This window comes from Bubalus kerabau, chromosome 16 (assembly GCF_029407905.1).
Source record: "Bubalus kerabau isolate K-KA32 ecotype Philippines breed swamp buffalo chromosome 16, PCC_UOA_SB_1v2, whole genome shotgun sequence".
Lineage (NCBI taxonomy): Eukaryota > Metazoa > Chordata > Mammalia > Artiodactyla > Bovidae > Bubalus > Bubalus kerabau.
In genome coordinates, this window is record NC_073639.1 from 45349543 (window position 1) to 45493721 (window position 144179).

Consider the following 144179-nt stretch of genomic DNA (forward strand, 5'->3'; position numbering starts at 1 on the left):
AAGGATTCAAACAGATAGAGACTTTGTGAAATGGAAGGAAAAATAGAGTTCTTGCACAGGCATAAGTAGAGAGCAGGGTAGATAACAGGAGGACATGAGAAATAAATCTTCAGTCAGTAAAACCAGTTACCTGGTGTGTTAGTTTTCCAGGGGTGACATAACAACTTACCATTAACAGCAAGGCTTAAAACAATAGATATCTACTGTCTCACCAGGCTGTACTAAAATCCTGAAATCCAGGTGTTAGCAGGGCCACACTCTCTCTGAAGCTCTTTGGGACAACCTGTCCTGACCTCCTCTCAGCTATGATGATGATGGAGAGGCTGGGCATTTTTCAGCTCCAATCTTTACCTCTGTCATCATATGGACTTCACTGGCACATCTATGTCTGTGCTTCTTTTTTTTTTTCAATTAGGACACCAGTATGTTAGATTAGGGCCACCCTAATCCAGTCTGACTTCATGAGATTTCATCTTAATTAGTTACATCATCAAACAGCCCTATTTCCAAATGAGGCTGCATTCTGAGATTCTGGGAGGGTGATGAATTTGGGTGAGTTACGGGGAACTACCCAACCCAGTACATCTGATTTTCTTTTCCCTATCCCCACATCTTATCCTTATGGTAAAATTTTGGAAAGAGCTGGGGATATTTGCAGACAACAAGTCAAAAACCAGGGCCCAGAACTGAATCAGAGAGTGATGAGGAGAGAGAAGGATGCCATGAACAAATATAACCACAGTGTGATTGTGTAACTGTGGACTGGCTGGCAGACTTGGAAGATGAACAGAAATAAATGCAGTTTATTTCATTTAACAAGCTTCATCCTATTTCACAAGACACACGATGAATGGAAGCAACTCAGGCTTGAAGTAGAAACGTAATTTAGGATTCTGGTTGGCAGGTTGCTTGTCTAAGAGTTTTCATGGATCAATAAGGATAAGATTTACCTCATTTAATTATTATGAATATAAAATAGATGAGATTCATGCATGGCATCTACCAGGCAATCCTCATAGTAGTTCTTTCCCTCTTCTTTTTGTAGGAGTTAATTGACACACTGGGGGAGGGTGGTCCAATATCAGAGTCTCTGCCTCTTGTTAAGTAAAGGATTGAAGAAAAGAGAAAGACTTAGTTGTTCAGTTGTATCTGACTCTCTGCCATCTCATGGACTGTGACCCGCCAGGCTCACCTGTCCTTGGAATCCTCCAGGCAAGAATCATGGAGTGGGTAGCCATTCCCTTCTCCAGGGGACCTTCTCAACCCAGAGACTGAACCCAGGTATCCTGCATTGCAGGCAGATTCTTTACCATCTGGGCCACCAGGGAAGCCCCTTGCATGTATTCAATTCATTTTAGAAACAAGATCTGCCTCTTCTAGCCACATAGGAAGACTGGGAGAGAAAAATCCCTTATCTTATAATCTTTCATTCTCTTTTTCTTCATGGAAATAGCTCTTCATTTAGAAAAGAAACATGTCTAAACTACTCTTTTAAGATTAATTGGGTCTCAAATGGCCTGATCAAACTTGAATCGAAAAGATAACATCAACCAAGTAGTTCCTTGCCTTGCAAGGATCTAAATAGTTCCTCTGCTGGATCAAGCAGCGTGTTCTTCACCTCTGCTTGTGTATGAGCAGGTGTTTATGGTGAGGGTCTGCCCTAAACCTTAGAATTTAGCTAATTAGAGTGCAGCTTCTCCATCTATACTTTGTATCTTATTACTCACACTGAATTCCAGAAGTCAAGCCTGGAACAGCTCTGCTATTATCAAGCTGCTGAGTGGGAAGCAGAAACAGTACATGTAAGTAAATCTGATAAACAGTGTTTAAAATTAGTATGTGAAAAAAAAATAAAAAATAAAATTAGTATGTGACAACTACCATTTTTTTCTTTTTCATGGCTTCCCTTGGGCATTAATTAAATACAGCATTTTCCAGCATTTTCTCTTGCAGAATCATTTCCTCCTCTGTTTTAAAATATTCAGACTGTGAATGCAACAGACAGCAATATTAAATTCTAATGACTATTTCTGAAATAGCAGGGAGTTGGGTCAAACACAGTCTGTAATAGACACCAGCAAAATTGAAATATTTTTCCATTAACATGCAGATGAATCATGTTTGAGAATGATTTCATTTGTGGGAAAGTTTCTTTTTCCCAAAGGGGAGTTAAAAATGGAGTGTTTGTTACTACCCCTGAACATTTCTTTCTCTTTCTCTCTTTCCCTCTCGCTCTCTCCTCTCTCCATTCCTCCTTCCTTCCTTCCTTCTTTCTTTCCTTCCTTCCTTCCTTTTGTTTCTTTCTCTTGCCCTTTCCTTTCTTTCTTTTTTCTTATCTTCTCTTCTTTTCTCTGATTTCTTTCTCCTTTTCCTCCCTCCCTCCTTTCCTCTCTCTCTTTCTCTGTCTTGAATGTAGATAGTTCAATTCTGTAGCTATACTGATGATTTGTGCCTTATTCTTCTATCTTGTATAGAATGAATAGCAATAACTAAAATAGTCTAATGCATGTTAGACTTGGAAATAAAAATTTGCATCTTTTTTGTTACTATAAACAACATTTTGTTTTATAAATAGACATTGCCACTAATAGAAACATTGAAATACTTTTATATGTTGCTTTTAAATCTGCACGCAAATATTGTTTAATTAATGTTTACTTCACAAATAACATATTTTTATGCAAGCTAATTTTATAGCCATCAGTCCTTGACCTAAAATTCCTTTTTTTCCCCCAAACTAACTTTTTCAAGTTTTTATGCTTAAAAGTACACACACACACAATTCATTTTGTCAAGTGCCCAAAATCTCTCTGAAACATCCTTAAATATAGAAATAATTGCTAAATCATCAGTTTTACCTATTTACCAACTTATTCTTTTAGAAAACATTGTCTGACTGTCTGCTGCATGTGAAGCCCTCTAACATACTGCTTCATGATGTAGAGGCTGCAAAGATATTTTCTTGTTTCCATGGATTTTAAATTTGCTAGGATGTAATGAGCTATCATATACTGTCTATAATTCAGGTGTGAAAGTATCCAAGATTAGAAGGTGTGAACACATAAGAAGCTAAAAAAGTGAAAACATTATTGCTAGAATATTGATATTTGGCACAAATATTAGGAAAGACAGAATTTTTGAAAATAATCTATGAGACAAATTATTGATTGGTATCAGTGAAAGGGGCTTTCCTGGTGGCTCAGAGGTAAAGAATATGCCTGCAATGCAGGAGACCTGGTTCAATCCCTGGGTTGGGAAGATCCCCTGGAGAAGGAAATGGCAACCCACTCCAGCATTCTTGCCTGGAGAATCCCATGGCAGGATACAGTCCATAGAATTGGAGAGTCAGACCTGACTGAAGCGACTAAGCAGCAGCAGCAATAAAAAATGGCCATAAATCTATATGATCTCAACATAAAGAAAAATTAGTAGATTGAGTTTCAATTAATGGCTCGGGGAGTGTATTTTGATGAGTGTTTGCTGTACCTCTGTATTGTTCTGGGGAATGGAACAAGTTCTGGGTTACTAAAGTATTTAGTACCCCATTTTACACTGATTATGAATATAACTTTTGAAAAGCAATGAAGTGGGACTGACATTGAAATAGTGTTTATTCTGTCATAGTGGTTTAGACTGACACTCTAAAGAGATTTATCCACAGAATAATGACTCTCAAGAATCCATTTAACTAAGAAAATGAACCCTCTTTTCTGGTGTCATTCCTATGTCTGTAGGAATTCAGTTTTAGTAACAAGAGTTGTCTTGTATAGAGAATGTTCTGAAAACCAGGAGGATGCTCTGACTGTCTTGGGATCCATGCTATGCTATGCTATGCTAAGTCACTTCAGTCGTGTCCGACTCTGTGCGACCCCATAGATGGCAGCCCAACAGGCTCCCCCGTCCCCGGGACTCACCAGGCAAAAACACTGGAGTGGGTTGCCATTTCCCTCTTCAATGCATGAAAGTGAAGAGTGAAAGTGAAGTCACTCAGTTGTGTCCGACTCCTAGCGACCCCATGGACTGCAGCCTACCAGGCTCCTCCGTCCATGGGATTTTCCAGGCAAGAGTACTGGAGTGGGGTGCCATTGCCAGAGTACAATTCTAACAACTCTACATGGGCCAAAATGAAATGATACCCCTACTGAGTCAACATAGGCACACCATTTCTTAGATTCACCAACAAATAAGGACTGGTAATTTTTTATTTTTCAATAATTTCAAGTGAAAAAAGATTAGTAACCTTTCTAACTATTTTCTGTTACCATCCTCACAGAACTACTTCTTGAACCATATTTAGCCACCCAAGAGGAAATAATCACTTATGCCCGTTTATATGTTGACCATAATAAAACTAAAAGAATGAAATAATACCATTTGCAGCAATATGGATACCCAGAGGTTATCACACTAAGTGAAATAAGCCAGACTGAGAAAGATAAATACCATGTGATATCACTTATATGTGAAATCTGAAAAATGATACAAATGAACATATTTATAAAACAGAAATAGAATCACAGATATAGATAACAAATTTATGTTTACTGGAAAGAGGGAAAAAGGGATAAATTGGGAGACTGGGATTGACTGATACACATCACTAAGTATAAAACTGGTAAGTAATAATGGCCTATTGTGTATCACAGGGAACTTAACTCAATGCTCTGTGGTGACCTGTATGGGAAATAATCTGAAAAAGAGTAGATATATGTATTAATATATGTATAACTGATTCCCTTTGATATACAGCAGAAACTAATATGACATTGTAAATCAACTATGCTCCAATAAAAATTAATTAAAAATTAAAAGATGCTAAAAATAAAATAAAAACAATCCCTACAGTGAGAACAAATTCTTAGTTTAGGCACAGCTCAACCATGTTACCTTTCGTTACCATGCATAGGTAATGACGTAAGGTGATAATAGAGTCAATTTAAGCTTTAAGAATGGTTTACTATTTGTAGATATTTTCTTATTGAATTCTCTTAGCCATAAGAGGTAGGTAAGGCAGGTGGTTTTGTACATAATTACCTATAAAGACAGGAAAACAAAATCTTCCATGAGCTGCCCAATCATCCAGCCAGTAACAGAACTGGATTTGAAAAAAGACCTTACCTCTCCAAGGACTAAACTTTCTTCATGCTAGGTATTCTTTTCCTTTAACTCATAGCATATTGTAATTATATTTTAAAAATATTTTTAATGTCCTGAGTCAGTATGAGAATTAGGCCAATATGGATTTTAGAGCTATGATTATCTCATTGGAAAAGTCACAATGTCCTTTTGTTTACAACATAGTGATATGTCTGAAAGAGAAGGAAAAAATTTCCATAACTATTTCCTGATAGCCAGGCTATAGCTGGATACATGTAGTTCTTGCTGTATGCTCTGATCCTCTTTGAAGAAAGGGATTTTATATTATATACATTTTATATTCTTCACAGTACTTAAACAAGGGAATTCTTAAGTACACAATATAGTAATATACTTGTTAAATGAAGTTAAATGAAATGGGACCCATTTATTTCTATGTTATGTATGCTAAATAGTCAGCATGGCTTCAATTTCCCTCATTTTCTCTGTCTCTTATTATTAGGCATAATTTTAATAAATTTGGATTCTTTTGAAAAAATAGTGATATTTCTTGTAATTGATGAAAATCATATGGTTGTTTTATTCTGGATATTCTCAGCTTTCATTTCCAATAGTTAGGCCAGACTTGACATTTGCTTCTTCTGTACAACATATAGTTAAACAAACTATTCAATTTTACAATTATGTTCCAAAAATGCAACTTGGGAAATTAACTAGTATTAGGCATCTTGTCCAAGGTTATCCTGCAGGTAAAATAAGTTTTTAAAAGCACTTGAGTTTCTACTATATTTCCTAAGTCCTTGAAACACATAACATTTCTCTGATGTTTAATGCTTTAACTCATTGAAGACCTATACTTTCTGAAAGAAAGATCCTGCTGTGTTGTGATGCTTGGCATTTGTAATTAATGCACGTATTGTTGCCAGCATGCATTCAGATAAAGGTTAGTTTAATTGGACCAAGGTAAACAATTACACCTTGATTTTGCTAAAGGCTGAGTATACATTGGATGCTTAAAAGTTAGTGTAAAAAGAATCACCAGTATTTGAGTTTCTAATTTTCCACATGCCTATTTATAAGATTTTGAACTAAGCGACTTAGAAAAGTATTTCATCGCAAATATTTCTTCTTCTTAATGAAGAAGGCAGATTGTATTCTTAATGAGGGCCAGTTAGGCTGATGTGTTTGGATGGCATTTACTAAACTAGATGATTTAGACAAATCTTATTGCTTATGATCTATGTAAACATTAGAAGGAATCTTTAGCTGTTACAGAACTCAATATGATAAACAGGGTCAAGATGCCTATTACTTGCAGCATTCTGTGAATGTGTCACAGGCATTAAATATAAATACATTTGCTTGGATAGCACTAGGATTTATTTTATTTCAGTTGAAAAGATATTTATAATTAATGGCTTTTTTGGTACAAGAGAAAAATGATTTTGGGGGATTCATTTTAAGCATACTACTATTATTTAACGCGTTCCTTACTAAAAGAAAATGTATATATGTAGTTTTCATCTAACACGTGAAAAATATAATGTTTGATTGGTACATTTTCTTCTAAATATCGGTAATTATTTCTCAGGTATGCTGTGCTGTGCTTAGTCACTCAGTCGTGTTTGAGTCTGACCCCATGGGCAGCAGCCTGCCAAGGCTCCCTCTGTCCTTAGGGATTCTCCAAGCAAGAATACTGGGTTGGGTTGCCATGCCCTCCTCCAGGGGATCTTCCCAACCCAGGGATTGAACCCAAGTCTCCTGCATTGCAGGCAGGTTCTTTACTGACTGAGCCACCAAGGAAGCCAAGAATACTGGAGTGGGTAGCCTATTCCTTCTCCAGGGCATCTTCCTGATCCAGGAATTGAATTGGGGTCTCTGGCATTGCAGGCAGATTCTTTATAAGCTGAGCTACCAGGGTTATATCCAGGAGATATTTAATCTGCATCATCCCACTTTCAGTGAAAAATCAAGTAAAATATATTTTTAAATATAATGTCATGGGGGAAAAAAAGGACTGACTTATACTTGTAAAGTATAACCTTCTGACTCTTCCTGGAGGCATTCTTAGGGTATCTGGGTGGACCACACTGCTTTTTGTCTTAGATTCAAGGCACAGTCTTGGAGGAAGAAATTGAATAAAAGCCAAGGAGTTAAGTCAGAGTTACTGTGCAAAAGTGGAAATATATCATGGTTAAAAATCATGGTGACATCTCCTAGGACGAACAGCATAATAATCAAAATTATGAATCAAGATTCATTTACATTTTTATATAATGTATATGTTTACCTATACAAACTAAAGACCCACATTAGCATCAGAGAATAAAAAAAGTTCATTATATTAAATATAAGATCTATTACTGTGGAGGCCACTAGCTCCAGTTTGGTTTCAATTAAATATATGCTTCCAATGGGCTTAACAACTCTTAGTGAATTTTCTGACCAATCCAACCAATACATTAAGCAAACACATAAGGAAAAAGCCAAATTTGTTCCTAGCATTACATGAAGAAGGATACAGGGGACTCAATTTCTCACACTTTAGTTGGTTGCTTGGTTACAATCAGATGCTCTTTTCATGTCCTAAATTTTATTGTCAACCAATAATAGATAAGCAGGTCTATAGCCTCTGACTCTGCACAGGGCATCTTAGAGTCCATGGAAAAGGACTTTCTTTGTGTGTGTATATATAGTCACTCATAAAAGAGGGACTCTTTTAGGAAATTATGGAATTTTCATTTCAAAGGAATCCTAAAATTCATTCATTTATTCACCATGTATTTACTGAGAACCTGCTACATGCAAGACATTGTGGTGGACCCTGGGTCTATGGCAGTAGAAGAAATACATATAGTTTTTGCTTTTCAAGAGTTTTCCCTATATTTAAAAGGATGAACACTGAAGAAGTTTAGGAAACTCAGAATAACATGCTATGAGAGTATGTAGCAACTAGAAATAGACCTTATTCTTGGGAAATCAGGAAATAATTCTACAAATTTACACTTGGAAGATGAGTAGGACAATTACTATGGGTAATAAGGGCAAAGATTTCTGAGTAGAGAGAAAATCAACATGGAGAGTGTGGTGTATATTCCAAAAATTAAATGAGGTAAAGAGCCAAGATGTTTACAGAATAAAAAAATATATATAGTAAGAGAAAATACAGTAACTAAAGTTTTTTATATATCATATTAGAAATATGCAAATATAGATATACTGTTGACTGCAATGGCTATGCATTATTAATTTATTTGACATCTTGAAATATAAGACTAGCAGCAACTTAATGTCAGATCTCAGATCTTCATGGTTTACATTCCTACAACTGAAAGAAATCCTTTGAAAGTGAAAGTGTTAGCCACTCAGTCGTGTCCGATTCTTTGCGACCCTGTAGAATGTAGCCTCTGTCCATGGATTCTCGAGAGCAAGAATACTGGAGTGGGTTGCCATTCTCTTCTCCAGGGGATCTTGTTGACCAAGGGATCTAACCTTGGTCTCCTGCATTGTGGGCAGATTCTTAACCATCTGAGCAACCAGGGATGCCCCTACTAAAAAGCATTTACTTCGATCATATTCTCTAATATCTTTCAAGTTATTTCCATTCAGTCAAAATTTCTGTTGAAGGTTATGAAAGTGTACCTGAAAACTTCACCAAGCACCTAAATAAACATACAGTGATACAGTGACAGGAGAGAAATAAGTCAAAGTCACTTCCACCCATTCAGTCACCTACTAGAAGATGAATTATAGGTACAAAAGTAGAAGAAATATATGTTGCACCATTGGGTGATAAAAAAAGGAATATGAAAGCAACACAAAAACTGCTCTTAGGGCTCTTTTATAACGGCTCTTTTTCTTTTCCAATTTTTCCCCTTCCTTCATCCCATCAATCCTGCAGGGCAACTACATTATAGTCACAAATAAATATGTGCCCAAAGTCAGGCTAAGTAGAATTGCAGTTTAGATCAAAGAGTAACACATTGTGTAAGTTCTGGAAAGGCATTATTCCCCCTATTATCTCTGTGGGAAACCTTTTTTTTTTTTTGAAAAATTATGTTAAATTTCGTCACCGTGCTCACCGTATGCCCAGCACGGTAAGGCTGAGTGCTGAGTGGAACCCTTTCTCAGTGGACCAGGGGAGGTCAGAATGTAAATAAGGCAAAAGAAGATGCCTTGGGAAGCGAGGGACCATGGGGATTAGAGCTGGGCATAAATCATAGCTCCACGGTAAAGCAACACAGGGTTTTACTTTGGCACTTTTATCTCTGGGGAGCCCCTCTGCTGGTGGGCCTCAAACAATGGTAAAGCGATAGTGTTTAGAACTGTTTTGTATGTATTCTGTGTGTGTGTGTTTCTTGGGAGATAATCCTCAGAGAATCTTTAAGTAGAGAATCTGTAAATTCTTTTTACTTTTAGTTGTTATTTTAAAAATCAAAGTAAATCAGTTGTGAGTGGATAGAGAACAGTGGGAAGCAGAATGTTTTTTACTCAAGTGGGGTGACAGGTTTGGGAAAAACTGTTAAATGTGAGACAAAGGAATTGTATTATTTATAAGTGCTTTGGAAATGAGCATTGGGCTGGCAATCACTGAGGAAAGTATTATAGTTATCTTTCCACAGTCAGTAACTGTAAAACTTGATAAGATTTATGAAGCACCTCCTTTTAAGCAGTAGAAACTGGCAGCATAAGGATATGATTCTAGAGAGAAGGAACATATTAGAAGTGCTTGCTCCATAGTCACTCCCGCTTTTTGCCTGGAGGGATTTTCAAAGCTTGACACAGGGAAGTGGAGCCCAAACAGAGAAACAGCTCTGACATCAGAGTTGCTGAGGTATCTGGATTTATGGGACAAGGTACCAAAGATGAGCTAACTCTGCAAAATAAAGCCCAGGAGTCTGCAAAGTGTTTCCTTGAGTTTTTGACTAAATACTATGCTGTATATATGGAGAGTGAGACTCTATGAGGCCTGGAAGGAAGAAAACAAAAACTAAAAAACCCCACAAAAGCTCTTCAGAGGGCTCTGAGCTGAACAGAGAGTTCTTAAGTCAAACAGTGCTGGAAAATGCTGGCCAGAATGAAGAGGTCTTGCAGAAGATTTCAAATATTTCAGTGAGAGTTTTTATGAGAACTTATGAGTAGGGCTACTTCAGTCTTAGGGTGTTTGTCCTTACAAAGCTTAAAACAAAACCTGTTTGTTTTAAAATTATCCATAAGTTAATTTTGACAAAAAGTTATAAGTGGTATGAATATTTTTCTCACTAGTTAAGTCACTTTATAGTTAGTTAACTAATGTAGATAGTCGCTTCCTATATGATTTTACAAAAAAACAAAATAAACATCTTATTTTCTGTAGATAAAAAGCAATTAGATCACACCAAAGACAACCATTATAGTAAAATGAAAATCAGTTACCTCTTGGTTGAGCTCTTCAATAGAATAATCTTTCAATCCTGAGGAAATAACATGTACAATTTTTTAAGATTTCATATAAATTATGAAAAAGTCATGAGTAAGTTCATTAAATTCTCAAATAAAATTGAACATTTTCTAAGGAGAGAAAGCAGACTCTCAATAGAGTAGCAGCCACAAGTCCATCATACAAAGAAAAATAGCAGACTTACAAAGAAATTTAAAAAATGTGATCTATAAATAAAAGTATAGTTGATAGAAATAAACCCAAAGATGACAAAGATGTTGAAATACCTATTATAAAAATATCATTAAAGGAAAAGATGTGCATAATGAACAAAGAAATAGGGATATCTTTAGAGATATAGACACAATAACAAAGAACCCAGTGCAAATTCTAAAACTATAAACTTAGTATGAATTTAAAAGTTACTACATAGGCTTAACAAAAGTTTGGACTTGAAGAAAAGAGCAAATAACTTGAAGACAGGATAATAGAAAGTATTTAAACTGTAACACTGACTAAGAAAAAAGAAAAGCTTCAGTAACTTGTGAACAATATCAAGTCATTCACCATAAAATAACTGGAATCCCAAAGGGAGATGAAAGAGAAGTTGGGGAACAAAAATTGTGAAGATATGATTTCCAAAATGTTTTCAAACTTAGTGGAAAATATGCTTAATATCCAATGAATAGGATTTCATTAAAAAAAAAAACATATCTACATCATAGTCAAATTGTTGGAAATTGAAAGCAAAAAATTGCTTCAAAAATAAAATATCTAGCAATACATTTAATCAAGGAAGTGAAAGATCTGTACACTGACAACTATAAAATGCTGATGAAACAGACTGAAGATACAAAGAAATGGAAAGATATCTCATGTTTAAAAATTGGAAGAATTTGTATTATTAAAATGTTTGTACTACTGAAAGTGATCTATAGATTCAATGCAATCCCTGTCAAGATACCAATGACAATTTTCATAGAAGTAAACAACCCCAAAATGCACATAAAACCACAAAAGATCCTGAAAAATTATCCTTGAGCAAAAGGCAGAAACCTTGAGACATCATGTACAGATTTCAAATTATATTGCAAAGCAATAGTATTCAAGACAGTGTGGTACCGGCATAAAAACAGATGCATAAAAATAGGTCAATAGAACAGAATAGAGAGCTTGGAAATGTACCCATATATATACGTGGCCAATTAATTTACAAAGAGATGGTTAGACAGCATCACTGATTCAATGGACATGAATTTGAGCAAACTTCAGGAGATAGTGGAGGACAGCAGGAAAGATGGTGTCCTGCAGTCCGTGGGGTTGCAAACAGTTGGACACAACTGAGCGACTGAACAACAACAACAATTTACAAGGAAGGAGTCAAGAATATAGTGGGGAAAGGACATACTCTTCAATAAATGGCTATAGGAAAACTGGACAGCTACATTCAAACAAGTAAAACTGTACTACCATCGTACACCACACACACAACTAAACCCACAGTGGATTAAGGACTTGAATGTAAAAATGAAACTATAAAACTCCTAGAAGAAAAATCTTTCCATAGGAAAAATCTCCTTTACTTGGCAATTTTCTATTCTTGATTGATGGCATTAACAAAAGTAACAAAATCAAACATAAACAAATGGGACTACATCAAAGTAAAAAGTCTCTGTAAAGGAAGTGAAAGTGAAGTGAAGTCCCTCAGTCATGTCTGACTCTTCGCCACCCCATGGACTGCAGCCTACTGGACTCTCCGTCCATGGGATTTTCTAGGCAAGAGTACTGGAGTGGGTTGCCATTGCCTTCTCCGCTGTAAAGGAAACCATCCATAAAATTCAAAGGCAACCTACAGAATGGGAGTCGACTTGCAAATTATATATCTGATCAGGGATTACTATCCAAAATATATAAACAATTCATACAACTCGATGGCAAGGCACATAACAACTTCATTTAAAAAATGGGTAAAAAAAAAATGGGTAATGGACCCAAATAGACATTTTTCCAAATATGACATACAAATGAATAACAGGTACATGAATGGGGTGTTCAGAATCACTAATCATCAGGGAAATGTAAATCAAAACCACAATGAGTTATCACTTCATATTTGTAATAATAGCTTTCATCCTAGAATCAAATGATAACAAGGATATGGGAAAAAAGGGAACTCTTACACTGTTGGTAATAATTGGTAAATTGGTGCAACCAGTATGGAAAACAGTATGGAGCTTCCTCAAAAAAGTTAAAAATAGAATTACTGTGTGGTCCAACAATCTCACATCTGGGTACTTAGCCAAAGAAATCAAATCTAGGTCTCAAAGGGATAACTATACTCCAGTGTTTATTGCAGCATTATTTATAATATCCATTAAATGAGAACAACCTAAGTAGTTATCATGAATGAAGAAAATGTGATATATGTATCAAATGGAAAACTATTCAGTCATAAAAAGGTAATTTTGCCATTTACTATACATAGAACCTGGAGGGCATTGTGCTAAGTGAAATAAGCTAGAAGGTAAAGGATGAATACTTCATGGTTTTAGTTGTATATGGAATCTAAAAGAGTTGAACTTGAAGTAAGAAGAGGAAAATGGTGTTATAAGGGTGTTATATTTCTCCTATATCATAGGAGAAATGGGGAGATGTTGTCCAGAGAGTGCAAACTTTCTGTTGTAAGAGAATTGTTCTGTTGACCTAATGTACAGATGATGGCTATATTCAGCAATAATTTATTGTATACTTGAAATCTGATGAGAGTAGATCACATGCATTCTCATCAGACACACAAAGATAACTATGTGAGGTGATGAATATGTTAATTAAGTTGATTCTGATAATCATCTCACATTTTATACATGTACCAAAATATCACAATGTACATGTTAAATGTATACAAGTTTTCTTTGTCAATTATCAGATCAGATCAGATCAGTCGCTCAGTCGTCTCCAACTCCTTGTGACCCCATGAATTGCAGCACGCCAGGCCTCCCTGTCCATCACCAACTCCTGGAATTCACTCAGACTCACGTCCATCGAGTCAGTGATGCCATCCAGCCATCTCATCCTCTGTCGTCCCCTTCTCCTCCTGCCCCCAATCCCTCCCAGCATCAGAGTCTTTTCCAATGAATCAACTCTTCGCATGAGGTGGCCAAAGTACTGGACTTTCAGCTTTAGCATCATTCCTTCCAAAGAAATCCCAGGGCTGATCTCCTTCAGAATGGACTGGTTGGATCTCCTTGCAGTCCAAGGGACTCTCAAGAGTCTTCTACAACACCACAGTTCAAAAGCGTCAATTCTTCAGTGCTCAGCCTTCTTCACAGTCCAACTCTCACATCCATACATGACCACAGGAAAAACCATAGCCTTGACTAGACGGACCTTTGTTGGCAAAGTAATGTCTCTGCTTTTGAATATGCTATCTAGGTTGGTCATAACTTTGCTTCCAAGGAGTAAGCATCTTTTAATTTCATGGCTGCAGTCACCATCTGGAGTGATTTTGGAGCCCAGAAAAATAAAGTCTGACACTGTTTCCACTGTTTCCCATCTATTTCCCATGAAGTTATGGGACCGGATGCCATGATCTTCGTTTTCTGAATGTTGAGCTTTAAGCCAACATTTTCACTCTCCACTTTCACTTTCATCAAGAGGCTTTTGAGTCCCTCTTCACTTTCTGCCATAAGGGTGGTGTCATCTGCATATCTGAGGTTATTGATATTTCTCCTGGCAATCTTGATTCCAGCTTGTGTTTCTTCCAGCCCAGCATTTCTCATGATGTACTCTGCATAGAAGTTCAATAAGCAGGGTGACAATATACAGCCTTGACGAACTCCTTTTCCTATTTGGAACCAGTCTGTTGTTCCATGTTCAGTTCTAACTGTTGCTTCCTGACCTGCATGCAGATTTCTCAAGAGGCAGATCAGGTGGTCTGGTATTCCCACATCTTTCAGAATTTTCCACACTTTATTGTCATCCACACAGTCAAAGGCTTTGGCCTAGGCAATAAAGCAGAAATAGATGTTTTTCTGGAACTCACTTGCTTTTTCCATGATCCAGCGGATGTTGGCAATTTGATCTCTGGTTCCTCTGCCTTTTCTAAAACCAGCTTGAACATCAGGAAGTTCACGGTTCACATATTGCTGAAGCCTGGCTTGGAGAATTTTGAGCATTACTTTACTAGCCTGTGAGATGAGTGCAATTGTGCAGTAGTTTGAGCATTCTTTGGCATTGCCTTTCTTTGGGATTGGAATGAAAACTGACCTTTTCCAGTCCTGTGGCCACTGCTGAGTTTTCCAAATTTGCTGGCATATTGAGTGCAGCACTCTCACAGCATCACCTTCAGGATTTGGAATAGCTCCACTGGAATTCCATCACCTCCACTAGCTTTATTTGTAGTGATGCTTTCTAAGGCCCACTTGACTTCGCATTCCAGGATGTATGGCTCTAGGTCAGTGATCACACCATCGTGATTATCTGGGTCATGAAGATCTTTTTTGTACAGTTCTTCTGTGTATTCTTGCCATCTCTTCTTAATATCTTCTGCTTCTGTTAGGTCCATACCATTTCTGTCCTTTATCGAGCCCATCTTTGCATGAAATGTTCCTTTGGTATCTCTGATTTTCTTGAAGAGATCTCAAGTCTTTCCCATTCTGTTGTTTTCCTCTATTTCTTTGCATTGATTGCTGAAGAAGGCTTTCTTATCTCTTCTTGCTATTCTTTGAAACTCTGCATTCAGATGTTTATATCTTTCCTTTTCTCCTTTGCTTTTCACTTCTCTTCTTTTCACAGCTATTTGTAAGTCCTCCCCAGACAGCCATTTTGCTTTTTCGCATTTCTTTTCCATGGGGATGGTCTTGATCCCTGTCTCCTGAACAATGTCATGAACCTCATTCCATAGTTCATCAGGCACTCTATCTATCAGATCTAGGCCCTTAAATCTATTTCTCACTTCCACTGTATAATCATAAGGGATTTGATTTAGGTCATACCTGAATGGTCTAGTGGTTTTCCCTACTTTCTTCAACTTAAGTGTGAATTTGGCAATTATGCTACATAAAAGTGGAAAAGATTACATATAAAGGAACTCAGATCAAAAATAAGAAGATGGAAAATATACATATCATGTATCCTAATATTAAAACAACTGGAGTAACTACTTAGTATCAAATAAAATAAAATTCAAGAAAATAACTATTATCAGATACAAAGAGTGATGTTTTATAGTGGTAAAATTTTATTATAAAGTTATAAAGTACATAGAAAAAAAGTAAGAAGTACTTCAGTGATGGGCTCCTCAGGTGGTGTTGCCTGCCAATACAGGCAACCTAAGAGACACAGTCTCCATCCCTAGTTTGGGAAGATCCCCTGGAGGAGGGCATGGCAACTCACCTCTGTATTTTCTTGTCTGCAGAATCCCATGGATGGAGGAGCCTGGCAGGTTATAGTCCATAGGGTCACAAAGAGTGAAACACACCTGAATAGACTGAACATGCACAAGTTCAGTGAAACAGGAGAAAAAAATACAGTATTTTAATTTTTAACCTCCGTCATTTCTTAGATAACTGTGTATCAGTTTTAGTAGTTGCCATGACCTTCTTCTAGGATATTTATGATTATGGCAGCCATTTTGATTGTCTTCATAATAGCCATTTCCTGTTCTTCTTTGCTTCAGAACTCTGATTGTGCTTGCACGTAATATGGCTCATCCCAAAGGACAGATTATTATGGTTAGTTTGTATCAGTCAGAGCAATCTAGTTCCATTTTTCTTATGGTAGAAATAGATATGAGCCTGTGTTTACAGTAATTAATGAAATCATCTCAGAGTCCATGCGCATATCATAGTTTTTTTTTTCATAGTTTATTTTTATGAAGTAATCACAGGAAACAAAAGAGTTATAATTTCTAAGTAAATAAGTAAGTTAAGTTAGCTATTTCAGCTAGTAATTTAAATGCTATAAAAGAGGTGTGTGTGTGTGTGCATTATAGTAACACTGAGGAGAGGTATCTGATTTGTCTTTCTGAGACAGATGGAGAACGATTTAAAGCATTTTTTTTACAGTGACATTTTACCTGTATTTTGTAGAAAATTGTTTAGTGGAAAATGGCCAAAGTTTGCACCAGGACACTACTGTCCCATAGCAGCGTGTCTGTGATGCAGATATTCTATATTTGTATGTGTTAACAGCAAAACACCAGAAGAGGAAAAAAAGCATGAACAGGGACATGTAAGTTTGAGCTTTATTGATGTAAGAGTATGCAATAAGATTCTTTGGGAAAAGAGGGTTATTCTTCAGGTTATACAGACTCATAAAGCAAGAGAGTCTGAAATTTCAAACTCTAAAGGCAGTGGGTGCATCAAAGTCTCTTAAGAAGGAAAAGCTAAAGACCAGTTTACATTTCGAAAATCATTATGACAGCAAAAATGAGAGGGATTGAAGGGGAAAACCAGAGGCAATCACCACTTAGAAGATTGATCCATGAGGAAGGTGGGGACCAAAGCAGAGGCAGAGAGAGAGACACACACACACACACTCACACACACACACATAGAGAAAGAGAGTAATAGCATATATTCAATTTCTATGTGGAAGGCAAAATTGATCAGAGTAGGGAATATATTGAATGTGAATATATGGAGGACAGTATTCAGGATGACACAGCATTGTCATGGAGGAGTTTTCAGGGTGACACATGTCTGGTTCAGAGGAGGAATGTGTTTAAGTTTACATAATTAAGGTTGAGGTGCATCTGAACTTGGAAAGAGAGATGACCTTTTGTACCACGGATGAGTACATCCCAATCTTCTTGGCTGGTTCTGAGAAGTGATGGAGTACCCCGCACTCAATCCCAATCTTCTCTCCCCACTATTCCAACCTGTTATCTTAGCTATCACATGACTTAATAGGCTGAAGATTCTCAATTACATGCCTCCATCCTGGTAACTACACTGATCTTCAAACTCACATGGTTGCTGCCTACTTGACATTCTAACTGGAGGTATAATATGTACTTTCTGTTTAACATGGAAAAAATAAAATTGTTAAAGACTACCACTTACCATATTCTTCCAGGCAACAGCATTTCCCCAGGTCTTTAGACTCAAAACCTGGGAGTCATCCTTGATTCCTTCAATTTCTTAACCTCCTGTATCCAAGTTATTAGCAAGACATTTCAGCTCTGTTCAAAAATCGATTGAGTATCTGTTCATTTTTCTGTATCCTTACCAATATGTCCCAAGTTCAGGAAACATCAGTTCTTTTTATTTTTTCAACTTATTGAAGTATAGTTGATTTATGATGCTGCTTTAATTTCTACTGTACACCACAGTGATTCAATTATACATAGACACATTCTTTTTCATATTCTTTCCATTATGGCTTATCACAGGATACTGAATACAGTTCCCTGTGCCATACAGTAGGACCTTATTGTTTATTCATTCTATATATAATAGTTTGCATCCTGCTATAGAAGTCTGTTTTCTATGTCTGTGAGTTTGTTTCTGTTTTGTAGATAAGTTCATTCTTTCTATGTTTGAGTAATATTCCATTGTATGAAAGTGTAGTTTGCTCAGTCATGTCTGACTTTTTGTCACCCCATGGGCTGTACCTTGCCAGGCTCCTCTGTCCGTGGAATTCTCCAGGCAAGATTACTGGAGTGGGTAGCCATTCCCTTCTCCAGGGGATCGAACCTGGGTTGCAATCTCCTGCGTTGCAGGAAGATTTTCTACTGTCTGAACTACTATGAAAGCCCTTCCATTGTGTATTTATTTATTATTCAGTTGCTCAGTCATGTCTAACTCTTTGTGTGTGCAGCACACCAGGCTTCCCTGTCCTTCACTATCTCCTGAAATTTGCTCATACTTATGTCCATTGAGTCGGTGATGCCATCCAACCATTTCATCCTCTGTCACCTCCCTCTCCTCCTGCCCTCAGTCTCTCCCAGAATCAGGGTCTTTTCCTATGAGTTGGCACTTTGCATCGAGTGGCCAAAGTACTGGAGCTTCAGCTTCGGCATCAGATCTTCTGTTAGGTAGGCAGTTAGGCATGAGCAACGAGGGGTGGTCTGACTGAAAAGGATGCAAGCTGATCTCTAAACTGAATCACAGACACATCCAGGAGAGCTCACAGATATGCTACAAAAATAACTCAAAGACTTTTTCAACTCCTGCACTTGTGTGCTAGGCACTCAGGGGATACAAAGTAACCACACGGGCTTCTCCAAGTAAAATTAGGGAACTAGGAGCCCGTTGAGGGCTCATGAATATTCTATATCTAATTATAACAGATTGAATTATGGGAAGACATATGGGATAGTATAAACAACACAGCATGTTGTTATATAACAATTGCAATTGTCTGCTGGCCTTGAGCATATGCCTATTTGCATTTCCTTTCATTGACTGGGGGTGAGTACAAGCCCTACTTTGCACAGGGCATAATCAAAAGAAGACAAGAAATATAAAAGGGCGGGGGGAGCCAAGAGGTATCGACAGGAAGGATGAAGAAGACTCCTTAGGAATTAGTCAGCTCCCATGTCTTGAGAGTGTCTGGCTAATAAAAGATCTGTCTGCAATAGCTGAACTGAGCTGTAACTTGCCTGTTGTTCTACAACCTTTAGTCTATCACTCCAAATTTTTGTTATGATGAGACAAGAACCTAGGAAGAAAAGTAAACTGATGTGACACTTCCAATGAATATTCAGGGTTGATTTTCTTTAAGATTGACTTGTATGGTCTCCTTGCTGTCCAAGGGACTCTCAAGAGTCTTCCCCAGCACCACAGTTCAAAAGCATCAATTCTTTGGTGCTCAGCCTTCTTTATGGTCCACCTCTCACATCCATACATGACTACATCCATACATACATACATACTGAAAAAACTATAGCTTTGACTATATGGACCTTTGTTAGCAAAGTGATGTCTCTGCTTTTTAATATGCTGTCTATGTTCATCATAGTTTTTCTACCAAGGAGCAAATGGTTTTTAATTCCATGGCTTCAGTAACTGTCCACAGTAATTCTGGAGCTGAAAAAAATTAAGTCTGTCACTGTTTCTATTTTTCTCCCCATCTATTTGCCATGAAGTAATGGGACTGGATACCATGATCTTAGGTTTTTGAATATTGAGTTTTAAGCCAGCTTTTTCACCCTCTTTCACCTTCATCAAGAGGCTCTTTAGCTCCTCTTTATTCATTTATCTGTCGTGTACATTTAGGTTGCTTTCATGTCTAGGCTGTTGTAAACAGCTCTGCAATGAACACATGGGTGCATGAATCCTTTTGAACCATGTGTTTCTCCAGATATATGCCCAGAAGTAGAATTACTGGATCATATGGTAGTTCTATTTTTAGTTTTTTAAGGCCCTTCCATACTCTTCTCTATAGTGGCTATATAAATTTTCATCCCCATCAACAGTGTAAGAAGGTCCCCTTTTCTCCACATCCTCTCCAGGATCTATTGTTTGTAGACTTTTTGATGACAGGGATTCTGATTGGTGTGAGGTGATACCTGACTGTAATTTTGATTTGCAGCGCTCTAATAATTAGCAAAAAACATCAGTTCTTAATCATATCCTCCTTCATATCTATCATATCCTCTTTCCTGAACTTCTGGTTTTTCTTCTTGTCTGTATACATTTTATTCTTCAGTAAGCAGGTTAGTGTACTAGTCAAAACAAATCTAAGAATGGACATTTACATGGACTCAAGTTTCAACTTCCTCCACTTCCCATTACACACTCAGAATGAGCTCCCTCTCTACATTGACATCGTTACAGAGGGAGCTATCCCTTTCTGGTACTTGAAATATTCATATATATTATCTTTCTGAGAGCCCAATTTGTTGGTATTTGGAAAACCATTATGGTAATTAGATTTTTAATGAACTTGGAATTAGAACAAATGAGGTCCAAACTATTCAGTGTTATTTCATACAGATTATAGTGATGAACATTCAAACACTCCACCCTATAAGAGAAAAGATAGCTCAGGTAATTTGTTCTCTATCAGTACCAAGATACTGTCTCTCTTTTCACCAGTCATGGCCAAAAATGGTAACTGTGTTTCTCTGGACTGTGCTCCCAAATTTTCTTCATCTTCCTTATAAATATCATTAAATTAGGTGGTTGTGATCATTCAGGGCTTCCCAGGGGGCACTAATGGTAAACAGCCCTCCTGCCAATACAGGAGACAGAAGAAATGAGTGTTCAAACCCTGGGTCGGGAAGATCCTCTGGAGAAAAGCATAGCAAGCCACTCCAATATTCTTGCCTGGAGTATCCCATGGACAGAGAAGCCTCGCAAACTATAGTTCATAAGGTTGCAAAGAGTCAGACACAACTGAAGCAACTTACCACACACAGTCCATTCAAGTACCTATTTTTCTGATCCAGGAAATAACAAGTTTGTCCCAGTGTAAATTGATGCAACTAATTTAGCTCCCAGCGGGCAATCCTCTTTCCCTTGTTTTAAAGTCTGGAGAAGACTTTACTATCGACTCGGTGAGCTATAAATACTGATCTTGAAGACACAGATTTAGAGTTCAGGACAGGGAAGTAATGAAAAGAAGGCTGTGGGAATTATTGATATATGTAGGCCACTTGATCCCGAGCTAGTGTCGTTACCAGAATCATTTGACTATATATATATATTTTAATATAAAGATTCCAGAATCCACTCACCTAACATTGTCATTCAGTGGATCTGGGTAAGGAATTGAGAATTTATATTTTTATATTATAATAGGGGTTTCTAATAAAATAACATGGATGTGAAAACCATTTTTAGACATACTATTGGAACTTGTGAATGTGTTCTGAATAAGTACTGAATTCAGAATCCTATAGAATTCAAATATTAGGAAATGAATTAATGTTTCCCAACTGTGTAGACCTGGGTGTGAAGGAAGAGAGGGAAAATGGACAGTAGACAAAATACTCAATATCCAGGAACAACTGACTATTATTATTTAAAAATGGAAGGGATGTATGTACATATTAAGGAGATTTGGGTTTTGGAGAGAGAAGGGGAGAGATGGGGAAAGAGATTAACTGTAGAAGAGAAAGAAGGAAAAATATATACTAAAAAGGTCTGAGGGTAGTTGAAGAAAGGGTATTAACTGAGGCATATATATATTTTTTAGTTGTACCTCATTGCATGCATGATAGCTCAGCTGGTAAAGAATCTGCTTGCAATGCAGGAGACCCCCGGTTCAATTCCTGGGTCAGGAAGATCTGCTACAGAAGGGATAGGCTACCCACTCCAGTGTTCTTGGGCTTCCCTGGTGGCTCAGTTGGTAAAGAATCTGCCTGCAATGTGGGAGACCTGGGTTCTATCCCTGGGTTGGGAAGAACCCCTGGAGAAGGGAAAGAGTACCCACTCCAGTATTCTGGCCTGGAGAATTCCATGTACTCTATAGACTATGGGATCGCAAAGAGTCAGACATGACTAAGTGACTTTCACTTACTTACTTACTTACCTAAATAGCATGCAGGATCTTAGTTCCCCAACCAAGGATAGAACCCAGGCCCCCTGCACTGGGAGCTCAGAGTCTTAACCAGTGGACCACCAGAGAAGTCCCCTGAAGCAAAATTTTTTTTCTTCAGGGGCAGCCATGTGCAATACCAATGTTACTATTTTCCATTACAGAAACTCTGCAAGGTAAGTGTCATTAATCCCATTAACTAATAAGGAATTGTATATTTAAAAATCCTTAAATAAATTGCCAATGTTCAAGCAACTAATAAATAATAGATAGGAATTAGATATGGATTTGACTGACTTTTCCTTTCCCTGACTTTTCAATTGTGAACAATGTTTTGAATAAAGAGAAATGGAAGAACTTAAATATTTGGAAAGAGGAACACTTCTTCAGAAACTCAAGAGAAAGATGAACACATAGGAATAAGGAAAAAAATACAGGGTAGGGTCAGGGGGTTGAAAATTTAAAGAAAATAGCAAAACCTTTGAGTAGTCATCAGGGAGCCATCAACTAGAGATTTGACTAAATATAAGTAAAGGCACAGTTTGCCAGTATTCTGAGCCACATTTCCAGGGGAAAAAAAAAAATCCAAATTTTGAATAATTTTTCAAGTACTTCTGGAGTTACATATGAATCAATTCAGTCACTCAGTCGTGTATGATTCTTTGCGACCTCATGGACTGCAGCATGCCAGGCTTCCTTGTCCATCGCCAACTCCTGGAATTGCTCAAACTCATGTCCATAGAGTCAGTGATATCATCCAACCATTTCATCCTCTGTTGTCCCCTTCTCCTCCTGCCTTCAATCTTTCCCAGCATCAAGGTCTTTTCCAATGAATCAATTCTTCACACCAGCCAAAGTATTGGAGTTTCAGCTTCAACATCAGTCCTTCCAATGAATATTCAGGACTGATTTCCTTTATGATTGACTGGTTTGATCTCCTTGCAGTCCAAGGAACTCTCAAGAGTCTTCTCCAACACCACAGTTCAAAAGCATCAATTATTTGGTGCTCAGATTTATTTATGTTCCAACTCTCATATGTAACTCATCCATACATGACTACTGGAAAAACTATAGCTTTGGCTAGATGGACCTTTGTCAGCAAAGTAATGTCTCTGCTTTTTAATATGCAGTCTATGTTTTCATAGCTTTTCTTCCAAGGAGCAAGCATCTTTTAATTTCATGTCTGCAGTCACCATCTGCAGTGACTTTGGAGCCCAAGAAAATAGTCTCTCACTGGTTCCCCATCTATTTGCCATGAAGTGATGGGACCAGATGCCATGATCTTAGTTTCTTGAATGTACTCCTTTCCCAATTAGGAACCAGTCCCAATTTGTCACCAGTGTATACATATGAATACACTTTTCTATAAGCAAATATTGTCAAATTTTCCATTATTTGAAAATACAGTCCTTGAACAGTAAGCCCAAAGAGACATGCATCATCTTAAAAAGTAGTCTTGCCTTAAAATGGAATAAATTAAATTTAAGTAAGGCAAATTATACTTTACAATCATTGGAGAAGCTGATTATGTAGCAATATTTTCTTGAGCAGCACTTTGTAAAGCTAAAAAAAAGAAATCTTATTATTTAAATAATCACTATTTAATGCATTTTTATAAATATGGATTTTCCATAGTGAGCAGGTTTCTTTTTTTTAAGTAGGTCATACCTGCCATGGAAAATGTTACCTAAAAGGAAGCTTTATAACCATAAATTTTTAAAGTGTGTTTATGTATTGATTTTCCATTCATATTGGTACTATATAAAAGCAAGGAATATAATATAAAATTACATACATGTATATATTTGGTCTCTGAAATGCCATGAAAAGTGGCATTTTGCTAGGAAAATTACAGCACTTTTTAAAAATATAATTTGCATTCAACCCACATGAAAGCTGTAGAAATCTATTCCATGTGAAAATTAATTATTCCTATCTTCAATATTGGCTTTGACAAGGTAAGAAACAGTTGGATTCATTCTAATTTGCTTCAAGTAGTGGTAATTAGAGAGGGTGTGAGAGCAGCTCTCCACTCAATTCTCTCCAATTATTATAAGACACATAATAAACCTCTTAGAAAAGCAAATTCTCTGAGTTCATCACCCTTATCGCCCTCGGGATCTATAATGTAAGGTATTTCTCTCTCTTTCAGTTTCATGTAAATATTACTGAGGAGCCATTACAGATTTTCATGGGAAACCACTCTGAAGGTTTTTTTCTTTTTTATGATTCAGCCTTTTACATTTTATTTATTTATTTTTTTTTTCAGCTTAAGATAATATGTTTCTTTTTTTATATAAATTTATTTATTTTAATTGGAGGCTAATTACTTTACAATATTGTATTGGTTTTGCCATACATCAACATGAATCCGCCACGGGTGTACACATGTTCCCCATCCTGAACCCCCCTCCCACCTCCCTCCCTGTACCAAGGTTTTTAATGTTAAAATGTGAAACCAACTAGAACTCTCTGAAGGTTTTCACAAGGTTTTCTATTATGTCATAAGTTCTACATCTTGTGTTATTAGAGTGTCATTCTGTATAAATATTCATTTACATTTATAATTGAATAAATTATATTTTTATAATATACATATATTTATATGTGTCAGGAATTTAATGTGGTTTCCATTTAGGGATTGAGCCTATGAGTTGAGCTTGAGCTGGGTTATTTTCCCATTACTTTGGAGCCCAGTTTTGGGTCATGTGAGGATATGAGGGTATAATCTTGAATGCCTTGTCCTCGTCATCATGCCTGCCCAGGTGAAGTCCATGCTCTGTAATGCTTTACCTGACATACCACATACTGACTAGGTGTCATCCATCAGCCAATCCTTTTTGAGTTTTAGTTCACCTTACAGTCATGTGATAGTTCAGTATCTTATCCAAACATATGTCTTGGGGGAGTCATAGCACATTTCCACAGTCTTCTTGTGACTAATCCCTAGAACTGGCATAAGTCCACGGGTAAGAACTGAAGAGGCAGAGAATACAGGTGAGTTAAGGAAAGGCTTGGAAAGAGGCTTCAGACTCCAATATATATAATCTTACACAACAGTGGAACTTTGGAAAGGTTCTTAAATTCCTTCCTGCAATTAGATAATGGTAGTTGGCAGAATAATGGCCCTCCAAAGATGTCCCTGGTACCTGGGAATATGTAAACCTGCAGAGCTGAAAGGGCCTTTGAAGATGTAATCAGGGTTGTGTACCTTAAAGCAGAGAAAGTATCCTGGATTATTGGGGTGGGCTTAATCTAATCACAGGGGCCTTTAAAAGCCAAGGACACTCTTTAGCTGGCAGAAGGAGGCAGAGGAGAGGTACAGCAGAGGTGGATTCTGAGCACAAAAAGGAATTGGCACACTGTAGCTAGCCCCGTTACAGGATAGGATCAGGGAGAGGCTTCTTCCAGGAGCTAAGGGCAGCCTCCAGCTCAAAGTCAGAATCTGGGATCTCAGTTCTACCACCACAAGAACTGGATTTTGCCAGCAACCTAAAGAAGCTAGGGAATGGATTCTCCTGTGGAACCTCTCTGTAAGAATACAGCTAGGAAACACTTTGATTCCAGCCTGGTGAACCCAAAGCAGGGTAAGCAACTGAACCAACCCAGAACCTGACCTACAGATTGTGAGAAAATCATGGGTGCTGTTTAAAGACATTTAATCTGTGCGATTAGTGTAGCAATAATAGGAAGTTGATATAGTAATTAATATCCTTAACAATTTTGAAGTGAAGTTTTGCTGCTTTTATGTAAACTAAATGACAGTAATGTTTCCTTGAAGCAAAGCTTTTCCTTAATCACATCAAAATTTGATTTTGATTTGATGATATAGGTTTGCTTAATCTAATCTAAATATTTACCTGTGATCAACCTTAAATATGGGCAACACATGCCAATCTTCAGTTTTATGTGACACTGTTTCACTTATATTATCTCAAGTAGTTATAGAAATTAAGGAATAAAGGTGGGATACCTTGGTGTCTCATGATCATAACAGCTTTCATAAATAAATACCAATATGCAGTTAAATGTGTTCTTTGTTTAATGTCCGGACATCTGGGCTCTTTACTGATTCACTCACATCAGCTAGTGTCCTTGAGTAAATTCCTTATCTCTTGGGATGTCAGTGACATTATCTCTTCATGAAAGAGGAGAATTCCTGAAAATGTTCTGTTCAACCTTTGCCAGCCCTGAGAGCCTATGGTTCTTTCTGAGAACAGGACAATAAGGAAGAGGTAGGGGTTGGTGATGGGAGATGGAAAAGGGGAGATTTCCTGACTTCACCTTTCTCAGAGAGCTGTCAAAGGACAAAAACAATAACAACAAAATGTTTTCCCTTTCTACCTTCCATCTGGGATAAGGTTTTAGTTCCCTTGAACTAGGCAGGTGTTCATCGAATATACAATTGTCTTTCCTGGACTCCCTGTTTTCTCCATATGCTGTTCATTTCACCTTTCTGTTTTGAAAAATTTTTTTAATTTGTTTAAAAGAACCAAAATAAATACAAGTTTTGATATTTCCTTCTGTTAGTCATCCATGGACATTTTACTCTATCCCTAAGTCAGTAAAATTTGTCTTTTTCCTCTCTCTACACTGATTTTAAATTCTTTGGGAACACATTATTACATTTCTAAAAACTTTGTTTCACTCTGGTGATAAAGTAGCTAAACCGGGCTCAGAAGTCAGTTTTTAAAATTGAAGTATAGTTGATTGACAAGGTTTCAGGTGTACAGAAAACTGATTCAAATATATATATACATGCTTTCCAGGTGACTCAGTGGTAAAGAATCTGCCTGCAATACAGGGGAGACCCAAGTTGAATCCCTGGGTCAGGATGATCCCCTGGAGGAGGGCATGGTATTCTTGCCTGGAAGATCCCATGGACAGAGGAACCTAACGGGCTACAGTCCATAGGGTTGCAAGGAGTCAGACACAACTGAAGTGACTTAACACACATACACTCATAATGTGTGTATATATATGTGTGTGTGTGTGTATTTATATATACTTTTCCAGATACTTTTTCAAGTTCTTTTCCCTTATAAGTTTTACAAGATATTAACTATAGTTCCCTGTGCTATACAGCAGGTCCTTGTTAGTTATCTGTTTTATCTATAGTAGTGTGTATATGTTAATTTCAATCTCCTATTTATGCGTCTTCCCTGCTATCCTCCTTGACAACCACACATTTGTTCTCTATATCTGTGAGTCTATTTCTGTTTCATAGATAAGTTCATTTATATCATGTTTTAGATTTCACACATAGATGATATTGTACGATATTTGTCTTTATCTAACTTGCTTCACTTAGTATTATAATCTCTAGGTTTCTCCATGTTCTTGCAAATGGCATTATTTCATTCTTTTTTATGACTGAGTAATATTCCATTATGGGGCTTCCCAGGTGGCACAGTGGTAAAGCGTCCATCTGCCAAAGCAGGAGATGTAGGAGACTCAAGTTCATTCTCTGGGTCTCTGGGTCAGGAAGATCCCCTGGAGGAGGGAATGGCAATGCACTCCAGTATTCTTGCCTGGAGAATCGCATGGACAGAGGAGCCTGGCAGGCTATAGTCCATAGGGTCACAAAGAGTCGTACAAGAGTTGTAACTGCTTTACAATGTTGTGTTAGTTTCTGCTGTACAACAAAATGAATCAGCCATATGTATACATATATCTCATCCCTCTTGAGCCATCTCCCACCTCCCCGCCACCCACCCCTGCCAGTACCATGCTATCCTCTAGGTCATCACGGAGCACTGGGTATAATTGTTTCTTGAGAATTATGTATGTCAAATTCAAATGGAATGTTCAGTGTGCTCCTCCCACAAGTTGCTGTCTGTTTTGCTGTGGGATACATGGAGGATCTTCTCCGTGTTTCAGAAGGACCAGCTTACAGGACACCAGGCTGCAGTGAGGCTCCCAGGGCTGCGTACACTTCCTCATTCATTCCTGGCAGCTGACCTGAGATTTTATTTGACATAACCTTCCTTAACTTCCTTAAGCAAACCTTGCATGAGCTCTAAAAATTCATGTCTATATGAGGGAAGCATCCCTTCCACACACAGAAAATCCCCCAACTCTCTCCCCTCTAACACCCTCTCAATAGTAATTGTCTGCCCTGTGCCCAGGTTTTCCATTTCCACCTCTCATCCGGATTTTTCTCAAACATTTAAACATGCTCACAATGTTTCTCACATTTTGAACAGTTCTCTGAGTTTAGCTATGTTCTATTTCCTCCTCATAACCCCAATTCCCCCGATCGTTCAGGGTGTACTATTTTTCTTTCCCCAAATCCTACCATCTCCTCGACCCACTTACTTATGATACCCACCTACTTTTAAGAGTCTAGATGCAATGGAAAATTTCCAGAACTTATTTCATTTGACCACTCATTGCTATAAAACATCTCGACTGCTCATCCCTATTGAAAACCTCTTCATTTAGTTCCAACACTATATTCTCTGATTTTTCTTCTATCCAAGGGGTTGTTTTGTCTCCTTTGGAAATATTTGGCAGTTTGATGGTAATCTAATCTAGTAATCAAATATTGGAATTTCTAAGGCTGTGTTCTAGGGTCTCTAATTTGTTTCTTTCTGTGTACCCTTCCCACCTGAGATTTCAGTGAAGTATGCGAATCTCCAGATAAATGCGTTTTAAGTATGACAGACTCAGCATGTCCATGACCAAATTCATTATCTTGCCTCCCATATCTGCTCCTGAACTGTGGTTTTCTACCTCAGATAATAGCAATACAATCCATTCAGTTAGGTACACCAGAAGCAGGAATTATTTTTGGTTCATAACTTTGTCCCACCCCCTCATACCTGTCCTGTGCCAAATCTATCACCAAATCCTGTGGGTTTTTCTCTCCTCAATATTTTTGAACCTGCCACCTTCTATATTCCTATGCTCTGCATCCTGGTCCAAGCTACATCCGTTATCTCCAGACTGCTGGCACAGGTGCCCCGGCATCCCTCCTTCCCACCTCCCAATTCTTTTGCATAATTCTGCCAAGGGCACATTTTTGAAATACACATCTTTGCTACCTTGGATTGTAAAACCTTGAATTGCTCTTCATTGAAGGGTTAAAAATAAAGTAATTTTAAATATGGTTTAAAACAAAACATCTCTGTATGGCCTGGCCCTTGCTTGCAGTTTAGATCCTAGCTCATACAGTTCTCCTTATTCATTTTCTTGGCTGGCATCAGTTCTACTATTCATCATTTAATATCAGAAATGCAAAAAAAAAAAAAAGAGAGAGAGAGAGAAAGAGAAAGAAAAAACAACTTTCCTCTACAATCTCAACAGTATTTCTGAGTGTGTTGTTTTCTCTGTCACCTTTTTTTCTCCAGTAGGTAATGCCTACTTGTCCTTCAACTCTGGGCTTAAAGAATCTTCTTTATTATGCTTCCACAGCACAATATTTTTTGGTACTTTTGCATTTTCCCCCTCATTTGGTGTTGAGTTTATCTTAGTTTGTACTCATACTTTTATTAATTTGATGCTGAAATAACTTCTTTGTCCCACTGTTTGATAGGACCATAAATATTGAAAATAAATCAATTTTAACTTTTAACTGAATCTGTCACTATTAGGGGCTCAACAAGTATTTCTTTTATATTGAGTAAATGAGTCTTGTTATCATTAAACTACAACCAAAATGCAAACTTCCCTATACCTGTGCTGGACTCTACATTTCTACACTTTCTTACCTATCATATTTCCAGCACCAGCCCCCTTCTTTTCCATTGTTTATTTCCTCTCATTATTCTGTATTTCTAATAAATATTCCAATACTCAATCTCATCAAAACAAGTTAGTTTTACCTATTTGTGGGGTTGCTACTTCTCCTGTTTCTAGGACTGGTATCCGCTATGATAATTTTCATAGGTTTAAGGTAATCAGTTCTAAAATATTGATTTCTAGTCCTCTAGAGTTCATGATCTTTTGATCAGTGATAACCAGCTCCATCACCTTCTCAGCATCTTCCAAAGAATTTGCATCTCATTAATGTATTCATTAAGAATACATTTGTTTAGAATAGTTAATGAGTTTTGAGAGTTCCATGGTTGTCCAGTGGTTAGGACTCTGTACTTTCACTGCCAAGGCACTGAGTTCAATCCCTACTCAGGGAACTAAGATCCCACAAGGTCAAGCGTGGCCAAAATAGATAAAGGGCTGAGGGGAGACGCTATGCATGACACTGCAGCATGAGTTAATGAACAAAGCAAGAAGATAGTGACCTGTCTTCTAAGAAATGTTGAATCAATGGATAATCAGATTGAAATCTTAAAAATAATAGACTATGCCCATGGGGTTTATAATGAAATCTTTAAAAATTGCTAATATTAGAGAAGATGACTAATACTTTCTTTGGTATTTAGTTACATTAAGTAGCATCTGTTTTAAAAATAAAATAGTTAATGAGTTCTTACTATGCCTAGACTCTGAAAATGACTGAGGGAGCGTCATCCTTTAGTTTCTTTGACTGGTCTGGGGAAATGCTATGAAGAGGTGCCTGTAAACAGAACATCCTGGACTAGAACAACCTTCAGAGTTATTCTGTGGAGGGAATTAGGTTAAAAGCCTGAGTCTCCAGATACCTTGAAAGAGGACAAGCCGGGCTGTAATAGCTCAAGACACTCAGCTTCTGGTGTTACACTTTATACTGCATTTCTTGTCTTTTCTCCTGCTCCCCACCACACAGAGAAAAAACCAGACACTTTCATCCCTCACCTTATCTTTGCCTCTCTGAAATGATCTAACTTGGAAAAAGGAGTGACCAGGAAGAAAGCTCAGATGCTAATTTATTCTAAACTACACAGCTCAGGACAGACTGGAGCAATGTGGGGTTCAGGAAACCTTTCCCTTTTGTATCATTTAGTATGTGAGTGTGCATATGTGTGTGTGTGTGGGGGGGTGTAAGAGAGACCCAGTGAGAGAGGCCTGTGGTTCATTACTCCCATTTTGTTTCTCTGACATCACTAGGGCTGAACTCAGTGGAATCTACCAACTTGCATCTAGTTCACATTTTAGTTGTGGAGAGACTACTAGTTACCTAAATGCAAATGGATAAACCTCTCTTCGTTCAACAGAGGATGAGATGGTGGGATGGCATCATCCACTGAGTTTCTCAAAATCAGTGGACATGAGTTTGAGAAAACTCTAGGAGATAGTGAAGGACAGGGAAGCTGGCATGCTGCAGTCCATGGGGTCGCAATGAGTCGGACTTGACTGAGTGACTGAAAGCAACAGTTAGACTTTCACATGCCCTCTGCCTAAGGTTTGATGCACTGACCACTCAATATATCACTTTCAAACTCTCCCTTTGTATAGATGCTAAAGCACCATTCTCCCCTGACACACCTCTGATCAAGGGTCTTGTACATGTTTCTTGTACATGTACATGTTTCAAGATAAAATTCAGTGTCTTAACTACAGTACACAAGACCCTACTTGCCCCTCCCCAACAGGGCAGACTCACTGCTCACCACTGCACTGGTGCCCAGGGTGCAGCCCTTCCCAAGTCAGCAGTTACCACAGTGAGGCGGTGCCACACTTTCTCATATCAATTTTCTTTGTACATACGCTGTTCACTCTGCTTGGAATATCCCTTTGCCCTACCTTCCTCTCCCTTTCCAATCTCCTTAGGAAATTCCATTTTCTTCAAAAAAAAAAAAAAAAAAAAGGAAAGAAAAGTGAGAAAACAAAAGAGCATTTGTACTTACTGGCCCCTCCAGCATGCTAGACCCACTCCCCACCCCCCTCACCAGTACTGTGTTTGACTTCATCCTTTTTCATTTCAATGTTCAGTTGCTAAGTTGTGACCCCATGGTCTGCAGCACACCAAGCTTCCTTGTCCTTTCTATCTCCCTGTGTTAGCTCAAACTCATGTCCATTGAGTCAGTGATGCCATCCAACCATCTCATCCTCTGTCATTCTCTTCTCCTCCTGCCCTCAATCTTTCCCACCATCAGGGTCTTTTCCAATGAGTCAGCACTTTGCATCAGATGGCCAAAGTATTGGCGCTTCAGCTTCAGCATCAGTCCTTCCAATGAATATTCAGGGTTGATATCCTTTCCGATTGACTGGTTTGATCTCCTTGCTATTCAAGGGACTCTCAAGAGTCTTCTCCAACATCATAGTTCAAAAGTATCAGTTCTTCAGTGCTCAGCCTTCTTTATGGTCCAACTCTCACATCTGTGCATGACTACTGGAAAAAACATAGTTTTGATTATATGTATCTCTGTTGGCAAAGTGAAGTCTTCACTTTTTGATATGTTGTCTAGGTTTGTTATAGCTTTGTGTCCTAGAGGCTTTATTCCTTCAACAATGTGGGGTAGACACTAAAAATTAGTTAAATATTTGTTACATTCCTAAATGTTAAACACAGTAAATATTTGCAATAAGCAAGGTTCTCATAAAAATAAAGTGGTATATTGACAACATAATTTGCATAGAAAAATAAATGTGGTTCTTTTTGTTTCTTTTTGTTAAATTTCTGCTTTGTAGACAACAGTATTGCCAGCTTTCTACTGGATTTGAGTAATAAGTTGGAATTTTCTGAGGCACAGATATTGATAGATACAAGAAAATTATGTATTATTGCAGAGCATTTGCTTATTTTTATGAAAATTATTCACTACACATGGATTTTGTTTTGTGATATTTTAGCTACTACTTAGTTTGAAAATAGATGAACTTTGCACAAATTTGTATAACTGGACAAAAGAGAAGAAACAAGAAAATGAACACATTTAAGTTTCACTTACCTCTTACCCTCTGTGAAATCTCAAAAGTCATTTAGAGGAAGATAATCAAGATGCCCAGGACACCCCAAAGGAGGTCACTCGTTTCAACACAATGGAATTACTCTGCAAATGCCTTTGTGTTTGAAAAATAAAATTGATGAAGAGAAAGTCTTTCCTGCAAGTAAACTACAAAACCAGAACAAGCCTTCTCCCACTTCTAAAGTTAATGAAATACTACTGCTGTAAGAGACTATAAAGAGGCTTAAAGTCAAAATAATTTAAAGAATCACTTATGATTAATTTAATTCCTTTCCCTGTATCTACTTGGCATAATAACATTCTTCACATTTTTATTAAAATGTATGAAATATTAATACCTATAGTATCATTCTAGGAGGCTCTGCACAATTTTTTTAAAAAATAAGGAGCAATTTCCCTTTAATTAGTACTAAGAAGAATTACCTGCATTTTAGAATTGATTCGTGATGAATCAGTCATATTTTCTGAAGACATTTATTCTGATTAAAAGGTAAAAAAAAAAAAAGTATGAACCTGGGATAATTCTCACTTCATTTGATATGCACTTCCATCATGTTAGTGAACCTAGCTTCTGAATCTGTAAAACTATTCCTACTTCAGTTTCTATTTTTTTTTTGCATATTTGACAATTAACGCTGCTACCCACTGCTGAAGTAATTTTCTTGCCATTATATTTGTCAGTTTCATTCTATTTTTATCCCACTGGGGAGTGACTCATCCGTCTGCCATTTAACGAGCTTCAGGTCCCTCAATGCAGTCTCAGAGTGGCTATGTGAAGACTAATACAAAAGCAAACATTTTAAATCTGTATCCTGTTGCAAAGCAATGGTTATTTCTAGAAGTTTGAAAGTTTGACACTTTGAAATTCTTGCTCTGTTTGGATTTTGTATGACTAGGCATATTACTAAAATTGTAGTTATTGCATTAGAAATAAAGTCTCCATATTTGTCTATTTTATCTGTAGTGTTTTCCTGCTCAGCTTCAGTTAATATCATTCCATTCTTATATAATTATAATGCAAGCAATCTGACGACCAGAACTGAGACTGTGTCAGCATTTTCATTATAAACATTTAGTCTCAAAGGCACTGTAATAAACCAACCAAAAAATGATATTCAGTGGTAATACCTCAGAATGCAAATTCTCAATACCTAAAGAAAGGTGCCTGACTATTCTTATATAGAAATATAAGTATCCCTTTACTCTGGTTGCTTTAAATACCTCAAGATAAGCTGATGTTTGAGAAAGACGGTGATTTTTATAATGAATGTTTCTCATGGGAGACTTTTTCTGTTTTATTTCTAAAAGATATCATTGGTTATTTTTGCTATCATAATATACAATTTTCTCTTTTATGGGCACCCTACGCCTCATTCATATCCTTCATATCTTTTCAATATAATTCATTTGCAAATATTTGGGGGACATTTCTAATGTAATACAGGATAAAACAATTAACCTGGGCTGTAACCCTAAATTGCAGGTTTGTTTTATGACTTGGTCTTCATGTCCCTTGCTATTAATTTTTTAGTAAAGTATACTTGATTGATAATATTATAGTATTTTCAGTATTACAGGATAATGGCTATAATTCTCTGTGTCATACAGTGTATCCTTCATTTCTTATCTTCTGTGCATAGTATGTGTATCTGTTAATCCCATACCCCTAATTTGTCCCTCCACACTTCCTTTTCCCCTTTGGTAGCCACATGTTTGTTTCCTATATCTGTGAGTCTGTTTTTGTTTTGCTTTCATTTGTATTATTTTTTAGGCTTCACATGTAAGTGATAACACCCAGTATTTATCTGTCTCTGTTTGCTTTCTTTTACCAAGCCTAATACTCACTAGGCTGAGTAATATTCCATGGGCTTCCCAGATGGTGCCAGTGGTAAAGAACCCATTTGCCAATGCAGGAGATGTAAGAGATGTGGGTTCAATCCCTGGGTCACGAAGATCCTCGAGAAGGGCATGACAAGGCACTCCAGTATTCTTGCCTGGAGAATCCCATGGACAGAGGAGCCTAGTGGGCTACAGTACTGAGGGAGACAAAGAGTTGGACATGACTGAGGCAACTTAGCATGCATGCACATGTGCGTGTTAGCTGTCTGTATGTCTTTTTTGGGAAAATGTCTATTCAGATCTTCTACCTATTTTTTTTGACATTTTTAAAAATATTGAGTTGTATGAAAGTGAAAAAGTGAAAGTGTTAGTCACTCAGTCTTGTCCCACTCTTTGTGATCCCATAGACTGTAGCCTACCTGACCCCTGGAGTGAATAGCCATTCCCTTCTTCAGGGGATCTTCCTGACCCACGGATCAAACCTGGGTCTCCTGCATTGCAGACAGATTCTTTACCATCTAAGCCACCAGGGAAGCCCTGTCATTTATATATTTTGTATATTAACACCTTGTTGGTCACATCATTTGCCAACCTAAAGTAATCAAATCAGTATGATTCTGGCACAAAAATAGACACTTAAATCAATGAATAATATAAACAGCCCAGAGGTAAACCCACACAACTATGGTCAATAAATCAACAACAAAGGAGGAAAAAATATACAGTAGAGAAAAGACTGTTTCTTCAACAAGTGATGCTGAAAAAACTGGACAGCTGTATGTAAATCAATGAGATTAGAACATTACCTCACACCACACACAAAAATAAACTCAAAATAGATTAGTGACTTAAATGTAAGACCTGAAACCATAAAATTCCTAGAAGAGAATATAGGCAGAATACACTTGGCATAAATTGTAGAATATTTTTTGGATCTGACTCCAAAGGCAAAAATGATTAAAAGTTTAAAAAAATGAGACATAATTAAACTTAAAAGTGTCTGCACAGCCAAAGAAACCATTGACAAAGCAAAAAGACAGTCAATAGAATGGGAGAAAAAGTTTGCAAATTATTTTAAAATACTGTTATTTATCAGAGAACATAATCTGTGTTTTCAGTAATTTTAATTTTAAATAATTTTATTGAAATGTGTTTTATGGTCCAATATTGGTAAATATTTTATATAAATTTGAAAGAATATTTGTCCTCAAAATTTTGGTTGTAATATTCTGCAATAGTAAATAAGGTCAACTTGGTTAATAGTATTTAATATTTATTTATCTTTACTACATTTTGTCTGGATATGCTGTTACCTTCTGAGAAAGATATATGAAAATACTTTATTGTCAATATGGATTCTTTTAAAATTCTCCCTGAAGTTTTCTTATTTTGCTTCATGTAAATGAAACTCTGTTGTTTGCTAGGTGCATATTTAATATTATTGTGTATATTTGATGAATGATATTTTTATGATTATGAAACACCTTCCTTTATTTGTTTAAATTTATTTTGCCTTATAATAATACATGTGTTTTCTCAAACTGGTATGTCTTTTCCTGTATCTTTATTTCAGGATGTCTGTGTCTTTTTGCAGTTGTTTCGTTGCTATGTCATGTCTGACTCTTTTGTGATCCTGTGGACTGCAGCCTGCCTAGCTCCTCTGTCCATGGAATTTCCTAGGCAAGTAAATATACGGGAGTGGGTTTTAATTCAAGATGGTGGAGTACAAGGACACGCGCTCATTTCCTCCTGCAAGAGCACCCAAATGGCAGCTAGCTGTTGAGCAACCATCAGCAGGAGAATATTGGAACCCATCAAAAAAAGACTCCCTGCATCCAAAGACGAAGAAGAAGCCACAGAGAGATGGTAGGAGGGGCACAATCATGATACAATCAAATCTCATACCCTCAGGGTGGGTGACCCCACAAACTGGAGAACAATAATACCACAGAAGTTCTCCCACTGTTGTGAAGTTTCTGAACCCCACATCAGGCTTCCCAGCCTGGGGATCTGACAAAGGACTAGGAATCTCCAGGGAATCTGACTTTGAAGTCCTGTGGGATTTGATTATGGGACTTCCACAGGACTGGGGGAAATGAGACTCCAGTCTTGAAGGACACAAACAAAATCTTGTGTGCACAAAGACCCAGAGGAAAGGAGCAGTGACCCCATAGAAGACTGAACCAAAACTACGTGTTAGTGTTGGAGGGTCTCCAGTGGAGGCATGGGTTAGCAGGGGCTCGCCACATGGACGGGGGCACTGGCAGCAGCAGTCCTGGAATGTTCCCCTTGTCATAAACTCTCTTGGAGGTCACAATTAATGCTACCATAGAGCCCATAGTCCCCCAGGCTGGGTTGCTCCAAGCCAAACAACTAACCCTACCCATCAGCAGATAACTGGATTAAAACTTTACTGAGCAAGGCGCTGCTCATCAGAGTAAGACCTAGTTTTCCCCACTGCTAGTCCTTTCTATCAGGAAGTTTACATGAACCTCTTAACCTCCTCCATCAGAGAGCAGACAGAAGAAGCAGAAAGAACCACAATCCCATGGTGGCTAGAACAAATATCACATTACAGGAAGTAAATCAGGATGAAAAAGCAGAAAGTTATGTCCCAGATGAAGGGACCGGTAAAACCCACAAAAACAACTAAGTGAAGGGGAGATAGACAACCTTCTAGAAAAAGAGTTCGGAATATTGATAGTGAAGATGATCCAGGATCTTGGAAAACAATGGAGAAGATGCAAAAATTGTTTACCAAAGACTTGGAATAGCTAAAGAACAAATAAACAGATGAATACTATACTAGAAGGAATCAATAGCAGAATAACTGAGTCAGAAGAATAGATAAATGACCTGGAGGACAGAATGGTGGAAATCACTATCACAGAACAGAATATAGAAAAAAGAATGAAAAGAAATGAAGACAGCCTATGATACCTCTGGGACAACATTAAATGTGCCAACATTCACATTATAGGGGTCCCAGAAGGAGAAAAGAGAAAGTAGTAATCAAACTGACAAAAATTAAAGACAGAGGTAAAATGTTAAAAGCTACAAGGGAAAAATGACAACATACAAGGGAACACCCAACAGGTTATCATCTGATTTTTCAACAGAAACTCTACAAGCCAGAAGGGAATGGCATGGCATATTCAAAACGATGAAAGGGAAGAATGTACAACCAAGACTACTCTACCCAGCAACACTCTCCTTCAGATTTGATAGAGAAATCAAAAGCTTTCCAGACTAGCAAAAATTAAGAGAATTCAGCACCACAAAACCAGCTTTACAACAAATGCTAAAGAGACTTCTCTAGGCAGAAAACACAAGAGAAGGAAAAGATCTACAGAAAATAAACCCAAAACAATTAAGAAAATGGTAATAAGATCATACATATCTAAATTTACCTCAAATGTAAATGGATTAAATGCACCAATCAAAGACATAGACTGGCTAGGTGGATGAAAACATGTGCATGTATATACACTTCCACTTACCACATCACTCTGCTTGACCCCCCAAATTTTTGTAATTGTTTTATATTGTTAGGTTAATCATGTTTCCACTATGGCTTGCATCTATAATTACCTTTTATTTCTTGTCTGGCTGCTGATTGTGAAAACTGATAAGCATCCTTTACTGTTGTGATTCTGTAACTATTACTCACTAATACCATTGTTTCGTGATTGGTCAACAGAAAAATAAAAATAGAATTCTATATCACTAAAACTATAGTTTAATAGAAAAACCTATAATGACTTTTTGAAACCCAGATGTATATTAGAATTATCTTAGAATTTTATGAAAGATATTAAATGCCCAGGTATTGTTTTTATTCTCCTAAGTTCCAGATATGTTTCTAATGAGTAGCCATGTTTAAAACCTAATGGACTATATGATGATCTTTTTCTTTTATCTAGTTTGCTTCACCAGAGAAGGCAATGGCACTCCACTCCAGTACTCTTGCCTGGAGAATCCCATGGATGGAGGAGCCTGGAAGGCTGAAGTCCATGGGGTTGCTGAGGGTCGGACACGACTGAGCCACTTCACTTTCACTTTTCACTTTCATGCATTGGAGAAGGAAATGGCAACCCACTCCAGTGTTCTTGCCTGGAGAATCCCAGAGATGGGGAAGCCTGGTGGGCTGCCGTCTATGGGGTCACACAGAGTCGGACACGACTGAAGCAACTTAGCAGTAGCAGCAGCAGTTTGTTTCACATTTTCTATTTCATATTCAGTGTTCCCATTTCTTTTACTTTACTGTATGTTTTCCAATTTATCCAACTCTTCTTCTTTTGATGTTCTTTCTCAAGGCTTTATCAAGCATAGTAGAAAACTTTTGTATTTATATATATATATGTATATATATATAAATAGTATGTATAATATATATATTTTTAGAAAACTTTTTCCTAATTAAAAATCAGGACATTTTGATTCCACTTGTTAGATTTAGTATGACTAGAATGCTAGATTTCTAATTAAAAAATAAATATACAACAAGCAGCAAAGATTTACTGTATAGTGCAGCAGTTATATAGTCAATATTTTGCAATAACCTATAAAGGAAAAAATCTGAAAAATGATATATATGTATATGTATATGTATAACTGAGTCACCTTGCTATGCACTCTGAAACACGGTAAGTCAACCATACTTCAGTAAAGTATATATATATTAAGAAATAAAAGGATGCCGGAGTGGGTTGCCATTTCCTTCTCCAGGGTTTCTTCACAACCCAAGAATTGAACCCACATCTGCACTGGAAGGTAAATTCTTTACCACTGAGCCACCAGGGAACCCTCTGTGACTTTTTAGTTAATACTTTTTACAAATAACATATGCTGGAATCGTGCTCTTTGGAGATCCAATTTGATAATCGTTTTTAAAGGGAATGATTAGTCCATTTATCTTTAATGCAATTTTTAATATGGTCAAATTTATTTTCCCCATCATGGTATTTGTTTAAAATTATTCTAATTTTTTTATGTTCCTAATTCCAATACATTTTTAAAATTGAAAATATTTTATTTAATCTCTAATATTGGTGTTTTTTATTATGTCTAATATTGGTGCTTTACTATATATGTATATATTTTGCATTGTATTAGGTTTCTGGTGATTGCACTAGAACACAGTTTGAACATTTTACATGATTCCATTTATTTCACCAGCCCACAACCCTGTGTTAATGTTGGTATATAATTTAATTAATTTACTGCTCTATATGCTAAAACTGCATAATACATTATTTTTATTTTTGTTAGACTAGTCAATAGTCTTGACAGTTTTTAAAGACATATAAAATAAAATGTAAATATATATCATGTATACACATGTATACATATACATGATATATGTATATATAATTTATCAAACTGGATATGGAACAACAGACTGGTTCCAAATAGGAAAAGGAGTACGTCAAGGCTGTATATTGTCACCCTGCTTATTTAACTTCTATGCAGAGTACATCATGAGAAACGCTGGACTGGAAGAAACACAAGCTAGAATCAAGATTGCTGGGAGAAATATCAATAACCTCTGATATGCAGATGACGCCACCCTTATGGCAGAAAGTGAAGAGGAACTCAAAAGTTTCTTCATGAAAGTGAAAGAGGAGAGTGAAAAAGTTGGCTTAAAGCTCAACATTCAGAAAACGAAGATCATGGCATCTGGTCCCATCACTTCATGGGAAATAGATGGGGAAACAGTGGAAATAGAGTCAGACTTTATTTTTTGGGGATCCAGAATCACTGCAGATGGTGACTGCAGCCATAAAATTAAAAGATGCTTACTCCTTGGAAGGAAAGTCATGATCAACCTAGATGGTATATTAAAAAGGCCAAAAAAGGTCCGTCTAGTCAAGGCTATGGTTTTTCCTGTGGTCATGTGTGGATGTGAGAGTTGGACTGTGAAGAAGGCTGAGCACCGAAGAATTGATGCTTTTGAACTGTGGAGTTGGAGAAGACTCTTGAGAGTCCCTTGGACTGCAAGGAGAGCCAACCAGTCCATTCTAAAGGAGATCAGTCCTGGGTGTTCTTTGGAAGGAATGATGCTAAAGCTGAAACTCCAGTACTTTGGCCACCTCATGTGAAGAGTTGACTCATTGGAAAAGACTCTGATGCTAGGAGGGATTGAGGGCAGGAGGAGAAGGGGATGACAGAAGATGAGATGGCTGGATGGCATCACCGACTCAATGGACGTGAGTTTGAGTAAATTCAACTTGGGAGTTGGTGATGGACAGGGAGGCCTGGCATGCTGCAATTCATGGGGTCACAAAGAGTTGGACACGACTGAGCAACTGAACTGAATTGAACTGATACATATACTTATATATGTATATATTTTTCATTTACTGTATTTCATATAGTTTTGATAACTTTATTAGAATAGTAAACATTTGTGGAAAAGCTTTGAAGAGATATTTAACACTAAACTGCTTGTAAAAGATTACTAATGTTGGCATCTTTATAAGTAAATATATTTGTCCACATTTCCACTCTCATTTTTATTGTATAATCATCTGTGAAACCACAAGAGATTCTGTCTGTCCTCTGCTTGGGAGGATGTGGTTGTTGGTTTGGTGTTTCAATACACATCCCAAACCCCTTCAACCTAAGCCCCAAACCCCTTTCTTGCAGAGATCAGAAAGCTTAAAACTACATTTCTTAGGCCTTCTTGTAGCTAGAATTTCTCCTGTGACTTAGTTTCTGCTATTGTGATATATGCCTGGATTTGGAACTGACTCATGTGGGGAGAGGCGAGGGTCTAAAAATTATTTTGCTGCTGTGAAACAGTAGAAGTGTTACTGTCCTGGAGTAGGAAAGTATAAAGTCAGCTTCCAAATTTAGCAGGCAGTTTCCTGATCCAGTGATTCTGAAGCCAATTGCTTCTTACCTCAATAGCTGTCACAGGTAGCTGCTTTCTTGGCAGCAAAGTTTGACATCCCAAGTTATTCTTGATAACTCATTTTAGAGTCTGTATCTGTAGGTCCTCTAAAGAATCTATAAGCACATACTATTTTAAAAGATAACCAGAGTGGATTCTATCCTATTTAGCAAAACTCTGACAATTCTAGGCAATTTATACTTTCTTCTTCTCTATGCAACCAGTTAGTAGTTAAACAATACTAACAAAATTATTCTGGACTTGAGTGCTTTGGAGACATTTCTAGGATGCTGACCAGGAGAGGAATAAAAGTGAAAAAGAAAATGAAGGATTTTAAATTTTGTGGAAATGATATGAATTCAACACATGGCTTTATATATCAATAGATTTATAAATTATACTATAATAAAGGCACTAAAAATAGGAAAAATTAGGAAAGGTGAAACACTACCGTTATTTTACTTGATGGGATATCTTCCTTTTATTGGGTATATGAAACAGTTATTATATACCTGAGTGACTAAATAACATATTTTACCTGCTAAAACGGTTTAGAGTGAAAAATAAAGGGAGATGTTAAATGTTAAGGCCTTCAAATACAGTTATGGACCAAACAGTTGTGAAAATCAGGCATGCTATGTGATTCTCCTGGGAATCTGATGTTTTCTTTACACAACATTACTGTAAACCCCAGAAATGTGCTATGGTTATTTTTCACTGATTATTTGCTCAGTAGAAGCCAGGTCACTAAAAAGCATGCAGATTTTTAGAAACTGGGAAGCCATTCCTCTGACTCTGTTTCTTGTTACTTTACATAAAATTCTCTATGCCATGAACCATGTACGTTGGTCTCTTTCACCACTCATGTTAGTCTCATTATGTCATCCCAAAAGATAAACATACTTCAAATGGGCAAACTATTACAATTCTTTTTCAGTTGTAATATAACCAATTTGATATTTCTCAAAATTTATTGATGTTCTCTGTGTACCATATTTTCTATATTATTAAATTTTATTAAATACCAGCTTTGTATCTTCACTTTCTACTTTATTCTTTGAATAAATTTGTACTCAACCCAAATGTTTTGTTGAAGGTAATTATCATTCATGACTATCTTTAATGTTCTAGATTTCTTTGGTCATAACTGGACATTGCATTATATGTTAGAAATTGCTTTCCCTTTATTATACAGTTTTCATTATTCAGCTACATTCAATATTTTAAAAATCTATCTGTAAATCTAATACTTTTATAGGCATGTTTCTGTGTTCATATTGGATTTTATTATGTGAACCTCTTTAAAATTGTCTGTGGAGGAATTTCTTTTCCTTTAGGTTTTGGGTATCAGTGAAAAGGGATACATAAGACTTGGCTTTGCCTGGAGAATCACATCAGCTTTGTTTGGACTTTATATCCCCTATGACTTCTTACATTCTATGATCTGAATGTTTGCATGCCCCCAAAATTCATATATTGAAACCTAGTTCCCATTATCATGGTGCATGGAGATGGAGCCTTTGAAAGCTGAGTAGGGCATCATGGTAGAGTCCTATGATTGGAATCAGTGCTCCTAGTGAAAGACCCTCAAGAGTTTCCTAGCCTCTTCATGTGAGGCTACAACTAAAACATGTCACCTAAGAAACAGATTCTCACAAAACACCAGTCTGTGGGTTCCATGACCTAGGACTTCTCAGTCTCCAGAAATGGGGAATTAAATGCCTATTGTTTATTAGCTCCCAATTTATGGCATTTAGTGATGGTAGCCTAAACAGACTAAGAATCCAGAGTCTGTGGGGAGTATGGAAGGAATTGAGTCATATTGATTCCTAAGGTATACCTCTTCAGCTGCACTATAGTTTATAAAATTTTTATGTTGATGGATGTTGATACTTATTAATCATTTCAATGTTTATATTATATACCATTTAGTAGATTTTCAATAATATGTTTTCCTATCCAAAATTGGTATTTGCATTTCTTACTATGGTAAAAGCTTCAATAAAATTTTCTACATGTTTTGTAGACAATGTGAGCAATATGTTCTCTTAGTAATACACATAGAAATAGAATTGCTAGAAGTAAAGTCATTCACCTTCAAAGTTCTTCTACCACTTTAAATTCACATAAGAGCCCATGTGTTTATTTCCTTTGTCTCACTGATATTTGGTATCAGGGTTTGCAATCTATAAAGTTTTCTCAATCTCACTACTGTTTTAATTTATTTTTTCCAATGCAGTTGATATCTTATCATCTCTATTGGCAATTTATACTATTTATATAAAATATTTGCTCAAGTCATTTGCCCTTTTTTTATTTTTATTTTTTATATATGTATTTATATGTATTATTTGTATATCTTTGCAGGTGTGCATGCTAAGTTACTTCAGTCATGTCTGACTCTCTACGACCTTATGGACTACAACCTGCCAGGCTCCTCTGTCCATGGGATTTTCCTGGGAGGAATCCTGGAGTGGGAGTGGATTGCCATTTTCTCCTCCAGGGGATCTTTCCGAGCCAGGGATCGAACCTGCATCTCTTACGTCAAACCTGTATTGGCAAATAGGTTCTTTAATACTAGCGCTACCTGGAAAGCCCCATTATATACACATATATATCTTAAATTTCAGACTTAAATTGAAGAAAATTAGGGAAAACCACTAGCCATTAAGTTATGACCTAAATCAAATCCCTTATGATTAAACAGTGGAAATGACAAATAGATTCAAGGGATTAGATATGATAGAGTGCCTGAAGAACTATAGATGGAGGTTCATGACATTGTACAGGAGGCAGTTATTAAAACCATCCCCAGGAAAAAGAAATGCAAAAAGGTAGAATGCCTGTATGAGGAGGCCTTACAAATAGCTGAGAAAAGAAGAGAAGAGAAAGGCAAAGGAGAAAAGGAAACATATAGCCATCTGAATGCAGAGTTCCAAAGAATAGCAAGGAGAGATACTAAAGCCTCCTAAGTGAACAGTGCAAAGGAATAGAGGAAAACAACAGAATGGGAACAACTAGTATCTTTTCAAGAAAATTAGAGCTACCAAGGGAATATTTCATGGAAAGATGGGCACAATAAAGGAAAGAAACAATATGGACCTAACAGAAGGACAAGATATTAAGAAGAAGTGGCAAGAATACACAGAAGAACTATACAAAAAAACCTTCATGACCCATATAATCACAATAGTGTGATCACTCACTTAGAGCCAGGCATCTTGGAGTGTGAATTCAAGTGGGCCTTAAGAAGCTTCATTACAAATAAAGCTAGTGGAGGTGGTGGAATTCCAACTAAGCTATTTCAAATCCTAAAAGATGATGCTGTGAAAGTGCTGCACTCAATATGCCAGCAAATATGGAAAGCTCAGCAGTGGTTACAGGACTGGAAAAGTTCAGTTTTCACTCCAATCCCGAAGAAGGGCATTGCCAAAGATTATTCCAAATACTGCAAATTTGTACTGATTTCACATGGTAGGACAGTAGAGCTCAAAATTCTCCAAGTAAGGTTTCAACAGTACGTGAAACAAGAACTTCCAAATGTTCAAGCTGGATTTAGAAAAGGCAGAGGAACCACGATTCAAATTTCCATCATCCTTTGGATCATAGAAAAAGCAAGAGAATTCCGTAAAAACATCTACTTCTGCTTCATTGACTTCACTAAAGCCTTTGACTGGGTGGATCATAACAAACCGGAAAATTCTTAAAGAGAACAGAATACCAGACCACCTTACCTGCCTCCTGAGAAACGTGTATGCAGATTGAAAAGCAACAGTTAGACCCAGACATGGAACAATGGACTGGTTCCAAATTGGGAAAGAGTACATCAAGACTGTGTATTGTCACCTTGCTTGCTGCTAAGTCGCTTCAGTCATGTCCGACTCTGTGCAACCCCATAGATGGCAGCCCACCAGGCTCCCCCTTCCCTGGGACTCTCCAGGCAAGAACACTGGAGTGGGTTGCCATTTCCTTCTCCAATGCATGAAAGTGAAAAGTGAAAGTAAGTCACTCAGTCATGACTGACTCTTAGTGACCCCATGGACTGCAGCTGGGGTCCTGATAGAAGGACTGATACTGAAGCTGAAACTCCAATACTTTGGCTACCTGATGCAAAGAGCCCACTCATTAGAAAAAACCCTGATGGTGGGTAAGATTGAAGGCAGGAGGAGAACAGGATGACAGTGGACGAGATGGTTGAATGGCATCACTGACTCAATGGACATGAGTTTGAGCAAGCTCCAGGAGATGGCAAAGGACAGGGAAGCCTGGCGTGTTGCAGTTCATGGAGTCACAAAGAGTCGGACATAAAATGAGCGATAGAACAACAAAATATTTTTATTTTAGACAGTATTTTCTTGTTATGTTTTTTATACTGCAAATATCATCTCCAAATCTGCAGCTTAACATTAGATATTGTATTTGATATTATCTGTAATACAAACAACTTTTTTTTTTTTTACAAACAGCTTTTACTACAAAAAAATGTGGTTTGTGATTTGTGAATTATGTCTCAATAAGGAAATCATTTTTTTCCAAATTTATACAGTTTTTTTATTCCAAGTTTTTCAGTTTATATTGCAGATTTTAATCCACCTAGAAATTATTATGTTTGTTCATGCTTTGAGAAAATAATGTCGTTATTTGACTTTAGGACAGATAACCACTTATCTCTGACCATTTATTTTATAACACTTCTTTTTCCTACTGATTTCAGTGCTGGTTCTGTTATATTCCAACTGTGAGTGTTCTTCATAAGTGCAAATATATTCCTTTGCAATTTGTTAATATTTTATTTAAGATCTTTTCACATAAATTCATAAGTGAGATTGTATGCAATTTTCTTTATTCAAACTGTTTTTGTTTTTTTGTGCCATGATAGCTATAGATCTAGACATGACCTTGGATCATAGACACAAGGACCAAACTTTAGAGTTGGTAAATCCATGAGCAAAGGAACCCTGCAGTCTTGAACTGCAAAGCTTTTACATGAGAGCAGTAAAGTTCTCCTTTGCTTAAGGCCCATTTGGAGAATCTTTTCTATTTCTAGCTAAAAATTTAACCTTAAGAAATATGTACATATGCTCTATATTTTCTTAAGCTGGCTGTGGTATTTTGCATTCTTCTGTACAATCTATATTCATTTTAAAATTACAATTCATTGTAGTAAGTTTATTCAGAATAATCCATGATCTTTAAGAATTCTCTATACTTACAAGCTATTGTGCATACCCTATTCGTGACCATCTTTTTTACCTTAATCAGTTCTGTCTTTATATTTGTCTTTTAATAAGCTTTATTGATCACTTCTACTGATACTTGTTACATAAGGGATTCTTGACCATCTGTATTCTCACGAATAGTTTCTATAGGAGAGGAAGCTTTGCTATTTTAGGTGTAAAACCCACATAACCTACAATTCTTTTCAGAGGACAAGTCACTGATAACTTGCTCGATTTCTTTTGTGGTTATTAGACTACAATTTCCCCAGCTTTGGCTTGAATAATTGAATAATTTTCAAAAAATGTGTAGAATTTTATCTATGAACTAAAATTATAAACATGTCTCTTATTTTAAAAACCCTCTGTATTGGTACAGTCTCATTCTCATTTCCAAATTTCTTTAATATTTTTATTGTTTGAGAGTGATCTGTGATTCTGGTTTTCATAAATTAGCTCTAGTTTTTATTTGCACATTATATCATATTCTGAATTTCATCTCAATAGCTTTTGAGTCCGTTTACAGTCTTTTATTTATACTTTATCTTGTTTGCTGTTATTATCATTGTCAATATCATTATACAACCCCTTCAAAGACTGAAACATTTTCCTAGGTATTCAGATGATTAAAAGAGTTAACACTTTAGCAGAAGAATGGGAGGACTTTTCTATGGATTTTCTCAGAAAGATAAGCTTTCATCATGTCCTGTTTTCTGTAACTGTTTGAATGGCTTTTGCAGAATGTTTGGGTGCTATTTCTGTAAACTAACCCCCGCACCCAGCATGTATCTCTAATGAGATGAAAATCCTGTGATTTTACCAAAAGATCCATTTAGGGGACACATTGCCATCACAGTCAATTACTGGTGAATGTATTAGATGCTTTGGGCTCCTGGCCTATGAGAGATGACAGGGAATCAGACTTTTGCAGGGAAACCCTGAGCATTTTTACCGCATTTCCAAAGGTGATTTTCATACACAGCCACACATCCTTTCCACTGCCTCGGAACAGCAAACTGTTTTGTTCTAATAGGTAGACATTTATGTGGAATGAATGAAGCTTAAGTACTTGCTAGCCATATGCAAAACGGAGCTTTGAAAAAAGCTTCATTGCTAATCTAAGGCATTGGATGAAGCCCTAAAGGCTTCAGAGTTTTGCTTCATTACATTGTCTGGTAATAAGTATCTGGTAAGTCTTTGTGTAATCACAGAAAGAAAAAAAATGGAGTTTGAGATTGACTATACACACTACTATATATAAAATAGATAAACAACAAGGACTTACTGTATAGCACAGGGAACTATGCTAAATATTCTGTGATAACCTATACAGGAAGAGAATCTTATAAAGAATAGATTTATGTATATGTATAACAGAATCATTTTGTTGTATACCTAAAACTAACACAACATTGTATATTTTACTATATAACTATACTTCACTATAAAATGGGACTTCTCTGCTGGTTCAATGGTAAAGAATCCACCTGCAATGCAGAAGACTCAGGAGATGCAGGTTCAATCCCTGGCTTCGGAAAATCCCCTGGAGGAGGGCATGGCTAACCACACCAGTATTCTTGCCTGGAAAATCCCATGGACAGAGGAGCCTGGTGGGCTACTATTCACAAGATCACAGAGTCAGACACAACTGAAGCAACTGAACACATACACTATAAAATAAATATCTTTTAAAATGCTGCAAGGCAAACCTTTGTAACTAAGAAAAGTTATACTAATGAAAAGTAAGTAAGAAAAAATAGGTTCTTAGTATGTTAACATGAAAATAGAGTACATTTAAAATTTGTAAATATAAAATTTTTAAAGTATATGTGTTGAATTTTAAACATCTCCACTTTAGATTTCCTTTCATTTTGGCTTAGTTAGCAGTATGGCAGTTAACTATAGGAGTGTAAGATTTGAATGACATTTGAAAGAACCACTCATTTTCTGCCAAACTCTTAATAACTCATACTAGTTTCATTGGTTATCAATCTCCACCTCAGAGTCTTAGGGAAGCAATGGACTTTTGAGAGATGAGTATCATTTTCTGTTTATCATACTGACGAGACTGTACATGGTCCCCAGCAGCCTTCCTCTTGTTGGCAGAGGTGGCTCTGCTGGTTAAATGTCCTTCAGGGGCATTTCATGAATTAACCCACATTCTGAGTTCACTGATCACTGCAATTCTCTTCTGTGATACCGGGGAACTCAAAAACACTTTTTATTTTTCAACTTCCTTGATGTAGAATTTGGGGAAAAGCATGAGAATGCTATATAACACACTTGAAATCATATTCATGTTTAATAATTCCAGCTTTTCTCTGTGAGCTGGTGGGCATTTATCACGTGTGTGATGAGCTGGTATCTTTTGAACACTATTGCAATGGGATATCAGGAGTCCTGTGTTCCCAAGTTGCAAGCTAGGACACTGTCTCCCAGCCTTCCTGTGGTCAGCATGACCCAGGCTCTGCACATCTAAAGTGCTATGAGACTTTGGATTTGGCCCCAGTGCAGGAGATGTAAGAGATGCAGGTTCAATCCCTGGGTCGGGAAAATGTCCTGGAGAAGGGTATGACAATCCTTTCCAGTATTCTTGCCTGCAGAATCCCACTGACAGAGGAGCCTGGCAAGCTACAGTCCATGGGGTAGCGCAAAGTCAGACACGACTAAAGCGACTGAGCACCAGCACCAGGAGGGAAAGGTGGGTGCATATCGTGTAGAATCCACCCTTTAGTGTGGGTTATAGTAGAGTTTGAGGACCAAGGCATCCAGTCTCAAAGGCCTGAGCTGCGATGCTGTGCTCAGCAGCAATGCAGGCAATGCTGTTTCCCCCAAACCAACCCTCATGCGGGAGGTTTGTTGGTCTGTGCAACTGGGCCTGACTCTCACCTCCCTAGAGATCCCCTGTGCTTTTTGATACCTTTCAGTCACTTTAATAAGTGCTATTTAGAGTGTTCTTTGGGGTGGTTTCTTGTCTCCTCAGCAAAGAACTCTGAATTTGTACTTTCTCTCACACTTGCTGACCAAATTTCAGATATTTAGGTTCTGTTTCTTTCTTTTCAGAAGACAAAGTTTGGTTCCCACCTCAGGCTCTTCATTTATATTCCTCCCACCTCAGTGCAGATATTCTCAGAGCCAGCTCTTCTCCTCAAGCTCTGCTCCAGCACCAGCCTTTCAAAGATGCCATCCTCACTCTTTCTCTCTTCTCTCAGGCTGTGATCTGCAGTGCTGTCCCTGTTTAGCTGGTAGGTTTGGGGGTGCTTTTTCATGTCTTCCTTACAGCCTGAAAAGATCCTTTTTTGTTTTGTTTACAGAATTACTTTCAGAATCTGGAGTAGAACCTGGCAAATAGTTGACATTCACTCATTATGAACAAATGAATGAGTGTGCTTAGCGTGTTAATTTACTTCCAAAAGCTTGTTGACAACAGTTACTAAAAGTCCTAGCTTTGTATTTTGACCTGGTAGGAGAAAGAATTGAGAACTCAAAGGAGGATTGAGCTGGAAGTAAAAAGAGAGAAAATGGAGAAAAGTGAGGATTTTTCAAATGAAGAAATGGTGACACAATGGAAAAAACCAAAATACAGTAATTTGGAGAAGTTGTCAAGAATACATTCCTATTTGCTATGTACTAAGAGCCTCATAAGGAACTGAGAGGGGTAATAAAAGATGATCTAAGAAATTTAAGATAGACCTGCCATTTTAATCTCCTGGAATAGTTAGGGGAGGAGAAGGGTTTGTGGAAGAGGTAAAGAGAGAATGATGTGAAATACGCAGTCCAGACATGACTGGAAACAAGTTTCCTTAAGAGCTTACATTGTTCTTAAGAAAACTTAAGAGTGAGAAATTTGAAGCTATTCTTGGGGGATAAAATCTTCACAAAATGAATAAATAATTTATTTAGGATTGTTTAGGATTTGTATTCTGAAGTTCATTCCTATGAAACAGGTGATGAAGGTATATTAGGTGATGAAGCACTAATATTTTTGAAAGAATATTGGTCCCTATAAGCTTTCATATGTAATAGTGGAGTCCTAGTTAATTCCTGATACTGACAAACTTGCACATTATACCTCTTCAATCACTTTTCTAATTAGTGGATAGACATTAGGCAGCACATGATCATTCGGATTTTAATTGTCAGGCAACGCTATCTACGGTTACTCCATATGTTCTAAATGAAAAAAAGTGAACAATTATGCCAAGATAGCAACTATAGTTTTGATGATCGTGGCTAATTGGGTAACTGGCATGTTTCGGTTCTATTGCTTATCCAGTTGGAACATAATTAGGAGCACATTTTCTACTACCCCATAAGCATATTTATTTCTTTTCTCTCCAAAATTTTTAGTGTGTAATGTAAATAAAGTAAATAAAAAATAAGTAAATAAAGTTTGTCTTCCCAGGGAAAGCACAGATTACATTTTAATTTACTTAAAAGATAGAAACTATTGCCACATGCTGAGTGAATATTACACTCACATACACATGTAATAGAATTTATACAGGATCTCATAATAATAACAAGCTCTCATAATAATACTGAGTTTATATTTCTCTCAAGGAACTCTTACCAGGGGGTTACATATATGAATACAATCTTCATAACTATCTTATGAGAATAGCTTCCATATTATCACCAGGTTACTTTTGAGAAAAGTAATTTTTTAGAAGGTCAAATGAGTTGCTTAAGTTTGAACAATGAATGGATGGCAGGGCCAGGTTTTCGCCCGAAAAAACTGCCACTGGGTCTGTGTCCTTAACCACCAGGGGATACTGCCTTGACAGCGGGAAACTGTGGATTTTGAGTCAGTCCCACTCAAACTTGGGACTTGGAAAATATTCCTCAACCTCTTAAATTTAAAATCTTCATCCATAATAATTAAGTAAATAAATGACTGTCACCAAACCAGTCCTTAGTAATACCCACTGAAAAGAGTTTTCATGCTGCAGGAGTTTAACATGTCAAGCACCCTGCACTCTGGTCAGGCCCACTGTACCCCTGGTCATCAGCCCTTGCTGATCTTCCCGGTTTAAAAAATGTTATCCCTAAACTAGGGATACTTTGTCTTGAAGTTTTATGTGTTTTGCAACTTGGATGGGAGAGGCCACTGTGAGGCAGATTCCACAACCCCCAACCCCCCACTCCTGCCCCCAAAAAACAGCAAAGAGTAAGTGATCCTTGGCCAGCACGTGGATTTAAAAAAAAAAAAATTACATAATGCAAGTCCTCTAACTGGATATTGTCCATTGTCTGGGCAAATGTTTGTAATGGCCCCTTGTCTTTTTACTGTTGATTTGTGTATATATATAATGGATAGAAATATTTTGTTATACAAACTGTAGGTATTTTACTCTTATCCTTGACTTGCCTATTCATTTTTTTAAATTTAAATTTATTTATTTTAATTGGAGGCTAATTACTTTACAATATTGTATTGGTTTTGCCATACATCAGCATGAATCCGCCACAGGTGTACATGTGTTCCCCATCCTGAACCCCCTTTCCACCTCCCTCCCTGTACCATCCCTCTGGGTCATCCCAGGGCATTAGCCCAGAGCATCCTGTATCCTGCATCGAACCTGGACTTGTGATTAGTTTCTTATATGATATTATACATGTTTCAATGCCATTCTCCCAAATCATCCCACCCTCTCCCTCTCCCACAGAGTCCAAAAGAAATTTTTTTTAAGTGATATCTTCCGAGAAGGAAAATATTTCTTTTGAGAAAGCCCAGGTTAAGCTTGTTCTCCTCTGGTTCTTCAGAGCTTTTTGTGTCTACCTAAGAAAACTTAGCTTCTCTTAATGGCCTGAAAATACTCTCCAGTGACATCTTTTTGAGTTTTTTTTTAATTTTCACTTTAGCATTTAGGCCTACAATCCATTCTGAATCAGGTATTTACAAGATAAGAAAACATGTCTACATAACACTTTTAATAAGAATATGCACAGCAACCTTATTCTTAATAACCCTACAGTGGAAACCAAATTACTATGAAGAAGAAATGGATAAACAAATCATATTAGATTCACACAATGTAATACTACTGGGCAATAAAAAGGAATAAACAACTGTTATACACATAACTAGGATGAATCTCATAATCATTATCTTGTGTGAAAGAGGCCAGACACAAACAATTCCATGGGTATGAAGTCCAAGAAGAGACAATTTTTTTAGGGTAATAGAAATCAGAAAGTGGTTAACTCATATTCAGGTGGTGATAAGACTCATAATAAGCAGGGGCAATTTTTCAGAATGCGGGAAAAGTTCTGTATGTTGTTTTGGATGATGATTACATGGTGTGTATAATTGTCAAAACCTATCAAAATGACACTTGAAGTCTGTACAGTTCATTTTATCTTCCTCTACATCAATAGTTATTCTAAAAGAGAAAGACCTGCCAAGGTATAATAGAATTTTATCAGTCATAAATCCAACTTTCATAGCTCTGTCTCTAAATAATGTGGCTATGCTCCTCTGAGTTGGACCATCTGCAAACTGTAGCTGCGTTTGGTGTTCATAGTAACATGCATACAAATCATTGGAGCACCATTACCTTGACTTGACCTAACACACCATTTAATGACAGACAATTTTTTTTTTTGCTTGCTTACTTTGCTTTATACACTTTGCAGATATTATTTCAATTAATTAATCATTAAGGGCCAGCGGACATTTTCATTACCCACTGAGCAAAATTTTTCTCCCCTCTGGTTAATGAAGTCAGTAAAGTGAATCTATGACTTCAAAAAGGTGAAAATTCATCAAACCAATATGTGCATGGAGGGATGGTAAAGCAGAAAAATATCCCTAAACTAGTGAAGTTTTAATACCAGATTGTTTTAGTGCCCAAGACCAGCTCTAGGCAAAAGTTTTAATGAACAAGTTTATCTTCAGCACCCCATGAATGCGTCTTAATTATTTTTTTTAATAAAAAAAAAATCACATTAGCCTCGCTGCTGTCCGAAACACTGCATTTCTTCTCATGGAACTGATTCCCTGAAGCACCTTGAGCTTCCTTTTGTGTGCAGTCCATGTTTTCTTGTTTCTATGCACGTTGCTTGTACTAAACCATCTCTTCATTTAATGTCAGAGGGAACTGAGATACAGATGTTAGGTAACTTCTCTGGAACCAGACAGCTTGTAAAAAAAGATTCAGCATTAGAGTCAATGCCCTGTGGTGCCTTGTGAAACTGCACAGGTCAGATTGGGACTTGAACTTGTCCAAAATCCGGATTGGACTGGAACTATGTATTTCAATTAGATTGCACTCTGGTCTCAGGACTTACTGAAGCTCAGGTTCTTTGTGTCTCAGAGCAAAAGGAATTCAGCAAGAGACAAAGGGATAGGAAAGAAATGGATTTATTTATAGAGAAACACATTCCACATTCAGAGTGAGGTCTGTTTCAGAAGGTGAGAGGCTCCGAAACATGGCATGGTTAGTCTTTATGGACTGTGTGATTTTATAGGCTAATGAGTGGGAGGATTATTCCAATTGTTTTGGAGGAGGGGCAGGGATTTCCAGGAATTGAGCCACCTTGCACATTTTTGTTCTTTTATTGCTAGAACTGTCAGGGTACCTGTGGGTGTGTCATTTAGATGCTAATGTACTACTATGAGCTTATGATGAGGCTCAAGGTCCACTGGAAGTCGAATCTTCCACTATTTTGGACCAAGTAAGTTCTAACCAGTTTTATGTCTTATCCTCATTGTAAAAGAATGTACCCTCCCCTCTTCCCTCTTGTTTGACTTGGCCACAACTTGACTCTGTGCCTTTTCCTTCCCTCCCTTGGTTGTTGTACTTTTTGCCTCCACAAGGTATAGCTGTAATGTGTAAACTGGTCCTTATTACACTTGCATTTCTACAGAAGTGTACTCTGTCTTAACTAACCCACACAAATATGAGGTGACACAGACACTGACCAGCTAGCAAAGAAGGTGGTTTCATTTGTCATGTAGGCCCTTTACTACAAATTATTCATAGACTATCATTTTCCCTACCATTCACTCAACAAGTTATTTATTAAGCAGGTATCACAACAAACTGTGGAAAACTCTTAACAAGATGGGAATACCAGACCCCCTGACCTGCCTCCTGAGAAATCTGTATGCAGGTCAAAATGTAACAGTTAGAACCCGACATGGAACAACAGACTGGTTCCAAGGCTGTATATTGTCACTCCCCTTATTTAACTTATCTGCAGAGCACATCATGAGACATTCTGGGCTGGATAAAACACAGGCTGGAATCAAGATTGCCAGGAGGAAGGAGAGTAAAAGAGTTGGCTTAAAACTCAACATTCAGAAAACTAAGATCATGGGATCCGATTCCATCACTTCATAGCAAATAGATGGGGAAACAATGGAAACAGTGACAGACTTTATTTTCTTGGGCTCCAAAATCACTGCAGATTGATGGCTGCAGCCATGAAATTAAAAGATGCTTGCTCCATGGAAGAAAAGTTATGACCAACCTAGACAGCATATTAAAAAGCAGAGACGTTACTTTGCCAACAAAAGTCCATCTTGTCAAAAATATGGTTTTTCCAGTAGTCATGTATGAATGCGGAGAAGGCAATGGCACCCCACTCCAGTACTCTTGCCTGGAAAATCCCATGGATAGAGGAGCCTGGTAGGCTGCAGTCCATGGGGTCACTAAGAGTCGGACACAACTGAGTGACTTCATTTTCACTTTTCACTTTCATGCATTGGAGAAGGAAATGGCAACCCACTCCAGCGTTCTTGCCTGGAGAATCCCAGGGACGGGGAGCCTGCTGGGCTGCCGTCTATGGGGTCGCACAGAGTCGGACACAACTGAAGCAACTTAGCAGCAGCAGCAGCAGCGTGTATGGATGTGAGAGTTGGACTATAAAGAAGACTAAGTGCTGGAGAATTGATGCTTTCGAACTGTGGTGTTGGAGAAGACTCTTGAGATTCCCCTGGACTGCAAGGAGATCCACCAGCCCATCCTAAAGGAAATCAGTCCTGAATATTCATTGGAAGGACTGATGCTGAGGCTGAAACTCCAATACTTTGGCCACCTGATGCGAAGAACTAACTCATTGGAAAAGACCTTGATGCTGGGAAAGACTGAAGGCAGGAGGAGAAGGGGATGACAGAGAATGAGGTAGTTGGATGGCATCACCAACTCAATGGACAGGAGTTTGAGTAAGCTCTGGGAGTTGGTGATGGACAGGGCAGCCTGGCGTGCTGCAGTCCATGGAGTCACAAAGAGTCAGACACAACTGAGCGACTGAACTGAACGGAATTAACTAGAAAACCAGGATGACCCTGAAAGCTTATATCTGTACTCTAATGTCCCTTTGATAGCATCATTGCTGTCTCAAAATATCTGTCTTTTTATCTTAAACATTGGTGCAGTCACAGAATCCTCTCCAAATTAGAATTCTAAGCCATGAAGATTAAAACACAGAGACTCCTATGGCTCAGAATAGGAGCCATAGGAAATAAAAATGGCAAAACTAATACAATTATGTAAAGTTTAAAAACAAAATAAAATTAAAATTAAAAAAAAAAAGAACGGCAAAATAATGTCTGCATCAGTATTCCTACGTATATTGGTTTTAGCCATAAGCTGCTGTAACAACCTACCATAAATTTACTGGCTTAAATTTTTTTTTTTTATTGTGTAGTTTTGGAGTGCTAAAGTCTGAAATGGGTTTCACTAGGTGAAAAGCGAGGTGTTGGCAGAACTTCCTTCTTACTGGAGGCTCCAGGGGAGAATCAGAGTGAAAATACCTCACATTTTCCAAGCTTCTGGAGACTACTGCACTCTTGGCTCATAGATGCATCTCCATTAAAGAGCCAGCAACACAGAGCATCTCCAAATACCACTTTAACTCTGACCTCTGCTTCTCTTTCAATAGGTGAGGACCTCTGTGACTTCATTAGGCAAATCTGGATAATCCAGAATTATCTCTTCTTCTTCAATCCTATCTTGAATCTCCTTGACAGGGTCCTTTATTCCATGGAAGGTAACATTCGTAGGAGATTAAGACTTGGTGTCTTGGAGGGGTAGGCACTTCCTGGTGGCCACATTACAGGAAAATGTTCTTATAGTTTTGTATTCCTTAAAAATTTTATTTTCTAGAAACATAACTCTCCGTAAACTTATGGATTTAATAGCCAAGGTATGCATTTTCTGAAGTCTGTTACTTTTGCTGCTGCTGCTGCTAAGTTGCTTCAGTCATGTCTCTGTGTGACCTCATAGACGGCAGCCCACAAGGATCCCCCATCCCTGGGATTCTCCAGGCAAGAACACTGGAGTGGGTTGCCATTTCCCTCTCCAGCGCGTGAAAGTGAAGTTGCTCAGTCATGTCTGACTCTTAGCGATCCCCTGGACCACAGCCTACCAGGCTCCTCCATCCATGGGATTTCAGGCAAGAGTACTGGAGTGGGGTGCCATTGCTTAGACTGCCCCAAAATGTCTCAGGAGGAAAGAACCTCTTTAACTGGCACAGAAATCACTCCACAGAATGGCTACATAATAGATACATACTTTTAATAGCCTCTTAGCATCTACTCCTCCCACCCTCTCTCTCTCCACCTCTATTTTTCCTCTCTTTTACAATCCTATTTCTCTCTAACACACAAACATGCATTTACACACAGCTAAATCTTCTCTACTCATTTACTGGCAGCAAATGCACAATGATAAAGGAAAGATCTAGTTGAGAACTATATTTCACTTGGTCTTAAATAGAAAGCACTCATACTAGGAAAAAAAAATATTTAAAATGTCCAAGGGATTGCTTGAGGGATGTGAAACATCCTTCCCAGGAGAATAATCTGCTGGTTGAAGCTAAATTCATAGCAGGAATTTGATGGGTTGGTTCACTCTTCCAATGCCTTTGGGGCATAATACTATGATCTGGACTTTGCAGATGACTCAGCGGGTAAGAATTCACATGGAACTTGCTCCTGAGAGAGAGAGAGAGAGAGAGAGAGAGAGAGAGAGAGAGAGAAAAGTAACTTGTTAAGGGTGCTTTGGAAAGCTTCCTTGAGCTATAACCTTGGTAGATGTTGGACTTCTGATCATTAACTACCTAAGGTAAACATGGTCCATGGGAGGTAGTGTTTCCTCCATATGTGGGTTGCTAATGGACTCATTTACAATAGCTGCATTTAAATGAGAACAAAGTTAAAGTAGTGATGAGTCAACTATGTGAGTCTCTGCCTCTAAAAGTGCAAAGACAGAATAACATCCATTTTCTTTTTTTTAAATATAAATTTATTTATTTTAATTGGAGGCTAGTTACTTTACAATATTGTATTGATTTTGCCATACATCAACATGAATCCGCCACAGGTATACACATGTTCCCCATCCTGAACCCCCCTCCCACCTCCCTCCCCATACCATCCCTCTGGGTCATCTCAGTGCACCAGCCCCAAGCATCCAATATCATGCATCAAGCCTGGACTGGCGATTCGTTTCATATGTAATATTATACATGTTTCAATGCCATTCTCCCAAATCATCCCACCCTCTCCCTCTCCCACAGAGTCCAAAAGACTGTTCTATACGTCTGTGTCTCTTTTGCTGTCTCGCATACAGGGTTATCATTACCATCTTTCTAAATTCCATATATATGTGCTAGTATACTGTATTGGTGTTTTTCTTTCTGGCTTACTTCACTCTGTATAATCGGCTCCAGTTTCATCCACCTCATTAAAACTGATTCAAATGTATTCTTTTTAATGGCTGAGTAATACTCCATTGTGTATATGTACCACAGCTTTCTTATCCACTCATCTGCTGATGGACATCTAGGTTGCTTCCACGTCCTTGCTATTATAAACAGTGCTGCAATGAACATTGGGGTACACGTGCCTCTTTCAATTCTGGTTTCCTTGGTGTGTATGCCCAGCAGTGGGATTGCTGGGTCATAAGGAAGTTCTATTTCCAGTTTTTTAAGGAATCTCCACACTGTTCTCCATAGTGGCTGTACTAATTTGCATTCCCACCAACAGTGTAAGAGGGTTCCCTTTTCTCTTCATCCATTTTCAAATTTGAAAAATCACTCAAAAATATACATATATCCAATTCAACAAAATTCCAGGTGTATTATTTAGAATGATTAACAGACAAAATGATAGGTTTAGATATCCAAACCTAATCCTTAGTAGCTGGGTGACTTTGCTTACTAAGTTATTAAACCTCACTGCATTTCTGTTTCTTTACTTTTAAAATGAGGGTTAAAATTGCCCAGACTATATTTCAGTGATGTTATGAAGATTAGTATAGCCTGAAATCATACCTTTGAAAGCACCCAGTATAATCTCAATAATAAAATTCTATGTTTTAATGCCATTCTCCGAAATCATCATCCCCCTCCCTCTCCCACAGAGTCCAAAATACTGTTCTATACATCTGTGTCTCTTTTGCTGTCTCACATACAGGGTTATCACATGTATGGCACAACCAATACAATATTGTAAAGTAAAAAAAAAATAATAAAAAAATAAAAAATAAAACTCTATGTATACCTGTGCTAAGTAGCTTCATTTCAGTTCGGTTCAGTCTCTCAGTCGTGTCTGACTCTTTGCGACCCCATAAATTGCAGCACACCAGGCCTCCCTGTCCATCACCAACTCCCTTCAGTCATATCCAGTTCTTTGTGACCCTATGGACTGTAGCCTGCCAGGCTCCTCTATCCAAGGGATTCTCCAAATAAGAACACTGGAGTAGATTGCCATGCCATCCTCCAGGAATCTTCCTGACCCAGGGATTGAACCTGGGTCTCATGTCTCCTGTATTGGGAGGCCAGTTCTTTACCATTAGCACCACTTGGGAAGTCCTAAAATTCTTTATCAGTTTTATTAAATATTCATACTTGTGAAGTATTTATTACCATGCCTGGCTCACAAGCTTGTTAATTATTACCAAATGCTAATAAAAGGTACGAAATAGTAACACATGAAGCTGAAGATTTTTAGTCTTTTTCTTGTCAACTTTGGGATAATAGATATCTTTACAATGTGTCATTCAGTGAGTTATGCCTCTTAGCAAAGATTATTTTGAGATGTTTAAAATTTCATATCTATGGAATTGTAACATATATATTTTCTTGTATCCAACTCCTTTTACTCAGGGCACAACTTCTGACCTTTTTCATCCAGTAGAACATTGTTAATGTTCCTTTTTATGCCTGAGTAGTATTCCATTGCATCACATTTATATTATAATTACTCACTTCCTATTGATCAATATTTGAGTTCCCTTTTGGTTTTCAGTTATTTTAAATAAAGTTGCTGTGCACATTTTTATATAAGTCTTTGTGTGGCCATAAGTTTTCATTTCTCTTGGATAAACACCTAGAAGTGAAATTACTGGGTCATACACAAATATATGTTTACCTCTATGAAAAATTGTCCCACTGTTTTGTAAAGTGGTTGCAGCATATTTCTCCAATCAGCAATGTAGGTGTTCCATATAATTGACAACATTCATTCTCATAATTTTTTTTTTCATTTTTAAAAATTTTTTATTTTTTTTTACTTTGCAGCCATCCATGCATGTGTATAGTCGTACTTCATTGTAGTGTTACCATAATTTCACCTTTCTATGATTATTGACATTTTATATATCTTAAGAAGTGTTTTAAATTTTTACTAGTTTTCAAAATGCATTACTCATTATTGTTGAATTGTAAAAATTCTTTTCCTTTCTGAAATTTCAATGTAACTTTATTAGACTGAAATATCCAAAAGGATTTGAGAAAATGCCATTTTGTCTTATAACTATTTTTTTCCCAAAGTTATTTAAAAGTTTTTTCCAAACATTTATTTTTAATTGAAGAAAAATTGCTTCACAATATTGTGTTGGCCTCTGCCATTATATATCAATATAAGTCAGCCACAGGTTTACATGTGTCCCCTCTCTCTTTAATCTCCCTCCCACCTCCCATCCCTTCCCACCCCTCTAGGTTGTTACAGAGCACTGGTTTGAGTTACCTGAGTCATACAGAAAATTCTCATTGGTAATTAATTTTACACATGGTAGAGTATATGCTTCCATGCTATTATCTCCATTCATCCCACCCTCTCATTTCTTCCCCCAACTAGTATCCATAAGTCTGTTCTCTATGTCTGCATCTCCACTGTTCCATGTAAACAGGTTCATCAGTACCATCTTTCTAGATTCCATATATATGCATTAATAGATGGTATTTGTTTTTCTTTCTGACTTACTTCACAATGTATAATAAGCTCTAGATTCATCCACCTCATTAGAACTGACTCAAATGTGTTCCTTTTCATGGCTGAGTAATAAATATTTCATTGTATATATGTACCACTGTTTCTTTATCCATTCATCTGTTGATGGACATCTTGGTTGTTTCCATGTCCTAGCTATTGTAAACAGTGCTGCAATGAACATTGGGGTACATGTGTGTTTTTGAATTATGGTTTTCTCGGGGTATTTGTCCAGTAGTGGGATTGTTGAGTCATATGGTAGTTTTATTCCTAGTTTTTCTTAAAGTATCTCCATACAGTTCTCCATAGTGGCTGTATCAATTTACATTCCTACCAATAGTGAAGTTGGTTCTTTTTTCTCCATACCCTCTACAGAATTTATTGTTTGTAGATATTTTGATGGTGGACATTCTTATTGGTATGAGGTGATACATTATTGTAGTTTCAATTTACATTTCTTTAATAATGAGTGATGTTGAGCATGTTTTCATTTGCTTATTTGCTATCTGTATATCTTTTTGGAGAAATGTCTGTTTAGGTCTTCTGCCCACTTTTTGATGGACTGTTTGTTTTTCTGGTATTGAGCTGAGTGAGCTGCTTGTATATTTTGGAGATTAATCCTTTGTCAGTTGTTTCATTTGCTGTTATTTTCCCCCATTATGAAGGTTGTCTTTTCGCCTTGTTAATAGGTTCCTTTGCTGTGCAAAAGCTTTTAATTTTAACTCAATCTTATCTATTTATTTTTGTTTTTATTTCCATTACTCTGCGAGATGGGTTATAGAGCATCTTGCTGTGATTTATGTCAAAGAAGGTTCTGCCTATGTTTTCCTCTAAGAGATTTATAGCTTCTGGTCTTACATTTAGGTCTTTAATCCATTTTGAGTTTATTTTTGTGCATGATGTTAGGAAGTGTTCTAATTTCATTCTTTAACATTTATCTGTCTGGTTTTCCCAGCACCACTTAATTGAAGAGATTATCTTTTCTCCATTGTATGTTCTTATCTCCTTCATCAAAAATAAGGTGTTCATAAGTGCATGCGTTTACCTCTGAGCTTTCTGTCTTGTTCCATTGGTCTATATTTTTGTTTTTGTGTCAGTATCATACTGTCTTGATGATTGTAGCTTCAGACTGTACTGAAGTCAGGCAAGTTGAAAAAAAAAATGAAAGACGCAATAGCAAAGATCAATAAAACTAAAAGCTGGTTCTTTGAGAAGATTAACAAAACTGATAAATTGTTAACCCATCAAGAAAAAAAGGGGGAAGACCCAAATCAACAAAATAGGAAATGAAAAAAGGAGAAGTTACAACAGAAAACACAGAAATACAACAGATCATAAGAGACTACTACAAGGAACTATATTCTAATAAAATGGACAAGAAAGAATTGGACACAACTGAAGTAACTTAGCATGTATGCATGCATGCAAACCTACCTAAAGAGATGAAAGACCTGTATACAGAAAGCTATAAGACATGGATGAAAGAAATCAAAGAAGACACAAACAGATGGAGAGATATAACATGTTCCTGGACTGGAAGAATCAATATTTTGAAAATGACCATACTACTCAAAGCAATCTCTATCAAACTACCAATGATATTTTTCACAGAACTAGAACAGTAAATGTCACAATTATTATGGAAACAGAAAAGACTTCAAATAGTCAAAGTAATGTTGAGAAAGAAGAATGTAGCTAGAGGAATCAAACTTTTTGACTTCAGAATATACTTACAGTCACTCATTCAGAATTCTTTATCTAGCAAAAATATCTTTCAAGAGTGAAGGTATGATAACAATGCTTTCAGATCATCTTAGTCTTTTTTTTTTTTTTTGGTTGCACTGCATTGCATGTGAAATTGTAGTTCTCCCACCAAAGATGCAACCTGCACTTCCTACATTGGAAATGCGGAATCTTAACCACTGGGCCTCCAGGGAAGTCCTAGATCATCTTAGCTTGATTCTACAATTTTCTTTAGTGTCAATTCAGTTCAGTTCAGTCGCTCAGTCGTGTCCGACTCTCTGCAACCCCATGAATTGCAGCACACCAGGCCTCCCTGTCCATCACCAACTCCCGGAGTTCACTCAGACTCACGTCCATCGAGTCAGTGATGCCATCCAGCCATCTCATTCTCTGTCATCCTCTTCTCCTCCTGCCCCCAATCCCTCCCAGCATCAGAGTCTTTTCCAATGAATCAACTCTTTGCATGAGGTGGCCAAAGTACTGGACTTTCAGCTTTAGCGTCATTCCTTCCAAAGAAATCCCAGGGCTGATCTTCTTCAGAATGGACTGGTTGGATCTCCTTGCAGTCCAAGGGACTCTCAAGAGTCTTCTCCAACACCACAGTTCAAAAGCATCAATTCTTCAACGCTCAGCTTTCTTCACAGTCCAACTCTCACATCCATACATGACTACTGGAAAAACCATAGCCTTGACTAGATGGACCTTTGTTGGCAAAGTAATGTCTCTGCTTTTGAATATGCTATCTAGGTTGGTCATAACTTTTCTTCCAAGGAGTAAGCGTCTTTTAATTTCATGGCTGCAGTCACCATCTGCAGTTGTAGTGACACATTATCACTCTTATTATAATAATTACCACATTCAATTACATCTGTCATTGACATTTCAGACCCTGCTCAATTTTACTCTTTATGTGGGAGAAACATCTTTAGGAAGACAAACATTTGAATACATCTCATACTTGGGCAATTTAAGAGAATGGATCTCTTCTTCACCCATCAGGAAATGACAGGGTTGTAAACTCAGTTGACTACCTTATAGAAAGGCTCAATGTCAGAGAAAAGAATTACTGCAGATTTCTAAGCATCCTCAGCATTAGTGCTTCATTGTTTGCCTTCTTTTTAAGTGTAGTAAACATTTAGAAAGTCATTGTTATCTTTTAAGTGTAGTGCATTAACACATTCCATATTCAAGTAAAAATGGCATTTTTTAAAATTTCAGTGCTTCTGATTACACCTGTATCTTCTGTGGCATGAATAATTTAACTACAAGTAGTGACTAGAATAACTTCCCAACTTCAGCACTGGTCTATTAGACTATATAAAAAGTGGAGCATTGTACTTTTCAATCCATTGTTGTGACATCTCAAGGGAAAATAAAATCCTGCAGTTAAAAATTGCTCTTATGTTTCTTGCCTTCAGCACTATCACCTAGATTCTAACTAGGTCTTTGTGCAGGGTTCTGGTCCTTGGAGACGGATCACTTTATATTCTCTGAACTGTTAACTATCTCCACGTTGACATGAAGGATGACTCTGCCCTCCTTCTCTCAGACCTACTTTCCTTTTACATCTTTGGAAAATAACATTCTTGTTTGTGTCAATTATAATCTGGTACCACTGATTGTTATACATCTGGGGAAGTTTGTGTTATTATTGGATGTGGTTCACTCTGGTTTCTCATTGTATCTTGTTAGCATCACTAATTATTCCTTTAAAAGGAAGTAAGTGATTTCTCCTGTTATGTGGTTTTCTAAGAGTGACTGGTTTGAGTTTTAAATACAGAAAAAGAAAAATAAATGTACATTAATGTAATAGTTTGTAAGACATTTGATAAGATGAAATTGTACACTGAGGCAGAATCTCATACAACCATGACCTGTATTCTCAGAGATGGTAATATGTGAGTGTAATATTGTTGACATTGTTTCTAGTTCAAACCACTTACTCAAGTTTCAAGAGTAACTAAAAAGCTATTTTCACAGCTTTATGCAACTGTATTAAATATAATAATATCTAAGGTGGTAATACTAATTTCAGTTTTCCTACTCAAAGTTGTTATTGTTTGGTTGCTAAGTCCAGTGTGACTCTTTGCTGCCCCATGAACTGCAACATGCCAGGCTTCTTATCTCCTGGAATTGCTCGAACTCATGTCCATTGAGTCAGTAACGCCATCCAACAATCTCAGCTTCTGTCACCCCTTCTCATCCTGCCCCCAATCTTTCCCAGCATCAGGGTCTTTTCCAATGAGTCAGTTCTTTGAATCAGGAAGCCAAAGTATTGGAGTTTCAGCTTCAGCATCAGTCCTTCCAAGGTTGATTTCCTTTAGGATTGACCGATTTCATAAAGAAGAAAACCTATACTTATTTGGAAGATAAATTTTAAAAAATTTCACTTGGATAATTTTATCTAAGCCAATAAACAACACGTTTAGTACAAAAAAGCTAGGTTTACATCACCCAGCTATGTTTTCTTACTACCACCATAACCAAAGAATAAAGAATGTTATTACACTTGAATGACTTATGACATCATTTTACATCATAAAAAGTAGGGCACATCTTCAAATAAAGAGGTCTCAATGAGAGAGACTTGCAAATTTCTTCTAATGTTAATATGTATCAATATTTATTTTTAGAAATGATACATACTATTTGTTGAATAATCATCTCACTGGGTGTCTGACGTTACCACTTGCTACATTTGACTTAAACCCCATTTTCCTGTACACCCCCCTTATGTTAAGCAACATGGAATTTGTAGCTATAATTAAAATTTATTCTGGGTGCATCCTTATATAGCAGACTGGAGAACTACTAGACTATTGTAGTTATTGTCTGACGCTGTCTCCTTTACTCTAGAACTTCTGACCCTCTTGTTCTGTCATGGTCAATTCTGAATGTTGTTTTCCAAAGCAAAGGTCCAGGGAAAAACATTTTTACTTATCCTTTCCTTTTTCTTGCTCACACTTCTGAACTGAGATCCCCTTTGCAAACTATTTTTAATAATCCTCCATCTTTCAAAACATGTAATCCTTGTGCTGTCAAAATTTTCAAAACCTGGTGTGGTAATTTCTACAGTCTTCAGAAATCTCTGAAAAATTCCCTGAGAAATATGTTACTTTCTTACTTCTGAAACAAAACTCATCTCAAGTACTTTGTTGGAGGAATCTAATAAAAGTGATTTGCTCCACTTAACTATCTGCACCCCTTCCATCCTATGGAACTCCTCAAAAATGTTAAAACATTAAAAACATGTTAAGATTGGAGCCTCCTTAAAAATAAGATCTTGTGCACTGAATGGAGATTATGTGTTAATCAGATTATAGTGTACTTTTTCAGAAGGAATTTGAGTAAATTTTTAAAATATTAATTAAATAGTTTATCATTTTCCACTGGAAAAACAATGTTCAAATCAATCGAGTGCTTTTTCATTTTAAGAAGCCAGAATCCTGTGACTCACAGGTACTTTTTCCTCCTATGCAAAATGTTAAATACATCCTTAGTCTCTATTGAAATGAAATGCTTCTAGTTTATCCATTTGTTTCTATGACTAAGTCAAAGCAGGGAACATTTCTGCTAGGATGACTGCCAGTCTGTCCCCACATGCTTTAAAAATTCCACAGCTAACATTCAATTACAGGAAGTACACTTGCTCCCTGACACTTTCTTTCTTAAACTCAAAATTTAAACAGAACTGCTTTGCACATAAAATAAAATTTTAGAAGTTTACTAAAAAAGAATAATTCAATTTCATGTAGAAGAGAGATAATATTTTGCTGATTCATTTCATATAGCACTTAACCTAACAAAACATGAAAGTTGCTGACAATTTATTGATGTTGGCAATGGTATTCTAACACTTAAACCTTTTCCCCTTAGTTCAAAATATTTGCATTGTGTTTCTCTCCAAAAAAGTGTTATTGCATTATGCTAGTAATGAAAATTGAGGAGCATTAGTTAGCATTAGAATAGCTCTGTTCCCATTTAGCTATAATATTTTAGTTCAAGTAGCCAAGAGATAAATGACTAAGTGCATTAAATAAATTATTCTGACAATCCAATGAACATGGCAGCCTGTGGCTTACACTGTCCCTGAGATTCACCCTACTAGGTAAGAAATTTCTCAGGACTGGGACGTTTCAGTGCAAGATAACACTAGGTAATTCTGGAGTGTGAACCAGAGAATCACTAATATCAAAACACTAATTTTGTAGCGTTGCAAATGCAATACTATTCCTTGAGTTGTATTGACTTGCACAAATCACATCAGTTCAGTTCAGTTCAGTTGCTCAGTCGTGTCCGACTCTGCGACCCCATGGGCTGCAGCATGCCAGGCCTCCCTGTCCATCACCAACTCCCAGAGTTTACTCAAACTCATGTCCTTTGAGTCAGTGATGCCATCCAGCCATTTTACCCTCTGTCATCCCCTTCTCCTCCCACCTTCAATCTTTCTCAATATCAGGATCTTTTCCAATGAGTCAGTTCTTTGCATCAGGGGGCCAAAGTATTGGAGTTTCAGCTTCAACATCAGTCCTTCCAATGAATATTCAGGACTGATTTCCTTTAGGATGGACTGGTTGGATCTCCTTACAGTCCAAGGGACTCTCAAAGGTCTTCTCCAACACCACAGTTCAAAAACATCAATTATTTGGTGCTCAGGTTTCTTTATAGTCCAACTTTCACATTCATACATGACCATTGGAAAAACCATAGCATTGACTAGACAGACCTTTGTTGGCAAAGTAATGCCTCTGCTTTTTAATATGCTGTCTAGGATGGTCAAAACTTTTCTTCCAAGGAGTAAGTGTCTTTTAATTTCATGGCTGCAGTGACAATCTGCAGTGATTTTGGAGCCCCCCAAAATAAAGCCTGTCATTGTTTCCATTTTTTCTCCACGTATTTGCCATGAAGTGATGGGACTGGATGCCATGATCTTAGTTCATTTGCTTTTAATTCACCTCTTTTCATTTTTCTTTAAGAATAAGTGGACTGTGAACCCAGAGACCTGAGATTTGTGTGTATGTGTGTGTGTCTCTATTACTAGATAGTTAGTGATAACTGATAATAATAGTGTTCAATAAGAATCTATAAAAAGCTAGCCACTATACTGAGTTCTTTAAATACACTTTCAAAATTAAGCCTGAAAACTATCCTGATGTGTCCTCACCACTGAAAACAGCACCTGTCACTTAATAAACATTTAATAATGAATATGCAAGTGTCCAAAGGAGATATCACCACCCCACCACAATGCGTTGAGAAAATGGTGTAACTTGCCAGCTTTATACCACCCAGTAAGAAGCAGAGGCAGACTATGGAAAACAGTATGGAGGTTCCTCAAAAAACTGAAAATAGAGATGCCATATAATCCAGCAATCCCATTCCTGGGCATATATATGGAAAAATACGAAAACTCTTAATTAGAAAAGATATATTCACTCATATGTTCATTGCCGCACTATTCACAGTAGATAGTACACGGAAGCAACCTAAGTGTCCATCAGCAGATGAATGGACAAAGAAGATGTGGCACATACATACAATGGAATATTACTCAGCCATAAAAAGAATGAAACAATGTGATTTGCAGGAACATGGATAGACCTAGAGATTGTCATTTTGAGTGAAGCAAGTCAGAAAGATGAATATCATATGATATCATTTATATATGGAATCTAAATTACGATGCAAATGAACTAGTCTATGAAACAGAAACAGAATCACAGACAGAGAACAGACTTGTGGTCTGTTGAGTCATTGAGTCAGTAATGGAATCAGTCCATTCAGTCTCCTCAATAGACAAGGAGGAGGGATGGATTGGGAGTTTGGATCAATAGATGTAAACTATTATATAAAGAATGGATAAACAACAATGTCCTACTCTGTATCACAGGGAACTATACTGAAGAAGCCAAAATGGGAAGGAATATGAAATATTATATATATATATATATAACTGATTCACTGGGCTGTACAGCAAAAACTAACACAATATTGCAAATCAACTATAATTCAATTTTTTTTTTTTAAAGGAAGCAGAAGCTGGATTGGAATACAGGTCTAACTGATTGACTACAAAGTTCCTGTTTTGATTCTCCATGCACACATTTTGACCTCAGTTCTGTGAACTTCAGGTCATTATTTAGGAGACAAAAGGACTTAAGTGATTTTTAAAGGTTCTTTCCAAATTAAATATATTTTGAAAATCCATGTCCAACTTTTAAAAAATTAACATCAAACACAGATTTAAGAAGTGGATTGGGATACTGAGAGTTAATCTGGAATTTTTTCACTTTGAAGAGTTGGCAGTTTTGCTGGATTTAAGGCTGAGTGTAACAAGTGAGCCTCGGGTATTTCCTTTTGTGGGTGTATATACTCTCTTATCTCAGTTCTGTTATCCAAGCAACTCTGGAAACCAGAACTTCTGAAATTCATTTGGCTGCGAATTCTGGCTTGACCTGAACTGATTTGACTTCAGATATTAACCTGAACTAATGTGAGATGGTTTCCAGTCTTTATTTATCACACTTGAGAGTATTTGTTGCCTAAAATAAGAATGTAGTTGGCCATGATGTGCTACTTCCATTCCTTGAGGTGAAGAAGGCTAGGACATTAACACCTTGCACAGTGTAGGCAACGTATGCCTATCTATAAATCTAAAACATCTAAATTATAAAGTATATCTAGACAAAAGGTTTTGGGATGATGGACAGTGGGCTTGTTCATGCCCCAGTCACTAAAGTCATACTCAGGGGGGATCTTTAAATTATAAGAAGGTTCTGGTTTTAGGACTTTGAGAGGCACCCACTGTAGAATTGGGTTTCCTTATTTAGAAAAGGAAGACCAACAGAAATCAAAGTAGGTCAGACAGAACTATTACTCACCAGGATGGTACATGCATCTCTATAAGGTCTCGCATTTTGGGGGCAGAAGCAAGTAGTGGAATCCTGGGAGTGACAAGGTCATTGTCCCACCTACTACAGCAGTATACCTGGAGCAACCCAGACCACTCCACACACTGCCAGCTATTCTTTGACACAGCTACTACTTTCTGTTTCTAACATTTACCTGTTGTTTTCCCCATTCCTGTCCTAGTTTTAGAACAATCAGAGCATTTCAAGGCAGCATAATAATGAGAGAGAAAAACCACAACACTGAACCTGTATACCGTCTCCTGGGTTTCTAGTTTCCTTACTGACATTATCCTATTGGGTATTCACATAAAACAAGCAGAGAAGGAAGAAAAGTGTTTCCTATGACTCCATTTAAAAGATGGCAAGACTTATGATCCCAGAGGCTAAGTGACTGGTCATTGCCACACAGCTACTTGGTGACAGCTGAGAGACTAGACTCTAGGTTCTTAGCAAAGTGAATTTTCCACTGTTCCGGCAATGACTCTGCAACTTAACTTTTGTCATTTGACTAAGGCTACACTAGGATAGCTCTCTTTTTTAATAGTTGTTATATAAACACATGCACGGTATTCCACAAATATCACGGCAACAAATAAGATAAAATTATATAAAATGATATTACAGTATGACTCACACGATTTCTTGATTGCATCTCCAAATGTTTTTCCTAGTCTATGCAAGATACAAGACACAGTTCTTAAAATGACACTTAAATTTCTGTATGTCTGAGAATTTGGAGACCAGCCAAGCATTCATTCTGATACTGCAGAAACTAACGCTGTGCCTTACAAAATGGATCACAGCATGCTCTTGAGATGTCTGAAAGACGCTGTGGACTTCAATCACGGTGAGGAGAGTGGTTTCTGTATAGTGGCTGACTTCAGTGGTCCCTTGAAAGCCTTCAGGTGGGGATTTATATGGCAGTAAAGAGTCCTAGGCAATCATGTGTCTATGCTTCAGGGTCCTTCATGGTTAGCTCCTTTTAGTCTCCCTTTATAAATCGTTAGCTTTCCTCCTTCTTTTGTTTGTAACTGACAAAGCAGTTTCTGTATTTTTTCATCAGGTTGTATTTTGATGGAATTATGTCCTCTCTAAATTCCTATGTTGAATCCGAACCTCCAGTGTGATGCTGTTTGGAGATGGAGCCTCTGGGAGGTAACTAGGTTTGGGTGGATTTATCGGGGTGGGGCCTTCACCATGGGATTAATGCCCTGAGAAGAAGGGACACTACAGAAAGCGTGCTGTCTTTTTCCGCTACACCATGTGAATACACAGCAAGAAAGCAGCCGTCTGCCAGCCAGGAAGAGGGTGCTTCCCAGAAACTGATGAAACTGGCACTCTGATCTTAGATTCCCAGTCTCCAGATCTGTGATGAAATAAATGTCTTTTCTGTTTAAGCTGGCCAGTCTGTGACATTTTATTATAGCAGCCCACTATCACCCAGCCAGGATAGTTACAGCATTGTAAATGCCACCTCACTGGAGACACTGATCATAATCAATGCTGCTATATGCTTTGAAGCTAAAGCTATGTTAGACTGTTATTCAGGTACTTAACTCTAGTTTAGCAGTATTCATTTCCTAGATATAAGAAGAAAATAACACATGGCCGGTAGAAAAAGAGCATGACTTAGTTGGACATGCCAAAAGTTTAGCTGAGTCCCAGTCCTTTGTGACTGTCAAGTTGTAGAAGAAAAACCAAGTTTCTACAATATGTTTTAGATGTTTCCAAGTTATGTCTTCTCCCTTGGGGTAGATATTCAGTCAACAGAAGTCCAACTTCCTCTCCAGTTGCTTTCCTCCTCCTGTACTTCCTAAGATGACATGGGAACCTGGGTAGCTCACTGTAACCTCATTGCCATTTACACAGGGATCCTTCAGTCTGTGTCTGAGGAGATGGATGCCTGGTTTTGCCCCACTACTGAGTGCCTTCTGTACCTTAGTACTAATATCTATGGCAGATGGATTACTGTAGCTACTCTGAGTACAGTCAGGATCAGTTGGTGAGTCCTTGCTGAATTGGTCCCTTTTCAATTTTCCCTGAGTCTTTGTCCATGCATCGTGGTTCATGCACTGCTCTCACTCGTAATCCCACTGCAGGCATCTGACTCTCAATTGCACAGAAGACCTTCTGGAGGGGATAGACCGAGCTTGCCTTCATGTTGCTTGATGTGACAGGATGCTGATTAAACCTTTGCAAAGAGGTCCTGAGAAGAGGGGAGATAATTTTAAATGGTGCAGTGAAGAATACTGAAAACACAGTTTGATGATAGCCACACATAGTTTTCATAAAGCTGAGATACACAATGTAAACTCTAGTGCAATGAAGTACTTAATGAATTTGTAAAAACTTAGGATCTCCCTTGCGGTTGAATGTTTTATTAGATATTAATGAATATTTTCCTTTTACTAAATGGTTGTTATAACCAAATCTCAAAACTAAAGTATAATCAGAAACATATGTTTTTGTACCCCCTTGCCAACTATTTAATAAACCCTAAGCAATTCTAAGGAGACTCAGACAATTCTTGCCTTTAAAACATCATAATCTGAAGTCTTTCATTTTGAGTTACATGGTTCCAATGGATCTACTTTGCTCTGAAAATTATAAATAAAAATATCCAGAGCCCTAATGTAATTATTTATGAGTTTTCTCTATATATGAAAATAATGATTGCAATTAAAATGATATCTAACTTGGTAACATGAGGCTGATGGCTTCGGTTGTGCTTGTGTTCTGATTTTTTTTTCTCATTTTCTTGATTTCCAGTAATTTACTCCTTAGATAAACAATAATCAAGTTCCCTATGGTAATTATATTTTAAGGGTAATCTTTATTTTTTCCTATCTCCTTTAAATTCATTTAAATCAATGTTATACCTGTTAAAAGTATCTATTTTAACAAAAGAAGCAGCAAAAACTTTTCTTCAGTAGGAAAATACTAGAGCTGGCACAAATTCTGAGACTGGCCAATCAGTCTTCAGAGATGAGAAAACTACAACTCTGATATATTAAGTGAATGGTCTATTGCCAATCAGATACTAGAAGAAATATGATTATTAATTCTAGATTTCTTAACTCTTGACCCAATGCTGTTGTTTTATAACCTTAAGATCAATTTTAAATATAAACTTAGATATACTAATAATCCTTTTAGAATTATAGCCCTATGTTTCTAGATTTTGAAATTGTCATGCATTACTATTCATCCCATTCATTGTGTATTGAGTATGTGTTACATGCTAGAATCTGTGCAAAGTACTTGTCATAGATTAGCTCATTTATTTCTAAGAGCAACCTGGCAAGAGTATCATTGCTGTTATTATTTCTATTTGATAAAGACTCAGAGGCTCTGGTAGATGAAGTTCCCATGTTCACAGTTGCATCCTTGGTGAAAGTGATGGCAGAATGAACCCAGACTTCTGGCTTTCCCAGCGTGTCAACTTCCTGAATTTCTCTGAGAGGCTGAAGTCAGCCACAGCTGCCCGCATGTCTGTTGTGATGCTAGAAAACTGGGAATTCTGTAATTTACTCAGCTTCTCTTTTTATACCACTAATTAAATAAACTTAGCAGCATAATTGGGACTCACCTTTGCCAAATTAAATTATTTTCTGGAATGATTTTTCTATGTCAAACTCCTGACTCTATAGTGCTTTCCTGTTCTTCTCACTGCCTCTTTTCTCTACCATTCTCTTGTTTTAATATATTTTATTTTGTGTTGTATGTATCTTTACATACATCTTCACACATAAGATAATATATATATATATATAAAGTACACATCATTACAAATACCTTTATAACCTTCTTGGAACAAAGCCAGACCTAAATAGAAAACAAATAATTAAATAAATTATTCAATCTCAAATCACTTTAATGAAAAGCTAGAATCAGTCAGTTCAGTTGCTCAGTCGTGTCCGACTCTTTCCGACCCCATGAATCGCAGCACGCCAGGCCTCCCTGTCCATCACCAACTCCCGGAGTTCACTCAGACTCACGTCCATCGAGTCAGTGATGCCATCCAGCCATCTCATCCTCTGTCGTCCCCTTCTCCTCCTGCCCCCAATCCCTCCCAGCATCACAGTCTTTTCCAATGAGTCAACTCTTCACATGAGATGGCCAAAGTACTGGAGTTTCAGCTTTCGCATCATTCCTTCCAAAGAAATCCCAGGGCTGATCTTCTTCAGAATGGACTGGTTGGATCTCCTTGCAGTCCAAGGGACTCTCAAGAGTCTTCTCCAACACCACAGTTCAAAAGCATCAATTCTTCGGCGCTCAGCCTTCTTCACAGTCCAACTCTCACATCCATACATGACCACTGGAAAAACCAATGCAGGTTAATTTTTCATGAATGTAGAATAAACTGTGAGCCATTTCAGAAGCAGATGCTGAAAGAGCTCAAGTATATCCAACCACAAAGTTCTGCAAGATGGAATATATGTGCAGGATTTATTTCAAGAGGAAATGGGTAGTCCAGAGTCATTCACAGAGGTTCACTCTAGCAAGATAAACTGGATAGTTACTGTTTCACAATGACATAAACTAGTTAGACATCACTTTTTGATTACTTCTCTGGCTTTTCCCCTCCAAATTATTCCTAATAAGAATTTTATTTTTTAACTGAAGCATAGTTAATTTAGCATGTTGCATTTCAAGTATACAACAAAGTGATTTGGTTTATTCTTTTTCAGATTGTTTTTCATTATAGGTTATTCCAAGGTATTATGTTTAATTCCCTATGCTATACAGTGGGTCTTTGTTGGTTATCTATTATGTATATAGTAGTGTGTGCTAATTTCAAATTCCTAATTTATCTCTCCCATTCCCCATTTTTTTTTAACTATAGCAAAATTGTATATCAGAAACCCTATTAAAATCACTGGTTGACTTAGGTAAAAAAAAATTCACTGTATTATATAGGAAGACCTATAAGAACTGTTATTATATAGGGCTTCCCAAATAGCTCAGTTGGTAAAGAATCCAGCTGCAATGCAGAAGACCCCAGTTGGATTTCTGGGTAAGGAAGATCCAATGGAGAAGGGATAGGCTCCCCACTCCAGTATTCTTTGGCTTCCCTGTGGCTTAGCCGGTAAAGAATCTGCCTGCAATGTGGGAGACCTGGGTTTGATCCCTGGGTTGGGAAGATTCCCTGGAGAAGGCAAAGGCTATCCTCTCCAGTATTCTGGCCTGGAGAATTCCATGGGCTGTATCATCCATGGGGTTGCAAAGAGTAGTACACGACTGAATGACTTTCACGCCAAATAAACATTGCATTTTCCTGTTAGAGATCTCTTGTGGGTACTGGCTGAACTTCTGATCTTAATCATTTAGAACTACTAATATCCTTATAAATATAGAATGGCTGATTAAATTATTACATGGGTGTCACTATAGCAGAATAATAATAAGACATTTCATATTTTATTATAAACAGCCTATAAAATATATACTTAATGCCACCTGTCAGTTCAGTTCAGTTCAGTTGCTCAGTTGAGTCTGACTCTTTGTGACCCCACGAACTGCAGCATGCCAGGTTTCCCTGTCCATCACCAACTCCCAGAGCTTGCTTAAACACATGTCCATCAAGTCGGTGATGCCATCCAACCATCTCATCCTCTGTCATCCCCTTCTCCTCCTGTCTTCAATCTTTCCCAGCTTCAGGGTCTTTTCTAAGGAGTCAGTTCTTCGCATCAGGTGGCCAAAGTATTGGAGTTTCAGTCTCAGCATTAGTCCTTCCAATGAATATTCAGGACTGATTTCCTTTAGGACTGACTGGTTTGATCTCCTTGCAGTCCAAAGGAGAGCAATTTTCTGATATTTTATTTATCCAATGATGCTAAAAATGGACTTTCATAAACTACTATCTTATTTAATTTTACCCTTGTTAAGATCTATCTAAAATAACGTGAGTAACAAACACTGGTGCTGAAATTAACCTGTCTAGATTCCCATTATGAGATATTCAAAGGTAATTTTATTCTTCATCTGAATAATTGACATATTCTTAGAATGTCTGCATAAGTTAGGAAATTCAGCAATATTCATCAGACTAAACTATTTTGTTGGTATTTATTTCTTAAATTCTGTCAACCAAAAAAGAAAATGTAAGCCCTGCTATCCCACTTTTCTGTGTAGAAATTGCTTTACTTGAAATTCTATTCATACTAAACATCTTTATAAAAGGTGACTTAATTCTATCTTTCAAAACATATTTCAGTTTGAATAAGGATGTGTCTGTGTGTATGCATGTGTGTTCACACTCTCTGGTGTCCAGCTCTTTGCAACACCATGGATTATAGCCCTCCAGGTTCCTCTGTCGGGATTTCCCAGGCAAGAACACTGAAGTGGGTTGCCATTTCCTCCTCCAAGGAATCTTCCTGACTCAGGGATTGAAACCATCTCTTGCACCTCCTGCATCGGCAGGCAGATTCTTTACCACTAGTGCCACCTGAGAAGCCCTGTGTTAATTAAATGGAAATTGACTAAGTCAGATGGCATTATATATTTGCTAGTGCCTGATTTTCATCAGGAGAAGAATAAAGACACCTTAGTACTCAAATACCACAGCATGCACCCATTGCTGTGGAAAGAGAAACAACCAAATCAGTGGTCAGTTCCCTCCACATTTGGCACAAAATTCAGCAGCTTCCAGAGTAAGCAGAATTAGATGCTCATTGTCAAACAAAATTGCCAATTCTGTGCTACAGATTTTTATTTTTAATGTTCTACTCTGGAACACTAAAATGAAGACATGTAAAATATGCAAAAATTTCATGTGCAAGTCACAGTAAGAACATAGGAAATAAACATATTCTATTGAATATTGTAGCATTACCAATTGAATTGAGCTCATTTACTAAAGACATAATCTTAACAACTGAATCAGAATTTATTATCTGTTAAAAAAGTTTTATTATCTATTGAAAAATAAATAGATAATGTATTATCTGTTAAAAAAAGTTTTCAAACATAGTCATTATTTCTCATCAGTGAGAAAAAATTGCTAACCTTTTCCCCTTTACTAATTGGACACTCTGCCTTCTCTTTTAGATGATGCCAACAGACCACAGTAGTCTTTCAGATGGTGAGGAGAAACCAATTCTGCAGTTATATTTTTAGCAGTGCTGGCCCAGGAACATGCTTAAAAATACTGCATCAGAACTATGCTGACAGTCATAACTTCAGGGCAATTTAGGAACTACCTTCAGATCCAATCTGAAAATCAGACTTCTTGCCAAGAAGTTAAATTTTAGAAACTGGTGGCTCAGATGGTTAAGAATCCTCCTGCAATGCCAAAAACACAGGTTTGATCCTTGGGTTAGGAAGGTGAGCTGGAGAAGGGAATGGTAATCCACTCCAGTATTTTTGCCTGGAGAATCCTATAGACAGAGGAGCCTGGTGGGCTACAGGCCATGGGGTCACAGAATCATACACAACTGAGTGATTAACACTTTACCCACTAACAGAACATGGGTCAGAAAAAGGAGGCAGGGCAGATCATAACAGCCATACGCATGGGAAAAGAGAGGTTGCCGTAGACTGTTGACTAGAGCCCAAAACAAATACCACTTACAAATGTCATGACATGAAGAGTATGATTTATTTTTTTTTCCTGGTACTGGTCATGCTTTTTATTTACTAATTTTTTTTCAGTATTTTAACACATATCTATTTTGGGGGCTTCCCTCATGACTAAAAATAAATACATACATATTAAAATGCTGAAAGAGAATGAGCAAATAAAACACATGACCAGTGCTAGGGGAAAAAAAAATCATACTCTTCATGTCATGACGTTTGTAAGCAGTATTTGTTTTGGGCTCTAATCAACAGCCTATGGTAACCTCTCTTTTCCATGCATATGGTTTTATGGTCTGTCCTTCTGTCTTTCTCTGCTCCCTCCTTTTTCTGACCCATGTCCTGCTATTGAGTAAAGTGTCTCTCAGCCGTTCTGACTCTTCAGTTACACTGTTTCAATGGTACTGGTTCCCTTTTACAGTACAGGTAATAATTTTTCCTTTTAGGATAAATTTAAGTGGAAACAGTGAGTCAATTGAAGGGAAAATATGTAAGCAACCACATAGATGATGTAAAGATGTGGCAAAGGGACACAAAACAAATTTTTAAAATACTGTAAATACCTAATTTTGAACCTTTCCATTAGAAATATGTGAAATACCTTGAGAAAACTTAAAGAGTATAGCTTGGTGGGTTGAATAAACTGTACTTTTTAAAACCATCTGCCCAAGTTTGGCCTGAATTAGTTAGGGGAAGATGTAAATATGCCATTTTCACTTCTTCAAACAGGTTCTTAGAAGTAAGTATCCCTCTTCCTGCATATACAATAGGCTGAATTTGTGCAGAAATCACTCCTGAATCTTCATGAGCGATATCTCTATGCAGTGAGCATGTAGAGATTAGAGTCAGTGGATAGTCCTCTGCAATGGTTGGCTCTTTCACAAAAACAGTGGAACAGGTCTGTCTTCTTCTTATAGGCTCAGATGTGACAAGGGGAAAGAGGGCTGTAAATGTCCTCCTGAACACAAAAGCAAGGAGCAAATAAATGTGAAAGGAACTTGTGCTCTTCTTGCTTAATTAGCTTCAAATCCCTAAGACATTTATCACATCCCAGTCATGTGATAGAAGTAGGACAGCAAAAGGGAAATGTTGGGAAGTTTAGCAGAGCACAGCATCAGCTATTAGTAATCTGATGAATCTTTCACTCGTAACCTTTGAAAGTACAATTACCATAAAGTGAAGCATGCCTGAGGAAAAAAAATTCTGTGGAAAACATTTCTAGGATTTTAAAATGTATAAGGATGGGAAACAATAAGTAACAATGTAAAACTTTATCAAATTTTTCGTGGTTAACAATTGTAATGAATTAAATTACATTTAGATTGACATACAGACCAAATGTGTGCTCCTGAACATGTTTTGAAAATTATATATATATATATATATATATATATTTTATGGGTTTCCCTTGTGGCTCAGCTGGTAAAGAATCTGCCTGCAATGCAGGAAACCCGGCTTCCATCCCCAGGTTGGGAAGATCCCCTGGAGAAGGGAACAGCCACCCACTCCAGCATTCTGGCCTGGAGAACCCCACGGACTGTATACTGTATTGAGGAACTCTACAGAAATCACTTTTAGGTACTTATATTCCTATTAATTTAGTACATTTTCAAACTCTAATTTTATTGTTTACATGGAGGAAGTGCTTGTAGCATTTATATCAGCAAAATATATTCTAATTACACTATTTACAGAGTCTGTGGAAAAATAAAACTGTTTAAAAAATCCCTGGAAGAGTTCTTCTTCTGGATGATATGAAAAAGCTGGAGCAGACTTGCCAATTTCCCATGGACATGTATAAACCAGACATAACAGACAACACTTCTGTGCCCAAATATGGGACAATGGGCAGCGTGACAGTGACCCCTGAGATAAGGGACGCAAATGATGAGAGTCTAGAGTTGCCCTAGCTTTCTGCCTGAAGGTACCCACCAGACCACATGCAGGAGGAGAAAGTAAATTTCCACATGATGGTCTTACTGAGTGAAAGAAAAGAGGGCAGAGCTCAGGGAGAGTGATGGGGTATAATTTAGAGGACAATACCAGAGAGATTTGAGCTCTGCAAAGATAGAGCTCCCCAAAACCTGTACAAGGATCCCCTTAAGCTGGTTGTTATATACTGAGCAAAACTGTGGGAGGTCAGATAGAGTGTTCAGGGAACTGTAAAGTGAACAGTTCCCAGAGCTTGTTCAGGTCTGGAAGATGTTGTGGTCTGATACAGACTTTGGAGTCTTCATAGAACATTAGGGAAGTTCTGGATACACCTAACGGCAGTTACACTTGACTAGTATGGGCATCCCACTATTCAAGGAGGCTCCTAATGGTCTCCACGTCCTGGGACTCATGTTCTCTTCTCCTTAAATGTGAGCAGGGCATAGTGACTTGTGATAATTAGTAGAATATGGCAAAAGTGATGAGATATAACTTCTGAGATTAGATTAAAAGACATCTCACTTGTCTTCTCTCTTGATGGCTTGCTCTGGTGGAAGACTGAAGCATGTAGCCACACCTGAAGCCTATAGTCTACATCCTTCAGATGGAAGAACAGTGCTACTAGACGAAAACTTGGATTTCCTGAAAATAATACTGTTGGGAATGGTAAATGTGTGAGTAAATATAATGCTGTGTCAATATGATTCTCTCATTTTTATAAAACAGAAATAACAGAAAGTGTACCATGGAACTTATAATATACATGTAACATGTTATAAATCCTGTGTATGAAAACCGAAGTATGAAGGATGGGGGGAATATAATTTCTATGTTGTTAGGATTTTTTTGCATTTTATCTGAAATGATGTACCATTAACTGAAGCAGAGTGTGACAAGTTAAGAAGCATGTAGAAAACCCTAGAAAAACCATTAAAAATGAAATATAAAGCTATTGCTATAAGACAATAGAAGAAATTGGAGCAAAAAAAAAAAAAAAAAGAAGTAAAAGAGAGAAGAGGGAAAATAGCAGAGGTACCACTACAAAACAAATAATGAAGGGATAGATTTTAACTTAATAATATTCTTAATTAAAGGAAATTAAAGAAAGACTACAGTTAAAAGGGGGAGAGTACCCCACTGGATGAAATAGATATACACAATTATATGACCTACAAGAAATGCATTTCAAATGTTAACACAGATAGAAATATTTAATTTCTTTAAAATATTAAATTAATTTATTTAAAATATTAAATTAAAAATATTTAATTCACATAAATATGTTTCACATAAAACATATTTATGTGAAAACATAAATATGCTTTCATGCATAATATACCACCATTAATAAGGAAACAGGTATAACTATATTAATGTCAGAGAAAGTAAATTTTAGGACAAGGAATTATACTTTAAAAATTATAAAATAATAAAGTGGGAAATTAATTAAGAAGATTTATGTATAACCCTAAATGTGTATACCCACTAACTGTGACCCCAACCCCAGCACTTCCTCCATAACCCGCCACATGCCATGTCTGTCTCTCTGCATCAGCAGAAAGTAGGCTAATGGAAAAGCAAACACAGTTAACCCTGGAAAAAATGCAGATTTGGACTGTGTGGGTCCACTTATACATGGATCTTTTTCAGTACCGAACACTACAGTACTACAGGGTCTGCAGTTGGTGGAGGAACCAAGGATGTGGACGGCCAACCATAAATTATGCTCAAATTAACCCCCATATTGTGCAAAAGTCAACTGTATTCCCGAATGGGATCCCAACTTGGGGCTTGAATTGTTTTGTGGTCTTGGGCATGTCCTTTCCCTCTCTGGACCTTACTTTTTCAATGGATCAAGTTAGGAAGCTGGACTTGGTAATAAGGGTCTGTCTTCCTTTACTATCCAGTAGGGGGATCCCAAGTCCTCTGATATGGATATTCTTAACCACCATAGATTTGCTGTTGTTATTATTTTTTAAGTATTTAGAAACATTAAAAAAAATGAGATATACATAAAAGTCTGGATCTAGTGTGTCTTGAATACAAACCAGAGAGTCTGGTAACATAGGTCTGTGTTCCTCCTGTACTGCAGCTATTGGTTAGAATGCAACTCCTACCCCTTTAAAGGGGATATTCTTCTTCAATTCACCACAGTCCGCACCTTTCCCTATTGCCTTCTGTCCTATATAGTACAGATCAGTTGCCATTTATCACTGTGCCATTTATATTGTTGTTTTATTCTTTTTTTAATATGTATTTATCTTTAGACAGGGGCTTTCCTGGTGGCTCAGTGATAAAGAATCCACCTGCCAATGCAGGGAACATGGGTTTGACTCCCGGTCCGGTAATTTCCCCTGGAGAAGGAAGTGGCAACCCACTCCAGTATTCCTGCCTGGAAAATCCCATGGACAGAGCAGTCTGGAAGGCTATAATCCATGGGATCACAAAGAGTCGGACATGACTTAGCAACTGAACAACAACAATACTAGATCAGATCAGATCAGATGAGATCAGTCTCTCAGTCGTGTCCGACTCTTTGCGACCCCATGAATCGCAGCACCCCAGGCCTCCCTGTCCATCACCAACTCCCGGAGTTCACTCAGACTCACATCCATTGAGTCAGTGATGCCATCCAGCCATCTCATCCTCTGTCGTCCCCTTCTCCTCCTGCCCCCAATCCCTCCCAGCATCACAGTCTTTTCCAATGAGTCAACTCTTTGCATGAGGTGGCCAAAGTGCTGGAGTTTCAGCTTTAGCATCATTCCTTCCAAAGAAACCCCAGGGCTGATCTCCTTCAGAATGGACTGATTGGATCTCCTTGCAGTCCAAGGAACTCTCAAGAGTCTTCTCCAACACCACAGTTCAAAACCATCAATTCTTCGGCACTCAGCCTTCTTCACAGTCCAACTCTCACATCCATACATGACCACAGGAAAAACCATAGCCTTGACTAGACGGACCGTAGTTGGCAAAGTAATGTCTCTGCTTTTGAATATGCTATCTAGGTTGGTCATAACTTTCCTTCCAAGGAGGAAGCGTTTTTTATTTCATGGCTGCAGTCACCATCTGTAGTGATTTTGGAGCCCGGAAAAATAAAGTCTGACACTGTTTCCACTGTTTCCCCATCTATTTCCCATGAAGTGGTGGGACTGGATGCCATGATCTTCGTTTTCTGAATGTTGAGGTTTAAGCCAACTTTTTCACTCTCCACTTTCACTTTCATCAAGAGGCTTTTGAGTTCCTCTTCACTTTCTGCCATAAGGGTGGTGTCATCTGCATATCTGAGGTTATTGATATTTCTCCCGGCAATCTTGATTCCAGCTTGTGCTTCTTCCAGCCCAGCATTTCTCATGATGTACTCTGCATATAAGTTAAATAAACAGGGAGACAATATACAGCCTTGATGAACTCCTTTTCCTATTTGGAACCAGTCTGTTGTTCCATGTCCAGTTCTAATTGTTGCTTCCTGACCTGCATACAAATTTCTCAAGAGGCAGATCAGGTGGTCTGGTATTCCCATCTCTTGAAGAATTTTCCACAGTTTATTGTGATCCACACAGTCAAAGGCTTTGGCATAGTCAATAAAGCAGAAATATATGCTTTTCTGGAACTCTTTTGCTTTTTCTATGATCCAGCGGATGTTGGCAATTTGATCTCTGGTTCACACAAGTTCAAAACGCAAGAAACAAGTTCAGATTGAATTGAAAAGTAAATAGGAAATTCCACAATCATATGTGGACAATTTAAACTTCTCTCTCAGTAGTTGATAAAGAGTATTAAGAAATATAAGGCAATTGAATTTGTGAAGTTTTTATTCAGCAATAGCAGAGTAAACATTCTTATTGGTAGCATATGGGCAATTCATCAAAATAGACCTTATGCTGGGGCATAAAACATATCTTCGAAAATCAAAAGGACCAAAAGTATAAAACTGTATTTTGCATGTAACAATTAAATTTTAAAATGACAGCAGAAATCTATCTAGAAAATTTCCAAATAGCTGAACATTAATCAGGTCATTTCTACAAAACCATGAGTCAAAGGAAATTCACAAAGCTTTTAAAAATATTCCTGTTAAATATAAATGAAAACAATATGTCAACATAGGTGAGATATTGCTAATATATTGCCTAGAAGGAAATTTAAGGCTTTAAATACTTATATTAGAAAAAAGAAAGACAAAAAATAATTTGTATTAATACCTAAAGAAATGAAAAAAATAACTAAGACAAGGACAATAGAACACAAGTAAATAAGTCAACAGTAACTAGTAAGAAAAGTCAGTAAAATGAAAGGATTTTTCTAAAGATTAGAAAAATAAACTTCTGGCTGGATCAATAGAAAAGAAAAGTGAAGACACAACTTATCAATAGCAGGAATGAAAGAGAGAGCTCCAGAATTTACAGAAATTAAGACAATCAAGTGATATCATGAACAAATCTATGTCCATAAATTTGAAAATTACATAAAATTCAAAAATTATTAGAAAGGCAAATTATCAGAAATGATTCATCTCTAAATACAAGATAATTAATATATTCTGTATCATGGAAAATAGTAAATAGTTTAAATCTTTGGCATTGATACCTATGTAGAGTGCCATACCCCTAAATTAATATTTTAAGACTGTATTTCCTACTAACTTTCTGGGAAGAATAATGGGTATGCTGCTATATACATAATTGGTGATTAACATCATTATGGTTGTATGGCATCATCATGATTGGATGGTTGGATGGCATCACCGACTCAGTGGACATGAGTTTGAGTAAACTACAGGAATTGGTGATGGATAGGGAAGTCTGGCATGCTTCCCTATCCATCACGGACCCTGTGACGTCCGTGGGGTCACAAAGAGTCTGACATGATTGAGTGACTGAACTGAAATGAACTGAACATCATTATTGATTACGAAGTACTGTCATTACTGACTCAATGGACATGAGTTTGAACAAACTCCGGGAGATAGTGAAGGACAGGGAAGCCTGGTGTGCTGCAGTTTACAGGGTCACAAAAATCAGAAACGACTGATTGACTGAACAACAGAGTACAACCATTATGCGACTGCAATACATGGCCAGTACAATGGTGCCGTTGACAAAACTGCACACCATTCATTGGAGAGACAGGGAAGATTTGCAGCTAACGTGCATTGCTGGTGGAAGCTGCAGGCACAACCAGTGTGTAAAACAAAAACAACTTGGCAATCATGCTCACCACACAAACCAGCCATTCTATGCCTAGGTACTTACACAAGTGAAGTGACAAACACACATTTGCACATTCATTCCAGTCCAGAATTGGAAATCAGCAGGTGACTAGGTGAACTCTTACATTTGTATTAATCCTAAAATGGAAACTCCCCAAATACCCATCAGTAATGAGTGGATAGAAACCTCCCTGGTGGTCTAGTAATTAAAAATCCACCTTGCGATACAGGGGACTTGAGTTCAATCCCTGGTTGGGGAACTAAGACCCAACATGACTTGGAGCAACTAAGCCCATGTGCTGGAACTATTGCGCCTGTGCCCCACAAGTAGAAAGTTCAGGCACCACAAGGAAAGGTCCCACATGATGCAGCAAAGATCCTACAAACTGTGGTAACTACGTCTCAAAGCAGCCAAACTAATAAATAAATATTAAGATTATACTAAATAGATAAGTAAACTGTGGTACATGTGATACATGAACACAAAGATAAATCAGTGACACATAGAACATGCACAAACCTCAAAAACATGCTGAGACGCAGGAGAATGACATGGTAAATAGAAGACATGGTACATAATTCCATTTACATGAAATTCTTTCACACGTAAAACTAATCTATAGTGACAGGAAGAAGGTCATGCTTACCTGGAGCCATGGGTGCAGGGCAGGAACCTTTACTGCCTAAAGGTAGGGGGGAAGTGGTTGTATCTTGATTGCAGTATATCCAGTGTTAAAACCCATCAATCTGTACGTTTGAAATGCATCCATTTTATTGTGTATAAAGATTTCCTCAATGAAGTTGAGTAAAACATTTTTTTTTAAAAAGAAACACGTTCTTAGAATGTTTTTCTCAGTATTTGAATGATTTAATATAACAAAAAATGTCACACACTTTAATAATAAAGACTATGAAATCTATACTTGAAATAAAAAATCAAAAACCCTAAATCTATCTGAGTTTACAGTATATCAGATGCAAAGATTAGCATATTTTCTTTGCCATAGCCAAACATCATATAGAAAATTGAAATTTTAATAGGTATGAACTTCTCTTCTGCCAAAAATGAAGCAAGGAGAAGAAAAGAAAGGAAAATGGATGAGATAAAATGAGTGAAAAAAAGAAATACAGTTGTATGATACAGTTACAGTATCTAACATAGATAATATATGGCTCAAAAGTCCCTGAACTGGGAGATAAGAAAGAGATACTTGGGCAGGTCTGTGGCCTGAAGGAAAATATTGATTTTCAAACTGCCTGGGGCACATACTTGAAAATGTCTGCATCAGGCTCATATATCCCTTTGGGTAAAGACTCTAAAAATAGAACAGCTTACTCCGAGGAAGAGGGAGTCCCTGCAGCATATTTATTTAGCCTAATAGGAAAATTAGAAGCCGAGCTCTCCAAGTGTCTTACACATGTGATGCAGAGATGGAGGTAACCCATAGAGATTTTTAAAATGGAAACTTCTATTTATATAACTTTACTTAAAATTTTTAATGAAGTTGTCTTTGACAATTAACACGTTCGTGGGGAATTTTCATGTTTCCCACATATGATGGATTTAGATGGGTCACCACAGTGACCACCACCTCTGTTTCTTATATTTTTTTAACCAGCCCAGGCACCATAAGTACTTACCTTTCACCGTGAGGACAGTTAATGAGTCTGCCACTGCGTTATGAGGGGTACAGTTTTTCTACTCTAAAAAAAAAAAGAATTTTTTTCAGATGAAAAGATTTTTCTTAATAAAGCACACTCTCTCACTAAGCACAGTCCTTTGAGTCAGGAGGCAGGATGAGGGTCCACATAGGGTGTTGATGGTTTGGTGGAAGGGCCTCTCCTTGGTTTCTAGTACTGCCATGAAGCTTGTTCTTTTCTTTGGTTTCCACGTGGGGATGCTTTATCTTTTTGCCCCTGATGAACGAGGAACGGCCTGTGTAGGGACTTAATTGAATAAGAAAACAAGAAGAAAGAACTCATTCTAAGGAATTACAAACTTCTTCCAAAAAGTGGGGCAAGTCCAAAAATATATATATTTTTAAAATGGCAGTGAATTATTAGGTTATAATCTGTACAAAATTCCACTGGTGTTACCTTTGTTTACCTTGAATCACAATTAGTGTTCTTCAGTGTGGCAGCATCCTGACTGCAGTTTCTAGAAAGAAATCCTTTGGTAGAATCAGTAAAGCACATTTTTGTGTCCCATAGCTCTTTTCTTAAATGCACATTGCAGTTTCCAGAAGCAGTTTTCCCTCATTGCCTGTATTTGCATAATGTTTATTGCCAGGAAGATTATTTAAGTGTGATGAAAGTTTGAAGTTTGGAGTGTGTGCTTTAATCAAGGTTATAGTTACTGCATCTGGAATTATCTGGTTATTCAAAAAAGTCTAATTTGGTGTATGATTTTCTATAAGTTTTAACCAATAAGCTATTTCCCAAAAAGTAAGAACACATGTTTTGGAATAGCACTGCCTTTAGTTTGCAGTGTATGTGCCTTCTTGGTGGAGAAGGAAATGACAACCTACTCCAGTATTCTTGCCTGGGAAAGCCCATGGATAGAGGAACCTGATGGGCTACAGTTCATGGGATTGTAAAGAGTTGGATATGACTTAGCTACTAAACAACAACAATGCATTCTTGGACCACAGTTATTTGAACCAATGTATCCAATCATGTATACGATGGTTACATAATTGGAATATGATTTTCTGCAGAAGAATGCTGTCTTCTTTCCAAGCAGAGGAAGTAAGATATTGGGAACTATTAATAAAAGAGATTTTATTTCTGGCACTTCATTTACTCTTTGGAAATTGTTAGACTCAGATACAGTTTCCATTTCCATCTATAATCCAAAGTGCTATTAACGGTGGAGTGATATTATTGTTCATCAGACATAAAGAGGTTTATCTTACACTATTTTGATTCTCTGAAAATGGAAACACCATTCAGGGTTTTAAATACCCAGCTGTGGTTTCTAATCTATCCATTCTTGCCTATATAGAGAATTCAATTGTTGTTTTCTTTTTAATTTTTTTTACTTAAAAATATAAATCTTACTTTATTGTGCATTGATAATAGAGGTATAAAATTAGAATTACATACATTTGCCAAATATACATCATCAAATTTGTTTCCTGAATCTGGAGAGTGAAGTAATTCACTCTACAAATCTCACAATTGTTTATCAAATTCTATCCTTTCCACAAGAGAATGCAGTTTCTGTTTGTTATGCAGTATTTGAGCTGATGCCAAGGACTGCACAGTCTGTCAGAGAGAAGGCTGAATAACCATATTATAAAATATTTTTTGTAAATGATGAAAAGATTAGTGATTATAAATAACAGCTTAACCTTTATTTTTACTTTTGGAATCCTCAGATCAATTATCTTTTACATTTACTTTAATTTTCCTGTTGACTGTAGCTTTCATGAAATATTTCAGTAGTAATCATCATCATATTCTATGAGGTTTTCATTCCATATCTGTTTGTTCAAAATTATTTGGAAAAGTTTTTTAAAAAATTATTTTCTGTATGGCTTATTTCCAAAGCCATGATCTATTTTTGAATCCAAAATCCAGGAAAATACACACAAAAACACACACTTTCCCATTTTGTCTCATATGGAATTATAATCTGGAGTTACTGAGCCACCCCAACTTTCACCTGCCATATAATTGTCCATCTTTTTCATCTAAATCAATCAGTAAATATTTGTTCCTTGAATATATATATTCAAAGTTTTGAGCTAGGCTTTGGGAATATACTTACTTTGATTCTGAGTGAACAAATACAACTTTCTACCAAAATAAACTTTTCTATAAAAAGTGTAATCTCAAAGTAACAAGTAAAGAATCTAGGGTGGGCGATTTCTAAAAGATATCTCTGAAAATTACAGTATTCTCTTTTCTTTTGGAAAAGAACCGGATCAGAAGCCCAAGTTTGCAATGAATAATGACAGTATAGTTTTTGCTTAAATTTTATAAATGGTAAGGAGATATTTCTCACCTCTCGTTACACATAAAGGATGATGGCAACATTAGTACCCTCTGGTCACTATCAACAACTTTTTAAATGCAAATATTCTCATCAATTATGTTTGGAAATTGAGACCTATTTTCAAAGTTATAAAGTTTTATTAATTTGAATTATTTTTAATTTCCAAAATTATCCTGGATGGACAGAAAAAATTTCAATAAACAGTAATGGGTGAAAATAATCTTACTTGAACAAACATACCACTCTGAACCCTGATACTTTCTCCAAAGTTGACCTCTTCATTGTTGCTGTTGATACTCATTAGACACATGGGGTTGCTTGCCCCATATTGACTTGTGCAGAATTATAACATGCTTCCAGATTCCATATATATGCATAAATATATAATATTTATTTTTCTCATTCTGATTTACTTCACTCCGTCTGACAGTCTCTAGATCCACCCATGTGCCTGCAAATGATTCAGTTTTGCTCCTTTTTGATGGCTAAGCAATATTCCACTGTACATCTGTACCATATCCACTTTATCCATTCACCCGTCAAAGTGCATTTAGGTGGCTTCCAAGTCTTGTGACTGTACCAAGTGATCATCACTAGTCACATGTAGATGTATACATCAATTTTAAATTTAAATATAATTAAAAAACTCAGGGTATGCCCAGGAGTGAGATTGCTGGATCATGTTAGTTCTATTTTTAGTTTTCTAAGGAAACTCCATACTGTTCTCCAAGGTAGCTACATCAATTTACATTCCCACCCACAGTGCAGGAGGGTTCCTTGTGGAGAGAAGGGAACCCTCTGACCCCCTTTTAATTGCTGCTGTTTATATTCCTTCTGGTGGAATTTCCTAAAGCATATCTACTACATTTACTGCCTTTAACCATGAAGTAATCATTGCAAAATGGCAAAATCTGCTAACAGGAAGGAGACACATACCTTTTTAATTTACCTGTATTACCTAGAACTTACTGTTGTTAATTTCAATTTTTATTAAAATCATCTGCTCCCAATTTGACAGATGGCACAGCTCAGGATGTGAAAAACTACTTCTGCTAGGCCCAGCTCATAAAGTACAGACTATAATAAACATTTAAAACCCATTTACATTGTGCCTGAATGCCTTTTAGTCTATGCATAGGCATTTGATAATCCAGCTGCTCTCAGCACAGAAGCAGTGCCCTTGTCCACAATGTTGCTCACACCTGGACTCATGGTCGGGCCTGCCTATACAGTAGAAAATAGCAGGGCATGTCTGATAAAGACCAAGCAATGAACTGTCCAATTAGGGTGTCAATAAATCACCTCCCATACACATAACTGGCTGCCAATGAGAATTTCATGGTTGTTTATCTTGTGTATGTGTGTGTTTTTAATGTATTTCAACCAAAAAAAAAAAAAAAAAAAAAAACACAACTCACAAAGCCCCATATATACAGTACTATGTATAAAATAGATAACTAATGAGAACCTACTGTATAGCACAGGAAACTCTATTCATACTATGGTGACCCAAATGGGAAGGAAGTTCAAAAGAAAAGGGATATATGTATATATGTATGACTGACTTGGGCTTCCCAGGTGGTAAAGTAACTGCCTGGATGCAGGAGACCAGGGTTCAATCCCTGGGTTGGGAAGATCCCCTGGAGGAGGGCATGGCAATCCACTCCAGTATTCTTGCCTGGAGAATCCCATGGGCAGAGGTGCCTGGAGGGCTACAGTCCATAAGGTTGCAAAGCGCTGGACATGACTGAAGTGACTTAGCATGCACATGGCTGATTCACTGTGCTGTAATAGACTCATACAACATTATAAAGCAACTATATGCCAATGAAAATTAATTTAAAAATAAGATGTAAATGGCATCTATCAGGTGATCCTTCCAAGTAAAGAAGATGCCCACCCTTAGGTCTGCAGGAAGCAGAGGGTTTTAGCCTACTTTTTTATTTAGCCACATAGATGGGAAGCTGCCAACTGGGATTGCAAAAATGTAGAAAATGCAAAAGCAATGGATCATTTTCATCCCTAATGCCTTTGATTCTACCAGCCCACAGAAAAATCCAAGAGACTAAAAACTAGATGAATCACTCTTTCCTCTACAATCAAAGCATTTGGGCAGTGGTGGGCGTTAAGTATCTTTCTTTAAGTACATTTTAAAGAAAGGAGGGTAGGAGTGAGAGTAATTTCTCACTAGGGTGAAGCCACCTTTGGAGCTGCAGCTGTCAATAAAATCTGTTTTAAAATGTACTGGCAGACTTTCGACTGAGCACGCCACACCCAGACATTTAGATGGTTGAGCGGTACTAGGGGAGATGTGATTACCAGTGGGTGATGGAAAACACTCTCTGAAAAGTATCGGTTCTTCTCTTTGACATGCATTTTGTACAGCATCCAACTAGAGTGTACACTTTATAATTCTTGTGCCCTCATCCTTTAATAATGTTGTATATTTGCAGGGCTTACTGACAGACTTTTATGATGTATTCAGAGTATTTTGCAGAGAATGAAATTTTGATTTGTTCTAGTTTATTGGTGGTAAAGAAAAAAATTTGCATTACAGATAAATTATGTAGTGGGAGGAATAAGCAAATAGAGGCAAAGGTAGAATATTTTGGATGTCTGTCAAGTTGAACTTAATGGTGCTAATCCAAAAGTAACCTGCAGATTTCAGTGGCAGCTAACAACATGTAATTGCATGTTTGGAACCAGTCTGTTGTTCCATGTCCAGTTCTAACTATTGCTTCTTGACCTGCATACAGATTTCTGAGGAGGCAAGTAAGGTGGTCTGGTATTCCCATCTCTTTAAGAATTTTCCACAGTTTGTTGTGATCCACACAGTCAAGGGCTTTGGCTTTCTCATAAGGGAAAATATGAGACAAGAAATCCCAAGGGGACAACGATCACCACTGGGCTCAGAGGGTAAAGTGTCTGCCACGATGTGGGAGGCCCGGGTTCGATCCCTGAGTCGGGAAGATCCCCTGGAGAAGGAAATGGCAACCACTCCAGTACTGTTGCCTGGAAAATCCCATGGACTGAGAAGCCTGGTAGGCTATAGTCCATGGGGTCGCAAAGAGTCGGACACGACTGAGCGACTTCACTTCACTGTCCAGGAGCCCTGATCTGTGTTGGCATCGCCTAAAAACCACACTGTGGGAAAGCCCCACCAGGGACACTGCTACTGAGAACAAAGGGGAATTCAAAAGGTGGGGAACCATGTGATGTCTCATGAATCTCCCATTTGGAGACATGTCAATTTCCAGCACTCATTTGCTGAAGTCAGCTGTGTGACCAAGCCTGAAGTCAGTGATGTTGAAAGGTCTAGTCTTAACTCAAGGGATCCTGTAAGAGGAACAGCAGGTGTTTGAACACATAACATCACACTGGTCAGAGCACAGCTGCTGGAGACTCACAGACGCAAATTTAAATTGCAGGTCAGCAACTTGTGCCAGAGTACATGAACTCCCTGGGTCTCAGTCTTTATTCTGTTTATGGTACTTATTTCACAGAGTCATTATAATATTTAAACAAGATAATGCACATAAAATACATAGCACAGTGTTTAACACTTGTAAGCAGACAGAGTTAGCTATTAATATAGTCAAGTTCTGTTCCGTGGTTTTTTGATCCTTTTGCTTTCTTTGTGATGAGTGCTAAGTTGCTTCAGGTATGTCCAACTCTGTGTGACCCCATGGACTATAGCCTGCCAGGCTTCTCTGTTCATGGAATTCTCCAGGCAAGAATAGTGAAGTAGGTAGCCATTCTTTCTCTAGGGCATCTTCCTGACCCAGGGCTTGAACCTGGGTCTCCTGCATTGCAGGTGAATTCTTTACCTTCTAAGCCACCAGGGAAGCCCTTTGACTTCTTTAATACTATAATAAAAGTCTTTAATATATTTGAGAAACAATTGCTCTGAATATTCCCAATTTGCTAATGGAAACTAGTAGAAGACATTCATTTCAAATCCTCAATAGCAACTCAGTTAACACTTCGCTCTTCTTCATAGTTTAGCAGGGACAGAGGAAGCAGTCTAGAAGGGTATACTATGCAATGTATTTTTAAAACAAAATCCAAAGGCAAATTTTAATTAATTAATTATAATATATTCTAACTGTAAAGTAGCTGTGGCCACACAAATTTATTTTACACCTCTATAAGAATTTTTTTTTTAATTTATTTATTTCAATTAGAGGCTAATTACTTTACAAGATTGTATTGGTTTTGCCATACATCAACATGAATCTGCATCCATTTATGATAAGAATATTTTTTATTAAGGCTTTTATTTTTATTCATCTGTTCCCACCAATCTGAGATACATTTATTTATCTGGATTTTGTTTCCAATTCAAATTCAGCCCTATAACACCATTATTGAAAAAAAATAATTTCACAGAAGAGCATATGATGAAAGGACACAGAGTGCACCTGGATGTTTTATTCAAACTCACAGAATTAGTTCCAGAAACTAATTTTGTCAAATGGTAAAATTTCAATGATCAACATTCATAAGGTTTCTGAATTTAACTAATTCAAACAACTGAAAAGTCTTTGTCTGAAATATTAAAGGTTATGATAGTAATAAAGGAGACAGAAAATGGAGTATCTTTAAGATCCAAAGAACATTATTCTCACATTTAAAATTCATAAGCAAAATTTTCATAAAAACTGGCATTTCTTTCTGCTGACATCTGAGTTAGAATCTGGCCTTATGTCAAAGTCATTGGCTAAATGTTGAATGTGGAAAAAAAGATTGAAATAAGGTATGTACAATACTAAAGATGGCTTCCTAGTAGCTCAGATGGTAAAGAATCCGCCTGCAATGCGGGGGACCTGGGTACAATCCCTGGGTTGGGAAGATCTCCTGGAGAAGGGCTTGGCTATGCACCCCATTATTCTTTACTGAAAAATTTCATGGACAGAGGAACCTGGCAGTCTACAGTTAATGGGGTCACAAAGAGTAGGACATGACTGAGAGACTAAACATAAATACCAGTGAATAAAATAATCTTTCTTAAAAGAAACTTTTAACGGCCTTTGAACCTCTTCATAAACAAAATAGCAATCAAACAGAAAATTAAGTTTTAGTTTACCTATAGAAAAGCAGAAATCAAAACAAAGCTAATTAGTATACTAAAAACAAACACCAAGGTGACAGTCTTACTCAGATCAAAACCATTCAGTTACTCAAGTTGGAGAAACTTAGTTTCAAATTCACAACTTTTGGTATTTAGGGTGTTGTGAAGTCACCTCTTCCGCTCTGTAGTGTCCCTCTTCCTATGGCAACATCTGTCTCCAATCCTTTTTGGTACCTCAGTTTGATCACCTTCCAGAGTTCACTTCTGAAGGATATTCCTGCATCAGCAAAGTTGTGTGATGCAGATGCCTATGCAAATATTCCACAGACTAGGTTTTCCCTCCCACCACCACCCCAGCCCAATGCCATGGACTCCCCTCTCTTTATCTCTTTCCTGACTTCCTCCCTGTTCTGTTTTCCTCTCTTATTCTTATCAGCATATCTCTTTTCTATTTACCTTTTGATATGAGAAATGAAGTGAAGTCAGAGAGGCCCTTTGGCAGAGGAATCATGAGATGAGAGAGTTAAGAGAATTACCTGTAACAGTCACAGGAACATGTAGGAAGAAAGCACAGAAACCATCTCGTCAACAAAACACAGTGTCTAATTGGCCAACATCATCCATTCATTACTTTATTCAGCTTTCCTATACTGTATGGTGGTGGGGAGTTTATAACATTTACTTTTTAGGTTACTTTCTCCCCTCAAAGTAAAAATAAATAAAATCACAAAAGAGCGGTCAAACTTCCATGTGTCTGACTTATTTACTGTACAAATCTATGCTAGGATCTGGCCACACAAATGTGAATAAAGTATGACCTAATAAGAGACCTCTTTTTACTGCAAGAGAGACAAACGGAAACACAGCTACCGTAATGAATGTACAAACCATTATAAGGGAGGCATGAAAAAGATCATGGGAACATAGAGGAGGAATGACTCATTCATGTCCAGAATATTTATGTGGATTTTTGTAGCAGTGGATGCAAGGCTTATTTTTCCCTTATTTGGATGGTCTGGTTTTATAAGTCATTCATTAGTTGTAAAAATAATTTTTGATTTGGAAATAGAATGATTTCTCTCCTCATAGATCCTATATTTTAGTGTAAGTATGCAGTCAATAAATCAGATAAAAAATTAGATATATATCATACTACTTGGTGCTGAGTGCTACAGAGAAAATTAAAACAAGGAAAGTAGCTAAGAAATGCTTATGTGTGTCCATGGGGGATTGCATTCCAGGCAGAACAAAGGCAAGTCTGACCTAGACTAGAAGCACCAAGGCCAGGTGCCTGAAGTAGAGATGCTGACGACTGAGAACAGTAGGAAATGAGGTCACAGAGCTCATGGTTACCAGACTGGAGAGAGCCCTGGTGACTATAGTAAAGAATTTAGCTCTCCCTTTGAGAAAGATGGAAATTCCTGAGAGATTTTGAACATAGGTTAACATCATCTGACTACTATCAACAGGATCACTTCAGTTTGCTCTGTGGAGGATATACTGACAGGGGCCAGGGACAGAGTAGGGAGGGAGTCAGAGGTCATGGCAATAATCCTGATGGGAGATGATGGTGTTACCAGAGGGTGGGTTGCTGTATCATCTTAGAAAGAGAGAAGAGATTGACTCATGGAAGCCAAGAAAGCAAAGTGTGGATTTACTAAGTGACAGTACACTCCTAGGAAGGAGAGAGGGCAGACTCAGATGAGCAGCTGCTCTTGGGAGCTGGTTATAAGGGGTGTGAAAATGACTGGGCAGGGCAGAATATGCATGGAGAAGGGAGGGGTTTGGGATCACATTTCCTGATTTCCATTCCAGCTCCACCTTAGTGAGGGGTGGAAGGAGTTTTGCTCTTCTTTGGTTTTGAGGGAAGTATCATGGCATTGATGCTTGATGGATATTTCATATATATATATATATATCAGTTCAGTCGCTCAGTCATGTCTGACTCTTTGTGACCCCATGAATCGCAGCACACCAGGCCTCCATGTCCATTACCAACTTCCAGAGTTCACTCAAACTTACGTCCATCGAGTCAGTGATGCCATCCAGCCATCTGATCCTCTGTTGTCCCCTTCTCCTCCTGCCCCCAATCCCTCCCAGCATCAGAGTCTTTTCCAGTGAGTCAACTCTTCGCATGAGGTGGCCAAAGCACTGGAGTTTCAGCTTTAGCATCATTCCTTCCAAAGAACACCCAGGGCTGATCTCCTTCAGAATGGACTGGTTGGATCTCCTTGCAGTCCAAGGGACTCTCAAGAGTCTTCTCCAACACCACAGTTCAAAACCATCAATTCTTTGGTGTTCAGCTTTCTTCACAGTCCAACTCTCACATCCATACATGACTACTGGAAAAACCATAGCCTTGACTAAGTGGACCTTTGTTGGCAAAGTAATGTCTCTGCTTTTGAATATGCTGTCTAGGTTGGTCATAACTTTCCTTCCAAGGAGTAAGCGTCTTTTAATTTCACGGCTGCAATCACCATCTGCAGTGATTTTAGAGCCCAAAAAAATAAAGTCTAACACTGTTTCCACTGTTTCCCCATCTATTTCCCATGAAGTGATGGGACCAGATGCCATGATCTTCGTTTTCTGAATGTTGAGCTTTAAGCCAACTTTTTCACTCTCCACTTTCACTTTGATCAAGAGGTTTTTGAGTTCCTCTTCACTGTCTGCCATAAGGGTGGTATCATCAGCATATCTGAGGTTATTGATAGATATAATTTTTATTGGAGTATAGTTGCTTTACAAATGGAACCTAGTTAAACTTAAAAACTTTTGCATAGCAAAGGAAACCAGGAACAAGACAAAAAGGACACCCCTCAGAATAGGAGAAAATATTTGATAGGTACTTCTTGTTTGCAAGGTTAATTTTATTGCAATAAGGGCAAAAAATAACAATTGGATGGTATTAACTCCTGCCTTTTGCCACTATTGACTTAGAAAATACACAATGTGAGAGTTGCAAGTTAAGTCTTATTTGGGGCAAAATGAGGACAGCAGGCAGGGAGACAGCACCTGCGATAGCCCTGAGAAACTTGCATTGAAGAGAAAAAACCAAAAAGGAATGAGTTTCTTTCTTTCCCTTTCTCCAGAACAAATAAGATAGAGAGAACAGTGAGCAGGCCTAAAGATTCCTACGTTTTTTTACTTTAACTCTTTTTACTTCTAACTTTTTTACTCCTAACTCTCCATTTCTGTAATTAAGTTTGCTTTTCTGCCCCCTAACTCTGCAGGAGCTGTACTTCACACTTATTTTCCTTTGACTCTATGCTAAATACATGTTGTGCCTGACGTTTACCCTTGCAACATCCTTTCCCTTCTAGTTACGTATCAGAAGAAGGCCACAGAGCCACCAAATTTCCAGACTCAATTACTGGGTTACTGATGCCAGCCTTTGACTGTCTTTGAAATAATGTGAGAGGAAGAAATCAAGATTCTAACACCTTTGTTCCTTATCACTGACTCCTCACTGCGAGTTCACCTTATATAACCCTCTAGACTCCTCATGGAGGGGGTGCTCACAGTTCCTGAGGCATAAGCCTACTGTGTTCCCCCCTCCCCTTGCTGAGAATTAAAGCCACCCTTCTATTTCCTTAAAACTCTGTATCTGCATTTTTTTATTCAGCTTCAGTGGGCAGAGAAAGCCAAGATTTTGACCAGCAACAATATTGCACCAAAGAGGAAAAGGGGAAGGTCAGAACATATGATTTTTGGTGAAGGGGGAATACATGCACTCAAGCACTTATTCTTCCAGAAGCTTTCTACGAATCTCCTGAAGCCTTTGCTGGTCACAAGAAACAGTCATCATCATGAAGGATTTCAGTGCTTTGCTAGATATGGGGAGTTATAAGAAATGGGCTCATAAAATCAACTCCTGAGAATATCTGACTATCTAAAGCCCTGACCTGCCAGTTTTTTCCCAAGCACAGAATATCTCATTTCTGATCTGTACCCTGAACTCCTTTCAGAGGGTATTGAAGGTCAGCAGCTACAGGAGCACATGATTTGATTCTTGTAGAGGTAGATGGCAAGTGCCGATGGCTAGTGCCAATTTGTAGTTGACACGGACTTTTTTTGTTTGCCCCCAAAACCCACTGTTGCCTCAAGATGTGTGGTTTCTTGCCTCCTGATCCATGCCTCCTTTCTTGGCTCAGACCCAACTATTTCCCTGCTCTAACAAAGTTGGCTTGGATCACGGTGAAAACAGTGCAAATAGTGAGCAAATCTTGCATTCTGAATATATTCTGAGGCTATTAATATTCAATTAAATTAATATTTTGATGATATACTTCTCTGGAACATAAATGTAATGAGAGTTGATCTAATGAAGTCAATCCACACTGTCAATTTCAGCACTTAGAAACTGTTGACTAGAAAACATAGTCATAACCTGAAAGTAGAGAGTTGCTTTTTCAGTGGGAATTCTTAGGACTTCAAGCCCAGGAGGCAGCATCTCAAGTAGCCCTGAGAAACTGTTCCAAGGAGTTGGGAGAAACAGTCAGGTTATATAGAATTTTGCAACAAAGGGGGCAGATAGTCTGAGACATCAAAGATTATTATTAGTTAAGGAAACTAAGATATGTCAAGTTAAGGAATTTAGTGCTCTTTTATGTATAGGAACTGAGAAGGCAATGGCACCCCACTCCAGTACTCTTGTCTGGAAAATCCCATGGACGGAGGAGCTTGGTAGGCTGCAGTCCATGGGGTCGCTAGAGTAGGACACGACTGAGTGACTTCACTTTCACTTTTCACTTTCATGCATTGTAGAAGGAAATGGCAACCCACTCCAATGTTCTTGCCTGGAGAATCCCAGGGACTGGAAGCCTGGTGGGCTGCCGTCTACGGGGTCGCACAGAGTCGGACACGACTGAAGTGACTTAGCAGCAGCATGTATGGGAAGATGCAAGTGTCTGGGTTTACTGAAATCATTTCTTTCATATGCTTACATCCTTTGCCTGTGTGGAGTGGCTGTAGCCTGATAGCAGGTATTCTTTGCCTTGAATTCCCTTAGGGCTCACTGGCTCACACAGGAGGGCTATTATCACTGATGACTGTCGGTGATCCTTAAGTGCCTTGCTTACCATAGGGAGTGGCAGGTGGCATTGTTCTTCCTGGGCTTTGAAATTCACATTTGGAGACCTCAATGGCTGTGACACCCTTGTTTACTGATGTGGCAGGGGATATTCCATTTCACAGTATTTAACTATTTTTAATGACCAAGCCAGACTGATATATCATGTAAATCAACCCCAAATTCCATATTTGATCTGTCCTATGTATTCACAGGAAAACTCTAATATTCTGACCTCAGAGAGCAGGCATGAGTAGCCAGGAGTTTATCTAGTGAGAATCAAAACCATCTAGAGTGAGAGAACAGATTGCTGTATACTTTCTCACACCTTTACTGTTTGAGGATATCTTTCTATAGTATACCTTCATTCACTACTGTTTTTATCAACGTGACTGCTCTTGCAGAAAATAGTTGCCCAGGAAAATAAATGCTGCACAAAAAACCAGCATTAAACTATCCACCAAGATTCTTCATAAAACTCTCACCTTCAACTTTCATCTGGCTGTGTTGCCCGTCCTACACTGTTACATCAAGACCCTTTCCATTCTAATTAAAACACCCACATTCAAAGACCTACTTTAAATACAAAAGGCCTTTAAACACAAATAGCCCAATGTTTTCACACCCTTCTGAGATGCTACTAATCTCTGAATACAGTGTTCTCCCTTATTGTAGAAAGTAATTATAAACACTTTCCTTACTAACAAGTGATTTTGGTGGTGTTTTCAGGGGACCACCATTCAACAGTGTTTTACCTGATAATAGTGGTGTGCTGTGCTTAGTCGCTCAGTCATCTCTGACTCTTTGCGACCCCATGGGCTGTAGCCCACCAGGCACCTCTGTCCATGGGGCTTCTCCAGGCAAGAATACTGGAGTGACCAGTATCCTTACCTGGAGAATCCCATGGACGGAGGAGCCTGATAGGCTATAGTCCACAGGGTCACAAAGAGTCAGACATGACTGACTTTTTACTTTTACTCTTTACTTAGTTGCTATATAACATCCAGCTAAAGACTGGCAGGCAGGTATTTAGAATAGGGCAGAAATGGTGGGATGTGACTTGTGAGATTACATTCTAAAAAGATTATGGCACTGTCAAAAAAAAAAAAAAAAGAATACTGGAGTGAGTTGCCATGCTCTTCTCCAGGGGATCTTCCCAAGCCAGGGACTGAATCCAGGTCTCCCACATTGCAGGCGGATTCTTTACTGCTGGGCCACCAGGGAAGTCCTTGGTAATAGTGGATGTGGTGCAAAGAAAATCTTCATAATTTTTTGACTTGCTGACAGACCTTTACAATTGAAGTCCATTGTACAATTACAAAAAAAATTATGAGAACACCATTGAGCTATTTGGGTCCTGGGTGTCATATAATCTAATAGCTTTTCTATAGAAGCCCTTTAGCTGCTCTTTGGTGAGTAGCCTGATGGATGGTGTGTGAGATTTGTGGCCTGATCAAAGAGAAAAATAGGGCTGTCATGCACTAATATGGGGAAGAGTGAAGAGGGGCAAGTATGGACAAAGAGTAGAAGCTCCATCTTAGATCTGTAACACGTAAGACACAGACTTGACATACAAGAGGAGAAACTGAGCAGGCAGTTGGAAATTGGAGTCTGAGCAGAGATATTGGGGTGGACATAAGCTTTGATATTTGAACATATGACACTCCTGCTTCTTTTTCTTTTCCTTTCCCCCCTGATATTTATATTTACTATTGTTGTTGTTCCGTCACCGAGTCATGTCTGACTCTTCCTGACCCCCTGGACTGCAGCACACCAGGCTTTCCTGTCCTTCACTTTCTCTTGGAGTTTGCTCAAGTTCATGTCCATTGAATTGGTGATGCCATCCAACCATTTCATCTTTATCCTCTGTTGCCCTCTTCTCCTTCTGCCTTCAATCTTTCCCAGCATCAGGGTCTTTTCCAATGAATCAGCTGTTTGCATCAGGTGGCCAAAGTGTGTGTATATATATATGTGTGTGTGTGTGTGTGTGTGTGTGTGTGTGTGTGTGTGTGTATGTGTATATATATATGTGAGAAAAATTAAGAATAAGGAGAAAATAATAAATAACATTTAAAATTATCATATTTATTTTTATTAGTCATACCCAAACTTCTTTGGTCTTACTAAGTATTATTTAAATGGTTTAATATATTGATAAGCTTTACCCTTTGTTTTTAATGATATTTTGAAGTTGTGGTTCTAAGTTCAGTATATTTTAATATTTCATTTTAAAGCAATGGCTAACTTGACAGAATAAGATCTAGCTGTCAAAGTCCAAAATTGGCTTTATATGTCAATTATAATATGCATTTTTCTATTCTAATTATGAAAGGTGTTTGGTTGAGATTAGCTACAAATTTTCTATCCTAACTGATCTTGACAGATTGTTCTTGTGTACAAGGCACTGCATCTTTATATTTTAAGCAAATGGCTCAGAGTTCAATAAGGCTCTCCATTTGGAGAATTTGGAACTGATTGGTAGCTTCTATTTTCATGTTTTAATATAAAATATTAAAGTGTATGTAAATGACATACTTTTGCTATAAAATATCATATTGAGAGAAACTTTAACAAATACCCCAATTCAATGGAATATCTTTCAAAATAAAGCTACTTTCTCATTTATCATTAAAATATCATTTTTATCTTAAGGACACAACAAAGGTTGCATTTAAAAAAAAATCTGCTGGCTAGTACGCCACTGAAAAGTTGCTATCACCAAAAATTCAGTACATTTGGAACACTTATCCTTTTACAAGAAAAATGCTAACATATCTTTAGGCTTGACAGCTCTTTTAAGTACCTTGTCTTGACACAAAACTGTGAACTTCTGAACAGTACATAAACAAGTCAAGTCACTTCACCTCTCAGGTCATCATCTTGTAAAAACTCTAGGATTTAAGCTATTCTTTCAACTAATCTAACAAGGTACATATAAACTACTATATTTTAAGTTTTGCTAAAATTAAATTAGAAAGTGCTAATAGCATCATGCGGAGAAGGCAATGGCACCCCACTCCAGTACTTTTGCCTGGAAAATCCCATCGACAGAGGAGCCTGGTGGGCTGCAGTCCATGGGATCGCGAAGAGTCGGACATGACTGAGCGACTTCACTTTCACTTTTCACTTTCATGCATTGTAGAAGGAAATGGCAACCTACTCCAGTGTTCTTGCCTGGAGAATCCCAGGGACGGGGAAGCCTGGTGGGCTGCCGTCTATGGGGTCGCACAGAGTCAGACACGACTGAAGTGACTTAGCAGCAGCAGCAGCAATAGCATCATGAGCATCTCCACCTTATACAACTCCCAGTCTGCACTCAGCATCCCTGACCTTTGCAAGTGAGCCTGTAGGCTAGTGAGGACACCAATATTATTCTATATCAAATATTAACATAGCCTGGTTGTTAAATAATTTAAAATTATTTTGGTAGAAAATAAACTTTCCGATGTTTTTCCAGACTAATTAATCATTTTATGCACCCTGTAGGGTTTGCAACATATTTTGGAGACCATTGCTTAAAATATATGGAAAGGGGCTTGTTGGTACTTCATGAAAGATAAATGTTGAATGCTTAGTATATTAATGATGGTCCTTTTGTTTTTCAGCCAAAGAACTCAGATTTAGCTATTAAAAAATAATTTATTAGAGAAGATACTTTAACAGCTCATAGAAATCATGGAAAAGTTTTCAAGTAAACTTCAAGAATGGGGCCCAGAATGAGTAATTATGGACTTTCTTTTGTCACAATCCTATAAATGTTACTTCACTACTCACAGATCTTGCCCTAATAACTCTGTTCAGAAATCTAAGTTCTTGAGAATAGAACTGGGATTGCCCAACTTGGTTATTGTATTGATGTCTGGTCCAATCTTTTATGGATGGAAAAGAAAGTCAGATAGTAGAAAACAGTTGCATAGGAGATGTGGAGAGCAGATCTCAGAGACAAGGGGCTGGCTGGTGAAGCCAGATTACAACCTCTGTATCAAAGATTGGACATGGGAATGCATGGGGCAGGTGTGGGAAAAAAAGAATATGGGCTGACCAAAGAATAGTGTTTCTGAAGCTCAACAATAGAAATAATCAAGACTAAACAATGCAAAGAAATAGAGGAAAACAACAGAGTGGGAAAGACTAGAGATCTCTTCAAGAAAATTAGAGATACCAAGGGAATATTTCATGCAAAGATGGGCTCGATAAAGGACAGAAATGGTATGGACCTAACAGAAGCAGAAGATATTAAGAAGAGATGGCAAGAAAACATAGAAGAACTGTACAAAAAAGATCTTCACGACCCAGATAATCACGATGGTGTGATCACTGACCTAGAGTCAGATATCCTGGAATGTGAAGTCAAGTGGGCCTTAGAAAGCATCACTACGAACAAAGCTAGTGAAGGTGAGGGCATTCCAGTTGAGCTATTTCAAATCCTGAAAGATGATGCTGTGAAAGTGCTGCACTCAATATGCCAGCAAATTTGGAAAACTCAGCAGTGGCCACAGGACTGGAAAAGGTCAGTCTGGTCAAACTGGAAAAAGCAATGCCAAAGAATGCTCAAACTCCCGCACAATTACACTCATCTCACACACTAGTAAAGTAATGCTCAAAATTCTCCAAGCCAGGCTTCAGCAATATGTGAACCGTGAACTTCCTGATGTTCAAGCTGGTTTTAGAAAAGGCAGAGGAACCAGAGATCAAATTGCCAACATCCGCTGGATCATGGAAAAAGCAAGAGAGTTCCAGAAAAACATCTATTTCTGCTTTATTGACTATGCCAAAGCCTTTGACTGTGTGGATCACAATAAACTGTGGAAAATTCTGAAAGAGATGGGAATACCAGACCACCTGATCTGCCTCTTGAGAAATCTGTATGCAGGTCAGGAAGCAACAGTTAGAACTGGACATGGAACAACAGACTGGTTCCAAATAGGAAAAGGAGTACCTCAAGGCTGTATATTGTCACCCTGTTTATTTAACTTATATGCAGAGTACATCATGAGAAATGCTGGGCTGGAAGAAGCATAAGCTGGAATCAAGTTTGCCGAGAGAAATATCAATAACCTCAGATATGCAGATGACACCACCCTTATGGCAGAAAGTGAAGAGGAACTAAAAAGCCTCTTGATGAAAATGAAAGTGGAGAGCGAAAAAGTTGGCTTAAAGCTCAACATTCAGAAAACGAAGGTCATGGCATCCAGTCCCATCACTTCATGGGAAATAGATGGGAAACAGTGGAAACAGTGTCAGACTTTATTTTTCTGGGCTCCAAAATCACTTCAGATGGTGACTGCAGCCATGAAATTAAAAGACACTTACTCCTTGGAAGGAAAGTTATGACCAACCTAGATAGCATATTCAAAAGCATATTCAAAAGACATTACTTTGCCAACTACGGTCCGTCTAGTCAAGGCTATGGTTTTTCCAGTGGTCATGTATGGATGTGAGAGTTGGACTGTGAAGAAGGCTGAGCACCGAAGAATTAATGCTTTTGAACTGTGGTGTTGGAGAAGACTCTTGAGAGTCCCTTGGACTGCAAGGAGATCCAACCAGTCCATTCTGAAGAAGATCAACCCTGGGATTTCTTTGGAAGGAATGATGCTAAAGCTGAAGCTCCAGTACTTTGGCCACCTCATGCGAAGAGTTGACTCATTGGAAAAGACTCTGATGCTGGGAGGGATTGGGGACAGGAGGAGAAGGGGACGACAGAGGATGAGATGGCTGGATGGCATCACTGACTCGATGGACGTGAGTCTCAGTGAACTCCAGGAGTTGGTGATGGACAGGGAGGCCTGGTGTGCTGTGATCATGGGGTCGCAAAGAGTCGGACATGACTGAGCGACTGAACTGAGCTGAACTGAAACAAAGTAATACCATATGATCCAACAATCCCACTACTGGACATATACTCAATTTTATAATTCCAAAGACAAATGCACTCAATGTTCATTGCAGCACTATTCACAATAGACAAGACACAGAAGCAACCTAAATGTCCATCAACAGACGAAGGAAAAAAGAAGATACATTGTCCATATATACAATGGAACATTATTCAGCCACAAAAAGGAAGGAAATTGGATCTTTTGCAGAGATGTGTATAGACCTAGAAACTGTGATACAGAGTGATGTAACTCAGAAAGAGAAAAACAAATATTGTGTATTAACACATATGTGGAATATAGAAAAAGAGTATAGATGATATTATTTGCCAAGCAGAAATAGAATCAGAGGCATAGAGAACAAATTTATGGTTACCAAGGGGACAGGGGCTGTAGAATGAATTGGGAGATTGGGATTGACACATATACACTACTGATACTATGTATAAAATAGATAACCAATGAGAACCTACTGTATGCCTCAGGGAACTCTTCTCAGTACTCTGTGGTCACCTAAATAAGAAAGAAATCCAAAAATGTAAGGACATAGGTATATGTATAACTGATTAACTTTGCTATACAGCAGAAACTGACACAGCAGTGTAAAGCAACTATACTCCAATAAAATTAATGTTAAAAAAAGACTGATAGGATCAGCTGGCTGAATTTAGTGGGGTTAAAGACCAGATCTGGAAAAGTAACATTTATATTGAAGATGTAAGAGGATTTTGGAAGGAACTTTTGAGAAGCAGCATGATTAGAGCAATCAGAATCTTAACAGGAAAAAAACTGAAGGAACAACTGAAGAGAATAGTGAGATGATTTAGAGAAGTGTGAGCAGGATTAAGGGAAAGCCACTTGGAGGTAGCAACACTAGACCTGGAGAAGCAGAAGTGGTGGCCAGAATTTGAAGAGAGCTGGAGGTGCTGAGAGCGGCATTCTATAAAGGCTGTGTCCTTTCCTTAGGGAAGTACATCTCCCAGCAGACTATAGCCTGCAGGTGGTGTGTGTTAGTTACTCAGGCATGCCTGACTCTTGGCTACATAATGGACTATAGCCCACCAGCCTCCTCTGTCTCCAGAATTCTCCGGGCAAGAACATTGCAGTGGGTAGCCATTCCCTTCTCCAGGGATCTTCGCGACCCAGGGATCAAACCCGGGTCTCCTTCATTGCAGGCAGATTCGTTACTATCTGAGCCACCAGAGAAGCCCACCAGCAGGTTGTGGCCAGAGTGAAAAGTGTACTTACCTCTCCATCCTACTTTCTGACTTCCTATTGGAGACTCTCCTGGAAGAACTCAAAGAAAAGCTAGAAAACATGGCTACTGGTTCGTGCTGTTTACAAAAGTTGGCATCTATGGACCCAGAGAAGAGTGTAGAATGTATAGAAATGAATGCAAAGGGGAAAATAAAGAATATCCCATCCCAGTGATCAAAGCACTGTTTTAGAAAGATAATGCTTTAACATTGACTAAGGAGCACTGCTTTCCTGGTGGCTCAGTCAATAAAGATTTCTCCTGCAATGCAGGAGATTCAGTAGCTTATTGGATATGGTGAGTGTCAAAAAGACAGAAAAGTCCAGAAAGCACAAAGTCCCAGTCCCCAGACAGGAATAAAGTAGAAGGTATACTGTGAGTCTGTGAACGTGTTGCGCAGGAGAGAGTGGTGAGAGAGAGCCCAATTAGGTGACCTCCAAAATCATTTCTGATTCTACAACTTACAGAATAAGAGAAACACAGTTGGATAATTCAAAGGATCTTGGATTTCTGCACCAACTTGTCAACAAGAGGGGTATACAATGCCAACTAATCATCTTAGGACTTACCTTGGCTTTAATTTTCCCTGCCCAGCTCTTTGAGACTACACCCAATTTGATTCCATTTAGCAAAATGTCCTACAGTATTTTCTAAAAATGAGAATTATTTTCTTGAAGACATGTAGTGGTACCCCATAAGAGAATAAATGGCATAACAGATTCAGTCTAAATGATCCTTTCTTTATTTTTTGAAAATCATTTCAATTGTAAGAATGGATTTTTAAATTTTTATTACATCATTTTTACAAGATTATTCTTGATTTATATTAAACACCTCTTTGGTGTGATATACTGAATGTTGGGAATTTATATTTTAGATATCCCAGGCAATTAAGTTCAGTTTTTGTTTTTTAAATTTACAATAATTCCAAGAGAATTAGATTTGTTTTGGAACTTCTCCTTAGATTTGTACAATTGAATCCACATGGTGAAGTTATCTTTTAAAACTGGTTGGGTAGCAGCTGGGAGGAAAATGAGAACATCCTTGTATGATACTGTTGAATGTCACCAGGGCTGTGGGGGAAGGAGAACCCTTTTTTTTTTTTTTTTTTTTCTTGAGCTTTTGAAAGATGCTCTAAGTTTCACTGAAGTTTCTCTTACGAAAACACCATTAAACCAAAATTAAAAACCCCATACATTCCAATAATAGCTGGATGGTTCTGAATAACATATTTGCCAGCTGAAAAGTACCTCTGAATAGCTCAGGCTCGGCTGGAAGCCTTGTTCTTTCAGCCCATTAGGCTTATGCATTAGAGCACAGACAGCCACAGCTGCCTGACGTGCCCCATTGTGCTCAAGGACTAGAAAGTGATAAGGTTAATGAGACTTTGTATTGATGCCATACCATTCAGAGCAGAGCCAGACCATGTAAGCACTGCCTTACATGTTCTCCAGTGATTTTAAAGTGTTAATGAGCTTACAACAGTGCTTAAGGAGAAAGGGGCTAATTTTGATAGAAATATTACCCTTGAGGAAAAAGTGCTTTTTCTATTGAGACTCTCAGTGTTATCAATCATTAACTGTTGTTAGTGCACAGAAATGATCCCTCCGAATTTCCCAAGAGGAAGGCAACTAATCCAGCTTCAAGTCATCTATGACCCCTAAAGGGATGATGTCCAGAATGTTAGAAAGTATTGGGTTTGGGGATACTGAGTGTCTCAGGTCCTTTAATAGGACTCACATAAATATTTTAATGTGATTCTCAACCCTGACTGGATGTTCATTGAAAGCATATGGGTAGCTTTTTTAAAAAAATTGCAAATATATGGATCTCGTTCTTTAAGATTCAGCAAGTCCAAGTATCTGTGCCATTGGTCTAATAGTTTGTACTATGTTGATTAAAAAAAAAATAATGCTTATAAAGGTGCATTGAACTGTTTAAATGACATGGCTAGGGGAAGAGTTATAATTCTTCTCAAGCCCACAGGGTTCCAAGGCTCCCATGGGTCACCACACCCTGATTCTGTCCTCCGCTACCAACTCCTGAACCAGATAAATTCCCGGGAAGTTCAGTGGGCTTTGTATTAAGGGTGTGGATTTAGAAAGTACATAGATTTTAAATTATTATTGTATGACTTTTTAAATTGAACATTTCCAACTTGACAGCATATGCATGCCTCCATGATCACCCCAGAGGTAGTAGTGATGAGTAAGCCATCAGCAGTAGGTGGTGCTAAGAAGATTTGTTAAGGACTCCCTGCTCCAGGCACTCTTGCAGGGACTCCGCAGTTATTATTGTCACCAAACTCAGGTCCAGCTGCTCACCACTTGAAAGTCAGTATTGGAGAGACAAGTGCTGATAGGGACAGAAAGATTGCTTTAATCAGGATTTGGGCAACCTGGGGAGAAGGCAGACCTGGGTCCCTAAACCAACTCTGAGTATTCTGCTCAGCCATGAAAGTCTTTAAAGGGAAAAAGGGGAAGTAATCATGGAGATGGGGGGTCAGAGTCATCCTTATCTCCACTGTGTGCAGGCTTGTCAACCCCCCATGATCTCTCTATAAATGCTGTTTTGTTCACAGTTTACAAGATGACTGAAGGGGAAGCTAGGGAAGAAATCTAGTCATCTGTTATTTATTTATTCTCCATTTCTACTTCTTTGATCTAAGGAAAAAACCAACAGATTAGGCAAGATATTGTGTGATCAAAAGACATGAAAGGTGTGCTTGAGCCAGAGGTTAGTTTAAATATAGCTTTGCCAAAGTGACAAGACAAAAGGGGCCTCCTGCAGAGAGCTCTTTCCTGCAAAAAGCTGCTTGCATTACATATTAGCAGCTTTTTGCAGCTACCCTAGGAGGTAGTCACAAAATTGCTACCATTTCACAGATGGTGACATAGGGGTCTTTAAAGTTTTAGAAAGGTACCTATATTGTGGTTAGTAGGGGCAGACTCAGCATTCAAAGACCAGTCTGTCTTGTTCTGGGCCCCAAGTTTATCACTGGTACCCCAAGGATTGGCAAACTTTCTGTAGAGGGATATGCAATAAATATCTTAGATTTTGTTAACATATAGTCTCTGTCACAAGTAGCTAACTGCAATTATAGTGTGAAATCAGAGACAACGTGTAAATTAATGAGCATGATGGTGTTCCAATAATGCACTGAAAAGCACATTTATGGACACTGGAATTTGATTATCATATGATTTACAGATATGTTAAATTACAGTATTCATATTACAGAATATTATTCCTTTTTATTTTTTAAGGTTTTTTTGAACCTGCATTTTTAAATAAAGACTTCCTTATTATTATTTTGGCCATGCTATGCAGTATGTGGGATCTTAGTTCCCCAATCAAGGATCGAACTGAGGCTCCCTGCAATGGAAGCTCAATCTTAACTACTGGGCTTCCAGGGAAATCCCTGATTTTTTAAAGTATTTTAAAATATTATAACCATCTCTAGCTTGCAGGCTGTACAAAGGCAGCAGCAGGTGAGATATGGGTAGTTTGCCCAACTCCTTGACTGTACTATACAGCCAATTCTCATCAGTAGAGTCTGAGGGACTTGTATGTGGAAAGAAACCCTCATCTCTGCTTTAGCTTTAGCACTCAATTTATTAAGCTTTAAATCATTAGGCAAATGGACTATACATTTACGTAACACTTAAATTTCTAATGAATACAAATACACATTTATAAATCCAATATTTTAACAATTTGAAAGCTGCTTAAAACCAAGGCAAGTTCTGAATGTCAATAAAATTAAGGATCCCACATAAGAAATCATTTAAAAGATTCAACCTCTTAACATAAATCAAATATATTAAAGGTAACTCAATGATTACAAATCTTACTGTGATTCTGACATTTAAACCATTCCAACGACACAGAGACTCTGGATTTATGGGCTTACAAAATTTATATTTGGATTTATCCTTTGGATAGCATCATGTTATGGAAATCTCCAAACACAGTATTCTTTCAAGTCAAGATATCAAGTTCTAGTTAATAAATTTAGTGATTGTTGGTCTGAAGACAAGACTTGGTTTCTCCCAGGGGTAAAATTCAATTCCAAGTATACAGAAGTGGGTGCAGCTCCTTTTTTTGGTTCAAGTTCATGTGTTATTTTACAAGACTTTGTACACCTCTTCTTTCTTGTGATTCACATTATACCTTGTTAGTACTTAATTATACTCCTTATATAGAATCATTGTAACAGAGTCATACAGAAATGCCCCCTCCTAGGAGGGCTAGGTCTGCACGGTCAGCTCCCTCTTATGGACATGTAGTTACAGTACTGTCTTGCAATCTATCATGAAAACCAGTTCCTGTCCGATTACTTGGTGTGGCCATTTCAGCTGTCCACTCTTCTTGTTTATAACACAGATCTTGGCTTCCTCAGTTCATCTTGGCTCACTTTTGACTCTCCTGTCAACCCTTCTTCATCATGCTGTTAAGACACAATCCATATCCATTACCATGCACATTATTTTAAAAAACAAATAAAATTGATCAGCACAGTCCTATTTGTCAGTTCACTTACACATTAAGACTAATTCTAAAACATACATTACACTTAAACTCCATTTGCATGCAATGCCTGTCAAGAATCTGCCTCCAATGCAGGAGACCCAGGTTTGATCCCTGGGTTGGGAGGTTTCCCTGGAGAAGGGAATGGCAACCCACTCTGGTATTATTGCCTGGAGAATTCCATGGACAGAGGAGCTTGGCGGGCTACAGTCCATGGGGTTGCAAAGAGTTGGACACGACTGTGCAGCTAACACTTTGACTTTACTTTTCACCTGTCTACATTTATGTAGACTTTCCTGTTTTGAAGTATGTATATAGCCTGAGTGCAATTGTGGGGTAGTTTGAGCATTCTTTGACATTGCCTTTCTTTGGGATTGGAATGAAAACTGACCTTTTCCAGTCCTGTGGCCACTGCTGAGTTTTCCAAATTTGCTGGCATATTCAGTGCAGCACTTTCACAGCATCATCTTTCAGGATTTGAAATAGTTCCACTGGAATTCCATCACCTCCACTAGCTTTGTTTGTAGTGATGCTTTCTAAGGCCTACTTGACTTCACATTCCAGGATGTCTGGCTCTAGGTCAGTGATCACACCATTGTGATTATCTGGGTCGTGAAGATCTTTTTTGTACAGTTCTTCTGTGTATTCTTGCCACCTCTTCTTAATATCGTCTGCTTCTGTTAGGTCCATACCATTTCTGTCCTTTATTGAGCTCATCTGCATGAAATGTTCCCTTGGTATCTCTAATTTTCTTGAAGAGATCTTTAGTCTTTCCCATTCTGTTGTTTTCCTCTATTTCTTTGCATTGATCGCTGAGGAAGGCTTTCTTATCTCTTCTTGCTAATTCTTTGGAACTCTGCATTCACATGCTAGTAAAGTAATGCTCAAAATTCTCCAAGCCAGGCTTCAGCAATACGTGAACCGTGAACTTCCAGATGTTCAAGCTGGTTTTAGAAAAGGCAGAGGAACCAGAGATCAAATTGCCAACATCCACTGGATCATCAAAAAAGCAAGAGAGTTCCAGAAAAACATCTATTTCTGCTTTATTGATTATGCCAAAGCCTTTTACTGTGTGGATCACAATAAACTGTGAAAAATTCTGAAATAGATGGAATACCAGACCATCTGACCTGCCTCTTGAGAAATTTGTATGCAGGTCAGGAAGCAACAGTTATAACTGGACATGGGACAACAGACTGGTTCCAAATAGGAAAAGGAGTACGACAAGGCTGTATATTGTCACCCTGCTTAGTTAACTTCTATGCAGAGTACATCATGAGAAATGCTGGACTGGAAGAAGCACAAGCTGGAATCAAGATTGCCGGGAGAAATATCAATAACCTCAGATATGCAGATGACATCACCCTTATGGCAGAAAGTGAAGAGGAACTCAAAAGCCTCTTGATGAAAGTGAAAGTGGAGAGTGAAAAAGTTGGCTTAAAGCTCAACATTCAGAAAACGAAGATCATGGCATCTGGTCCCATCACTTCATGGGAAATAGAGGGGAAACAGTGTCAGACTTTACTTTTCTGGGCTCCAAAATCACTGCAGATGGTGACTGCAGCCATGAAATTAAAAGACGCTTACTCCTTGGAAGAACATTTATGACCAACTTAGATAGCATATTCAAAAGCAGAGACATTACTTTGCCAACAAAGGTTAGTCTAGTCAAGGCTATGGTTTTTCCTGTGGTCATGTATGGATGTGAGAGTTGAACTGTGAAGAAGGCTGAGCGCCGAAGAATTGATGGTTTTGAACTGTGGTGTTGGAGAAGACTCTTGAGAGTCCCTTGGACTGCAAGGAGATCCAACCAGTCCATTCTGAAGGAGATCAGCCCTGGGATTTCTTTGGAAAGAATGATGCTAAAGCTGAAACTCCAGTACTTCGGGCACTTCATGTGAAGAGTTGACTCATTGGAAAAAACTGTGATGCTGGGAGGGATTGGGGGCAGGAGGAGAAGGGGACGACAGAGGATGAGATGGCTGGATGGCATCACTGACTCGATGGACGTGAGTCTGAGTGAACTCCGGGAGTTGGTGATGGACAGAGAGGCCTGGCGTGCTGTGATTCATGGGGTTGCAAAGAGTCGGACATGACTGAGAGACTGAACTGAACTGATATAGCCTGAATTTTTTACCATTGATCAGGATTTCAAAATCTCAGTACTATTAACATTTTGGACTGTAAATTCTTTTGTGGGAGCTGTTCTGTATTTTGCAAGATGTTTAGCAACAGCCCTTGCTTCCATCCATTAGATGCCAGTAGGATTTGGAGGCCAGAAAATTTGGAAAACTCAGCAGTGGCCACAGGACTGGAAAAGCTCAATTTTCATTCCAATTCCAAAGAAAGACAATGCCAAATAAATGCACAATTGCACTCATCTCACACACTACCAAAGTAATGCTCAAAAATTTCCAAGTGAGTCTTCACCAGTACCTGAACCATGAAATTCCAAATTTCAAGTTGGATTTAGAAAAGGCAGAGGAACCAGAGATCAAATTGCCAACATCCTCTGGATCATTGAAAAAGCAGGAGAGTTCCAGAAAAGCATTTGTTTCTGCTTTATTGACTATGTCAAAGCCTTTGACTGTGTGGATCACAACAAACTGGAAAATTCTTCAAGAGATGGGAACACCAGACCACCTGACCTGCTTCCTGAGAAATCTGCATGCAGGCCAAGAAGAAACAGTTAGAACTGGAACAACAGACTGGTTCCAAGATGGGAAAGGGGTACCTTTAAGCTGTATATTGTTATCCTGCTTATTTAACTTCTATGCAGAGTACTTCATGCAAAATGCTGGGCTGGATGAACCACAATCTGGAATCAAGACTGCCAGGAGAAATATCAGTAACCTCAAATATGCAGATGACACCACCCTTAAGGCAGAAAGTGAGAGGAACTAAAGAGCCTCTTGATGAAAGTGAAAGAGGAAAGCAGAAAAGTTGGCTTAAAACTCAACATTCAGAAAAACGATCATGGCATCTGGTTCCATCACTTCATGGCAAATAGATGGGGAAACAATGGAAACAGTGAGAAGCTTCATTTTGGGGGTCTCCAAAATCACTGCAGATGGTGACTGCAGCCATGAAATTAAAAGACACTCCTTGGAAGAAAGGCTATGACCAAATTTGATAGCATATTAAAAAGTAGATACATTACTTTGCCAATAAAGATCTGTCTAGTTAAAGCTATGGTTTTTCCAGGAGTCATGTATGGATGTGAATGTTGGATTATAAAGAGAGCTGAGTGCTGAAGAATTGATGCTTTTGAACTGTTGTGTTGGAGAAGACTCTTGAGAGTCCCTTGGATGGCAAGATCCAACCAGTCCATCCTAAAGGAAATCAGTCCTGAATATTCCTTGAAAGGACTGATGCTGAAGCTCCAATACTTTGGCCACGTGATGCAAAGAACTGACTTATTGCAAAAGACCCTGATGTTGGGAAAAATGGAAAGCCGAGAAGAAAGGGACGACAGAGGATGAGTTGGTTTGATAGATGGCATCACCGACTCAATGGGCATGAGTTTGAGCAATCTTCTGGAGTTGAAGATGGTCAGGAAATTATCTCCAAATCATGGAAACAGTTCATGCAGCTCAATACAAAAAAAAAAAAAAAAAAGATGATGGACAGTGAAGCCTGGCATATTGCAGTCCATGGGGTTGCAAAGAGTCAGACACAACTGAGCAACTGAATTAACTGAGCATACCTTCCAGTTGTGACAAGCAAAAATATCTTCAGATCTTTCTGGTGTATCGGGGGGGGGGGGGGGGAATTGTCTCATGTTAAGAACCATTATAATTGACTCATTTTTTGATGCTCAATATATCAGAAGATAGTTCCTCTTTTATTTAGTCCCATTGTTCTTTTACTCCTACCACAGGCTTTTTAGAAAATTTTCATCCTTTATGGAAAGAAAAAAGATATTCCACCATCATATTTCCCTTCTCCATTAGTGAGTCTCAGATCTGGGTGCCAAAGTGCATGTCATTTTTAAAGGAAGGAGGCTGACCCTACTGACAGCAAGCCTATTTGAATGACCAAGTGAAAATATATAAAGTCCTAACTGCATAATGATGTCTGCAAAACAAACTTGAAAATGCATACTCCTTTGTGCATTTTTCAAACAAAATTTCTAATTTACACACACACACACATATATATATATATAATTATAGTTAATCACTCCCAAAACATCAGTTTCTCATACATTTCCATTCTTCAGGAACTGGGCAGATAGCAAGAGCAGTTGGTTACCAGATAGTCTACCATCTGACTATGAAGCACCTTATGAATATAGCAAGGGGTCTCAACCCTGACTCTGCATTTTAGGAGAGCAGTTGGTTGAAGTACATATTTCTGTATTTAAAAAAATGATGCCCTTAACAAGATGATCACTTAACAATCATCACTTAAAAATGATAATTTAACTAGAGTTATTTCTGAATGAAAATAATGGGTAACATTTAGCACCATTTGCCATTAAAACCAAACTTGCTGATGAATGATCTGCATAATCTTGTTGCATTAAGCTTTAATATAAGTAAAACATATATAAGAATAGCTATCTTTACACAGGGTTTTCAATCTGGCTCATATCAATCTGTGGATATATCATTCCTTTATCAGAAAAATCTTTCATGATACCACATCGCTCATTTCAGCTGAGCCAAACTTGTGTGTGTATAAGAATTTGATGGAATGCTCTTGAAACATTTATTTTTGCCTAGGACTCTGCTTTCAAAAGCTCTAAATGAGTTGATTTGAAGATTAAATTTCTGGTAAATACTCCACCTATGTTTAATGTAAGTGGTCTGAAGTCTGAGAAACATAGAAAAATAGAAACCCTGACTTACTGAATAACATAAATAACCTGGCATTTAAGAAGCTCCATAACCTGTATCCAGCCTGTCTAATTCCATCAGATACAAATGACATGTTAAGGTCAGTGGCAAGATGACAGCCTTCCCTTAGAAAAAGCAGTGATATTAAATGCATAAACCACACCTAACAGGTCAGAAGCTGGTTGATGTTAACCTCCAGAAATCACTAGCATCATTATTTTCTTTCTTCAGTTAACATTTTAAAAATATTTTATTTTGTATTGGGGTATAGTCAATTAACAATGTTGTGATAATTTCAGGTGAACAGCAAAGGGACTCAGTCATACATATACATGTATCCATTCTCCCCGAAATGTCCCTCCCATCCAGACTGCCACATAACATTCAGCAGAGTTCCCTGTGATATACAGTGCATGGTTATTCATTTTAAATATAGAAGTGTACAAGCCCTTTCCAAACTTTCTAACTATCCCTTCCTTTCATTTTTCTTCCAGCAGCCATAAGTTTGTTTTCTAAATCTGAGAGTCTGTTTCTGTTTTATAAATAAATTCATTTGTATTATTTTTTTTAGATTCTATATATAAGGGATGTCATTCAATATTTCCCCTTCTCTGTCTGACTTACTTCACTCAGTATAACCATCTCTGGGTCCATCCATGTTGCTGCAGATGGCATTATTTCATTCTTTTTAAAGGCTGAGTAATATTCCATTGTGTATATGTACCACATTGCAGCACTGTTTACAATAGCCAAGACATGGAAGCAACCTAAATGTCCATTGACAGCTACTGCTGCTGCTGCTAAGTCACTTCAGTCATGTCTGACTCTTGGCAACCCTGTGGGCCATAGCCCGCCAGGCTCCTCTGTCCATGGGATTTTCCAGACAAGAATACTGCAGTGTGTTGCCATGCCCTCCTCCAGGGGATCTTCCCAAACCTGGGATAGAATCCATGTCTCTTAAATCTTTTGCATTAGCAGGCGAGATCTTTCCTGTTAGTGCCACCTGGGAAGTCACATGAACAGATATACGAAACCTTAATTTTTTTCACTAATGTATACAACTTAATTAGATAAACAGTTTTATTTGTTTATATTGTGATGGCCTGCTACTGCTGCTGCTAAGTCGCTTCAGTCGTGTCCGACTCTGTGTGACCCCATAGACAGCAGCCCACCAGGCTCCCCCATCCCTGGGATTCTCCAGGCAAGAACACTGGAGTGGGTTGCCATTTCCTTCTCCAGTGCATGAAAGTGAAAAGTGAAAATGAAGTTTCTCAGTAGTGTCCTACTCCTAGCGACCCCATGGACTGCAGCCCACCAGGCTCCTTGGTCCATGTGATTTGCCAGGCAAGAGTACTGGAGTGGGGTGCCATCGCCTTCTCTGTTTGATGGCCTATATGTGTATATTTCAAATATATAAATCTATAAATCTTGAAAATTCTGTGAACTATCATTTATAAACATCATATTCAAGACTTTCTTAGTTTGAATAATTATTAGTATTTGCTTATTATATTTTATCACTATGGTCAAAGATACCTTAAACATGTGACAATGTATGGAAAATTATTATCTCATTTTACTATATCAAAAAACCTGGTCAAGGTATAGGTGTGTGGTTCTCAGGTATATTGCATTGTGATCTAGGTATTTATCCACTTTCAACAACACTTTTATATGCTAAAATCAGATTTTAACATACAGCAGATGTTGTAGCCACGTGTTCTGGAAAACAAACTCACTCAGAAGGACAATGCAGAGAGTGGAGTGCAGTTTATTACAATGGCGGGCCCAAGGCAGAGTCTCCTCTTGGCCAAGGACCAGTTTTTGTGAAAACCTTATATACCCTAAGTGTATGTTCTCAAACCCTCCTCCCTAAATTCTCTGAAACTAGTCTGAACAAAGGAGAAGAAAGATACAATCAAAATTAACCCATGATTCGTATGCCTTAAGCCTAGGTAGTTAACAGTGGACAATTATCAATAGGCCTGTGGTCATAATCTTGCCTTGAAAATCCCATGGACGGAGGAGCCTGGAAGGCTGCAGTCTATGGGGTCGCTGAGGGTCGGACATGACTGAGGGACTTCACTTTCACTTTTCACCTTCATGCATTGGAGAAGGAAATGGCAATCCACTCCAGTGTTCTTGCCTGGAAAATCCCAGGGATGGAGGAGCCTGATGGGCTGCCGTCTATGGGGTCGCACAGAGTCGGACATGACTGGGGCGACTTAGCAGCAGCAGCAGCAGCATACCCCAATAAGCATAATAGAATTTATGATTCTATTTGGTTACAGACAGTTAGGGTATTCTTTTAGGTGACAGAGTGTCTGGATATGAGCCCTGGGGCTCTTCCATCCAGGGATTCTGGTTTTCCAGTTGGTACGTCATTTCCATAGATACTGGGCATATAGCTCAAAGTCCACAGTCCGGCCCAAGATGGAGTCCTGTTTTCAAGATGGAGTCTGTCCTGTCTGTTTCCTCCTTCACAGGAACCTATTGAATTAGGAAAATTAATCATTAAATGAGAGCTTAAAATATAAATGAAAGCTTAAAATATAACAGCTAGAACACTTTTTAAAAAATGCATGACTAAATAAACAATAATGATTAAAATGATAATGTTTCCATAGGACACCCATGGAAATAGATTTCATTGTTTTATGTCCCTTACTTTCTGCACCTGCTGTTGGAACACCTGTTTGTTTTAGCCAGCTGTGAAAACTACAGAACACTCTGAAAGCACCAGGGCTGAGGCAGAGGTCCACTATATCCTGGCAGAAGAAGAGTTGTGGCCTGGTGGAAGCTACCTTTGCTAGCCTTTTAAAACTCCATGACTCACTGTGAAAATCTCATGGAGGAAATTAATCTCCCCCAGTGGACAAGTATCCATCTATAGTTTTCAGTTTATCAGATTTTCCCTGGAGGTAGCAGAGAGGAACAGCCAGATAGAAGCATGTACGTACAGCATAGACCTTATGGAAATGGTCCAGTTACTCCACAGCTCGTGTAATTTTTTTAAATGATGATGATGAAAAGGAAAGGAAATAGGAGAAAGTACAGAAACATGTTAGAGATGCTTATTGAATTTATACTCCTCATAAGAATCTATTACCCCAAATCCTAATTCTGAGAGGGTAACAAGCAGGAAAGCCAGGGGTCTCCAAACAGAGGAAACAGGCTGCAAGTGTTAGACATTTTTTTGTCTCTCTCTTAAGCGGCAGGAGGAAACAAAGTAGTGTTATATTTTTTTCCTTCTCTATACAAATTTAAAAAGAGGTTCTCTTAAAATTCTATGTTGCCACCTGAACTTAACTTTTCTCAGACCTTGAGCTAACCAATGCATTTTTCTTATGGAAATGCTTGCCTTAAGCTATGTTAATGTACTATGCATTTACCCAGACTCTGTCTTCAAGTGTTCAGGCTAAAGGCTCAGAACCCACTTGACAAACCGGTTTGTTATACACATACATTGTTCTCTGAATCTATATTAATGAAACTATATATTTGAATGGAAATCTGCCTTTCTTCAAGATTCATGTCAATCATTTTATGGCCCGGGATAATACCTGGTGCCATTCTTTGACTTTTGAGACATTTCCTTTCTTTAATTAACAGACTGCTAGTAGCTATGCAACATCCAGCTAAAGACTAGCAGAGGGGCACTCTTTCTACCCCCTTCTGATGTCTATGTCAGAAGCTCTCTCTATCTCTTTTATACTTTAATAAAAGTTTATTACACAAAAGCTCTGAGTGATCAAGCCTCTTCTCTGGACCCAGATTGAATTCTTCTCCTCTGGAGGCCAAGAATCCCGGTGTCTTTTGTGGTTCAGCAACAACCTTTCAATTCTATTTATATTTTTACTTTTTATTTTACATTGGAGTATAGCTGATAAACAATCTTGTGATAGTTTCAAGTGCACAGCAGAGTGACTCCACCTTAGATGTACATGTATTCATTCTCCCCCAAACTCCCCTCCCATCCAGATTGCCACATAATGTTGAGCAGAGTCCCCTGTGCTATACTGTAGGTTCTTGCTGCTTATCCATTTTAAATATAGCAGTGTGTACATACCAATCCCAAACTCCCTAACTGTCCCTTCCCCCATTATAAATTTGATTTAGAAGCATGAAACTACACATAAACTGAAAAATACCAGAGGAGTTGTTACTCCTGAAGATTTAAAATTAGGTATGAATGATACCTTCATGTCTGGAACCCAGAAAACAGAACAGCACTTAGAATATAGTAAACAATGTCAATTCATTTTGTGAGGAAAACTCCTTTCCCTGAATTCAGTGAAGAGTTCAGATATAGAATTCCATGCATTTGAGATTGGCTGCCAGAGTCATCTTTTCCCCACCACATCCTCTAGCTGAAATCATTTCTTTTTCTGGCGACAAAACATGTTTCAGTGATGGGGGCTCCTTCACAGCCTGGGCTCCCTTTTCTGAATGCTCACAGATGAGCAAAGTTCTTTCTATTCTCTACTTACCTATCAAAACCATTCAATTTCCCCATCTCATGACCCCACTTCATCCCTGAGAGAATGTCATCCCTGGATAAATGAGGAATTTGTTTCTACCTATAAAAGATGCACAATGAGGTAGAAATACAAAATGCATGCAGTATTTTATGGTGACATTTGGAAAACTTATAATAATGTTAAGTTTTACCATACTTCCTCTTGTAGCCATGCGTTCTGGGAAACAAACTCACTCAGAAGGACAATGCAGATAGTGGAGTGCACTTTATTACACTGTGGGCCCAAGGCAGAGTCTCCTCTTAGCCAAGGACTCCAACCAGTTTTTGTGAAAACTTTATATACACTAAGTGTACATGACCAAACCCACCTCCCCAAATTCTCTGAAACTAGTCTGAACAAAGGAAAATAAAGACACAATCAAAGTTAACCCATGATTCATACACCTTAGGCCTAGGTGGTTGACAGTAGACAATTATCAATAGGCCTGTGGTCATACTTCAATAAGCATAATAGAATTTATGATTCTATTTGGTTACACAGACAATTAGGGTATTCTTTTAGCAAGGGAGAATCTAGGTATGAGCCCTGGGGCTCTTCCATTTGGGGGTTCTGGTTTTCCAGTTGGTATGTCATTTCCATAGATACTGGACATATAGCTCAAAGTCCGTAGTCCAGCCCAGGTTGGAGTCCTGCTTTCAAGATGGAGCCTGTTCTGTCTCTTTCCTCCTTCACTCTCAACCTGGAAAACAGTAGAGTAAGAAATCTCTCCAGCTTTCTGTGCTCTGGGCATTAGCTTCCTGAAAGGAACAATTCTTCCCCTTAACTCAGATAAAATGCATAGATGCCCCTTGTCTACCTCAGACCCTCCAAATTCCTATTTTTTGCCTCATAAATAATTACTAACGAACTTCCATGGTAGCTCAGCTTGTAAAGAAGCTGCTGCAATTTAAGAGGCTATGGTTCAATTATGGGATCAGGAAGATCCGCTGGAGAAGAGATAGGCTACCCACTCCAGCATTCTTGGGCTTCCCTGGTGGCTCAGGTGAAGAATCCACCTGCAATGTGGGAGACCTGGGTTCAGTCCAGCAAGATCCCCTGGAGAAGGGGATGGCTACCCACTCCTGTATTCAGACCCTCCAAATTCCAATTTTTTGCCTTATAAATAATTATTCATAGATGAACTGCTGCCCCACTGGTCCTTTGGAACAAAATGCTTATTAATCAAATTATTTAACATACCAGCACTTCTCACTTGCCCACATCCTGCTGTCTGTACCTGACTCCTTCCTCTCTGTAAGAGAAAAAAACACTCTTGATTAACCCCGAAATGTTTGCTGAACTTATATTCAGCAACTTATGTTTCTGTCTATTGCAATAGTCATCCTGGGTTGCAATAAGCCTTTTTACCCTGCCTTGCCTATTGTCTTGTCAAAAAATCTCCCCTTACTAAGTCCAGATTTGTTCTTTATTTGATATATGTTTAGTTCCTAGGACTGTGGTTAGAGGCTGACTATTTAATTTAACGGAGAAGTCCTAATTCACTACATCTTAATATAAAGAGCTTCCTGAGAATTTTTATGGTTTGCTAAATCTCTCATTTTTCCAACTGGTAGTAGGTTTAAGAAGTGAATTAGATGGATTTTCTATTGTGTTGCAGTCATTTTCCTTAGCTTTTAGTAATGCCCTTATCTGGGCAAAGTAAATATTTCCATTTTTTATCAGCAATAATTAGAAATACAACCCATGTAGCTTCCTGTTCCCTGAAATTTCTCCAGGATGCTTCATTGACAGCAATGAAATAAAAAACTTTAAAAGTAATGGCTTTGATTGTATAGCAAGTTGGTGATTTTTTGAGTTACTTTATTATTTGTCTTCATTGGCCTGTAGTTGATTTACAATACTGTAAATTAATTTCAGGTGTCCATCAAAGTGACTCAGTTTAGTGTGTAGGGGTGTGTGTGTGTGTGTGTGTGTAATATACTTCTCTGTGTTATACAGTAGGTCTTTATTGTTTATCTATTTTATACATAGTAGTATGTGTCTGTTAATCCCAAACTCTGTTTATCCTTCCCACATCTCCTTTGGTAACCTTAAGTTTGCTTTCCATGTCTGTGAGTTTATTTCTGTTTTTAAATAAGTTAATTTGTATCACTTTTTAGATTCCACATATAAGTTATATCATATAATATTTATCTTTCTGTGTCTGACATTTCACTTAGTATTAGAATCTCCAAGTCCATCCATGTTGTTGCAAATGGCATTATTTCATTTTTTTAAAGTGTCTGAGTAATATTCCATTGTGTATATGTACTGTACCTTCTTCATACATTTATCTGTCCATAGACATTAAGGTTGTTTCCATGTCTACACAATTGTAAATTGTGCCACGATGAGCAAATTAAAATTTTCATCTTCTCTGGAAATGTGCCCAGGAGTGGTATTACTGGACCATATGGTATCTCTAGTCTTGGTTTTTTAAGGAGGCTCCATACTGTTCTCCATAGTGGCTGCACCAAATTACGTCCCCACCAACAATGTAAGGAGGGTCCCCTTTTTTCCACACCCTCTGTAGCATTTGTTATTTGTAGACATTTTGATCATGGACATTCTCTGCAGTATGAGGTGATACCTTTAGAGTTTCTTTAATATAAAAACCTCTGTAGAATTAAAAGCAATGCATAAAAAATGTCTTTTTGTAAGAAGAAAGTTAGATCTTTGCAGTTAAGTATAAAACAAAGAAATTCAGTTCTGTTCAGTTCAGTCGCTCAGTCTTGTCTGACTCTGCGACCCCATGCATTCATATGGGTATATCTTTCGTTTTTTCCTTTGTTTTTCACTTCTTTTCTTCTCACAGCTATGTGTAAGGCTCCTCAGACAGCCATTTTGCTTTTTTGCATTTCTTTTTATTGGGGATGGTCTTGATCCCTGTCTCCTGTGCAATGTCCATAGTTCATCAGGCACTCTGTCTATCAGATCTAGTTCCTTAAATCTATTTCTCACGTCCACTGTATAATCATAATGGATTTGATTTATGTCACACCTGAATGGTCTAGTGGTTTTCCCTACTTTCTTCAATTTAAGTCTGAATTTGGCAATAAGGGGTTCTTGATCTGAGCCACAGTCAGCGCCCGGTCTTGTTTTTGCTGACTGTATAGAGCTTCTCCATCTTTGGCTGCAAAGAATATAGTCAATCTGATTTTGGTGTTGACCATCTGGTGATGTCCATGTGTAGAGTCTTCTCTTGTGTTGTTGGAAGAGGGTGTTTGCTATGACAGTGCATTCTCTTGACAAAATTATATTAGCCTTTGCCCTGCTACATACTGTACCCAAGGCCAAATTTGCCTGCTACTCCAGGTGTTTCTTGACTTCCTACTTTTGTATTCCAGTCCCCTATAATGAAAAGAACATCTTTTTTGGATGTTAATTCTAAAAGGTCTTTTAGGTCTTCAGAGAACCATTCAAACTTCAGCTTTTCAGCTTTACTTGTCTGGGCATAGACTTGGATTACTGTAATATTGAATGGTTTGCCTTGGAAACGAACAGAGATCATTCTGTCATTTTTGAGATTGCATCCAAGTACTGCATTTTGGACTCTTTTGTTGACTATGATTGCTACTTCATTTCTTCTAAGGGATTCTTGCCCACAGTAGTAGATATAATGGTCATCTGAATTAAATTCACCCATTCCAGTCCATTTTAATTCACTGATTCCTAAAATGTCGACATTCACTCTTGCCATCTCCTGTATGACCACTTCCAATTTGCCTTGATTCATAAACCTAACATTCCAGCCTCCTATGCAATATTGCTCTTTATAGAATCGGACCTTGCTTCTGTCACCAGTCACATCCACAACTGGGTGCTGTTTTTGCGTTGGCTCCATCCCTTCATTCTTTCTGAAGTTATTTCTCCACTGATCTCCGGTAGCATATTGGGCACCTACCGACCTGGGGAATTCATCTTTCAGTGTCCTATCTTTTTGCCTTTTCATATGGTTCATGGGGTTCTCAAGGCAAGAATAGTGAAGTGGTTTGCCCTTCCCTTCTATAGTGGACCACATTTTGTCAGAACTCTCCACCATGACTCGTCCATCTTGGGTGGCCCTACATGGCATGGCTTAGTTTCATTGAGTTAGACAAGGCTGTGGTCCTTGTGATCAGATTGGTTAGTTTTCTGTGATCGTGGTTTCAGTCATTCTGCCCTCTGATGCCCTCTCTCAGCGCCTACAGTCTTACTGGGGTTTCTCTTATCTTGGATGTGGGGTATCTCTTCATGGCTGGAGTACATTAAATCTATGTGGGTAGGGTGATAAGTGTGTATGGAATGCAAATCCTATTTTACCTGATGGTTTCACTCTCCTAGGTATCTGAACCATTTATCAGACATTCCCCATGTACTTGAGTCTACTCAGTTGAACTTCACGTCCATTTTTTCCCCTGATTTTAGAGAGAGCAGAGTGAACACTAAGGAGAGCCAGCATATCCATAAAGAAAACCTAAAGGGCTTAGATTCTCAGGAAACTAGTGATGCCAGTCAGCACAGACTACAAAATAACATTCTGTTTCATCATTTTATAAAGCTATGAACAATATTTTCGTTATTGTATCTTCAATTATGATGGGTGCAGTAGTATAAGCAGTGTTTCTAATATATACTTGACCCTGGCATCCCGTTCCCCTACCCCACTTCCCTGAGCTGGTGTTTTCCAATAATCTGGATTTTAAACAAGTTTCATAGATTATATCTTTGCATTCAAGATAGTACACCATTGTTAGACTATCACAGCATTAATAGAATATTGCTATTGCTATTGCTAAGTCACTTCAGTCGTGTCCGACTCTGTGTGACCCCACAGACGTCAGCCCACCAGGCTTCCCCGTCCCTGGGGTTCTCCAGGCAAGAACACTGGAGTGGGTTTCCATTTCCTTCTCCAATGCATGGAAGTAAAAAGTGAAAGTGAAGTCGCTCAGTCGTGTCTGACCCTCAGCGACCCCATGGACTGCAGCCTTCCAGGCTCCTGTGTCCATGGGATTTTCCAGGCAAGAGTACTGGAGTGGGGTACCATTGCCTTCTCCATAATAGAATATTAGGAAGGCATAAACATGCAATATGCTTTACCTGGGCTTCCCTGGTGGCTCAGTCAGTAAAGATTAGCGTGCTGCAATGCAGGAGACCACCTGCAATCCAATAGGCATGGGTTTGATCCTGGGTTTGGGAAGATCCCCTGAAGAAGGAAATGGCTACCTACTCCAGTATTCTTGCTTGGGAAATCCCATGGACAGAGGAGCCTGGTGGGCTCTAGTCTCTGGGGTCACGAGAGTTGGACTCGACTTAGCGACTAAAGCACCACCACCACTATCATGCTTCACCTGCTGCTGCTGCTGCTGCTGCTGCTAAGTAGCTTCAGACATGTCTGACTCTGTGAGCCCCCATAGACAGCAGCCCACCAGGCTCCTCTGTCTCTGGGATTCTCCAGGCAAGAATACTGGAGTGGGTTGCCATTTCCTTTTCCAATGCATGCATGCATGCTAAGTTGCTTCACCTAGAATCTGACAAAATTTATTTTACCTAGAATCTGATCAAATTTATTGATCCCCCATGAGAACAATGAACACAGGAATCTGTACACAATTTTGCATCAAATTCTGGGGCATTCAGAGATCTCTTCAAGGCTAGAACTCACAAAGGACTTCTTAACAAAAGTTTTATTGTTCCCACAAATGAGTTTATTTTAGTCAATCTTATATTCATCTTATTGGAGAAGGAAATGGCAACCCATTCCAGTGTTCTTGCCTGGAGAATCCCAGGGATGGGGGAGCCTGGTGGGCTACCAGCTATGGGATCACATAGAGTTGGACACGACTGAAGCGACTTAGCAGCAGCAGCAGCAGCATATTCAGCTTATAAATGAGGAAATTGTAGCCTTACTATTTTAAGATCAACATACAACGAATTCCTTGGTGATTCAGTGGTTATGACTCTGTGTTTTCACTCTCAAGAGCAGGGGTTCAATCCTTGGTTGGGGAACTAAGATCCCACAAGCTGCATCTGGCTGCCCCCCCCAAAAAAATCATGTATATGAAATACATATTCTTTCAGTTTTCAACAATTTAAAAGTCAAATTTAACCAGGTTTCAGGCATAGTGATTTTCAAATAATTTATTCTTAAGCTAATTTTTCTCTAATGCAAACATAAAAATCACAGTCAACAAATTCAGTGTGTGAATTCAATTTGAAGATAAATTAACTTTTCCCTAGACATTTTTCTTATTTATGGAGTTACTTACTCTTGACTTTGAAGCCATTAGAATTAATGCTGGTAGTTACATGCCATTTAAGTGTCAATGTAAAATACATTGACTCATATTGATGAAAATTTTATTTTGTATTCTGGATGTGATAGGAGGTAAGCTGTATCATGCAAAATTAGATTCTCTGGAATTAGAAAGCAAAAATGGGAATCATAATTCTGAGCATTTTTGTATTTCTACTTTTGAGCCTATCATCCTCACAGAGCTATCCCTCTTGTTTTTCTCTCTTGACAGAATTCATTTTATTAAAAGCATCTTCACTTTGAGAAATGTTTTAGTGAATATCCTTAGTCAAGTTAATGAAACTTGGTTCTAGAAATCCAGGAGGAAGGGAAAAAATGTAATGACTTCTATAAAAGAAGAGAGAGTGTGAGAAGCTGTGGAATGCTTTCAAAGGAGAGGGGCCAGTGTGAAGCAACTCATGAGTCACAGAAAGTACTGGGCAGTTTCTAAAGGGAAGAAGGACATGGGAAGAAAGAAGGACACACACACACACACACACACACACACACACGCACACACACACAGAGAGAAGGGGACAGAGAAAAGGCAAAATGGACCAACAGAACACAGCACAGAGCAGAGGTTTCAATCTCACCCTGCAGTCAGTTTCTCTCATCCTTATTTGGTTGGGAGATTGTTAAATACCTGAATTTTCCCATAAATTACCTTAAATGATGTTCCAAATTTAAATTATGCTAAATACTGGTAGTGACTGTGTACACCTGTGCTTCCCTGTTGGATGCTTCTGCTCTGATATACTTTTTAAGCACTTACCACCTTAATGAGGCTGCTTATTTGTAATTAATCCCTATAGGAACCCAATGCTGTGGTTCATCCAATTTGAGTTATTTTCAGTCATCTCTGAAGACATAGTTTGCAGTAAAATATACCAAGTTGCTTATCATCTGGGAGAGAGAGGGAAGACATTTTAAAAGTCCAGATCAATGACCTCACTCTCACTCTGCCTTCAGAATTTCATACTTATTGTTGCTTCCACCAGCGATCTTTCTTTTAATTGAGCATTGCCCATGAGTGTTTCAGAACAAAAGCAGGCCTGTGGGCTTCAAGTCAAGAACACCTACTTTATTGCTGTTTCTCAACTTCCTTGACATTTGGCATTCTGAAGGAGATCAGCCCTAGGATTTCTTTGGAAGGAATGATACTAAGGCTGAAACTCCAGTACTTTGGCCACCTCATGCAAAGAGTTGACTCATTGGAAAAGACACTGATGCTGGGAGGGATTGGGAGCAGGAGGAGAAGGGGACGACAGAGGATGAGATGGCTGGATGGCATCACTGACTCGATGGACGTGAGTCTGAGTGAACTCTGGGAGTTGGTGATGGACAGGGAGGCCTGGTGTGCTTCAATTCATGGGGTTGCAAAGAGTCAGACACCATTGAGCTGTGACTCACTCTAATTCCCCATTAAATAGGGGAAAGTCAGATCTTCTAACATAATATGATTATTTTGAGGGTGCCAAGAGATGAGAGGTTAATGAAGTTTTGCATTTTTAAAAATGGACATACATATTCTGAAATCCAAGCATATTTTAGGTCTTCAAAGCTGTTCCATGTAAAACATTAATAAACAGAAAGCTCAATTAAACAGAGTTGGGAGACTTGAAGGGGATTTTCTCATGCCTTTTGATAATGGGAGAACCCAACAGGAAAAAGAACCTTCTTCTTTCTTGACAAAGACTTGGTTAATGAAAGGCCATGGACTCTGTTTACTATAACCCTCCCAACTTCCTTTTTCTCCCTATACAAAAGGGAGAAACTGAAGAACCGAATTCCTTTTCCTCATGTGAGGACATGGATGTGACTCCCCCAGTTGCAGACTGAATTGCAATTCTCTGCTTTCCCCCTAATAAACATATATTTGCCGAGAAAACATCTGGGTGTCTGTTTCAGGTCAAGATAAGTTTTTCCTTCCTTTTGTTGATGGCACAGAAACTCTTGCTCAATAAGTTAAAAACTATGGACTCTGGTTTGTTTCATGCTTTTCTCTTCTGCGTTTGCTCTGATTAGCACATCCTTCTTCAGGACCAATGATAAGGTTTTCATCTGTATCTTATAAGGTTTTTATGTTGTTCCCTTAATAGCTGTTTTGATTCTTATTTTTTATTTCTCCAGTACTCCTCTTTTAGATAATAATACTTCTTAATCTCATCATTGTGGTCTCACTATTCAGTTTGTATTCTAATTTCATTGTCTTTTATTTTCTTCTGATCATTCCATTCTGTTTTCTTTCAAAACAAGGTCTTTATTCTGTCCCTTTCTTTTTGTGTATGGCATGGCTTTTTTCTTTTTTTATTAGTTCTTCCCTCTATTCTTTCTTCTAAACTATAACCTTTATTAAAGATATCATGATGCTGGGCCGTGCTACTCATCACTTGCTCATATTTGGTGGGGCCAGGCCTTCCACCTACTCTGTCTTCAAATTGATTTTCCTTTACATCAAGCAACTACCCATTTATGTAACTGGAACTGTTTGTCTTCTCTCTGAGATCCAGGTAAAGGGGCGTTTTTTTTTTGTTTGTTTGTTTTTTCCTCAGTAGTTTTTCTTCTTTTTTTTTTTTTAACTTTATTTTATTTTTAAACTTTACATAATTGTATTAGTTTTGCCAAATATCAAAATGAATCCGCCACAGGTATACATGTGTTCCCCATCCTGAACCCTCCTCCTTCCTCCCTCCCCATTCCATCCCTCTGGGTCGTCCCAGTGCACCAGCCCCAAGCATCCAGTATCGTGCATCGAACCTGGACTGGCAACGCGTTTTATCATGTGTCTGCAGTCCATGTATGTGGGAGAACTTCTGTCGGGTCTTCTATTCTTCCTTCTAAGATTCTGGCACATATCCTCCAGCAGGATTTAAGACATCTATTTTTAAGAGGAGAATAACTTTGGGCTTCTAATCATTACTATATTTCTGCAAGGGCACTGGGAAATGTCAAAATTTGACACTTTTTGTGCTTCTGCTGAAACCCTGCCTGTTATGTAATGACTTTCTCTCTCCTCTCTCCCTGTCTCTGTGTCTCTCTCATTTTTTTTTTTTTTTTTTTTTTACTTTTGGCCAGACTGTCTACTTGTTTCTTTCATCTACATCTTGCTAAATTTGAGTGTGAAATTCTCACAGTTGTGTCAGTTAGTCACTCATCTTCTTTCTTGGTATTAATTCTGAGTTGGATGTGTATGTGTGTGTGTGTGTGTGTTTGAATGAGTGTGTATTTTAGACATTGTACAGAAGTTGGATTAGGATACTAAAATCTTTATGTTTTGAATTAAGATGGTATCCTTTCCTTATTGGTTATCACTATGAATTTCCCTCATTTAAGATTTGCTGCTTTAACTTCGATTTATAGACTTTGGGAACGATAATTCTGATTGGAGTCCTCTCCACCACTTTTCTTACTCTGCAGGGTATTTCTTATCTTTTGTATATAAATTCAATAATAGTGGGAATGAAATCTATATTCATTTTATAACTTCTCTATTATAATTCTGTGGCTTCCCCTGACACCACATGGAGCTATTCCATTATAGGAAGGAAAGTTAGCTTTATATTAATACATGCATGCTCTTGTGTTGATGTTTGCAATAATTTTATACTCTCCTTCTAAGCACCATGGTAAAATATTCTACAAATTTAGAAGCTCTGAGATTAATGGGTATTCCCTTTGGCATATTAGATATAAATTTGGCAAAAACTGAATGAAAGGTAAGGAAATGGGAATATCTTATCCCTTTACAGTTGGGAGAGATGGATTATTAAGACCTCATCTGAGACAGATAGACAAACTGTTTTTCAGTAAATTAAGCACTATCTTTCAATTATTAATCTGACTAATGCAAAACCAAAATCACCTAGGTAAATAGGTAAGAAAGATGCAGGGACTTTATAAAGAGGAATCTCTGGGCATCTGGAATCTGTTTCGACTTCACATTTTATTTATAATATCAATTAAGGTCAAGTGAACCAAGTTCTCTAGCATTTAGAATGAAAATAAATGAAAATCATCAATATTACAATATGAAATGTTGTCTAGCTATAGTGTTCATGTTTACTTTCAGACCTGATTATTGTTGTTACTGTTCAGTTGGCAAGTCATGACCAACTCTACAACCCCATGGACTGCAGCACACCAGGCCTCCTTGTCCCGCACCATCTCTTGGAGTTTGCCAAAGTTCATGTCCATTGAATCAGACATGATTGGACACCTGCATTATATTCTTTGCAATCTGCATCTTCTTTTGATTAACAAAGAAATTCAATTCCATAAGAGAAAAATGTCATTCCTTCAAATCAAAACTTCCTTGCAGGTGTTTTTTAAAAAGTATCAGGTTTACAAGTTCTATAAAATAATAAACTTCTCATTCATTATGCATTCTGTGTTTTTATCTGCATAACAATAGATGGATGTGATGGGAGGTGAATAATGGATCCAGAGCAGATGTGTTCAACATTGTTCTCTGAAAAATGACAATGTAGTTGAGAATAACAACACTTCATGCCCCCAAAATATGACTGGGGAGGGAGGCAGTATTTTACCCTGAGAGCAAGAAGCAGCAAAAGTGATTCTCAAGTAATTTATTTGTACTTAGATGAATCCTTTAATACTTTTTACCAAATGTATTTATTGATAAAAATCTCTGCAACATCATTACATTATGTGACATATTTCAATCTTAAATTTTTGAAATGCACTATAATGCATTTTTAGGGGCTTTCCAGGTGGTGCTAGTGGTAAAGAGCCCATCTGCCAATGCAGGAGACATAAGAGACTAGGGTTTGATCCCTGGGTTTGGAAGAGTCCCTGTAGGAGGGCATGAAACCCACTCCAGTATTCTTGGCTTGAGAATCCCATGGATAGAAGACTCCGGTGGGCTGCAGCCCATGGGGTTGCAAAGAATCGGACACAACTGAAGTGACTTAGCAAGCATGCACACACACATAATGCATTCTTAGAGGGGCAACTCACATTTCTGAGTGACAGACATGGAGGCTGACTCCATGGCACATAATAACATTTATGGATGCAAAAACATTGAAAATGGAAGAAATGTATTTTAATGATACTTTAAGTGTCTGAAATACTGAGGAAAAAGGCTTTGTGAGGTTGTGCTGTTGTCATTTAGATCCCACCCCCATTGTCAACCAATTCCTCACACACAGACCTTGAATCTGTATGAAATGTTCCTTTTGTTTAAAAAGATGATAAATATATTTTGCCTATTTATATAATAAGCATGAAACTATTTTTCTTCAAAATAAAAATAATGCATTTCATTATAGTTTTGAGGGAAAAGAGGTTTTAGGAGAGCAATTTTATGCAACATTTGAAGAACTGGCATATTAGGAAAGAATAATTCAATAGTTTGGGACCTATTATATTAAATATAATATTAAATATGATATATATATATAATTACATATTAGAATACATATATAATATATTCTGGGCTTCCCAGGTGGTGCTAGTGGTAAAGAACCCACTTGCCAAAGCAGGTGACATAAGAGATGTGGATTCCATACCTGGATAGTGAAGATCTTCTGGAGAAAGGCATGGCAATTCACTCCCATATTCTTGCCTGGAGAATCTGATTGACAGAGGAGCCTGGTGGGCTACAGACATGGGGTAGCAAAGAGTTGAACACAACTGAAGCTACTTAACACACAGACACACACACAGAGGGGGAAGGTGTATATATATATATATATATATATATACACACACACACACACACACACACACATATTCTATAAGACCATCCTGTCTAACCTTTTAAAATTTTATTCCCATCACTCGTTCATCATGAACAACATAAAAAATGCTTATTAGGTGCCAGGCACTATTCTAAGCAGTTAGTAACTGGTAACTCTTTCATCCTTATGACTGTCAGGTGACATAGGTATTGTCACTGCTGTCCAAATCAGCGAAGACAACCAGGCCCAGAGAAGCTAAGTCATGTGTATGGATAGCATGGAAACATCCAGAAAGCAGAGCCTGAGACACGGGCTTATATGCACACAGTTTATGAAGAAAGCAAACTTAGGAAGCGAAAGTAAGGAATGAGGAGAAGGACATAGGCGGGGAAGCCAGCATAAAGATGCATTGCTGAGCTGCAGAACACTGCACTCCATCAGGACCTTGTGAGGAGGGTGTCTGCCTGAAGGACCAAGGGAAGGATTTACCTAATAGTTCTCTTCTGTCATTCCTTGAGATTTGGCCATTAGAGCATAAACTCACCAAGCTCATGTGGCATTTATATAAATGCCAGCTGTCTTTATCAAGTGTCCCATCCCTCTGGAGCCTGCTAATGCCTGCTCACATTGGCGAGTGTGATCTCAGAAGATGTAAGTCAGTGCAGAGGAAATATCCACTTGGTCCAACCTAGCTTCACTTGGATAATGTGCATGAGTCAGTCTTTCATGCTCGAAGCAGGAAAATTAGTGGAACAAGTGCTTGTTCTTGCAACTTAGTTTGTTCCAAATTCAACCCAATATTCCCTTTTCCCTTCTTCTAACACCACTCAATCTGTATTTTCCTCACATTGGGCACACATCAGCCAGGCTGCAGCTGCTGCTGCTGTTAAGTCACTTCAGTCGTGTCCAACTCTGTGTGACCCCATAGATGGCAGCCCAACTAGGCTCCCCTGTCCCTGGGATTCTCCAGGCAAGAACACTGGAGTGGGTTGCCATTTCCTTCTCCATCAGCCAGGCTGACGTTTGCCTAATTTATTGATCTGTACCTCAACATAAGTCTTTTGAAGTATTAGTAATTTTGCCCTTCCTTGGCTAAGACTGAATGAATGCATTTGATCAGTAATTAAGAAAAGTATGGGAGAATCAAAAATATCTTAATGGACCCTTGAATTTAAGACACATTCTTCTCTGCCCCTTCACCATCAGCATTCTCAGCCCTTTGGGCTAATAAGAGTTGATTCCCTGCTTCCTAGTATAATAATTTTTTTAACCCTTTCTGCCCCCCTGGCAAAAAAAATGGCAGAAGTGATCAATCAAGTTATAATTTGATTCAGCATCCTTCTAGGTAAGGCAGTATATGATGCATGTGGAACTGTGTAGTTCTTGCTTTTCCATAATGTGATGCCCTGTGTCTGAGGTGATGTGTCTGAGTAATGTGTCTATAGATCAAAGACTCTGTGGTGCTGGAACCAGAAGGAACCATGCAGGGAGGAAAGGAAATCTAAGTTAGCAAATGTCAGTTCCAGTAAAGATGAATCACTTCCTCATCCAACGTAGAAGAAGCTCAATATTATTCTCTTGCATCAATCTCAAATGCTAGCAAGTTAGGTATTTAGTTCCTAAATTGACCTTTGAGAGAGGGAGCCTGTGCTGTTGACCCCATGCCACCATGACCATCTGCCACCCTTTATCCCCTGTGGTAGGATTGCTGAGGACAGACACTGCCAGATGACTGTAGGATAAGTCGGATGCTTATCCTGTATTGGATGCTCTCTGGTTTGATTAATAAAAGACAGATTAGATCAGATCAGGTCAGTCGCTCAGTCGTGTCCGACTCTTTGCGACCCCATGAATTGCAGCACGCCAGGCCTCCCTGTCCATCACCAACTCCCAGAGTTCACTGAGACTCATGTCCATCGAGTCAGTGATGCCATCCAGCCATCTCATCCTCTGTCGTCCCCTTCTCCTCCTGCCCCTAATCCCTCTCAGCGTCAGAGTCTTTTCCAATGAGTCAACTCTTCACATGAGGTGGCCCAAGTACTGGAGTTTCAGCTTTAGTATCATTCCTTCCAAAGAAATCCCAGGGCTGATCTCCTTCAGGATGGACTGGTTGGATCTCCTTGCAGTCCAAGGGACTCTCAAGAGTCCTTTCCAACACCACAGTTCAAAAGCATCAATTCTTCGGCACTCGGCTTTCTTATAGTCCAACTCTCACATCCATATATGACTACTTGTAATAGCTCAGACAACCATTTTGCCTTTTTGCGTTTCTTCTTCTTGGGGATGGTTTTGATTACCACTTCCCATACAGTCTCCATCCATAGTTTTTCAGGTACTCTGTTTATCATATGTAATCCCTTGAATCTATTTGTCACTTTCCCTGTATAATTGTAAAGGATTTGATTTAGGTCATACCTGAATGGTCTAGTGGTTTTCTCTACTTTCTTCAATTTAAGGGAGGAAGTGAGCATTTACTTTCTCTGAGCTGAGATATTTGTTTCCTACTGGCATACTATATCAGCACTTCTGGTTCTTGGGCTTTTGTACCAGATTGTGAAATCAGTGTCCCTGTTCTCAGGACTATTCGACTGAACTATGCTACCAGCTTTCCTGATTTTTCCAGCTTTTAGATGGCAGACCAGGGAATTTCTCAAGCTCTATAACTAATTAATGTGACCCTTAACGTGATGCTGAATAGCAGTACCTAGAATGAACACCTCTGCCTTGCTCCCCATTTTAATGTGGTCAGCTTGCCTGTTTAAAGCAGAAGCATTACTCCTGGAGCAGGAGCTTTACTTGCACAGTTTCCCTGAGTCCTGGGGATGTAGCAGTGATCCTTCATTTGCTCTTAAACTGGAAGTTGACCTCAGATGTGGAAAAGAGCCTTCCTTGAACAGCTATTATGCACCTCACAGACGAAGGTGCTGTTACCCCCATTTTAAAAATGAAGGAACAGACTTCATTACAGTATTCTTGCCTGGAGAATTCCATGGACAGAGGAGACTGATGGCAGAGTAGAAGGACATGTGCTCATCTTCTCCTGCGATTACCCCAAAGTTGCAACATGCTGCTGAACAACCATCCTCCAGAGAATATTGGATCCCACAAAAAAATGATACCCCATGTCCAAGGGAAAAGGAGAAGCCCCAACAAGATGGTAGGAGGGACAAAATCACATTTAGAATCACACCCCATACCTGCCAGAGATGCTTGGAGTTCTCAAACAAAATTTTGTGCACACCAGGACTCAGAGAATACACAGAGACTTAGCCAGACCTGCCTTTGAGTATTTGAGAGTCTACTGTGGAAGGTCAGCAGTGGCCTGCCACAGGGACAAGGTCTCTGGCTGCAGCAGACCTGGGTCACAACAGAGTGTGGCATAAGCCTTGGAGAAGGTCACTATTAGCCCTACCATAGAGCCACCAAGCAGATGACCCACAAACTTCAGAACAATTATACCAAAGAAATTACCACATTTTTAAGAAAGTTTTAGGACCCACAACAGATTTCCCAACCTGGGGATCAGGCAAAGAGACTGAGAACCCCAGGGAATTTGACTTTGGAGGCCAATGGGATTTGATTACAGTAGTTCCATAGGACTGAGGAAACAGACTCTTGGAGGGCACAAATAAAACCTTGTGGGGACCAGGAGCCAGGAGAAAGGAGCAATGGCCCTACAAGTGACTGGGCTAGACTTGCCTATGAGTGTCCAGGAGACTCTGGCAGAGTTGTGGTTCTTCCTGGATGAACCCCCTGCTGAGGGTTCCCCTGGCACTGAATACAATGCAAGTCCTTTTGAAGGAGGTCCCCATTACCTTCATTATCCCTACCAAAGTTTGGCTTCAGGCCAAACAACAGGGAGGGAACATAGTCCCACCCATCAAAAGAAAATTGGATTAAAGATTTACTGAGCATGGCCCCCCCACCATTAGAACAAGATCCAGTTTTCCCCTTAGTTTCTCCCATCAGGAAGCTTTCAGAAGCCTCTTATCCTTATCCAACAGAGTGCAGACAGAATGAAAACCTCAACCACATAAAACTAACCAAACTAATCACATGGACCACAGCCTTGTCTAACTCAATGAAACTATGAGCCATGCCGTGTAGGGCCACCCAAGATGGACAGGTCATGGTGGAGAGTTCTGATAAAATGTGGTCCACTGGAGAAGGGAATGGCAACCACTTCAGTATTCTTGCCTTGAGAACTCCATGAATAGTATGGAAATGCCAAAAGATAGGACACTGAAAGATGAACTCCCCAGGTCAGTAGGTGCCCAATATGTTACTGGAGAAGAGTGAAGAAATAACTCCAGAAAGAATGAAGAAACAGAGCCAAAGAGAAAACAACACCCAGTTGTGGATGTGATGGAAGTAAAGTCCCATGCTGTGAAGAGCAATATTGCATAGGAACCTGGAATGTTAGGTCCATGAATCAAGGTAAACTGGAAGTGGTCAAACAGAAGATGGTAAAGGTGAACATTGACATTTTATTAATCAGTGAAATAAAATGGACTGAATGGGTGAATTTAATTCAGATGACCATTATTGTGGGGAAGAATCCCTTAGAAAAAAATGGAGTAGCCATCATAGTCAACAAAAGTGGCCAAAGTGCAGATCAGTTTAGTCACTCAGTTGTGTCCGACTCTTTGCGACCCTATGAACAACAGCACACCAGGCCTCCCTGTCCATCACCAACTTCCAGAATCCACCCAAACCCATGTCCATTGTGTCGGTGATGCCATCCAACCATCTCATCCTCCGTCGTCCCTTTCTCCTCCTGCCTTCAATCTTTCCCAGCATCATGGTCTTTTCAAATGAGTCAGCTCTCCGCATCAGGTGGCCAAAGTATTTGAGTTTCACCTTCAACATCAGTCCCTCCAATGAACACCCAGGACTGATCTCCTTTAGGATGGACTGGTTGGATCTCCTTGCAGTCCAAGGGACTCTCAAGAGTCTTCTCCAACACTACAGTTCAAAAGCATCAATTCTTCAGCACTCAGCCTTCTTTACAGTCCAACTCTCACATCCATGTATGACTACTGGAAAAACCATAGCCTTGACTAGATGGACCTTTGTTCGCAAAGCAATGTCTCTGCTTTTTAACGTGCTGTCTAGGTTGGTCATAACTTTCCTTTCAAGGAGTAAGCGTCTTTTGATTTCATGGCTGCAATCACCATCTGCAGTGATTTTGGAGTCCCCCAAAATAAAGTCAGCCACTGTTTCCCCATTTATTTGCCATGAAGTGATGGGACCAGATGCCATGATCTTAGTTTTCTGAATGTTGAGCTTTGAGCCAACTTTTTCACTCTCCTCTTTCACTTTCATCAAGAGGCTCTTTAGTTCTTCACTTTCTGCCATAAGGGTGGTGTCATCTGCATATCTGAGGTTATTGATATTTCTCCTGGCAATCTTGATTCCAGCTTGTGCTTCCTCCAACCCAGCGTTTCTCATAATGTACTCTGCATATAAGTTAAATACACAGGATGACAATATACAGCCTTGACGTACTCCTTTTCCTATTTGGAACCAGTCTGTTGTTCCACGTCCAGTTCTAACTGTTGCTTCCTGACCTGCATATAGATTTCTCAAGAGGCAGGTCAGGTGGTCTGGTATTCCCATCTCTTTAAGAATTTTCCACAGCAGTACTTGGATGTAATCTCAAAAGTGACAGAATGATCTCTGTGCGTTTCCAAGGCAAACCATTCAGCATCACAGTGATCCAAGTCTATGCCCCAAACATTAATGCCGAAGAAGCTGAAGCTAAATAGTTCTGTGATGACCTATAAGACCTTCTAGAACTAACACCAAAAAAAGATGTCCTTTTCATCATAGGGGACTGGAATGCAAAAGTAGGAAGTGAAAAGACATCTGAAGTAACATACAAGTTTGGGCGTGGAGTACAAAATGAAGCAGGGCAAAGACTAACAGAATTTTGCCAAGGGAACACCCCAGTCATAGCAAACACCCTCCTGCAACAACACAAGAGACGACTCTACACATGGACATCACCAGATGGTCAATACCGAAATCAGATGGATTATATTCTTTGCAGCTGAAGATGGAGAAGCTCTATACAGTCAACAAAAACAAGACTGGGAGCTGATGATGGCTCAGATCAAGAACTCCTTATTGCAAAATTCAGACATAAATTGAAGAAAGTGGGGAAAACCACTAGACCATTCAGATATGACCTAATTCTACACCCTTGCCTGCACTCTGTAGACCTCAAATGTGATCCCAAATGTCCTCTTCCATTGTGGCATGGATTGTGTAACACCACTCCATTCTATGGGTGAATCTGATAATACTTGACCAAAGATGGGTAATTCCAGTCAAAGAGTCATATATTCTTTAGTGACAAGTCACATTTTCAAGTCAGCCTTTTGTGTACCCAAGGGTTATAAATGTGCTTGATGATTAGTTGTGTCTGACTCTTTGGGACCCCATGGACTATATGCCTCCAGGCTCTTCTGTCTATTGGATTTTCCAGGCAAGAATACTGGAATGGATTCCCATTTCCTTCCTCAGAGGATCTTCCAGATGGAGGGATTGAACCCATGTGTCTTGCATCTCCTGCATTGGCAGGCAGATTCTTTACCACAGTGCCAGCCACCTGAGAAGGCCCTTTGTAATAAAACTTGCTGGGTAATTTCCAGCGACTTCACACCACATTTTTATTATCCCAGATTCATCTAACATCATTAGATCTACCAGGTCCTGACTTGGGGGCTGGAGAGCTTTCTCTACAGGCAGGGACCTCCTGCAGAGCCCATTCTTGTTACTGGACTCAAAATTGGCAACCCTACAAATCCAATGAAAATGCATTGGAGAATTTTTCTCTAGCTTAGTATATATTACCTCCAAAATCCAAAGGAACTATCAAGTGCTATAACATTAAGTAACTTAGTGGTAAGGAAGTAAGGTGAAATACCTGTCTTCTACCTAAGATGGGCTATCCTGGCTGGCCATAGGCTATTCTTAAAGAATACCATAGGGTATTCTTAAAAACTTTAATAATATGGTATTCTTAAGAATACCATAGGGTATTCTTAAAAACTTTAATATGTGATTGACCCCTGAAACTGCATATACTGTGCTGTGCTTAATTGTGCAGTCGTGTCTGACTCTTTGCGACCCCATGGACTGTAGCCCATCATGCTCCTCTGTCCATGAGGATTCTCCAGGCAAGAATACTGGAGTGGATTGCCATGCCCTCCTCCAGGAGATTTTCCCAACCCAGGGATTGAGCTCAGGTCTCCCACTTTGCAGTCAGATTCTTCTTCTGGGCCACCAGGGAAACCCTTAATCTGTATGCTTTCCTCTTATTTTAAACATGCATGTGTTTTAAAAGTATTAGAGTACTTGCCATTTTCTAATCATCAGGTTTGTTTCACACTATGCTGCAATATGATGGTTTTCAGAAGAAGGTTAAGACTGTTAAATTGCTGGAGATGACTTTGTAAGTAATTGGATATATCTTTCCTATACCATTTAATGAATAATAAAATATTACTTTATTAAAAATACTTTGTATATTTTATAATTAGATTATTCTCTCCCAGTGAATTATAAATTCCTTGACTACAAGAGAACATACACATTTTATTTCTTTTATAGCCACAGATATTAGTAAAAATGTTTTGCTTATTATATTTGATATAAATGTGGTGAGTTGAATTGAGTAAACTCGCTTAATGATTGTGAAGATAATAATTAAAATATATGATATGAGGAAATGCTATACTGAGTTTAAAAAAATAGGATAATACATGCATCAAGAGTGAGGAACTAAAAATTATATATTTTTAATGAGTCTGTAGTATGCTGGCTGCTTGTACTTTGTGTAGTACGGAGTCAGCAGCGTGATCCCCTTGGCTGAGAAAGAAACCTCATTACTGAGATGCAGAAATAAGCCTAGGACATTTGGGCATGGCCAAGTCGTCACCCCTTGATAATTTCCTATTATCACTAGAAAAACACAAGCCATCATTTTCAAGTGTATTTTTAGCCAATTATACAGCTTTACTAAGGAAACAACATAATTTAATTAAATATTTTTAGAAGTAAAATAAACATCTCAGAATTATTTCCACATAAAATACTCATTATTTCCTCTGTTTCGATAGCTGCTACAGTTACTTTATATATTCCCGTTACTATATGTTCAGGAAATCCTTTGCTACAGTCTTTATTCATATTCTGGAGCTGGTTTCCATGGCTGCTCTGCATTGCATCACAGCATCTATTTAAATAAGACCAGTAACATCCTTGAATCAGAATAGTCTTTCCTCTGCAGAAGAGTTGCTAGTATCAAGATAACCCATAAATTTTGGTGGGTATCAATAACAAATATTTTGTTTCTTAGATTAAAAAGTCCTATTACTCCAAATATATTCAGTCTGTAAATAATATTAACAATGTTAATGAAGTAAAATAACTACATTTTCTTCTGAGTGGCTAAACAGATTCAGCTTAACCCTTAGCTTTATCCCATAATACTTTTATTATGAAACATTATAAGTACTCAAAAAACTATTAAAAAGGTATCTTTTAAATGCCTTTAAAAATCTTGTTGTATCATTTCTTCACATCATTAAGTCTGCATACTTGTTACATTTAAGATAGAGCTTCAGTAGCCTCTCTGTGTCCATTATCCCCCTTTCTCCATGAAGGTAAATATTATGTTCAATTTTGTGTTATTATTCCCATTAAAGATAAATGTGTGTGTGTGTGTGTGTGTGTGCATGTGCACATAGTCACTCAGTTGTGTTAAACTCTTTGTGACCCCGTGGACTGTTGCCTGCCAGACTCCTCTGTCCATGGGGAATTCTCCGGGCAAGAATACTGCAGTGGGTGTCCATGCCCTCCTCCAGGGAATCTTTCCAACCCAGGGATTGAACACTGGTCTACCACATTGCAAGTGGATTCTCTACCATCTGAGCCACTGGAAAGTGTGTGTGTGTGTGTGTGTGTACATATATATATATATATATATATATATTTCTATGAGTTTTAAAACTGCTGTTTCACTTAGTGAATTATAGGGGTTATGGATTTTGGAAAAGAATACCATAGAAGGAAAGTTATGACCAACCTAGATAGCATATTCAAAAGTAGAGACATTACTTTGCCAACAAAGGTCTGTCTAGTCAAGACTATGTTTTTTCCAGTAGTCATATATGGATGTGAGAGTTGGACTGTGAAGAAAGATGAGTGCTGAAGAGCTGATGCATTTGAACTGTGGTGTAGGAGAAGACTCTTGAGAGTCCCTTGAACTGCAAAAAGTCCATTCTAATGGAAATCAGCCCTGGGTGTTCTTTGGAAGGAATGATGCTAAAGCTGAAACTCCAGTACTTTGGCCACCTCATGCAACAAGTTGACTCATTGGGAAAGACTCTGATGCTGGGAGAGATTGGGGGCAGGAGGAGAAGGGATGACAGAGGATGAGATGGCTGGATGGCATCGCTGACTCAATGGACGTGAGTTTGAGTGAACTCTGGGAGTTGGTGATGGAGAGGGAGGCCTGGCATGCTGCAATTCATGGGGTTGCAGAGTCGCACATGACTGAGCGACTGAACTAAACTGAACTGAAATGTTTTTCTCATCTCCTTGTATCAAGGGGTGCATGACTTCAACTGTTCCTTGATGATGTTATCCTTGATCACTTGCTTAAGAGGATATCTGTTCAGGTTCCCTACTACAAAGATGCTATTTTTCCCCTGCTGCTGCTGCTAAGTCACTTTAGTTGTGTCTGACTCTGTGTGACTCCATAGACGGCAGCCTGCTCTATTCATTGGAGGTGACTCACTGAATCTAGACCACACTTAGGAGAGAAGAGTTAAGTTCCCTTCTAATACCTTTGCCTTTTGTGATAAAAAAAGGATGGTCAACTACCATGGCTCAATACAAACAACCCATTTATAACCTAGATGTTTCCTGAATAAAAGTTTTGTTCACCCACCCCATCAGGCAAGGAATGTATCAGCTCAGGTACCTGCTGATGACAAAAGGAATATGAGGGAAGAAGTTTTAAATATATACTATTTCCACTTAATTAGTTGCAGAAATCAGGACAACATTTTTAATGAGTGCGTTGCTTATGTTACAAAGAATACATTTGTATATATGAGCATATTTTACATCAGTTCAGTTCAGTCACTCAGTCAGGTCTGACTTTTTGCCCCCCGCACCCCACCCCCACCCCCAGCCATGGACTAGAGCATGCCAGGCTGCCCTGTCCATCACCAACTCCCAGAGCTTACTCAAACTCATGTCCATTGAGTCAGTGATGCCATCCAACCATCTCATCCTCTGTCATCCCCTTCTCCTCCTGCCTTCAATCTTTCCCAGCATCAGGGTCTTTTCCAGTGAGTCAGTTCTTCGCATGAGGTGGCCAAAGTATTGGAGTTTCAGCTTCAGCATCAGCCCTTTCAATGAATATTCAGGACTGGTGTCCTTTAGGAAGGACTGGTTGGATCTCCTTGCAGTCCAAGGGACTCTCAAGAGTCTTCTCCAACACCACAGTTCAAAAGCATCAATTCTTCGGCGCTCAGCTTTCTTTATAGTCTAACTCTCACATTCATACATGACTACTGGAAAAACCATACCTTTGACTAGATGGACACTTGCTGGCAAAATAATGTCTCTGCTTTTTAATATGCTGTCTAGGTTGGTCATAACTTTTCTTCCAAGGGGCAAGCACCTTTAATTTCATGGCTGCAATCACCATCTGCAGTGATCTTGGAGCCCCCCCAAATAAATCTTTCATTGTTTCCATTGTTTTCCCATCTATTTGCTATGAAGTAATGGGACCAGATCCATGATCTTAATTTTCTGAATGCTGAGTTTTAAGCCAACTTTTTCACTCTCCTCTTTCACTTTCATGTCATGAGGCGCTTTAGTTCTTCACTTTCTGCCATAATGATGCTGTCATCTGCGTATCTGAAGTTATTGACATTTCTCCCAGAAATCTTGATTCTAGCTTGTGCTTCCTCTAGCCCAGAACTTCTCATGATGTACTCTGCATATAAGTTAAATAAACAAGGTGACAATATACAGCATTGATGTATTCTTTTTCCTATTTGGAACCAGCCTATTGTTCCATGTTCAATTCTAACTGTTGCTTCTTGACCTGCATACAGATTTCTCAGGAGGCAGGTCAGGTGATTTAGAATTCCCAGCTCTTTAAGATATATATTTATTTTACATATATATATATATATATATATGTTATTAATAGGTTTTAACTCCATTGGTCCACTTACACATGGATTTTTATAAAATAAATATGTACTACAATAACACCTAATCTGGCCGTTGGCTGACTTTGAAGATGCAAATCTAGGATACAGAGTGCTGACTATAAACTTAAACTAGGACTTTCGATTGTATAGGATTTGATGGCTCTAACTCTCATGTTTAAGAGTCAACTCTGTATATATAGTTTGAGAATCAACTGTGTGTATATATTAATATATACATTGTTGTTCAGTCATCCAGTCGTGTCTGAGTCTTTGTGACCACATGGACTGCTGCATACCAGGCCTCCCTGTTGCTCATAATCTCCTGAAGTTTGCCCAAGTTCATGTCCATTTAATTGGTGATGCCATCCACCCATCTCATCCTCTGAGGCCCACTTCTCCTTCTGCCCTCAATCTTTTCTAGCATCAGGGACTTTTCCAATGAGTCAGCTGTTCGCATCAGGTGACCAAAATACTTTAGCTTCAACTTCAGCATCAGTACTTCCAATAAGTATGCAGAATTGACTTCCCTTAAGATTGACTGGTTTGATCTCCTTGCTGTCCAAGGGACTCTCAGGAGTCTTCTCCAGCGTTACAGTATGAAGGCATCAAATTCTTTGGCATTCTGCCTTCTATACAGTCCAGCTCTCACAACTGTACATGCCACTGGGAAGATCATAGCCTTGACTGTACGATCTTGTTGGCAGAGTAATGTCTTTGCTTTTCAACACATTGTCTAGATTTGTCATAGCTTTTTTGCCAAGAAGCAATCATCTTCTGATTTCATGGCTGCAGTCACCATCTGCAGTGATTTTAGAACCCAAGACAAAGAAATCTGTCAATACTCCCACATTTTCTCTTTCTATTTGCCATGAAGTGATGGAGCCTGATGCCATGGTCTTGTTTTTTTTTTTTTTAATATTTAATTTTAAGCTGACTCTTTCATTCTCCTCTTTCACCCTCATCAAGAGGCACTTTAGTTCCTCTTCGTTTTCTGCTACTAGAATGGTTTCATCTGTTTATCTGAAGTTTGTGATGTTTCTCCCGCCTATCTTGATTCCAACTTGTAACTCATCCAGCCTGGCATTTCTCATGATGTGCCCAGCACATGGATTAAATAAACAGGGTGACAGCAGACAGCCCTGTCATACTCCTTTCTCAATCTTGAACGAATCAGTTGTTTCAAACAGGGTTCTAACTGTTGCTTATTGACCTGTATATAGGTTTTTCAGGAGACAGGTAAGATAATCTGGTACTTCCATCTCTTTAAAAGCTTTCCATAGTTAGTTACGATCCACACAGTCAAAGACTTTAGCATAGTCAATGAAACAGAGGTAGATGTTTTTCTGGAATTCCCTTGCTTTCTCTATAATCCAGCAAATGTTGGCAATTTGATTTCTGGTTCTTCTGCCTTTTCTAAACCCACCTTGGACATCTGGAAGTTCTTAGATCAAGTAAT

General features: G+C 38.3%; 2 long non-coding RNA genes across 6 annotated transcripts; one reads left to right on the forward strand and one right to left on the reverse strand.

Annotated features, from left to right (window-relative positions):
• The first annotated feature begins 25305 nt into the window (after positions 1–25305).
• On the forward strand, positions 25306–72305 carry LOC129629990 (uncharacterized). 3 transcript variants are annotated; one of them, XR_008703451.1, is made up of 4 exons: positions 25306–25590; positions 70685–70776; positions 71491–71623; positions 71721–72305. It is a non-coding gene; the product is annotated as an uncharacterized LOC129629990 (long non-coding RNA). The 3 variants fall into 3 exon arrangements; XR_008703453.1 differs by lacking the exon at positions 70685–70776; XR_008703452.1 differs by lacking the exons at positions 70685–70776; positions 71491–71623; positions 71721–72305 and adding exons at positions 36206–36498; positions 37752–38364.
• On the reverse strand, positions 71491–86214 carry LOC129629989 (uncharacterized). Of its 3 annotated transcripts, none has more exons than XR_008703449.1 (3): positions 85982–86214; positions 84988–85087; positions 71491–71827 (listed from the first exon to the last, which is right to left on the reverse strand). It is a non-coding gene; the product is annotated as an uncharacterized LOC129629989 (long non-coding RNA). The 3 variants fall into 3 exon arrangements; XR_008703448.1 differs by lacking the exon at positions 71491–71827 and adding an exon at positions 73490–73939; XR_008703450.1 differs by lacking the exon at positions 71491–71827 and adding an exon at positions 77631–78157.
• Positions 86215–144179: the final 57965 nt, after the last annotated feature.